Raw genomic sequence first — 126,254 nt, forward strand, 5'->3', positions numbered from 1 at the left:
AAGTAGCGAAGGATGGTCGACCTTTAAGGTTTCTAAGGGTGGGAATAAAGTTAAAGCCCCTGCCCAGAGCAATCAGTTCAATGATTGACAGCTTTTTAGCCTTCAGCAGTGATTTTCTTTGCCTCATTTTTACGTTTTTTTGCAAATTACGGGACTGGTCAGATCTTTCTCCGGCTGCTTTTGGTTGGATTTTGTTGATTCTCCTCGCCATGCCCAAGCAGACTCCGATCGGTGTGTTTATAGTGGAGCTGCTTAGGTCCATTTTTTGGCCCAATTCGTGCACTTTGTTTTAAAAGCATGGAATTTGCATGGAAAATGCTCAGAATTGGTAAAAAGATTTGGAGACCTTTTTCGAACGATTTTTGCACGACTTTTAGGTCAGCTTTACCAGTGACCAGTATTGACGTTTCGGCATCAATAACGGCGATTTTTTTTTTCACAGACATGAAGTTTAGAATTTCTTCTTCTGTTATAATTTAACATTTCAATCATACTAGCAGAAGTAAAAAAAAAAAAATGTAGCACTTAATGACTTACTAAAAAAAAAATTGTGCATAAGCTTTCGTAGCACCAACTACTTCATCAGATGCAATGAAGAAAAAATACTGGTAAAGCTGACCTAAAAGTCGTGGAAAAATCGTTTGAAAATGTCTCCAAATCTTTTTACCAATTCTGAGCATTTTGGATGCAATTGGGCTCGAAAGTGGCGCTATTTTGCCATGTTGTGGAGGGATCGTTTTTCAAGATGGCTACTTTTCCGCTTTGGGGAAAATAGGGGACGTCTTCTTTTTGTGAGAATATCTCGAAAAGTCAATGATCAACCCACCCAAAAATAAACAGAAATTGAAAGATGACATGTTCATCATCATTTTTCTGTGCAGCTTATATACATGTGAGAGTTCTGAGTTTTTTTAAAAGAATTTTGAAGTATGGGCATTTAGCACTGGTGTCTATGGTAATTTTAATTCAAGGTTGCACCTTTAAAATGATTTCTAACCCATTTTGACCCCACATGCCAATTTCCATGCTTTTAAAACAAAGTGCACGAATTGGGCCAAAACATGGACCTAAGCAGCTCCACTATAAACACACCCATCGGAGTCTGCTTGGGCAGGGCGAGGAGAATCAACAAAAGCCAACCAAAAGCAGCCGGAGAAAGATCTGACCAGTCCCGTAATTTGCAAAAAAACGTAACAATGAGGCAAAGAAAATCACTGCTGAAGGCTAAAAAGCTGTCAATCATTGAACTGATTGCTCTGGGCAGGGGCTTTAACTTTATTCCCACCCTTAGAAACCTTAAAGGTCGACCATCCTTCGCTACTTCCCAATCATGCTTTATAATGAGACTTCGTTTAAAATGGGAGGGAGAGTAAGACCGTCTGACTCGCATCCATTCAAACTGCTGATGCTGATAACAAATCCTCATTTCCTTCCACTTTAAATCAATTTTAATTCACGTCGGCAATTTTCTTGTTATTGTCCACCAATTCCCTGATTTTTGCCAGCACGTACCGGCTCTTTTTTGTATAAAACACTTCTCTTCCAGAAAAAGGCAAAACTTGACAAAATTAATCACCGGTGGCGGCCCCCTAAAAAAACATCCCCGTCCTTTAACTGATATGACTTGAAATGTATAGCGTAAAGTGCCTGACATGCTGCTTTCGTTACACACAAACTCGTCCGCTGCACGTACGTGAAGCAAGCTCCGTTAATACTTATAATTATCTCGTGCGCACGAGATAATTAGCTCGTGCGCACGAGATAATTATCTCGTGCGCACGAGATATTATGTCATGCGCACGAGATAATTATGTCGTGCGCACGAGACATATGTCGTGCGCACGAGATATATGTCGTGCGCACGAGATATGTGTCGTGCGCACGAGATATTATGTCGTGCGCACGAGATAAAAAAATTAGTTTGGATGTCCCTTTAGGGGCTCCGTAGAATGGCGAGGCTTGTGCATAAAATAACCACACATAGATGTATCATTACAGAAACTTCTGACATGTTAATTAGTAAAAAGATGACATGCAGTTCAAAGTATTATAATCTGTTGACATATTCCTAGCCTTTTGTCACACCAAGTTTGGAGTTATCTCACACCAAGTTGGCAAACTTTTACACTTCAAACTGCAGTCATCATGTTTGCCAATGACTACCAAATCCCCAGTCTTTACCATCGTGAAGATGATTAATAAGCAATGAATGAAAAGTTGATTAAGACAAAAAGGTCCACATGTTACACTGCTACACTGATTTCTTTCCCATAAAAGATCTCATTCCTTGGAAAATTTATCGAGGGGTAAGACAGGTTCAGTTTTCTGGAACAATTTTTTTTTTCCTTGAAAAAGTCGCTTATTTTAATTAATTACAGGTCGAAATAAAATAGAAAAAAAATATATTTATTTCCTATTGAAAATACATTTTTTTTTAAATCTATTTTTTTCCATTGTATTTCGCCACCCCCCAAAATAGCGAAAAAATAGAATAGTAAAAAAAATCTTCTTAAAAAATAGAGGTAAAATAGAGGTAAAAAAGGTTGCTATTTTTAAAAAAAATAGCATGCTATTTAAAAAAAAATGCTATTTTTAAAAAAATACAAAATGGCGTCTGTCCAAACAACTGTTCTATATAATACGTGGACACTACATGTTAATAGTACACATATCCATGTGGACAATAAGCATCTTTAGCAGTCCTCAAACATACATGAAGTGAGTAAGCATGACTGCATACGAATATGGAATAATTGAAAATAAGTCTATTACCATGAACAGTAATAATGCTCTGCCAACACAGTTTCCAAACAATTAACATATACATCATGCACCATCGAATTATTAAAACAGTTTGGTTGAACATGCTACGGGTGTGCGTGCTTTTTCAGCAAAATACAGCTTGAAAAGGTACAAGAATGTTACTCATAATTGTCCTGGAAAATCTATACTAACCATGTGGTGCACTTGTCACTCCATTACAGTGATTTGGATGCATTTTAACCCCAGATATACTTGCCCCCATCTCTACTGCAGCTGTGCTTCACAAAGGGCTCTCAGAATGCAACTGACGAAATTCAAACTTGCCACACACACACAGGATGTTTATCTGGTATGCAAATTAAGTGCTTGGCCTTCAGATTGTGTTGTACCGAGCATATGTCCACAAAATAGCAAATAAATAGTCCATGGTTTTTTTTGGGTTTTTTTGTGATTTATTTATTGTTCAGCGCTGTGAAACCATCTTTGAGTAAGAGCGCTATATAAATGACTTTATTGTATTGTATTGTGTAAGTGTCCAGAAAATAGACAAAAAATAGACTGTGGACCACACAAAAATGTCCAAGTCTCCAAAAATAGTCAAAAAATAGTGTCCAGTTTTAAAACTAGAAATAAAATAGAGTGGCAACATGTACTTATTTTGATGTAATAGAAATAAAATATATTTTGTTCCTATTTTCTAGGAGAAACTATCTTAAAAATGTATTTTGAATAGGAAAAAGATAGGATTTTGCCAGAGATTTTCTATGAGGATATCCATCTTTGGATGTGTTTTACATACAGTATGTCTATTCATGGAGGAATAAGAACACATGTGTTCTTATTCCTCCATGGTCTATTATAGTAATTTCCTTTCCCCAAAGACTTTTTAAATAATTATGTATGGTCTGTGACTTCCATTTCGTATCAGAATTATAAACTAGAGATTTTTTACCAGTTCGGTTTGAATGGCGAGGCTTGTGCATAAAATAACCACACATAGATGTATCATTACAGAAACTTCTGACATGTTAATTAATAAAACGATGACATGCAGTTCAAAGTATTATAATCTGTTGACATATTCCTAGCCTTTTGTCACACCAAGTTTGGAGTTATGTCACACCAAGTTGGCAAACTTCTAAACTTCAAACCGCAGTCATCATGTTTGCCAATGACTACCAAATCCTCAGTCTTTACCATCGTAAAGACGATTATTAAGCAATGAATGAAATGTTGATTAAGGCCAAAAAGGGCTACATGTTATTACACTGCTACACTGATTTTTTTTCCCATAAAGAATATCATTCCTTGGAAAATTTATCGAGGGGTAAGACAGGTTCAGTTTTCTGGAACAATTTTTTTTTCCCTTGAAAAAGTCGCTTATTTTAAAGATATCCATCTTTGGATGTGTTTTACATACAGTATGTCTATTAAATCAATCAATCAATCAATTCGACATTTATTTTCACATTGACATCCTCGGTAATAATTCAGACAAAACAGTATATATATATATGTATAAACAAAACATTCTTCACAGACAGTATGTAATTAAGTGTAAATATTAAATGATGTCAACATAAAGGAAAAAGGTGAAGCCCTGCTTTATTGTAATTTCCTTTCTCCAAAGACTTTTAAAATAATTATGTATGGTCTGTGACTTCCATTTCCAACAGAATTATAAACTAGAGATTTTTTTACCAGTTCGGTTTAAATGGCGAGGCTTGTGCATAAAAACCCACACATACTAGACACACACGAAAACAAGCAATGCTTTGAGTCAAGGCCTGGTGGGACAACAATGACTCTTTTCAAACAACAACTTCCACACGGTAAGGCAATGGTACCCGTCAGGATTTGCCGTGTAGCCGCAATTGTGAGGGCTCGGCCATTATATTAAACTACATTAGGCCTATGCGGGTGGTGTACACCAGTAATTAAATAGGCCCAAAATGGCCTATGCCGGCCAAATCACGATTTGAGGGTTGGTGGAAATGAGGGGCCCTAGCTCTGAAATGGTCTTGGAACTTGTATTTTTGGAAAATTTGGGATGAATTTGGACACACAGTAACTCTAATTTGCAATAGAGTGGCGGGATATATATATATATATATATATATATATATATATATATATATATATATATATATATATATATATATATATATATATATATATATATATATATATATATATATATATATATATATATATATATATATATATATATATATATATATATATATATATTTTTTTTTTTTTTTTTTTTTTTTTAAAGTGAAAAGTTTTTAGTGAAAAGTCACTGTTTTGGATGATGTTGTTGGGGATAGCTACATTCCGGCATACTGAGTTGTGTTGACCGTTGAGAAATAAACCAGAAAGTGTTGTGAGTTGGAAAACATGTAGTTGCTTTGCCGGTGTTTGCACACAAGGAGAAATAATAAATCTCCGCGATATCCTCCAGAGTACTGTGTTTTTTTAATGGGTAAAATATAGAGTTGGATTTCTTTCTATCAGTTTGAATCTAACCAATTAAGAAGGGCAATACAACAAACATTTACAACCCTCTTAACAATATTTCTGTGTAATATAAATGGCTACGCCCTCATGCATGCAATTCTAGAACGTGATGATAAGATGCTAAAACATCTCAACTTCAGTCTTCCCACGTTCTGATTCGTTTACAGATTCACTTTCAATATCTGAATATGATCTCTTGGAAGGCGATGGCCATCATAGTCAGGCGGCTTAGACCCAATTTTGGACAAGATTGTGACCGACTGGTCCAAAGCACCAAACTTGGCAGATATATTGCTATAGCCTTAGAGAAGATATTTAGAAGGGTTGACACCTAAAATTCTGTTGGAAAGGGTGCATAATTTGCATAGATCGTTAATCCCTACCGTGTAATATATTTTATTCCCATATTTGAGTATATTTTTATTTTTTTTTTGAAAAGTATATTTTGGTGATTCCACTTACACATCCTTTCTTCAAGAACATTTTCGAAAGCATTTAAGATAATTGTGGATAATTATGAGGACACAGTAACGATCCAAAATGGCTACTATTATACTCTAAAGTTGCGCGCATTAACCTTGTCTCCAGATATCAAGTAGCCTTGCCAAAACTTTGTACTGATGGGCTTCAAATTCACCAAGTTCCTTACTGGCACAGTTACTCGATTAAGTCTTCATGGAAAATCATGTGAACAATGACAAAATTGTGATATTAAGGCCAGAAAACAAAAACGGGGAACTTGATCAAGTCCACCACATTAGGCAGGCTTCGCCTAGTTTTTAGCCCAATTTACGGACACCTCATTCCCCCCCCCCCCCTTTTTTGTTTTGTGGGCTAAATATCAAGATGATATAATTTTTCATATGATTTTCCATTTATATTTTTGTTACGGTAACTGTGTCAGTAAGTAATTTTGGGAATTTGAAGCTCATCAATACTGAGGTTTGGCAAGACTACTTGATGATATCTGAGGGAAAAGGAATGCGCGCAACTTTAGGGTATAATGGTAGCCATTTTTTGGATCTTTATTATGTCCTTATAATCTTCAAGTCTCAGATATGCTTTAGAAAATGTTATTTAAGTAAGGATATGTAAGTAAAATCCCCAAAATATGCTTTTCAAAAAATAACAAAAATAAACATCTATCCAAATATGGGAATAGATATATTACGCGGCAGGGATTAACGCTTCATGCAAATTAGGCACCCTTCCCAAAATAATTTCAGGTGTCACCCTTTCTAAATATCTTCTCCAGGGCTATAAGAATCTATCTGCTAAGTTTGGTGCTTTGGACCAGTCGGTCACGATTCCAACCGTATGCCACCTGACTATCACTGTTGCACTGCTAAGTGTTAGATACTGCTGAGCTAAATCCGTATACCGATGTCTTGATGATAAGTGCCTCGCCTGCAGCCAACGAGATTTTGCTCAGCCCCTGGGATTTCCCGTTGCGATCCATGTTGCTACTGACTTCGATGACTCCAGCGTCACCCTCAGCTTTCAACTCTAACTTCTTTAGGGCTGCGGTGTAATCATGAGTAGACTCAGAGGTACCAGCGTTGATGATGACTAGGAAAGAATCGGGCTTTGTATCTTGATCGTCGGGCATGCGAAGGAAGGAGAAGATCTTTTCAGTCACGACGACGTACTTGAGGTGGTTGGTGTGGAAGGCGGGCTCGTCTTTCCGGAGTGCTGCTAATTTCTTGTAGAGTGCCAACGCGGAGGTGTTATCTGCCTTTTGGTCAGCAACGTTGATTCCTAAGAGATAGTTCTGGTTGACAGGAAGCCACGCTTTCCCGGTAGTTTTGCTGAAGCCAGCATGAGATGACCTGTCCCATTGCAATGGAGAACGTTCGGGATCTCGTGTGTACTCCTCCCAGTGTTCGGGGTTGTTGATCGCGAACGGGTCTTGGGTGTCGTTGTATGAGACCCAGATGTCCTCCATCGCTATCTCTTCACCGTAGTAGGTGGTCGGGGTACCAGGCAGGAGAAGATTCAAGACGTTCAAGGCTCGTGCATACTTAACACCTATCCTATCAGCGATTCGGGAGTTATCGTGGTTACCAATGACCCAGTTTGGCCACTCATCAGGTGACAGGTCCTTCATCCAATCATTGACTAGTTGGTGTATTTTAATGCCTGATAGGTTCTCTTTGTTGAGATCAATAAAACCAAAGTTGAAAGGGAAATCTGCCTCAGGTCGTTCCGGGGTTCCGTAGTACGAGAGGAGTGTCTTGTGAGTGACATAGGCCTCAGTCACCATAAGCCTGTAGTTGTGTTCCCTGCTGTACTCATCCGAGAGTCTTCGCCACACGTACAGTAATTCTTGTACCTCAGGGAGATCAGCCGTTTTGTTGTGGATAAGGCTGTTATACTGGGGTCGCTCGCCTGGGATCGGCGTGTAGTCTGGATTAATTGGTTCATCATCTAGGTCTACATTTTCGTAAATAAATCTGATTGAATCCACCCGAATACCATCTATGCCTTTTTCTAGCCAGAATTGTAGGGCGTCTATCATCTGCAACTGAACAGCGGGATCACGGTGGTTCAGATCCGGCTGCTTTTTGAGGAACTGATGAAGATAGAACTGTTGTCTCTCTGGTACCCACTCCCATACTGTACCTCCTAGCAGACCCACCCAGTTATTCGGAATGCATTTCTCTGGTGGATCTGAACAATTTTTCTTCGGGTCTACCCACACGTAGTAATCTCTGTATCGGTTGGTGCTGTCTTTGTTTTTCTTGCTCTCGACAAACCACGGATGCTGATCGCTGGTGTGATTGGGGACAAAATCCATCACGAGTTTAAGGCCTAGCCGGTGTGCCTTACTGATCAGCTCATCGAAATCAGCCATGGTACCAAATATGGGATCGATATCTTTGAAGTCGGCCACATCATAGCCGAAGTCGGCCATGGGAGACTTGTAGACGGGATTCAACCATATGGTGCTTACCCCAATGTCGTTGAAATACTCCAGACGGGACGTGATACCAGCCAGATCCCCCACACCATCACCGTCTGAGTCCATGAAGGAACGCGGGTAGATCTGGTACACGATCGTGCCCTTCCACCATTCATTCCATCTTAATCCTTTAACCAAAATTTGCGTTAACACGAACAGATAAATAGCGCGTATGACTGCCATGGTGTAGACGGCAATGGTGCAGTTGAAATTGTATTGTGTCCTCAAGTTCAACTGTGGGCTACTGTACGTTCACCATTCTCATTTGATCGTACGTTGCAATAATATCCGTGTCCGTATCTACTGGTATGTGTCGATCAAATTATTGAAGGGAGGTCATAGAACCTTGATATTGTAACGCAAATGAGCGAGATTTCCTGTGGTGCGAGCGCGAGCAGGCGCGAGCAAGAAACAGTGTTTGACTATAGAGGGCGCTAGAGCGCTACTGCGCTAGTTAAGTTGCACACATTCAACGCGCGAGCTGCAGTGCATGTTCAGACATCGTCGGGAACGGACCCGCGGAGTGCTGAGCTCAGGTACTGGGACTACAGTGTGCGCTACCTCGATTCGAGCGTGGGCCACTGTTAAGAATACTTGAGTGGGACTACGGTGGGATGCCAATAAGGAAACTAGGGATTAGTTTCTGGTCCGTGTACTAGGGGAAGGGAGTTAACTTACCTTTAAAAACCTAGGGGGAGGCACTCGTAGCCTCGAGACTACAACGGGAGGATCCAAACTAGGAGGCGCGTCAATCGCTGGGAGGCGGCACAGCTAGTGCTAGGTAGATCAGAGGTGCTTATTTGTTTACTTGTAATTACAGCAATCAGTTAATTATTGAGGGTACAATTTAATCGATGATAACTGGGAGGTTCAAGCAGCAGTGATCGAGCGATAATAATTAAAGGAGGTCACAACAATCCCGGGACATACCGTTATTTCGTTTTACCGTTTTTCATTTCCTCAAAAACAAAAACAGTAAACGCACCGTTGACCGTTTTTTCGTTTAACAGTTTTGTAAAACGGTCAAACGGTCTTAGGTCACAAAAACAATGACCTTTTTGTTGTTTTTCTTAATTGTTAAAAGCGATAAACGGTTAGTTGCTTCATTTCAGAGTGTTGTTTTACAAGAACATGACAATGTAAAAACGGTCAATAGTCCTGTCGACCATTTTTTGATTTAGGTTCGGCAATTAAGCAATGCACCTAGGAATGTTAATGCGTCCTTGGGATCGAGTCATTGCCTGGGACCCCAATTGCCCTCCTAGTACATTTCGTTCTCACGACATAGTTTTCGAAGTGGCTATTGCAGAGCCGCGCCAAACTCCAATTTCCTTTAATTACATGCAACTTCTTCAAACGTATTACCATCCTGTATCCATTGTAAAAAGTAATGTCCTCCTTGCAGTCTGTAAGAAGTTTTCGTGTATTTTCCCCCTTTTCGCGAAATGGTATAGTCTCAAAAGTTTCTTCCAATAGCACTAACTGCATTTATCACAGAACCGGTCTTTGTTACTCTGTGCGCGTTATGTAACCGTTTTTTTGCAGCAAGCTTTTTCGGTAGTTGTGGGTTTTCTCTCCAGCAGCATTACAAAAGCCATGGTTGTGTGTAAATTAGGTGTTTGCAACACCTTTGGTGAATAATAGAATTCAGGTGTTTAAACAAAAGTTACTAGGGAGTTGCTTTGCCAACAGTGAAGGAACAGTGGAGTGATTGGGTGTGTGTGGGTTTCTGACGGAAAAGTGAGAGTGATCATGAAGGAATCAGATCAGAGCAGACCAGATCGTGGTAGAAAGCAGATGTGATTTTGAAGAATTGTCTTGTGTGTGTCACTGCATGAACCTGAGCCAACAGGCATAGCAAAGCTATAGCAGGCAGTTTATGTTGAATAGTTGAGAGCCTATTTGAGGCAGTAATATTTGGGCTTGAATTTCAAGGCCCCAGTGAGCAGTTTTGTGCTCAGTTAAACACACCAAGGAGATCTGGGATTTCAAGAAACCACACAACCGTAAGTGTTTATAGCTAAACTATCCACTTGTAAATTTATCATTTTGTTGAAGAAAATAATAGTATTGTTGCTCCGATTTTATGAAAACCAGTAGTAATCTTGGAAAGAAATACTGATTTTAGTACCTTTGATTTATGTTGATTAAGCATACTTTAAAGCATGATTAATATTAGTTTGAAGATCAGACTGATGTTTGAAATAAGTGTTGGATTTTTATGATGAAGTTATACCTTTCGACAAGATAACTGATGGATCATTGATTTGTAAATTACTGATGTCAAGTGAAAGATATTTATTGTAAGGATCACTTGAATATTTTGTAAATAGATGGCTGTCTGGTGAAGGACAAGGGACGAGCTGTAGCCATTAGCTGGGCATCGAACTGGTGCGGCTGTAGGACACCCAACCCAGGAGGCGGTGTATCCAACGATCAACCGGCATCAGACGATTCAAGACAGTACCGTGGGCTGATATCCTTAAAACGCCTGCTCCTCCCATTTAAAGACCCTTGTATAGAGTAAAATAATTTAAAGTAACTGCAGAGTGGAAGTTTGTTTAAAGATTAATTGCTATTCATTTAAAAGGAAACACGAAGGACATAATATGATCTAGAATGTGAATTAATGTAACAAGTGAAGAAATACCGGCCTACCACAGTTGTAAATAAGTGTAAATTGTTTGTAAATAGAACAGATATACTGAAGGAAAAGCTTATTGTGTTTAGTGTGTTTCTTTCGTTGTTGAGGAAATAAATAGTTGTAGACTATTGGACACGAATTTAGGGAAATCCTAACATTTGGGGGCTTGTCTGGGAATTGAAAAACAAAACCGGAAAAGAAACCTTTTGTTTGACTTAGTGTTGCTAGTGTTATTTTTTTTTTTCATTTTTTTCAATCCATTTCAACTTGTGAAGTCATTGAAGTGTCCTGTCACAACTATGAAAACACTGAAGGATTTACCATTAGTTTATGAAATACGAACTGAATTTCCTTCTCTGAGGTGTGTTAGATGCAACCAAATTCATGACTCCTAATCGCTGCCAGCTAGTTAGCTTTGCTTGTGCCTTAGTGGTGTTAGGTTTGTGTGGAGTAGTAATGGATGTTAAAGCAGAGGTTGAGAGTTTGACAGAACTAGGTGAAAAGTGTGGATTACAGGGAAAGGAACTGTTAGATTTTGTGTGTGCCGAGAGAGACAAACTCAAGAAAGAAAAAGATCGATTCGATCGTGATGTTAGAGCGCATACCCGCGAGAAACTTGAACTAGAAATTCAGCTAGAAAAAGCGAAGCATAGCGCCAACATTGACTCGGGTAATTCTAAGGACGGTGCACGGGCAAAAGCGCGCACTCCTAAGCTACCCTTTTTCGACGACGTTCATGATGATTTAGACGCGTATTTGCAAAGGTTCGAGCGTTATGCAACTTCGCAAGCCTGGCCAAAGAAAGAGTGGGCAATCAGTTTGAGCGCACTGCTAAAAGGCAAAGCTCTAGAAGTCTACTCTAGGTTATCCATCAATGATATAGCCGACTACGAGACACTTAAGGACGCGTTATATAAGCGCTTTCATCTCACCGAGTATGGTTTTCAGGTGAAATTTCGCACCGCGAGACCTGAAGACGGTGAAACACCTCCGCAATTCGCAGTAAGGTTAGATAACTTACTTTGTCGATGGATAGACATGTCCAAAGCCGAAAAGTCTTTCGCTGGTCTTAAGGATCTGTTCATTAGGGAGCAATTTTTAGGAAGTTGTAATGACGAGCTAGCGACTTTCTTGAAAGAACGCAAACCGCAAAGCGTTAAGGACATGGCGCACTATGCCGAGCAATACTCTGAAGCGCATGGCGGATTTAATGCACGCCCTTGTCCTCGGAAACAGCAACCGCAGCACATGCAAAGACAAATGCAGTCACCAGTTAGTAGACCACCGATGCATCCCACAAATTACGCGCAGCACAAACAGCCACCATATCAGCAACCAAATCGGTCACAAACACCGAATAGGACTTCATATCAACAGCACGATAGAGCGCAAAGAACTTGCTTTATTTGCCATAAGCCTGGTCACATCGCCCGCGACTGCAGAAGCAGAGAGTCAAAATTTTCTAAGATTGCGAATGTTATTACTTCAGCGCTAGTCAGTGTGTTAAGTGATGATCAAGATCCACAAGCACAGTCTGACCTAAATAGTTCAGCAGAGAATGATGTTCAAAGAAATCAAGTAGCGCAAACAGAAACTGCGTATCCCACTGAAACGATAGCTTGCATGATAACAGTGCCACCCCCTACACAAGCGCTTAGTGATTGTTGTACACAAGATGGTATGATCAAACTTGAGTGCGGACATCAGTTACCTTTACTCAGCGCTGCATGTAAGAGCACAGATGTAAAATGCATGCCAGTAACTAAGGGATTAGTAAACGGTACCACCGCATCGATACTACGCGATAGTGGTTGTAGTGGAGTAGTCGTTCGTAAGGACTTAGTTCGCGTTAACCAGTTTCTTGAACACGATCGAACATGCGTAATGGCCGACGGAACAGTCAGTAATTTACCAGTAGCATACGTACCACTTGACACGCCATACTTCGTCGGTACGGTAGAGGCAGTATGCATGACAAACCCTGTTTACGATGTACTTCTCGGTAATATAGTAGGCGCAAGAAACCCCGGTGATCCGAAACCCGACTGGGTACCCGCGAACTTGCCACTAAATCCTACCCGAATTAGCCGAAATGAAAACACGAGTACACGTAACTTTAACTACGACACAGAGCCCATCGGCGCCGTGCAAACGCGCTCACAGAAATTTGCCGAAGGCAAACCGTTGAAAAAACTCAAAGTACCCGACGGTCTACCAGAAATTAGCAGAGACGAAATACGGCAAGCACAACAAGAAGATGTGACATTACTTCGAATTCGTGAATTAGTAGAAAGTAGCGAACCGCGAATGAACCGTTACGGAACCTCGCGTTTTCTAAATAGGGATGGTTTGATTTGTCGCGAATTTCAATCCCCGAAATTAGATCACGGTGATACATGTCACCAACTCGTAGTACCTCAGAAATTCCGTGTCCATGTCATGAAATTGGCACACGAATCAGTGTTAGGTGGACATCAAGGCCCAAAAAAAACGAGTGACAAAATTCTGAGCAGTTTTTTCTGGCCTGGCATTCATTCAGATATTTTGCGATTTTGTCGATCATGTGACATATGCCAGAGAACAATCTCAAAGGGCAGAGTCACCAAAGTACCGCTTGGTTCAATGCCAATTATTGATACACCTTTTCAGCGAGTCGCGATTGATATCGTAGGACCCATCCAACCCATGACCGAGCGTGGAAATCGTTACATTCTAACTATCGTAGATTACGCTACCCGCTATCCCGAGGCGATCCCGCTACCAAGCATAGAGACCACTAGGGTTGCAGAAGCGATGGTGAACGTGTTTTCTCGTGTCGGCATTCCGAATGAAATCCTAACTGACCAAGGAGCTCAATTCACCTCTGGTCTCATGAAAGAAATCAGTAGACTCTTATCTATCCGTCAACTAACGACAACGCCATATCATCCCGCGTGTAACGGTCTTGTTGAACGTTTTAATGGCACACTGAAAACAATGCTTAAACGCCTTTGCGCAGACAAACCGAGAGATTGGGACAGATACGTAGCACCGCTTCTTTTCGCATATCGCGAGACACCGCAAAGTAGTCTTGGATTCGCGCCATTCGAACTGTTATACGGTCGAACAGTACGTGGCCCAATGATTATCCTCAAGGAACTTTGGACGGGAAAAGTTGAATCTCCTGAAACCAAAACAACGTATCAGTACGTACTCGATCTTCGAAATAGGTTAGAAGATACTTGCAAATTGGCACAGGAAGAACTTCGTGTAGCGACTAAGAACATGACGAAATACTACAACAAGAAAGCTCACGCAAGAACATTCAAGAAAGATGATCTTGTATTGCTCCTCCTACCCACTGATAACAATAAATTACTACTGCAGTGGAAAGGCCCATTTCGCGTACTAGAGAAAGTAGGAAGTGTGGACTACAAAATTGACCTCAACGGTAAAAGCAAAACATTCCATGCAAATCTACTGAAAAAGTACATTGGCCGAACAGAATCTCAACCCGAAACGCCCAAGTCTAAACCAGATATCTCCGACGGCGTGTTAGAATGCGCAACCGTGTCAATTATTGAATGCGAAGAACCACTCTCTGACTCCGAATCTCTCACCGAAACTGTCAAAACTATAGGTACCGATAACGAAGAAGTACTCGTGCTCCCGTCATTAAAAACCACTGAAACGGCAGCCGACGTTCAAATAGGCACAAATTTGAGTTCCGAGCAAACAAAACAAGTGAAGCGACTTCTCGGCAATTATCAAAGTACAATGACTGATATGCCTGGCAAAACAAACTTAGATGAACACGCGATTACACTGTCCTCAACAGAACCAATCCGAAGCAAGCCTTACCCACTTCCCTATGCATTACGAGAAACGGTAGATTCTGAAACCGCGGAAATGTTCGAAATGGGTATTATAGAGTCATCCAATTCGCCCTACGCATCGCCAATTGTAATCGTCAAAAAGAAAGACGGTAGCAATAGATTTTTCATTGACTTCCGCAAACTCAATAAAATCACAACATTTGATGCAGAACCCATCCCAAATCAGGAGGAAATCTTTGCCAAATTATCGAAAGATCACTACTTCTCCAAATTCGACTTAAGTAAAGGATACTGGCAAATTCCGCTTAAAGAAAGTGACAAAATAAAAACGGCATTTCTGACCCCAAATGGATTGTATCAGTTTAACGTGATGCCGTTCGGCTTAATCAATGCCCCTGCAACTTTCTCGCGTATGATGAGAACACTATTACACGGTATGGATCACGTTGATAATTTCATTGATGACATTTTAATTCATACGCAAACTTGGCCAAGTCACTTAGAAACTCTCAAAGAACTTCTACGCAGACTCCAACGCGCAAATCTAACCGCAAAGCCCAGCAAATGCGTGATAGGAATGGAAACAGTAGAATTCTTAGAACACGTAGTAGGTCAAGGTCAGCTAGCGCCACAAGATGAAAAGATCGCAAAGATTCAGTCTGCACCTCGTCCAGAGACGAAGAAACAAATGAGATCATTCTTAGGACTTGCCGGATATTATCGCAAATTTATTCCCAACTACGCGGCCAAAGCATCACCTCTCACAGACAAAACTAAAAATTCAGAGCCGAACAAAATTACATGGGATGATAGTTCTAAGAAAGCCTTCGAAACACTGAAAGCTAGTCTAATCAGTGCACCCATACTTCATCTACCAGACTGCAATGAACCATTTGTACTTAGAACTGACGCGTCCGAAGTCGGAATAGGTGCTGTACTATTACAAGAACGTGACAATCACTTATTTCCCGTTGCATATGCAAGCCGCAAACTCCTGAATCGAGAAAAAGCATACTCGACGATAGAAAAGGAATGCTTAGCGTTAGTATGGGGCGTACAGAAATTCCAGCGCTATGTTTACGGAAAACCGTTCGTGCTTCAAACTGATCATCAGCCTTTGATGTACCTGCATAAGTCTAAGGTCGCAAATGCCAGAATTATGCGGTGGGCGCTCGCTCTGCAGCCTTACAGAATTCGCATCCAGGCAATCAAAGGTTCGGAGAACGTAGGCGCTGATTATCTCAGTCGAAATGTGTGAGCAATAACAGGCACCTGTTTAAGGTTAAAGCAGCGAACCCAATTATTACGGTACACGGAAGATAGGTTTTTATGACGTTGTAAATATATTTTTGTATATAACGAAATGATCGCAGTTTTTACTTTAATTCGCTCTTTTTTGAAAATGCGGTGCATTTTCTTTGAATGGGGGTTATTTGTAAGAAGTTTTCGTGTATTTTCCCCCTTTTCGCGAAATGGTATAGTCTCAAAAGTTTCTTCCAATAGCACTAACTGCATTTATCACAGAACCGGTCTTTGTTACTCTGTGCGCGTTATGTAACCGTTTTTTTGCAGCAAGCTTTTTCGGTAGTTGTGGGTTTTCTCTCCAGCAGCATTACAAAAGCCATGGTTGTGTGTAAATTAGGTGTTTGCAACACCTTTGGTGAATAATAGAATTCAGGTGTTTAAACAAAAGTTACTAGGGAGTTGCTTTGCCAACAGTGAAGGAACAGTGGAGTGATTGGGTGTGTGTGGGTTTCTGACGGAAAAGTGAGAGTGATCATGAAGGAATCAGATCAGAGCAGACCAGATCGTGGTAGAAAGCAGATGTGATTTTGAAGAATTGTCTTGTGTGTGTCACTGCATGAACCTGAGCCAACAGGCATAGCAAAGCTATAGCAGGCAGTTTATGTTGAATAGTTGAGAGCCTATTTGAGGCAGTAATATTTGGGCTTGAATTTCAAGGCCCCAGTGAGCAGTTTTGTGCTCAGTTAAACACACCAAGGAGATCTGGGATTTCAAGAAACCACACAACCGTAAGTGTTTATAGCTAAACTATCCACTTGTAAATTTATCATTTTGTTGAAGAAAATAATAGTATTGTTGCTCCGATTTTATGAAAACCAGTAGTAATCTTGGAAAGAAATACTGATTTTAGTACCTTTGATTTATGTTGATTAAGCATACTTTAAAGCATGATTAATATTAGTTTGAAGATCAGACTGATGTTTGAAATAAGTGTTGGATTTTTATGATGAAGTTATACCTTTCGACAAGATAACTGATGGATCATTGATTTGTAAATTACTGATGTCAAGTGAAAGATATTTATTGTAAGGATCACTTGAATATTTTGTAAATAGATGGCTGTCTGGTGAAGGACAAGGGACGAGCTGTAGCCATTAGCTGGGCATCGAACTGGTGCGGCTGTAGGACACCCAACCCAGGAGGCGGTGTATCCAACGATCAACCGGCATCAGACGATTCAAGACAGTACCGTGGGCTGATATCCTTAAAACGCCTGCTCCTCCCATTTAAAGACCCTTGTATAGAGTAAAATAATTTAAAGTAACTGCAGAGTGGAAGTTTGTTTAAAGATTAATTGCTATTCATTTAAAAGGAAACACGAAGGACATAATATGATCTAGAATGTGAATTAATGTAACAAGTGAAGAAATACCGGCCTACCACAGTTGTAAATAAGTGTAAATTGTTTGTAAATAGAACAGATATACTGAAGGAAAAGCTTATTGTGTTTAGTGTGTTTCTTTCGTTGTTGAGGAAATAAATAGTTGTAGACTATTGGACACGAATTTAGGGAAATCCTAACACAGTCTTCCAGCGCCATTTTTTCTTGCAACTCTTAAGCCCCACCAACTGAATCGCATTAGAAGGGGGTCAGGGTCACGCCAGGAATCACACCACGCATTATGCCGAGGTAACACTTTTTCATGTTAAGCATGGTCCCCCTCCACTCCCCTTGCCCACCACCATAAAATGCAACACGGACTGTTCACTACGACACTGAAATAAAACAAAACAGTCTGTATTCAATACTGACCGTTTTGCTGTTTTTCAAAGTTATATGTGTAAAGCTGTAAAACAAAAATCATTGATCGTTATGCTGTAATGAATTTTATCAAACTTATAAAACAGAGAAACCGTATTTACCTTAATACCGTTTGACCGTTTTACAAAACTGTAAAACGACAAAACGGTCGATGGTTCGTTTACTGTTTTTGTTTTGAGGAAATGAAAAACGGTAAAACGAAATAACGGTATGTCCCGGGATTCACAACGTCATTATTTTCTTGTCCCATTTACTCTTGTCCTGTGTCCTGTCTGTCCCCGAGGAGGTTTACAAAGGGTCCAGTCATTAGCCCTGTGCATTAGGGCAACGGGCCTACTCCACCGGTCTTGGGTCTCTTGAAGGAGGTACCACACCTGCTGGGTGACCACCGGGGGGAACAAATCGTCCGGGGTAATTTGGTAAATCCGCCACAATATTTAGACAGAGACATGCGATAGAACTGACAGTATTGTAGCAAATACAAAACGCTTTCTGGGAAATCCATTTGTCATCCGCTGCACGGTACTTTATACAATTTCGACAGATAGACAAAAGACACTCGGTGATGGCTTGTCTAGTATTAAATTTGCACTTTTATCGCAAAATATGAAGACGTGTGATAATATGATTCGCAACTTCATGGCCATACTGATATGAATACACAAGCTTTATAAAACGGTTCAGTTGGTTGGTGTGAAAGTACATCACCGCCATACAGTGCAAAAGGCGTTGTATGTGTAGGCCCTAATGTGTGTTCACGAGTTGCCGCCGGCGCGGCGTCACCTCGCGAATTGCACGAGGCCGCGCTTCGTCCTAAATAATATCGTTTCTACCTAGAGTTTACTTAGTCTTCGTCAGTTTAATAGTTGTATATGACACCAGTCTCGGTAAGTCATGACCGGCGTTTTATTCGTCATTGTAACATTTTGATTGAAGCAAATTCAAAGGTTCGGGAACTCAGGTGCTCAATTCAAATAGCGTGTAGTTTTGGCCCCTAGTTGCATAGTTACAGATGCTCAGTGTTGGACTTTGACGGATGGAACAATTTGCGTAGCAAAGAGGGGGCGGGGGAGGGGGCACGTACCCCCCACAAACGAGCGCCCTCTAGCGTCAATTTCGTTTAGCCCCGCCCCCACTCTCCACTTTTTCAGTTGCAGCACTTGCAGTCAACATGCTCTCGGAGATGACGCCCGGAAAGAGGACTGCCCCCCTTTGGAAAACGTCATTTCCGCTGGTGCAGATGAACACAGAGTAAATAGTTCCAGGCTTTTAAGTTTTAAATGGTAGGACTCCGCAGATCAGGTTTCACAGATGGACTCCTAGCGGATGGACCACTGTATAATTCTTGGTGGGAGGGCTTCTGGCAGCAGGCTTCCATGACAAAGAGTACCAAAATGGTAAGCCTCCAGACCCTAACATTCCAAGCTGAAAATCGCCGAGCAGGGCGGTTACAGGGGGTAAAGCTTTGACAGAAAGCATTCAGCAAAGAGGGCCTCCTAGTGGCAGGGATACGGGGCAGAAGGACTCCGGGGATGAACCCTAAATTTATCTGAGTGGTTACTTGTAAGCGGAAGGGCTGAAGGTCTCCTATAGTTTTGTTGCAGTGTGGCACAATGAACGAATAGTTCGAAGAGGTAAGCCTTCGGCTCCACGGAATATGATTGCTATAGAGGTAGTCATCTGGCGCGATGGATCACTAACCATAACTGCATGGTTTCAAGCGGAATGTCTTTTGGTGGTAAGACTACACAAAGTATGGTTCCCAATAGTATGACTTTGGATCATCAGGTTCAGGTCCTGGGTGAGTCTATGCGAATAGGTATGCACCGAGCAGAATGGGAGTGGGCGGTAGGGCGGACTTTGAGGTGTGGGACTATTGGCCTTATGCACGAGTATCAGGCATAATGCAGCCTTTAATATTTTACTGTTATTTTTTAAATCTGGCTTTAAACATTAGGGAATGTTTAACTACAAATTTGAAATTAAAGCAGACTAGAACTAATAAGTAATTAGCTTGCTTTCATTTCTCTTTGCAAGTTTCAAAAAATGAGATTTTACCTCACTTTCAATTCAATATGGCCGACTCGTGCATAAGGCCCATGTGAAGTATTGTTACCAGGTGCTTTCGGACTGTAGGTCTTTGGGGTCGAGGACTCGAGGACGGTAATACAAATAAAATGTAGCACTAGGGGCATAAGGTTCCACTCCACCAAAAACGCGTTCATAGAAAACAACACAAATCGGACAGAAAAGCGCCACCTGGTGGCGCTCAGGAGAAAGTCTGGACTAAACTTTTGACTTGGTTCCAGGGCATTTTGGGGGGATAACATCCCCCTCCCTGCCTCCCAGAGCAAAAGTCGTTATTTGATTGAATGTTGTCTTGATTGAAATCCCAAAATAAGCCCAAAATATAGCTAATGCATGCATGAACTAAAGACCTTTATTGCATGGGAAAAAAATCTTCATTTTACGAACCTAGAATCAAATCACCATTCTAGCAAAAAAAACCCACATTTTTCCATTTTTTTAGTTTTAGGCTGTGCATTTAATACAATTATCTTTAAACTAATGACCTCAACTGCTTCAAAGTATAACTATATCTGGTAATCTATATGAGTCTGTCGGATAATTATAGTTGGCTTATAATTTTTTCGGATAATAACATGTTTTTTTTTAGCTTTGGAAACGATTTACATGTCAAGCCTTCATCAATATGCCAATGAATCACTTGTGCTAAAACTAGTAAAGCTCTGCATGCGACTGCGATCTACCTATTGGATTAAACATTTTCATTCTAACTTAAACCTTTGCAACGTTTTCATTTGTCATTATGTAACATATTAATTGTACTGTAACAAAACGTTAACAAATGTATTAACAAATATAATATTTGTCTACCAATAAGTGAGTATAATTCTGCTGTTTTCATTCTAGCTTGCTCAGTAACATGCAAATAAATCGAATGGATTAAGAAGAGCAATTGGTCAAAAGAATAGGCATTGGAATCATTTTTTTAAAGCCCACTATATGGCTGTAGTTAACGGATTTAGAAAACCTAGCTTAACTTTTTGAAGCTTTTCCACATAACTTTTTATTACGCACTGCATTATCTCTACCTATAGGCTTTTCTAATTCGAGATGAAAACAGCAAGCAGATCTCGCATTGTCATTCGCCATATTATTTTCAAACCAAACAATCAAATTGTTGATCTTTTTACGGTTTTAGAGTCAATATTTGAACATGACGTGATAAAATATTTTGACCATGACTGTTGCAATGCTGAGTGTTAGAGACAGGGTTGGTACTGATGCTGAGCTGAATCCGTAAACCGAGGCTTTGATGATAAGTGCCTCGCCTGCAGCGGAAGAGATTTTACTCAGCCCCTGGGATTTCCCGTTGCGATCCATGTTGCTACTGACTTTGATGACCCCAGCGTCACCCTCAGCTTTCAACTCTAACTTCGTTAGGGCTGCGGTGTAATCATCAGTAGACTCAGAGGTACCAGCGTTGATGATGACTAGGAAGGAATCGGGCTTTGTATCTTGATCGTCGGGCATGCGAAGGAAGGAGAAGATCTTGTCGTTCACAATGACGTACTTCAGGTGGTTGGTTTGGAAGGCGGGCTCGTCTTTACGGAGTGCTGCTAATTTCTTGTAGAGTGCCAACGCGGAGGTGTTATCTGCCTTTTGGTCAGCAACGTTGATTCCTGAGAGATAGTTCTGGTTGACAGGAAGCCATGTTTTTCCGGCAGTGGTGCTGAAGCCAGCATGAGATGACCTGTCCCATTGCATTGGAGAACGTTCGGGATCTCGTGTGTACTCCTCCCAGTGTTCGGGGTTGTTGATCGCGAACGGGTCTTGGGTGTCGTTGTATGAGACCCAGATGTCCTCCATCGCTATCTCTTCACCGTAGTAGGTAGTCGGGGTACCAGGCAGGAGAAGATTCAAGACGTTCAAGGCTCGTGCATACTCAAGACCTATCTTATCAGCGATTCGGAAGTTGTCGTGGTTACCAATGACCCAGTTTGGCCACTTGTCGTGTGGCAAGTCCTTCATCCAATCATCTACCAGCTGGTGTATTTTAGTGCCCGACAAGTTCTCTTTGTTGAGTTCAATCAAACCGAAGTTGAAAGGGTAATCTGCCTCAGGTCGTTCCGGGGTTCCGTAGTATGGGAGGAGTGCCTTGTGAGTATCGTAAGTCTCTGTCACCATGAACCGATACTGATCAGTGCTGAATTCCTGGAAGATGTCCCTCCAGTCCTTGATGACGTCATGCAGTTCAGGGAGATCAGCTGTCATGGTGTGGAGCAAGCTGTCGTATTGTGCCTGCTCACCCGGTTTGGGTGTGTAATCAGGATTCACTGGCTCGTCCTCAAGACCCTCGCTCTCATACATGTGCCTGATGGCGTCTACGCGAAGACCGTCCACGCCTTTAGTCAGCCAGAAACGCACCACGTCATCCATTGCCGTTTTTACCTCTGGCTTGCGGTAGTTCAGATCCGGTTGCTCCACGAGGAACTGATGCAAGTAAAACTGCTGCCTCTCCGGTACCCACTCCCACATGGAGCCGCCGAACACACTCACCCAGTTATTCGGAACGCATTGCTGTGGAGGATCAGAGCAACCTTGCTTAGGATCTTCCCAGACGTAGTAATCTTTGTATTCGTTGGTGCTGTCTTTGTTCTTCTTGCTATCCAGAAACCATTGGTGCTGGTCGCTGGAGTGGTTTGGCACGAAATCCATCATGAGTTTAAGGCCGAGTCGATGTGCCTTGGCGATCAGCGCATCAAAGTCAGCCATGGTGCCGAATATGGGATCGATGTCCTTGAAGTCGGCCACATCATAGCCGAAGTCGGCCATGGGAGACTTGTATACCGGGCTTAGCCATACAGTGCCTACCCCAATGTCGTTGAAGTACTCCAAACGAGACGTGATACCAGCCAGATCACCCACACCATCACCGTCTGAGTCCATGAAGGAACGAGGGTAGATCTGGTACACGATCGTGCCTTTCCACCATTCGTTCGACTCAAACCCAACGGCAACGGGTGGTGTAGATACCAGAAGCAAAACCGCCACACATGTTGCAAGTGAAACGCGTGCCATTTCGAAGGCAAGACCTCTAATTTCAGATTTTATTTTCACAGCCACTAGGCTTGAAGGCTGCTCGCAGCTCAGGGTGTTTCTAAACTTTTCTGTAGAACGTGGCAAGTTCAAAATAATCGAATTTAAAAGTGCGGAGTTGTTTGCTACGACCGTTTGGGTCTAATGTCCATTCTGATAACCTATAAACAACAAAAAACGGTTATTTTAATCTTTTTTTTAACTGACCAACGTGTCATTTTTGGAGATTATAAATTAGATTTAAGAATTGTCTTATTGACTTTCCGGCTTGATAAGGGTGTTTTGTAAATACTGTTATCGTATAAAGATACACAGTCAACCAAGGCTGCCCCAATTATGATGGTAAAAATGAAGTCTTATCAATAGAAATTGACCCTGTCGGCAGAATTTATTTTTAAAGGTCTGATTAAACTTTTTTTCATTTTACACCTCCATAGAGCCTATTTTTCTAGCTTTGTAATTACCCTCTATTTTTGTTATAGAGTCATCCGTCACTAGGCTCTTGAGTAGGCCATGCGCTCGAGTTGACGGCCATGCCTGTACACGAAAAGCTAGGGACTGATGAGCGATCGGGAAATATTTGAACAGTTGAATTTGTCGGGAGGCAGTGTTCCAAACAGTCTGGGCAGTACGTGGAAACGATATGGAATTAAAAACCAACCACCACGCAATTGCTTCGAGGAGAATATGATGGAGTAAGAAGTATTGCGGCTAAAGGTATACGGATACAGGTGGAACAACACGAGGAAGACCGTTCCAGCACATTCCAGTATCCGCAGAAGCAGATCAGCGAACAAGGCTGCGTGGATTGGATATTTTTCATTATTTTACAAATAATCTGTTTCTATTATTTTTCCAACCCCTTTAGTCAGAGTCTTTGTACATTGACCCAGACATTCTCACCAGAGATATCTCCGCAATTTTGAAGCAGCAGCAACAGCGAGCAATAAATGAATTACTCGCCTATACTGCAGCCCTCATTTCGTATTATTCTGCCTGTGTTTTGTCAACCTAGATCAGCCAGTGAATTGAAGTTATTGACGAAGTAGGGACGTAAAAAAAATATTTAAAAACCCGGAAAAACGGTACTACGTTTGACTGGTAAATTAATAACGACACTTGGTGTAAACCTGCTTCGCATTATTAATGTTTAACCCTCGCAACCTCATTCAATCTGTGTCGAATCTTTCCAGAATGCATGCTGCTTGCTGCTTGTCGGGATGTTGAAGGTGCTCCGTGCTGGTATTAATGATGCGCCATGTTTGGTGCATTCGATTTTTGACCTTGTTGATTGTGTAAGGTAAAGGCCAATGCATACTAGACCACCATCGTCGTTGGTTACACAGTTTCCCCTTTGACTTACCTAAGCACTTTGAGGGATCAAGGGTCATTAGTCAAACATATTTATCTGACACTTTGATCTTATTGTGACCAAAAAAACCACCTATTTGCGTCCTCTGGGATTGTAACGGCTACTTCATGCCGTGAAGTTTGCTATATCACGAGATGAGAATACAAGTGTCACTCCATCTAATTACCCCTATGTCAGAACGTTGCAAAAGCTGCATCATTCTTGCAGATTTATATCATGGGTGTGGTGAGGGGAGGGAGGGGAAAGAAAAGGGGGTCGAAGTAAATATTTTACTGTTAATGATAGCGCATATTCAAAATAGAAACATCCGGAAAGAGCCGTCAGACGCGCTATGTATAAGTTTATTGTTTTTGAACAGCGTCCCAAGCTTCAAAATGTTGTCAGTGGGATAGGTAACCGGTCTAATTCACAAGTGACAGTCAGTGGAACAGGTAAACCAGTATAATTAATAAGTGACAGGCAGTGAGAGACTGAAGCAAGTCTAATTCACAAGTGACAGCCAGTCAGTGCGCTATAGATAACCAGTCTAGTTCACTTAGCAACAGTAAAGCCTCAGTCACACATTGACGGTTTGGAGCTACAGATCTCCACGGTTTGAAATTCGTGATAGACTGTGGGAGTACCGTATCCTTAGTACATCCGTGGTTATCTGTCATCTTCCGAGGGGCTTCGGAAGTTTTAAACTGTTCAAAACTTCCGCGGTCATTAGTCATGAAAATCAATCCGTTGTGCAACCGTGGGACTAGTTTTCTGTAGAATAGTTTTACAGTCACTTCGCCGAATTTCCACTTCGCCGACAACCACTTCGCCTATTTGCCACTCCGCCGAATTACCACGTCGCCTGTTTGCCACTTTGCCGAGTTACCACTTCAACCGCCGAAACGTTAAAGATCTAAAAGACAATGCCGACTACCCCGCCAAAGTAACCGTAGTGTTAGAGTGCAGACTAGCCACAGCCACCGACGATTCCACCTCCGGCAGATGCGACATGCTGATCGACGCGCTCCGTGAGGCAGCCATTCCGGTCGCTTCCCGAGACCCCAAAGTTGCCAGTGAAGCACCGTGGCGCTCCGATGCCAAGATACTCGCACTGCTCGCTCAACGCGACGATATGGCCCGAACCCACCCACAGCACAAACAAAATTCAAAGGAAATCAAGCATACTCTGAAAAGGCTCCGCAATGACCACTTTGCAGCTGAAGTAGTATTGATAAACTCCTTTGCCGAAGCACGTAACATTCCGCCGGGCCAAACAACAACAATCAACGCTGAAGGACGCACCAGGCGCCGGTTGCGACCCCAACACTCTCCGTAACCACTTCAAAAACCATTTTACTTGCACAGAGGACCTACCTGAGCCAGACACTCTTTACGAGAATCCTCCAGAGGTTATGGCCACCCTACTTCAAATCTCAGCCGAAAACGATATCAACAACAGTGTGCCGACCAAGAACGAGGTCAAGACCAATCTAGTCCGGCTCAAGAACAACCGAGCCGCTAATGATATTCCACCAGAACTCCTCAAAATATGCTGCATACCGAGTCCTGTACCTACCTCTCAGAGCTTACCAGCATAATACTCACGGCAGTCTGGACCACAAAATTCTGCTGGCACACTGGACCTGCTTTGGGTTGCCTTCGTTGATGACATCTTACTGTGCTTCCAATCCATAGACGATCTACGCCGCGGCCTACTCTTCCTGGTGGAACTCCTGGATGAATACGACCGACATATCAGCGAGGCTAAAACCGAAACGGTAATCCTCAACGCCAGATACGATCCAACATTAACCAGCTACCCGGAATCCCTCCTGGTCATCCATGGAATCGCCATCAAAAACAGTCAAACATTCCGGTACCTTGGCAGCCAGCTTACACAGGATCAGCCTGCCACTGGCGACTTTGAAATTGATGTGTGCATCCAAACGGCCAAACACACATTTGGCGAGATGAAACACCTCCTCCAGAACTACCAAATAGCGCTCCACACACGCATGGTATTCTTTCGGGCATATACTCGAGCACGACTGACATACGCGTGCCAGACGTGGACGCTTACGAAAGTGCAGGAGTGTCGCCTCACCTCGACCCATACCCTGCTCTTGCGCCGATTAGCCCGCGGTGGCTTCCGTCGAGCTCCAACAGACGAAAACAGGCAATGCTACAAATATACGAGCTCTGCCAGTTCCCACCTCTTCACGAATTTGTGGTGGCACAACGCCGCAAGTTCACCGCACACCTGATACGCCAACCGAACCAGCGCCACACCAAACAGTTACTATACAATGTTGATTCCTACAAACAGCCTGGAACCGCATTGGAACGCTTCTCAGCCTGTCTAAAAAAATTGTACAATCAGAAGAAAAAAAATTGGTTAAATATGAAATTTCAAAATAAGTCATTCTTACTTGGCATAATATTAAAGAACAAAGACTGGGCTTTCCATTAGTGTTTGTTTGATCTTATTTGCTTTTGTCAATTCAGCGATATAATCAATTTAGTGCGATACACCAAAATCGGTTTTGTGCCACTTTTATGCATGGGCAGAGTTGTTTCTAGTTCTGTGCCATGCTGTCTTGAAGCTCACAAAAGATTGCAACTTGGCAAAAGAAACAAACTCGATTTTTGTGTTCCGCAGTAAACTGCAGTTATCTCTGGATTGACAAAAGCAAATGAGATGAAACAAAAAGTATTGGAAAGCCTGGTCTATTTTCTTTAATGTGATCTCAAAACGGCTTACTTATGTTGAGATTTAATATTGAAAAAAAATCGTTTTCGATTGTACCATTTTTTTGAGACAGGCTGTAGAGCAAGCTGTGGCGTCATCATCCGACCTCAACCGAGACGAGTTTATAAAGGCGGCGAGGAAACATGAATTTTGAGAGTTTTGGTGGCTCAAAAGCAAGCCTGCCTCCAATTACTACACAGCCTGTGGTTGGAGCAGAAAAATTGATTGATTGATTGACTTCGCTTATTTACCTCTTCGCCTATTTACCACTTCGCCGAATTACCACTTCGCCAAATTGGTACTTTGCCCATTTGCCACTTCCCCTGCGCGCGCCCATGCTCGCACGCACTATAAACACGAGCGCTGAGTACGTGAAGAATGGCGGAGGCCGTGAAATCTGGGGGTGTTTGGCCCTACTAAAATGGTCCTTTTCCCCTATTATCCAAGCCCTTATGTCATTAAACTTTTTTTTTTCATCCCATTGTAGACTTGACAAACGTAGCACACTTTGATTTTTCACCTGCAGCGCTTAACTGGAATTTCACAGTGTAAGTGAAATTTCATCAAGTTCTAAACACTCCGTAGACTGGCGAGTTTATCTACCCGTTAGAAAAGTTAGCAGAGAAATTTATTTCGGCGTGATTTTCCGATTTTATTTTGAAGTGCACGTGAACATTTGAAAATGCCCCCCCCAAAAAAAAAAAAAACGAACATAATTTTCTGACGAACTTGTAGTTGGGTATGGTATGTAAGTAGAGATAATAATGGTTAATCAGAATTTATCAACTTTAAAGAAATTCTTAAATGTTAAGTTGGAATTTTCCAAGATTTAGTCAAGTGCGTCACGTACTCTCAGCCAACTTTGTGCCTGATTTCCGGACGCCACCATTAAATAGTAAGCAATGAGCTAGTATAAACAACGATAAGTACTTCACTGAATGAATGAATTTAAAGTTTGACAACAAAGAATGTTGGCAACACAGATGAGGAAAGTCGGGGTAAAACGTCGAAGTGTGCCACACGACTGTGCACGTGGGAGCCTTTTTGTAGCTCAGTCACTTCGCCAAGAAGTGGTAAATAGGCGAAGTGGTGATTCGGCGAAGTGGCAAATAGGCGAAGTGGTTGTTGGCGAAGTGGAAATTCGGCGAATATTTTTTAAGAGTGCCCTTTTTTAACAAGTGCCCTTTTTTTCTGAATAAGTGCCCTTTTTAAAAGTATGTGGTGGCCTTTTTGGTGCCATCGGCCGTTGCGGGTGCCTTTTTGTTAATTTCGCGCATGTATCGCCGTTAAAAGCACCATATATTGTCCGTTAGTGTGCATAATCGTCGGTTTTGAACAGCGCCCCCATCGACAGATGGTACCAGCGACAGATGGTACCAGCCCCCCCCCCCCCCTTTGATTTTACGGAGGCCAAGTGTCCGGGGAAAACGTCTTCATTTCAGCACGGATGTGGAAGTGCCCTTTTCAAAACATTTTTAACCCCCCCCCCCCCTCAATAAAAATGCTACGCCACTGGTAAGCCAGTCTGGGAGTTGGGGGGGGGGGAGTCAGTCAGTCAGTCAGTCAGGAACAAAGATGCCTATAGGCTGGCCCCTGAGACCGGCAAAAAAAGAGTACAAATTGTCTGAAAGGTAGGCCCAATGGACACCGTGAAACTCATTTTCGAGAAAAGAGAAATTTCGAATATTTCGGACCGAGCTATCGCACTATGAAGCAAAGGCTATATGCTTTGCGCCGAGAAAGAAAGATTTTTTTCCCCACATTTTTCTCAAAGTTTATCTTCTGATTTGACATTTCGAAACGTTAGTGTTGTTACATTGTATAACCTGCTTCAGATTTATTGTGTTGTTCCTTTAATTGGCAAAACACTTTTTTTTGTAAATGGTGTCCACTACCTTTCAAGTAATTAATACACAAAATTTGCGGGGCTATTATTGTATGCAAATGTTATTAGTTAAACTGCCCTTCAGACGCAACGAAGCACTTTATAGACGTCGGGGAATCGTCATGTGAGGGAACCAGACTATAGCTGGCTTGCACCCGTTCACGGATGTGTAATCGATTGCAAACAAAATGTGACTAGCTAAATTTGGTAAATTGGGGGCAGTATTTGAAAACTCAGCTTTTTCCCAACGATGGTCGGTCGACCATCACTGAAAATTGATTTTTCTTTAAAAGAACAGCACACCAGGTGCCATGATTTTACAGGATACGTTAGACTGTCATTCACTAACAGTTCAGTAAGGTATTTCATAAAATGTGGTAGTTTTGTTTTTTGATGTTTGCAAATGTTGAATATTATCTTTAAGGATCAGCTTGGCACTCAAAGTGGGAGATGATTTCGAGCGACTTGCGTCAAGTTTTAGGGCAAAGAAAAGACCAACGAACACGATTCCATTTATGCAGGCTACGGTAAAATTCGGACATTTATTGAATTAATAACAAAGAAGTCCATTACACGGACGAGCATTCAAAGTGATAAATCTACGCAGTTTGCACACATTTCCTCCACATTCAGCATTTCATAAAATAATGTCATCGCTGGAGAAAGGACAACTGTTATTAATTTGTTCTTAATTCAGGAAGACAATGGTCAGTGGAATGCAAAACGTGATCGCGTATCGCAGGAATGTTTTAAAGCGATAACATGGATTTCGTGATTAATTTCAAAAAAGAAATTTCATCGGTTTACTGTTAACTAAACTATGGTATCTCCAAAATAAAGAAAAGAGACAATTATGTGGATCGCGCTATCTTTTTAAGGTATCAATATGGACAATTTTGGTCACAAAATCAAATCAAACACTAAACAAACAAGGTGGCTCTGTTTATATTGCTACAAATAGCACATACGAAGGTTATCTTGCTCTTTCATTTTCAATTAAAAAAAATGTAGAATTATCTATAGAAGGAAGGGAGATAGATATCTTTGTGGATATTATTGTTTTAGATGTGTCGTGGTTTTAATTGTTAAGGTGGGCTTGGTTGGATTGGGTTGGGTTGAAAACTTCTGATATATTGATATTTTGTTTCAGTTTTGCTCCTTCCTTGGCTTGCTTGTTCATTTGATTATTCAAGCAAATCTCATTAATATAAAAACACCTGTTCGATTATTAATCGCTTTAGGATTATACAAATATTGCTTTCAATCTGTCATACCTATTCTTGCCTATCTGGAAGAGACCTATGACTCAGTATATTCCATTTTATTTAATTGGCCGGTTTGAAGTACTGGTACCACCAGTTCTCGTCCTCCACCACGACAATTTCGTCCAAGTGGACAACAATTCCCTCCCCGACCCTCAGGGCGACCTTGTTGAGCTGGACCCGCTCCCCAACCCGTGACATATCAGTGGAGACCACGATGGTACCCTCCACGGGCAGAGCGCCCTCAGCACGGTCGAAGAAGTCGTTCTCGAAGGTGGTGTCTTGGCCGAAGTTGATGGCCACGAAGTAGCGCTCGCGCTCGCCCTCCATCTCTCGGATGTAGGAGACCACGTTCAGCGTGTTGTGCACGAACTTGGCTGTGGAGCCCTGGCGAAGCGAACGCTTGTCAGTTCGGAGCTTCGTGAGCGCTTTGAACATTCGCAGGATGGAGTTGGGATCGGCGTCCATTGTCTGTGAACATCAAATAAAAGTGAATAGTTTTAGGGAAGACAGAGATTCGAGTTTGTTATCTTGTTTGTGGCGTTGAGCCAAGAGTCTTGAAAGTAAATTACACCCCACTATTTTTCATCAAATCGTAAAAAGTTAATATCCGAAAGTCTAGAATTATTCATAACATACCGGTAGCCTACAGCAAGACTTGAAAGTTTTAATCTTATAGAAATATACAAAAGAATACATTGATTTTATTTAAATCCGAGATTCGAGCTGCCTGCGTTGAATATGGAGAGCTTCGATTGTATGTGAATATTATACAATGGTTGACACTTACGGCTACGTTCACTTTGGCAAACTCTTCTGCAGGTGGCATCGGTAGCCAGGTGCCGTTCTCGAACGTGGTAAACCCGGCGTAAGCTTCGGTGTTCCATTGCATTGGGGATCGCTGGCGGTCACGTGTCTTGGTCTTCCATCGTTTCTGTTGTATTAAATTGAATGAACCAAACACACAGTCTTTGGAATGAGGCGATCCTTGCTAATAACAGGCTGGATTTTTGAGGGAAGGGTGCGATGCAACAGTCGATATTGCATCGGTCTATTGAAGCAATTTAGTATCTTTACATCTGAATTATGACTATAAAAAAGCGGCAATGAAGCACTTCTCTTCGCCTGTTCACAAACCCAATCACGAGTCTGGTCACATGACCCGTTACTAATAGTTACGGGGGATGAACAATGATTAATCAAACATAAGGTTTTTTCTTACTCCGACAACGTAGAAACGTAGATTGACACATCTCCCTGACGCAAAATGCGAAAATAGGAATGCCTTTAGTGTCACAGTTCATTAAAAAAAATAACCCAACTTGTCACTGGACCTGTGGCGGACTGTTTGGATTTAGCTCTCTGTTAATATATTTGCATCTTCAGACATTTTAAGAATATTATGCTCTATTCTGGCCAAATAAAATATTTAAAAATCGCCCAAATATAACAAAAATGGATGGGATATCCGAATGATAATGCTATACAGCCTGAACATGTCATAGCATTTCAAGATCTGATGATGCTCATTTTAACTTTTCCCTTCGTTAATTTTGAAGTATACTCGTATAAATAATTTGTATAAGGCGTGCGTACGCACAAAACATGAAAGCAATATCAAGTCGATGGGATAAATAAAAATCAAGTTGAAGCCTAAATTTAATCCCGTATGTTACGAACATGACTTGGTATGGCGCTGCTGCTTTCAAACCAATTGTATTACATGTATTTCATTGTTGCCAATGGGGTGGTTGGTAACTATTCATGTATTCGTTAGTTTACCATGTCGACCAGAGCCTTTATGTCTTTGACCTCATCCTCGGTTATAGTGACGTCAGTCATGCCAAGTTCGTCTCCATAGTAACAGATCGGTGTCCCTGGCAACGTCAGAATTAACATATTAGCTGCGCCTGCAAACGTCGGAGTCAGACGACTAGCAATGCGATGTACCTCGTGACTGCCAAGCTGAACGAAACAGATGGAGTAACGATACGATAGAGTTACAAAAATTCTTCCATTCAACGGAAAACCAAACCATGAATCTTAGCCTGCATGTACAAAGCGACTTACACCTTTGAAAAGCTCTTAAAGTCATGAGCAGAAATGACAAAGCAACTCACAGCACAGAGGATGCGAGGTTCGATATCTAGATCTACGTTTTTCTCTACTTTTATGCTTTGTAGCAGTTTATCACGAGGATAATTATCTCCAAAACAATTGGAGAGATTTGAGTAAATGTTTCTTCAAGTTTGTGTATTTCTTGGGCAAGTGCATGGTTTTAAAGGACGAGTGGTCTTTTGTATATCTTTATGACATTCGTCTCGATGTGGGATCATCATTCCATCAACATTTACATCAGTTAATTCTGCTAAAGTCACTGATCAAACCCAATGCCTTTCTACTCACTAAAAAGCATATTATACAAATAATGAATGCTCATGAGTGCAATAGTAGAAATAATTTCATGAGGTGACAGATGGAATGTTTCATTCCATGAGGCGAAGCCGACTTGAATGGAACATTCCATCTGTCGCCGAATGAATTTATTCGTTCCATTGCAGAAGGTGAAACATTCGTTACTCGCTTTAGAAAATGCCTGAACAAATACTCATCATCTGATTGGTAACTTGTAAACTGCTACTCGAAGTTCTGTTAACTGTGGAATGGAACTTCTTGGCGTTGGGACCACTGTTGGGGCGAATAATTCAAGGACACCAATCAGATAGGGATTTACTCCGATGTTGTATAATGAACAATTTACCATGAACGACGGCCATTTTCCTGCAGGCAGGTTGTCCATCCATTCTTTGACCATATTATAGACTTCCATGCCCGTCGTGTAGCCCGTGCCAACGGTCGTGGTCGACCAGCCACCGTTGACATCACCCAGGCCATAGAGGTTAAAGTTCATCGGGAGGTCGACTTCCGGTTTGCCTCCGTCCCATAGTAGGTCCTTGCGTAGGACGCGTTCGAGTCAGAGTCGCTCAACATTACTCTGTCCAGACAAAATTGTGACAAAATTATTTTATAGACAAACTTCAGCAGGTATAATATTAAGGGGCCTCATAAATGTGTGCATGCATGACCTTTAAGAGTAACTGCCTCAATGACTATGCCGGGTAAGGTATGCAAGCCCTTACGTCATTCATGAATAAGCACAATAAGGTATGCCAAATGACTTACAAGTTTCAAAAAATTGGCGAAATCCGACATCACAGCAAATTAATTATTACATGAGTAAAACGTTAAAAGGTAACATCAATTCATATACAATGGACATTTGGAATGAAAACAATGGCAAGACAGGAGCTGATTTCAAGAAACGCTATATAGGCCTACGCATCTTAAGAGTTGCTACATTCTTAAAATCAATATCCCAAAACTTAAGAGACCTACAATGATCTTCAATTACTTCCTCGGTATCGTGCATGGTTTGACTCACCTTAACCCAATATTGGTGTATGGAGCATGAAATGGCAAGGTCTACATGCTTGAATATTAATATTACCTGTAAGTGCCGGCAGTTGAGAACTGATCGAAGATTCCCGTTCGCCATTTCTTCAACAGGCCATGTTGAAGTCCGTCGAATTCGGATGACTTGTCATGCAGTAGGCTCTCGTATTGCACCTGGAACACGAACCAATTATAGATTTGGCGTAAGTGTCATTTTCTTAGACTTGTGAAGACTAAAGGCTGGTTCGCTCTCGGCGCAAAAGAGAATGCGAATCGAATGCGAAAGTATGACGTCATGATGGCAATAACTGAACACATTCAAACTCCGACAAATTTCACCGCGGATGTTCTGTGACGTTAAATTCGCGTCGAACTTAAAAAGTTCCGGTAATAAAGCATTGATCTTAAGACAAACCGAGCTTCGGGTTTTTTTGGTGGGGGGGGGGGGTTAAAATCATTCCAAATATGTTGCTGCAAGAATTTTCACAATTTATTAAAAGACTGATGTTGTCGGCGACCATTTTTGTAGATTGTCTGCAATAACTGCAGTAGCCGTAACTGTTTGCCGAGTGTTTGCAAATGCTCGTCATTATAAGGCTCCAATTTGAGTCGAGTATAAAAAACAAATTCCTGGTTCAGATTAACCAAAAATCTGAATCCAAATTTGCTCAGTCCTTTTCTGGGTCAAAAATGACACTTTCCTGGGTCAAAAATGACCTAGACAAATGCTAAATGTGACCCGCATAGGGGTCATGTTTGACCCAGAAAAGGACTGAGCACATTTGGATTCAGATTCTGGATCAATCTGCGCCAGTAGTTTTTTTTAAAGCGTATTGTTGTCTTGGTCTATCCAAGTTTGTTCAAACACATCCAAGCAAGTCGGGTTGGCGAAGTGACATTTGCCTTTCCTTTCACTTCTGTGACCTGGGTACGAATCCCACCCACACTTTTAACGGTCCCGGGTCATATTCGAATCGGAATCCAGGTCATATTTAGCCCGACAGTCCTCAGGAACAAAATGACAATGCCCTGTGTCAAAATGACAGTTTGGACAATGTGACAATTGGGTTCGAATGACCCGGAACAGTGACTCGGAGTAGTAACATTTTGACCTGGAAATGTGACTGTCAGGTCAAATTCGTCCCTGCCTGATTCGTCTGATGTCCGTGGAATATACTCGAGGCGTTTTTCTCCCACCTCCGAAACTGAACATTGTTTTCGTCATCCTCTGGGATTGTTCAGGGTTCAAAATAACATTACATGTGCAGTGCACTTTTAAAGAATTCCTCGAAGTAACTGCATCATGGGTACGTACAGGATCACCGAGGCCGTCGCCAACATAACCCGGTGTGGGAGTGTCATCCGTGAAAGCATCCGTCTCAAACATGTACTTGACTCCGGTGATGCTGAAACCATCCACTCCATTGATGAACCACTTCTCCAGCACCGTCTAAATGATCAGTATCATTACAAGTTAACATTGCAAACTGGGAAATGATGCAATTATTACAAGAAACGTCAGCGGCTAGGAACAAGTCGGCAGCAAAAATCACCATTTTGCGTGGTAGCTATTATCGGGTTAGCCCATAAATGTGGCCAATTTACTGGACTACCTCCGTAAACATAGGCCACACTTCCACATGTACAAAAACGTGTCGAACTTTGTCAAATTTTGATTTTCACATTTAGGCTTAGTTTGTAGGGTCTTTTCGCTTTAGAAGCATACTCACCATCTTTATAGGCTAATCAGAAAGTGCTGCCTTTTTCAGATGTCTATTTTCGTGAAATTTCCAGATTCATTTGCACACGTTTTCGTATCAAAATTTCAACATGAAATTTCACAAAAATTAGACATCTGAAAAAGGCAGCACTTTCTGATTAGCCTATAAAGAAGGTGAGTATGCTTCTAAAGCAAAAAAGACCCTACAAACTAAGCCTAAATGTGAAAATCAAAATTTGACAAAGTTCCACACGTTTTTGTACATGTGGAAGTGTGGCCTATGTTTACGGAGATAGTCCAGTAAATTGGCCACATTTATGGGGCTATTATCGGGTATATTATTATATCGGCATATGGTAACATTCGGTACCCCCCCCCCCCCCCCCCCCCCCGCTCCTGGTATTAACTTTGTCTTTATCACACACGCGCATATAATTCGTAACGACCCTCATGTTTTCTGGATTCTATACAGGGCGAGTCAAAAAAAGCGACACATCCTAATCTCGGGACCATTTTTTTTTAGTGAACTTCTGCATGTAGCACTTTTAAAATCTAGGATATGAAAGCCTAATGGACCTTATTCTTGAGGTAGCCATTTTTGTTGTGTTCCCTGAATGTATTTCATAAATGGTTAACTGTTGAATGGGATGGCGCCAGACTATTTATGCAGCCTATTTTTACTTTATTTTTTTTAATCTGGCTTAATTTAGGGAATTTTGAATCTGGCTTAACATTAGGGAATGTTTGATTACAAATTTCAAATTATTCATTTAAACACAACCAGAGTTTTACAGTTCTGTCTTTGGATCACAAAAACATGTGTGTTCTTACAGCAAAACAGTTTACAGTCATACCTATGTGGTCTGTTTTCGTTTTGCTGAAAGAACACACTTTTTTGTGATCCGTGGACAGAACTGTAAAACAGTGGTTGAGTTTAAAATTTCGTAACTTGAAAAGTACATGAGTGATTTGAATGATTCTTGTACTCAAAGAAGGCTTATGAATTGGACCTTCATATCTTAGATTTGGAAAGTGCTACATGCAAAACCTCACTACAAAAATGGTCCAGACATTTGGGTTTCGGGTTTTTTTTCTCACCCTGTACTGTACAAAGGCCTGTACATCATTCATATAAACCATTCATATACAGTATAACCTTTGCAGGAGGGTCCCAGTCTATTCCCTGGCCCAAAAGTCTGAGGTACATCCACTTTCCCCTTCATTTTGCGTCCAATCGCGTCCATGTTTTTAGGGAAAAGGTCTTCCTATACCTCTAAGTAGTCTGTGACGGCGACTTTCCGCAGGTTGAAATCTCGCTGATACTCGGAGAATTGGTGGAGAGAGTGCATCGCCCGCTTCGTGCCCAGCTCCCAAGCTTTACCGCTATACACGCTCACCTGTAGGTAAAATTTAGGTTTGGAATTTAATTTTGGTTTTTTTAGTAAGGTACGAAAGGTAATAATCCCTTTAGTTTAGTTTAGTATAACTTGCAATGATTTGCATTGCCAACTATACATGCACGTGACATAAAAAATCAGTACTTCTTCAAAACCATAAACGGTTGTCTTGCCCACCATAACGTGAAACTTTGTTTTAATACGAAGCCAACTAAAACAGTCGGATTTCATTCAATTCAGCAAAATTGCAGATGGACACTGTTTAGGCCGCCCCCCCCCCCCCCCAAACAAACAAAAACACAAGGAAACACTTTTCTTGACTTCACATTTTTCAAATCTACTATTAGAGTCAACAACATGTATTTGAATACATACTTTTTTTAACAGGGCGAAAAATTATGTACGTTGCAAATTTGCAAGACTGGTTTAAACGAATATATTACGAAGTACATGCCTACCACTAACAGTCCCCTAGACGCTTTAAAGGGCAAATGATCTTTCGAAAACTTTCAGCAAAATAATAATCATTTTACGGTGTCTGTACACAACAGAGTACAAGACTAGTCATTGTGCAGCAGTTCAAACTTTATAATGAAATTTAAGGAACAGCGGAATATAAACTTGCCCAGTTGTTGGTGTCTTCATCAGCCCAGGTGTACCAGTTGAGGAAAGTCTCATCGCTCGCAGCACTCTTCTTGAAGAACTCATGCTCGACGCTGGAGTGGTTGGGGATGAAGTCTAAGATCACCTTGATGCCTGAATCAAGCAGCAATAACAACAATGGAATCGATCATTCGATTTGAAACGAACATGTGAGACTTGAATCAAAACTACAATAGCACTCCGGATCCAACGGCTCGATTTTCGAGGAACCGAAATGTGTGCCCTGAAATTCCTTTGCAAAATATTTACTCGAAAACCAAAAATTTCCAGGCATTTTGTGTGCACGTTTATATGTTTCTTTTTATGAGCTATCCAATTATTTCCAATAGTGGTATTGACGCATTTTAGAAACCCCTCCAAAAAAAAAACCGACAACAACCCAACAAACAGATTACAGACGAACGGCTCCTAATGCCGACCTGCAATACCTTTTGCTCGAACACAAAACACGATATACACATGTAAAGCTGCCTAGATATTTTGCATGAACAACTCGTGAACTTATACCTTCTCCGCCTGATAGTATATAGCGGTGATAGCGATGTTGTAAAACAGACAAAAGACACTACATGTATTTAAAAACAAACGCACTGACAAACAAACAAACCTCTATCGTGCAGGCTAGTCAGCAGGTTGTCAAAATCTTCCTGCGTGCCGAAGATAGGGTCTACCTTCTCGAAGTCGGTGACGTCATAACCAAAGTCCTTCTGTGGCGACTGGTAGATGGAGTTCAGCAGAACAGCACCGACGCCTAGGCTGCTGAGGTAGTCCACATTTTCAATGATGCCTGCAACAAAAGATGATTTGATTTGTATGCAATAGAGGACAGTTACCGGTATTGGTCCAAGTTTCTCTGTAGGTCCACAGTTGGAAATCGTGTGCAAAACTGATGGGGTTCTCCCCCCCCCCCCCCCCCCCTCCCAAAGTTTGATAAGGCCAAAAAAAAAAAATTCGGTCTCTGGTCAGACCAAAGTTCCGGAATTGACGCGGCCACGCGGCTTTTTTTTTTTTTTTTTGCTTTGTTTCCTTCAAGCTTGGATTGTACAGACAAGGTGGGTGCTATTTTGCTTTTTTGGTGTCCTCATGTACATTGGTGTCCTCCATAATTTGCCTTGGTGCTTTCGATCATTTGCCTTGGTGCAATTTCCCATTCCTTGGTGCTCTTTGGTAAAAAAAAAATTGAGGAGGTGCGGAAATAGAGGGCGCTGTTGGAGCTACCGCGGAACATTTTGGAAAAAAAAAAAGATCGACGCGCATGATTAAAATCGACACGCGCGCTGACCAGAGACCGACTTATTATTTTTTTTTGGCCTAAGATGACAATAGCAAATCCAAGACTGAAGGTATACCATAGAGCTAAATTACACACTAGTTTGTCACTTGTGTCTTTTTTGAATAAAAAATGAAATTGGCTATGCATATGCACAAGCATCTTTGGAGTCTGGAATGCCGATTTTGAAAGGGAGTGTACGTGTTAATGCCTATGTTGATGACAGTGTTGGAAGACCCGTGCTCTTCAAAAAATATGTTTTCTCTCCCAACGACTTTTCAATTTGTTTTGTTTTGTTTTTACGAGAAACAAATACCCTGCAACCCTCTGAAAAAGGAATTTCATTCTGCGCACAAACGATTACGCCCTGCCTGCATGCGAGAGCCTAACTACAGAGTGAGTAAAAAAAAACCCGAAACCCTAATGTCGGGACCATTGTTTTAGTGAAAAAATAATTCAACAACTAAACGTCGCTGGTTTTTTGGGTCGTTCGATGTCTCATTAGAAAAAAAATAACTTTTGTATTTCTTTGAATTAGCAAATTGAATAAAACAAATATATTTTTCGAGGAGAAACTCAAAAATAGCACCTGGAACGCATCTAGCTTGCGACAAACAGCATTCGCTTCTCTTCTGTTTTTGTTTTTAACAAGGCATCAAATAAGAACTTGTGATTTTTTTCTCTGTTTTTTTTCCAGAAAGGGCTGAAGCCCTGGCCCTAACCAGTACCCACTTGTGGAACTGCAATGCAAATGCCGTTACTAGCGATTATCCTCTAAAACTTTTTACTTCAAAACAATGTATCGGCCTATACTATTGATATACTTTGTCGAAAAAGAACCAGGAGTAATAGTGGTGACAAAAATGTTCGTGCAACTTAAAACTGAAAGAACACAAAGCTCGCGCCTGTTTGAATAGATGGGTCACATTTCACAAGAGACGGTCCAAGAACGATTCAACAAAATCTTAATAACACCCGTACGTAACAGACACTCAAAACGTAACAGTAAAAAACCAAAACCAACAAGAGCTCTATGAGCAACTTGATCAGTTTTCAATTTGAAACGCTTGGGCGGTTGTATATTGAACTGCTGAACTTTGGATACAGTTTCAGTGTTTGTCAATCGAAAGGGACGGTTTTTTCTTTCGTCTTTCGTGTCTTGAATACAAAACACGAAATCTCTGTTCACACTGCCACTGTAGTCTATTCCTAATAAGGATCCTTGGAATAACTTGGCTTTTCGTTTAGAAGCATAGACAGGACGAAAACAAAATGGTCATGGTGTGTTTTTGTTGTTGAAGAAATTCAATAAAATGAGAGGTCACAAAACGAAAAAATATCTCAAACATCTTGAGTACCAAGAAGGTATTTTGAATTAGAAATGATTGGTGACTGCTCTATGTTCCGACACCCCTATGTTCCGACACCACTATATTCCGACAGCTCAACCTATAATCCGACAACTCAACCTATGTTCCGACACCCCTATGTTCCGACACCCCTATATTCTGACAGCTCAACCTATATTCCGACAACTCAACCTATGTTCCGACACCCCTATGTTCTGACACCCCTATGTTCCGATACCCCTATGTTCCGACACCCCTATGTTCCGATACCCCTATGTTCCGACACCCCTATGTTCCGACAACCAGCACATTAAATTGTGTTACTCCCGGTGAGGGTTATAGGGTCAAGGTCATGGTTAGGGTTATTAGGGTTAGGGTTAGGGATAGGGATAGGGATAGGGATAGGGATAAGAATATGTGCAGTCGGAGCATAGGGGTGTCGGAACAAAGAGGTGTCGGAACATAGGTTGAGTAGTCGGAACATAGGGATGTCGAAACATAGGGGTGTCGGAACATAGGTGTATCGGAACATAGGGATGTCGAAACATAGGGGTGTCGGAACATAGGGATGTCGAAACATAGGTTGAATTGTTGGAACGTAGGGGTGTCGGAACATAGGGGTGTCGGAACATAGAGGTGTAACCGAAATGACTTACCATACTCATAATCGCATGCACATATATCACTTTAATTAGAATAATCATGTGTGACTATTTGGACAGAGAAGACAGACAATCACTGCTATAGCTTGCAAAAACCAGGCCTATTGCATTTATCAAACCTGAAGTCTAGCTGCATCTCAATTACATTAATTTAGTCCCTCGCAAATCTGAAAAAAAAAATGTAGACCTGTGTATAAGGAACAAAAACCGTGACACGGGGAATTATCGAGTTTGCTTATAGGTTTTCAATCTCTGCCTGATTCCACTGACTTTCACTAACACATCATGCCGGAATTTTTCATCCATCTGAAGATTTTTTTTTCTTCATCGTCTTCTCCCTAATACACAGTACATACCTGTGCACATCCAAGGAACTCTTGGTTTTGACACCAATTAAAACAATGAAAAGAATGCAAGTGTGAAAGAAATACGGAGCAGTGTTGTAGTCGAGTCCTTAAATGTCCTCCAGTCTCACTTCGTCACAAACCATTCAAATGAACTGTGACAAAAGCATTTCTCAGTGACTGTTCGTCTCATGATCTGGATCTGGTTCTGGATTTTATGACTGCTCTTGTGATGGACTTGTGATGGACTTGTGACCTAACTCGTGACGGACACGACCACCACACCGATGCAAAGAAACCTCACTCACCCTTGAGATCACCGATACCGTCGCCGTCAGAATCCTTGAATGACCGGGGGTAGATCTGGTAGATGACGCTAGTCTGCCACCACGGAAGACACCTCGGAGTGACCACGATGATGTAGATGGACATGCCGAGCATGGCGCACCAGCCAGCCAGGAGTATCAGGAGTAGGAACCATCGAGCTGCCTTCCAGGAGACGCCCTTGGAGTAACGGAGCAGCTCCTCCTTACCCATGCCTGTTGAAACAGAAATAAAATTCAGGGGGAAAACATTTTACTTTCTCAACTTTCATTTTGGACTCTAGCTTAATTATCTTTGATTGTAGGCCAAGGGCGGATCCAGGGGGGGGGCCAAAGGGGGCCATGCCCCCCCCCCCAAAAAAAAAAAACCCGAAACCAATTTGTTTTGTTTTTTATGTGACATCGCAATAAAGGCAGGCAATGAGTACACCACCATCTTTTCCTCAAAAAACATTGGTTAAAGTGGTCAGAAATTGCCTCAGATCGCACCACAGAGCATCTAGAATCCAAAATTTGTTTGACCCACTTTTTGGGGGGACCAAAATTTTTTTGGCCCCCCCCAAAAAAAATTCTGTTCTGGATCCGCCCTTGTTGTAGGCACGTCAGGTTTTGAGAGGGAAAAAATAGGAATTGTTCTGCAAAAGAAGCCCATTTATTGTTCGTAAAAATGTTTTGGAAAGTTGGAGACGGGGGCAGGCCAGTTCTCGTTATGAAAAAGATGACTCTTTCATTTAACAAAAAAAAAAGCATAAAACCACAGGCAAAGTTTCAGAATCCCCCCCCCCCCCCCAGCCTCCCCGTTGGATCCAATATTTATCAAGAGCACTGGGTTTCCAAAATTGAGATGCTAGTCATGAATACCGGGAAACCTATAATCTACCGATATGTGCCCTCTATTATACAGTATTTGAAGCAACAGTTCTTTGTATTGTAGTGAAATGGCTAAGGCCAAAAAAAAAAAGTCTCCGGTTTCTGGTATGGAGCTTGCCCCAAAAGTGGTGCGGCGACGCGGCTTTTTTTTTTTTTTTTACCTGATTTTTTTGCTTCAAATGTCGGCTGATGACTGCAAATGGTGCCCGACTGAACTTAGTACAAATAGGCCTATATGGGATTTGGAGTCCAGAGAGGCCACATAAAGCTTATTCTCGACCATAACCCCGCCTAAAATTGTGCAGCAACAGAATTCCAGTCAAACCAGTGAGTTTGGCGGTTTTGAGACATCATCTTTCATTGACATTTTTTTTTTCCATTTTGCCGACGCGCATGGCTACGGCGACGCGCGCGCATACCAGAAACCGGAGACTTTTTTTTTTGGCCTAAAAGGTTACACTTTTTTTAAATGTCAGATCAGTTGACATCGCTATACGGACATCGGCTGCATAATGCCCATGTAATTGGTTTCTCTTGCATGACGGTCGACTCAAATGCTACAAATGAAGCTGCAGACATCTGTTAAACGGAAATTTTACCTCTAGTGTATAAAGTGTGACATTTTTCCTTTAAAAAAAACTAAAGTTAAGGTTCGGAATTGCAATCAGAAATCAGAAGATTAAACCAAATAATAACATGCAGAAAATGCACTTTCGCATTGTACGTTGTGTGTGGTAAGATTGCAATACCTCTGATTCTTCTCAAAACCATTTTTGGTTTTACAGAAATCGTCACTTCACATGGCATCCGCAAAACTCCCCCAAAACGAAACATTTTCAAACTTTTACAAATACTAGTTTCGATGTGCATTGACAGAGCTTTTTATTTTATGTATGCGTTGCTTTTGCCTCCTTAAAAAAAGAGGGAAAGAATTTCACAATGGAGGGTTGGCTAAAAACGTTCACCTTACATGGTTTTAGAGGACCTTTTCAATAATGCATTAACGCAGATTAAGAATTTCTTGTCTGTTGTGTCGCTAAAAGGTCGTGGTGGAGGACCAGGAGGATTTTTTGGGGGTGGGGCGGATAACCCCGTCATCTTACTTCATTACCCCATTCGCTTTGAATTTCCCATCACTTCAAACAGGTTCAAAAATTGCATGAACAGGCCCAAACACCTAACCATTATTTGGGCGTTCACCAATATACCTTTGAAATCCCTGTTATAAGTCGCATTTATACTCAGTATTTACACAACCAGATAAAGAAGCAACTCAATTTGTTTTCCTTCTGGACTTTGTCCTCAATAGCTGACTTGACAAAAAATTATATAGGGCTACACGCCCATGAGATAAGCCTTTTTGGGCAAATACATGATATATCTATGATAATTCGTCACAATAATGCTTGATAAAAAAGGCCATATGGTACGAGTTTGCACCGGTGTCATGTGAAATTTGGACGCCTATGAAATCTGGTCTCTTTTCCTTACATGGACTCTAACCCGTCATGTGACCCGTCACCGTCCTAGTTATCTTCTGTTAGGCATGCGCAATACAACCAATGGGTTCGTATTTCATGGAGTCCAAATTTAAAACTACATGCACAGTGTGTACCCACCCAGCTAGGCATCAGGGGTGCACCAAGCAAATAAATTCACATTGAGACTGGTCAGTGATAAATGCCTATACTTCAAAATTATTTTTAAAAACTCAAAACTCTCACAGGAGTTCAGGCTACACTGGTATAATTTTTGTGGGTTGACTGTTGAATTTTTGAGATATGCTCACCCAAAGAAGACCACCCCTAAAACGAAATATATTTTCCAAACTGGAAAAGTATAGAGCCATTTTGAAAAAGGGATCCCTCCATAACATGGCTAAATAGTGCCAGTTTCGGACCCAATTGCATCCAAACTGCTCAGAATTTGAAGCCCCAAGTCCAGACCAGAGGTGCAGTGCCATATGTACTTGGTATATACTTGGTGGTTACCCTCTTCAGAACTCCTCTAGGAAGTCTAACTAAGAGGCTATTATATGTCTTCAACCCCCAAATCCATAGCTCTCAAAATTCTCCATTATAGAATAATTTGAATGCAAAACTTTTATTCATGAGCTCGGCGGACGAATTTTGGCCAATTTAATGGGGTGTACCCTCATGTATTTTGTTTTTCGTTCCTTAGTGCCGGTCACTGTTAACGGCTAAAGAAGTGCACACAAAATGTTAACAAGTCCTATAAGGGCACAAGGATCATTTATTTTTCGTGCATTTTGTTCGTTTCCAATCATAAAGTCACACAATATCAAAAAAACATGTTCAAAACCTAACCTATTGAAGTTTCAGCGCATACACTTTTCGATAAAACAGTGAAAAAAGCATGTACACCCTTTTGATCACGAAACACAATTCCGTCCAAAGTACTCTGTATTTCCAAAAATCAGTCAATTAATTAACTTATCGTTGGAAATCACATACATTTCTTGATTTAGTTGATTTCTTCTAAATGACAGCAAGCCAGATGGAATAATCACGGGGTGTTTAGTACTAATACGATCTGTAATTAAAAGTTGTATCATCCTATAATTCTAGTACCACCAATGTTGAAATCTTGTGACTCAAGTTTAACCGAACCACAAAGATAAAGATGAGCCGTTTCTCGACACTCCGTTTGATTTGTTATCGGATTAATGAGTCTAATATGGCGCTAATCCCAGGCCTCCCCTTACCTGTCCACGGTGGCACCGTGTGTTCTTGGGGAAGATACTCGATTTCTATCATGATGCGATCTTGAAGATGCTACTCGGAAGATACTGTCTCAAAAAAGATACATGTACTACTTCTTCTTATCCTCAAATCATGCATAGCATCCGACGGAGACACAGTCAAGAGAGCAAGTGATGCGGACAGTGTGCGTACGTGCTTGCTCTCTTCTTGGCTACTGTGTTTTCTCTTCCTACTCTTCGTTTCTTCCCATCCTCCTCTTCCTACTTCATACTTTCCCTGCAGGTCAGAATACTAATCAACGCAGGAATCGATCCAAAGACGCAGCGGCTTCACCTCGTCTGGAACACGCCGCGTTTGGTCAAACCGTCCCCCAAAAGAATCTACCCCTGCGCGAGTGAACGTAGGGCCTCCTGATGGATGACACATGTTGTTTTGGCGGAAAGCGGCCCATCGCACCCGCAGCTAGCTAGCCGTATGCCTACCGGTCGCTCACCCGCGTCTTTCGAGCCTCGAGGGGCTCTGGGAATCGATGCCAGATCGCTCAGTTTCCGAATAATTATCTGGCGGTGACGACAACGACCGAAATACATGGATTTATGTATTAATTTATTTAGAACACCCTCCCCAGCACGAGTGATAATTTCAAAGAAACTTGTATAAAGCCGTTTGGTGAAAATCATAAGGCAAGACGATATTTTATAATGCTATTATATTCGTATTGTTATATTGACGAAAGTGAAAACTCGACACCCTTCAAGATATTTTTCTTCCTTGGCCCAGTTTTCAAATCATATTTTTGGTGCTGATTCCGCCAAAAAACAATTGTTCGCCCTTGTGTTTTAGCCGTAAAGTCAAAATTAAGTACCAACCATTTATCTTTCATTCCTTAACATGACATTTGAGTCCTCTCTGCATTACAATAACACTAAGTATATGAACATTTTCATTTACTAATCACATTCACCTTTGTTATAAAATGGGGATTGTTCTGAAAATACCCGGCAAACTGCACGTTACGATATATCGTAACGTGCAGTTTGCCGGGTATTTTCAGAACAATCCCCGTTTTATAACAAAGGTGAATGTGATTAGTAAATGAAAATGTTACGAATGGAGTTCATACTAGCATCAGACGAATCAAGAAGTCTCCCGACCCTGCATATTTCATGAAATGTCCAGCATATTTTGACACATGATGGTATGTCGTCAAGAGGAAAATGTACAGTGAGAAGTACGTTGTCTCCTCCTTCTGATGACGTCAGACAACGGCGTACGTGTGATGATCGAATTTTATTTAAAGGCACATGGGATCATTTTGCACTTTCATTTCTCACGTAACGTACCGAATTATGATCAAAAGCTGGGATGAAATATCGAATTGCATGGCACTAAACACCCCGTGACATTATGCCGTCTGCTTTGCTGTCATTAAGAAGAAATCAAGATTTTAGGTAATTTCCAACGATCAGCCAATTGAATGAATTGTGGAAAGAAAGACTGCTATAGACGAAATCGTGTTTTTGGTGATATACAAAAGGTTGTGCACGGTTTGTCTGTTTTTTTACTGTTTTCTCGAAAGTGTGATATCCACCGACTGAGCTGACACTTCAACATTTTAGGTTTTGAGCATTCTGTTTAGGATTTGGAGTGGTGTTATTATTTGAAACGAACACAGTGCACAAGAAGCAAATGTCTTTAACTCACTGCCGGGATTATACGAGCACCGACCGTTTTGAATCATTATTCGCTGATGTGACTTAGGTTACTTATATGGCCGCCTTCCAATGACTGCTGTTGTACTTTTGTCATGGTTATACATTGCACAGATCGCTACTTTCCGAAACTGAACAACATGACCGAATTTCTCCAACCAAATTTGGTGCATCGTGAGTCAAACACCGAGGTAGGTACCGTAGGGTGTGCTCAGTTTAGACCGCTGTCATTTTCAAAGAAAGTATATTTTGTCGAATAAATCAATTTATTGGGCTGCCTAATGTCTATACGAAATTGCTCGGGAAAACACAAAATCGTAACGATCGATTACTTCCTTTCAACTGCAATGATGGAGAGCTAGGAGGCATTTCTCCACAGTTGTCTAGAGTGAAATACTCGATCTAAAAAAAAATTAAAAAAAAAAAAAATCTCAGTAGGCCTTAAATATTTTGGAGGCCCCTTCATTCGTTGTTATACAAAACTGGAAAAGCAAATCTAGGTCAAGCTTGAAATTTGTCAGAAAGCTTTGTAAACTGTTCTCCATTGGGCTCCGGAGAAACAGTTTTATTTTCGAAAAAGGTCAAGGAGACCAACATCATAATTTTTGTTGGATAGATTCATGCAGACACGATCATTGAATTCGTGGTCTTATGCGTTTCTTTACAAAATAACAACACGGGTCGAGGCCGCGACCGTACATGTTAGCTGGTGGCTTATTGAAAATCTTTGAAACGAGCCCAGACAGTTTTGTTTAGACACGTTAAAATGTAGGTTGGCGTCAACGTACAATTCAAACTTCAAGTTGATTTCTCCCTCAATAAATAAGTTATAACAATTGAAGTTGTATTTTTTTCAAATATTGTGGCAGATTTAAGTGTTTATTGATAACCGTGCCCGCGCATAGTTGATTTGTAAATCCAACGTTTCCAAGAGGAATTAAAAACGTTGAAAAACGGAAATTTATTGCAAGCTTTCCAAAATTAGCATCCCATCTTTTAAACCGGCTAGCCACTAAATTTACACCACTGTGCACCGTGCCTTAAAATAAGCTACTTATAGGAGCTTCAGGCAGAACCCCGCAGATCGATTCTTGATTTCAAGTTTCCCTGCCTGTAGCCTGCCGGCCGACCGGTGTACCAATTCACCGAGAAACGAAGCTGCTTGACGTGATATCTGAGGCCTGGCTCCCCGTTACCAACCGGCGCCACATGCCGCTGGGTTCGTTTCCTGTGAATACCGACAACTACGAAAACAAGCCGCTGAGATTTTCTCTTGCTGCTCAAAGCTCGTTTTTTCCCTTTTCAGATCGATAGGTGTGTTACTTGTTTCCTTTGCCATAACGCCAAAGTCTTCTGGCTTCGTTTTATCGCTGAAGCAGCATATGCACCATCTGTTTTAATAGCATAGGTCCTTTACAGTCAAGATACCCTGAACACGCATCTGAGAGGCTTATATGACAATGCCTGGTGAGTGGTTGCATAATAAACACGCATCTTTTGCAGATCCTTGCACGGTGCGCCCTCCTGAAGACAGGTTTTGTCACCTAAATTAATTGAAAACAAAGACCTGTCCGGCCTCGGATGTGACGTCAACTGCAAAGGGCCTATTGAGCTAATTCACGACTAGACATTTTTTTGGTTCTTATTGGTTCTAAAGACAAGTGGGATCGATTGCCTTAAAAGTTTTGTCAAACGGTGGGAAATAACGGGCAACTTGGAATTTACAATACATTTTCGTCGTTGAATGTGAATGGCGTTCACCTCTTATAAGCCTCCTCATCCTGAAAAAAAATCTACTGCTTCAAACAAAGGCAATCACCAAATAGCTGTAAAATACGATCATGAATGAAACAACAGGAACTGTTTTGGGGAATCCCCCTTTGAAATAAGTCTTTATGAAGTTGACTTTTTGGGTTATAACCAAACGACCACAACTGTCTTCTGGTTTTACTCTGGTATTGTTCATTTCATGGTATAGGCCTAGATATGTTACTGATTTCATCTGATTTTATATATGCTTAACAAAAAGTAAAACATTAATAAATAAATACAATTCATTTGGGAAATTGCAATATTTAGGCAGTCTTTAGCTTTACTGATTATTTCACTTTACCTGCATAAGGTCCATCATGTATGACTGGTTCCAGTTCCATGGCCTTCTTACTGAACCCGATGGAGTCAGGCTCCGATCCATCTATCGATCTCTTCTCCATTCTTACATCCTCGTAGTCATTCTGCTGCAAGTCCTTCGACTTTCCTGCCTCCTCCAACTCAATATCGTCTTCGAATCCCTTGTTCACCGACATTTTTGCCCCTCTCAAGTTCGGAACTGAAGAAACTTTTCTAAAGCCCTAAATTCACTCCTAAACAAACCCAGGTAAACGGTTTTTTGGGCTGCAGTGTGTTAAAGTGAATTGTTCGTCTGTGGCGTGGTATCACTATAATGCTTACCGCACCACAACTGAACTTTGGACGCCTCTTTTTGTGTGTGTGTTTTTTTTTAAACACACACATACAGTGCTAGGTATTGTTAATCCAGTTGCTGATGCAATTCCAATATTTATCGAGCATTGGTTGAAAATTAACCCAGCCGGCGAGGCCTCTGTTATTTACACTTCAGGTTTTTTCCCTTGGTACTCTAGTTACGCACACAAAGCATTGTTCGCCGGCAAGTGTGGCTGTTTGAATATGCCAGCACGCCCCAGTGAACAATCGGCGATATATCTTTGACGGTCAGCTTATTACACAAAAGATCGGCATCTGTGTTTATGCAGGAAAAATCATACGGCACTTGACTTATATACTCGCTTGCGAGGCAGTGCAATCTGGAATCTATCAATTTAATAAGGACGGGATGTATCTCAAAAAAATACGAGATATGAAATAGCAGAGCGGAATATGGAGATGCAGTCGACGGGGTATCTTGTGGCGTATCCCGGTCAAGCAGCGGGTGATGATTGGGAATTATGTCAAATCATTTTCATTGCTGCTGAGCACGAGGCGGAGAGGTCGTGTATGTATAGGCAATGCACAGGACGCGGTAACATTTCTCTAGACGGGAACAGCATGAGACATAGGGAAATCAAAACACTAAATATTATCAATGAGATGCAACATACTTGACAACTGACATTTTAACATTTCCTTTGCCAACATCCGATAGCTTTTATAAATGCCGACTGTAAATCTTACGTTTGAACCTCAGATGGATTGCATTCAGCTGCCATCTTTGAGATGTGTTTCGTTATGTTAATTCATTAACAATGAAGGCGCAAGAGGCTAACTCATGCGCATCCCTGTTGAACACACCTCAAAGATGGCTGCAGTGCAAGCGATCTATTGAAATTTTTGAGCCGAAGCTCATTTTGACATTACATAATTTCATAACTGATAACGATAAGTAAATCGTGCGATCCAGTGTGGAGTTGTTGGTGTTTTCCCCCTTTTTCATAAAACCACACGGTGATCGAATATGCATCCTATGGTAAGAGTTGGGTTCACTTTGGGGACTTTCTGTGAGGAAGGGGAGAAATTTCGCCCTCAAGGATCTCGGTCGTGCATTAAAAGATTTTTAATTGACATTTAACCTAAGGCCAAAAACAAAAAGTCTCCGGTTTCTGGTATGCGCAAGCGTCGCCGTAGCCATGCGCGTCGGCAAAATGGAAAGGTGTTTTTTTTCAATGAAAGATGATGTCTCAAAACCGCCAAACTCACTGGTTTGACTGGAATCCTTCTGCTGCACAATTTAACGTGTTTTTAGATTGGGTTATGGTCGAGAATAAGCTTTGTGTGGCCTCTTTGGACTCCCATATACTTGCACTAAGTTTAGTCGGGCACCATTTGCAGTCATCAGCCGACATGTGAAGCAAAAAAAGTCAGGTAAAAAAAAAAAAAAGAGCCGCGTCGCCGCACCACTTTTTGGGCAAGCTCCATACCAGAAACCGGAGATTTTTTCTTTGGCCTAATGGGCCACATGGTTCTGTTATTGTCCCCTTCAAAAAAGGAAGAGAAAAAGTAAGGCACCCTGCTTCGAAAAATTCACTTTCCCGAGGACGGTAGGTCCGCAGTTCATAAAACTTGACATCAAACCAGCAAGACATCTGCTGAAGAAAGACATAACATAATGCAGGAAAAAACGGGTAACGGTGACAATGGGAAAAGATGTTTATGTCGGGTTCGCCCTTGCTCATATAGGCCTAGAGGTTAAAGCAGACATCACAGGATCAGTGTTTTAATTAACGGAAACAAAAGACAAATTATTACATATATTAGGCACTTGATTTTTAATATGTTATTGCTGAATCACTGCAACAATTTGTTATACATGTACATGTATACAGCTGTATCATTTCTTAAGTAGCCTACTTCCATCCAATCATCAATGCCCGTACTTGACGAAATTACTGGAATGTTTTCATTGGAAAATACTCCAGGCAGGTATTATTTGATAGATTTTAAGAAGCACTGGTTGTGATACTCTCTGGTGCTTTATACACAATTTCAAGGAAAAACCTTTTCTACATTTTAACAAAAAATAATTTCTGTATCTTTTTTTTAATATTTTAAAATGCGTATCAAAATGTAAGTTGTTCCTGAACACACACTCTAAACAACTGTGTTTAGCAATTAAACACAATCTTGCTATCACTTTGTAAACATGTTTAGAAGCTAAACATTATGTGTTCAATTACTATACATCCATGTTCAATTGCTAAACACTATCCATCCTTAAGCTAAACATGTTTAGCATGTAAACATGTTTGTATACAACCTGATAGCAAGAAAGTGTTTAGAAAAGTGTTTAATTGCTAAACACAGTTTTTTTGCAGTGTACCCATTTATATACTTATAGAACACACTTGTATTGCATTATCGCTCAATTTTACAAAGCTGTACAGCCCACCAAAAGAAAAATCCAATGTATCAAAAGCACAAACAAAAACTCTACATGAGATGTTCTATGTGAAAATGAAGACAAACGCATTTTGTGTGATCAATGGCCCAGTAATTACATTACTGAAATAAATTACACGCACAATTAAAATCTGTATTAACATCCCATGCTAAAACTCCTTTGCGACGATGCAGAAAATAGAAATTGAACTTTTAAAAATGTATTTCCTCCGCCCTGTGGGGATGTTTCAGGTATTTCTAATGCCCCCTTTACTCCAAAACAAGTGAAGATGTATACACTGTAAAAATGGTGCTTAGAGTTTTAAACATTTATTTGTTTGCACTCACTTTTTCCAAATGTTTGAATCTAGAGCATGTTTAGATTTATGGATGTCTGTGCATGGGCGTCGCCAGGATTTTTGTCCCCAGGGGGGAGGGCAAAACAAATTTTTCCCCAAAATTCCTTAACTTTTTCATTATATTCTCAATTTATCATTTTCAGAGCGTGAGCAGGGGAACATTTGCCCTACTCACCCCCCCCCCCCCCCCCCCCACTTAACAGTAATATGGCTTCGCACCTCTTTTTCCTTTTTTTCCCCTTTTCTTTTTTTTTCCGTTTTCTGGGGTCCCCCCCCCCCCCCCCCCCTCGCGACGCCCATGTGTCTGTAACATATTTAGACCAGCGTTGGAAATGGATACAAAAATTCCACTTTTCTTGAAAATGACAGCACACAAGGTGCCATGATTTTACAGGATGCTTTAGACTGCCATTCACTAACAGTCCAGTATGGTATTTCACAATAATTTGGTAGTTTTGCTTTTTGATGTTTGCAAATGTTGTATACATGTATTCCCTTTAAATTAGTCTGAATTATTGGGTCAAACAAAGTATGATAAAAGATGCTTTGTGAAACCGTATTTTTCATAGCTTTGCCTTTTTATATGGCTTCTTTTGGACCTACGATTTTCAGTCTATTTTTTTAATGAAATCTTTCTAACTTTGATGCAAACAAGGAAATGTGCTGATATATATATGGAAACAGTGCTCTTGTGACTTTAAAAGTAAATGCAAATACAACCTAAACTTTAAACAAGTGCGATTAATTTTTACTAATTCTGAGGACAATGAAACTTTAATTTTTTGTCAAAGCAGTACTCAAGCAGTTTTAATTTTGAGTCAAAGGCCAGTCTCAAATCCACATTAAATACTGACTTTCACTCATGATTCCTGATTTATACCGTAAGGCACTTAATATTTTTTTAAATTGAACTTGATCTGTGACATTTGACCTATGGTATTTGACCTATGGCATTTGACCTGAGGCATCCTTGACACACCACCAACAATACTCATTCAAAGAAAGTGCCTAAATGCATGCAGATGACATTTACAGCAGTGGAGGACTGATTTTCCATTCAAAAATCTTAAAGCCTCAACCGAAACAATCAAAATTAGTATGAAAATTGTAGAGAGCTACAGATGTGTTGCCATGACGACACCACTATCCTCGTGTCCAGATGCAGATGCTTTTGTCAACTGGTAGCGTGTCCTCTTGTTTCTTCTGGTTCCTTATCCTCATCATCACTATTAGGGATGAAGAGGTCTTCTTGGAGTTGTGCCATGAGATGCCGCATTCGACCCTGATGGAAAGAGTAAAGAAAACGATCCAAATAAACTGGACAAAGTTTACTAAAAGGGTTTTTTGAAAGCTTGGCATTTTCAAAGCAGCTATCTCCTAGCAGCTTGATGTATGAATTTACTCCCAGCTGGATAGCTCCTTGACTTCCAACTATGCAATGGGAGTATCTGCAGGTCAGAAGGTAAATGGAGCCATACTAAAACCTAGAAGAATACTGTACACAAAGTACAGTCGGCTCCCGTTATAACGAGGTCCGATGGACTTTCACAATACTGTCGTTATAGCCGGAACCTCGCTAAAACCGGAGCGCAGTTTTCCCCATTCGTTGTGCACAAGGTACGGTACATGTGCGTGCGTGTTTTAATCGTGTAACGCACGTCAGAAGACATGAAAAGATGGTCATTTGTTGGTATGTACGTCTGTTATTAATGTATATTTAATATTTAACTGATGGTGATGAATAAATGAAATAAAAAAAATACCTTTAAGGGAACATTGTTCAATATTTGAGGACCTGAATCCGGAGGAAAAGGCATCATCGCTGAGAAGAATCAGGCAAGTAGGTCACTCGCACAAATCGTGCCGAGTGACATTTTGCTTTCATTTTGCATTTGCTGGAATCGGGCAAGAGAGGGCGCCAATACATGCATTACTTCCGGGTTTTAATGACTCCTGATCCTTAGATGCCTTTTGGTTGTTGACTTTTTGGAACAGTTGGGTATTATTGTTTCTGAAGGGATTCTTTGAAATTGTAATTATTTCGGTTAACTATAGCGCACACTCGTGCCAAGTGACATTTTGCTTTCGTTTTGCATTTGCTGGAATCGGGCAAGAGAGGGCGCTAATATTACTTCCGGGTTTAAGTGTCTCCATGTGTAATTTCACAGCAATTGGTGATTATTGTTTGTCGGGAGGGATTCTTTTAAGTTAATAATAATAAATAAACAAAAGTAATAATTTCGGATTAACATTTGTACAATGTATATGTGGTGGGGCGTTTGAAGATCTTGGAAACCTGTTTTCATTGGGATTTTTTTTCGGCGGGGCCGGAGGGGTTCTTAATTTGTTTAAGATTTTAATTTTTTTATTCTTCGGATTAACCTTTTTTGGGGGCGGGAACCACGGTATGTTTTAAACTTTATTTTTTCAAGACAGACTGAATTATCTCTTTTTGGAAGTTGTGGTGGCTCTGAAAAGAGCCGTTTGTTTTGTGATGCTGTGTGCTTTACTACGTATTTTTTTTTATAGCCACAAGCCAACAATAGGGAGCAATTAAGCACCAGTCCCATTGAATTTATTTGAAAAGATCGGCGAGATGAAATAACGTTGGGTTGAAGTCTTTACAAAGGTACATTGATGGGTGAAGCTTAAGTGTGTTGCTTGAATTGGAAGACGGGAGCATGATACCTGTTTCGGGACAAAAGGTCTGTCGTTGACAAGCTGCAATGCCTGTAGTTTTGAAAAGATGTCGTTGTAAATGGGTTGAGAACAATGCTTTTCCTCGCATTGGGTCAGCCAAAATCGTCGCAATAGCCGAAGTCTCGTTATGTCCGTGCACGTAATAACCAAATATTTCCCCATAGTAAGGTACACAAATTGATCGGGACTGGGAGAATGTGCTCGTTACATCCGGGTTATCGTTATGACCGAGCTCGTTATAACGGGAGTCGACTGTACATGCTAGTGATCGATAGTTGATCATGCGTATATAACAGCATGATTAGACCAGCGCGCCTGCTCGCACTAACGTCTTTGGAAATCTGCAGTAGCCATTTAACCTTTTCTTTATTTTCTCCCTAAGCTTTCCTAGAGAACCAATCAGCGATCACAAAATGGTTTATAGTCAGTCGCGTGCACTCTCGCGAGGATTGTAATCATACGCCCCAAGTGCAGTGATCAAGCATCACTAATTAGATATGCAACACAGTGATACCCCCGTGCAAGCGCGCAACAACCGGTATCAAATGAGAAGCCGCCGTTTTGTTCGTAGATATTAATACTTCATACACCAATGGTAAATTTACATAAAATGGCCACGCCCCCATTGCTGCAAATTTCTCAAGACGTTAATGTGAAAAAGTAACCAAAAAAATTGTGCAAGGGCGCTCTATAGCAATGCAACCATCGCTCTTGATAACTGACGTCTCGGGCCAAAACTATGGTAATATTACGTGAGGAACATGTGTGCTGGAACCTAATTTTACTTCCCAGACACGTTGGAACATAGACCAATGAAAGAAGCACATTTGGCTCATTAATATGTATGAGATGTAGTAAATTTGAATATCAGCTTAGATATTATACAGTACCTCATCCAGTCTGTCCTTATTGCGATTGATGTGCGAGTCAAAGACCTGCTTCAAGACACTGTTGGTGAAGATGCCACGATTCAGGACATCATTGGTTACGTCTGTCACAAACTCAAGGTAGCGGAGTTCCTCTTCCCTACAACAACAAAATTGGAATTTCATTGTGACACATGGAAATGAAAAATACAACTTAAAACAATTGAATTCTTTGGGGATGGTGACTTAAGTAAGGCATGCATGTGACAAGCGGACTGCATGCTTTATATACTGCTATATGGAGCTACAATAAAAAGTACATTCAAGTAGCTCGCCTGGATTGACCCTGGATTAGCTCTGACGTCATTCTTGGGGCTCACTAGGGTCAGCCACCACAGACCCTACTCGTGGAGCAGAGCGACTGGTGGAAGTAAGTCGCATGCAAGTGTTGTTCATTCAAACGGACAAATATATCGCGGCTGGACAGCGAAAATCTCAAGTAAACCCCAAAATCTTCTTTTTTGAAGTCTAAAAGTAATTGTTTACCGAGTCCATTGCCATTATTTACTGAGTCGATCCGGTCGAGCTACTCGAACTTTACTTATGATATTAGACAATTTCATAAGGGTAAGGAGGTATAACTTTGCTTCATTTAAAATTATCAGCATACAATTGCCTTGTGTCGGAATCTAATTTTACATTTCCTTTGACTTTAGCCCAGTGATCAGCAAAAATATATAGTAGAGTGACTTACTCGTCCTTCATCCTTTTCGATATTCTTGATGGAGGTCGATTGGACAGATTGCCAGTACTAGAAATAAACACAAAATGTTCAAATTAAAACTTGATGTCATTATTTCAATGTATGCTCTTGTCGAAATCTGACAGGCTGACCTGATTAAGTTTAATGCATTCCTTTCAAATTTGTGAGATACAGAATTGGGCATAAGCCTTAATAGAGAAACATTCAAAAACTAAATGGGGGTGATTCTTTTTTGCGATTTTCATATTCATTGATTTTTGTAACCTCTGTTATGTCCACTAAACATATTTTGAAGACATAGTATTTAAAATGGTGTAATAAAAGCATTTTTTAAGGAGAAACAATTGGCATCTTTCATTTTGACGTCTACTAAACTCAAAATATCAAGGCCTTTTTCTCAGTGTTTTACTTTTTTGACATGACGATAAATGCAAACTTTAAACAGCCATAACTTGTCAACGGAATGTCTGATTGAAGTGCAATAAACAGTATTGTAAGGAGAATTGAATTCTCTTTCCTAATCTATGTGCAAACCCTCATTTCGACCTCTGCTCAGTTCTGTCACATTTTGCCAGAATGCCTCATATATTGCCAACAGCACAAAGGCAAAGAATAACCATATCTTTATTAGTTTTTTTTCTCCATTCATCACAAAAATAGTACCTCTGACACAATTTTACAAGGATGTTGACATGTCAATCACAAGCCAAATCACAAGTTAAGTCACAATCAATTGTCCATTACCATAATATTCTGGTTTTGACAATATAATGAACCATTTTTACAAGACATATGTAATTTATAATTCAGTAGCCTTCTATCTTTTCCCCCAAAGTTTGAATGTCTCGGTGGTTCTTCCTTTAAGCTTTTAATTCAATTACATAATTAAGATATTAAATGTAAAATCTATCAGTAATGTGGAAAGTGCATCGAAATCTGGATTTTAATTGATAAACCCTTAACAGGGATGAAATTGTTAATTTAAAACAAAAAGTCAGACCTTCTCAGATTCTAAGTCTGATTTCAGAGAAAGTCTAAAAAATTCTCATGCCTGCCCTAACAACTTGAATTAAACAGAATTGAACAGATGTCAAAACAATTGTCATGGTTCATATGAATAGCTTTTCACAAGTCCATCACAAGTCATCACAAGTCATCACAAGTCCATCACAAGTCCATCACAAGTCCATCACAAGCCAATCAGAAGTCAATCACAAGTCCATCACAAGTCCATCACCAGCCAATCAGAATTCCATCACAAGTCAATCACAAGTCATCACAAGTCCATCACAAGTCCATCACAAGTCCATCACAAGCCAATCAGAAGTCAATCACAAGTCCATCACAAGTCCATCACCAGCCAATCAGAATTCCATCACAAGTCAATCACAAGTCCATCACAAGTCCCTCACAAGTCATCACAAATCATTCAGTCAACTCACAAGTTATTCAACTGAACATTCCTTTGTTAATGTTCATCCTGTTACTTGTATTAACTGAACTTGTGAATAGACTTTGAATTACTTGTGACCGGACTTGCGATGTTCTTGCTCCCCATCATAAGTACCTTAAACACTATCGTGATTATTTGTGCTTACGATAGTGAATGCTTTCAACAGAATCACACACACACCTGTAAAATGGTCTCTGGTACGACTGTGATAGGTGAAGATCCTCCCCCTCCTCTGTCTCAAACCCCGCCCCCTCCCTTGTCAGACCGTCTAATCGTAGGGATTCTACCCTCTTGGCTTGATCTTCTACCCATCTGACGTGGTCAGGATTGCGTCTGGGCGAGTCTTCAAAATCATCACCCTCTTCAAGAAGTCTGGCAGAGGTAACCGATGAAAAAGAAAAGACACAGCTGTTACTGTTAGTCTGCGGAGGAATTATTTGTGTTAATTTGACAGATTTACAACAAACAGTAACTATTCTATCAAGACCAGAGGCTTCTGGGCAAAGCCTATACTCCCTTAAACCTATATTCCTATTGAATTAATAACACATTAGAGATCCACAAAGCATAGATGTCTGTTTATGCTAGTTGACATTCAATACAAAAATCTCAGAGGAAAAGGTTTAAGAAAGATGTTATAAAAATCGGGTTAAATGGCATGGTGGTTAAATGATTAAACTACCTGTCTTCATAGTCTTGAATATTCTGCTCATACTCGATGTCATCATGTTCATGGTCAATTCCATTTTGCCTGTTCGTCTTTTTCGTCGGACGCTTGGGCTTGTTGTAGATATTTGACTGCGCCAATCGGGACTGGGCGTTGGTTTTGAGAGTCCTCGGGGTGTGCGGCTTGTCGGCTTGCGAGAACCTGTCGGCCATTTTGTCCAGTACGTCGCCGGATGCCGGCTGGGTCTGTTTGAGTCTGTCAGGGCGGAGCCTTGCGCTCTCCGTCATTCTTGGGCCGTTTGTCGTTTCCTTGAATCGCAGCGACTTGCTGCCTGCGGTCTCGCTGAGACGGGATTGGGCGCGTTGGCCATCTGGTTGAGACCGGTATAACGAGGCTGTGTTGGCGTACTGGCCGTAAGGGCTTGGAGATAAGTTGCCATCGGTGGCTAACTGATTCAGCTCTGCTGATGTGAAACTCTGCATTACAATAAGTGGGGGAAAAAAATACAAATTTAAGGCTGAGGATGTGTGTGGCTTATAGATACTTGATCAACACGCAAAGATATAATAACAATAGTAATATATATAATAATAATAGTGGGTATATATAAAGCGCACATATCCACCAGGACTGGTGCTCAAGGCCAAGCCCGCGGGAACGGGGGGTGCTGTGGCAGCTGCAGCACCCCCAACTTTTTGGATTGGGGTGCTGGAATATACTTCAGCACTCCCTACTCCCGGGCAAAAATGTGTTCCAGCCAGCAGTGTTTAACGACGATGAAATTGCGCCGCTACGCTATACATCATGCTTGCTCTACAAATATCTCCTTTGTTTTGTTCGTTTCTAGTTTTGCCGTGGCTAAGCGCGGCGCTTCGAATGTCGTGCACGAACACTGTAAAATATCAAGAGGAGGTATTTTCTAAATCTTCAGGCAGTGCAGGATTGATATTTCTCTCAAGGTATCTAAAATCATGACATGTCTATGATATTTCCGCCATTATGGAAGTTTGACCCGAAAGCCATAACCTCGGCCATGACAATGGTGGCAAAGTTGATTATGCTTACCAGGATTTTTAGGAGTGGGACGGGCTTTCATTGAAACTAGTCATGCATTACGCCAATTCCAGTGTAGTTTCGTTTTAATGAAAAAGCTATTCATGGTTTAACCTCTGCAAGTTTTTCCTCATAAAAACTCAGTAGACCGATAAATCCTTGCCTAAAGCCCCAAACTTGCCATCTACCGATCATAAACATAAAGATACATTTGGTCTTTTAGTCTTTTATATTTGCCATTCCCTGTAACAAACAAATAACACTGCAAATATATCGAGAGCTACATCGTTTGGTCAGTTAGAACTATGTGAATATATTTATGAACAGAAATTCATCCGCTTCCAGTGGAACCATTTGTTTTAACTTGAACCAAAAAACATCCTTTCGGGTTTTATAAGTTTCAGTATACTTCAGTATATTTCATCACAGTGCATCCAGAATCCAACATTTTCCGGGGCCTTAAAGCGGGCCCCTGGCCCTGTGGCCCCACGCCGTAAGGACTCAGAAAATAAAACAGAACATACATGAAGGTAAAATTTTACTAAATGTAAGAAAGCAGCCTTGCAACAATAATATTTACATGCGATGTCATGCATAATGATACAATTCTTTTCTAGAATTAAATGGAACCAAATATGGACATAAACATACAATGTTCTCCACTTTTCAGTACAGTTAAACGTTTTAAGAGCAACAGTATATTCTAAACAAAATAATGAAATAAATTGTCTTTATAATCTCAAAACACTTTTGCTAAAACAAGTCAAATGACAGTGGCCAGGAAGCGCCTCAGATTGTACCACATAGGCCTAGCATCCATATTCCAAATTAAGCCACGACGTAAGGGCTTTGCGCTCCGCTTTTGCATTAATTTTGTCCGTCATTTAGAAATTCCAGCACCCCCTGGCAAAAGTTTGTTCCAGCGGCAGTGCTCAAGGCGCTACATCATTATGTCCCGTTAAGAAACCCGTTACCCGATATGAAACCGTTAAGTTGGATAAAAATTCATGCACTCTGCAAGCAATACTGGCATTTATAAAAACCAAGTCCAGTCTGAGTGCCTGGGCAAATCCGAGGTAGGAGACTGGGGGATGGAAACTAGGGCTGTCTATTTTGAAATGATTTAGTCTTTGTCTTCTGTGTTGGACTGAATATTCCGATATTCTAATCTGCCAGCTGCAACTGCGTGTTGTGCCAGTAAAAAGTTGCACAAAGAGTATGCCAGTTAAAATTTGCGTGCGGCGATCGATATGGGGCGCTGGAGTGTTTTGCAGGAAGTATTTTATAACTGTAACAGGGCTTTAACCTGCTAAAAGGATGTGCATAGTAAAGTGCCTTCGACAAAGGTCAAAGACTTGTGAGGACTTGTGATGGACTTGTGAAGACTTGTGAGGACTTGTGATGGACTTGTGAAGACTTGTGAGGACTTGTGATGGACTTGTGATGGACTTGTGAAGATTTGTGAGGACTTGTGATGGACTTGTGATGGACTTGTGAGGACTTGTGATTGACTTGTGAGGACTTGTGAGCACTTGTGATTGACTTGTGAGGACTTGTGATGGACTTGTGAGGACTTGTGAGGACTTGTGAGGACTTGTGAGGACTTGTGAGGACTTGTGAAGACTTGTGAGGACTTGTGATGGACTTGTGAAGACTTGTGATGGACTTGTGAAGACATGTGAGGACTTGTGATGGACTTGTGAGGACCTGTGTTCACCTAAACTGCAATACTATATAGGATTGCGTTTGTCACAGTTCATTTTGACTAGCTTTTCTATTGACTTGGATGACTCATGAAGTGTTGGACTTGTGAGGACTTGTTTTACACATACCTCATCTTCAAAAACACAATGACTTACCTGATCCAGAGCTCGTCTACTAGGGGAGCCCTGTCTGGCCGAACCTGGTCTAGCTGAGCCTGGTCTAGCCGAGTCTGGTCTTGGAGTTGCGCTTGAGTTTGGCCTTGAGGAGTCAGGGGACGAGGCAGCCTTATGGGACTTGATCATTGCATCTCGACGCATCTGGTCACGCTCTGTCAATAGTTCCATCGAAATAATGTTCACGGATTTTCAACACAAAAATGGGTAACAAAATCACACAACACACAGCTACAACTTTTTCAATTGTTTTTGTGAAAGCAGGTCAAACATACATGTAAGGAGTCTTAATGTTTTCCTTATTTGTGTCTCATTGTAACGACATTATATTCTACATTTCTCTCTCCCGTTGAATTTCTTATGGGTTTTTGACCACGGAGTGAACATGATTCACTTAATTGATGATTCACTTACTTTTAACGCTCAGAGTCATGGATTTAGGTGGGGATGCATCGATGCAGGCTGTAAGGATGAAAACAGAGACATTTTAAATTATGCGTCTGTGGCTTGAAGAAAAACAGGTGATTTATTTTTGTATCCTGTTATGCCAAGAATGGGCTTAAACCGGCCCATTGTGTAAACCTGATGTATAAAAAGACTTGTATGAATAGTCATTCTGATTCAATTTGGGCAATTCACAATGCAGTGCGCCACCAAGAGTTTGCCATGGAGAGACCATTTTTCATGTTTACGGTCGACAGAACACGGCCCATTTGAATGACTGTCAGCAAACAACTTGAGCTGATTTGTTATAGCTTGGGGCATAGTGTTCTGCCGGTTCATAAAGAAACCCACCATATTGATTAAAAGAAAAAAAAGGGCGAACATAATTATATTCGAATCATACGCTTACGAAACTACTGACCGGAAAAAACCCTAACAATTTCAAAAGTCCCGTGCTGCGAATTTGTCGACCATCTCCCACAATGCACAGGGAAAAATGAACTCTCCATGGCAAACTATGGTGGCGCACTAAATTGTGAATGGCCCGAATTGAATAGAATTTTAATATGCTCGCCTAGTCTTCATTTTTGGCAAGTGATATTCAAATTGAAATGTTTTCAGGTAAAAAAAACCTCGCACATCTTAAGAACTGTAAATTGAATGTAATGTGTAAAATCAAAAAATCAAAAGGAAAGTGTTCCACTCACATTTGGCCTTGTTCAATTTCTTGTAATGGGTGTTCATCTGGTCTTGGACAATCCCCTGGTTGCTGAGTCTGGTGCATGTTGTCGCATAGGCTACAATAACAAAACAAGCACATTCAATCTGTATGATTCAGTGTTCTCCATAAGGGGTTTTGGGCGGACAGGCTACCCTACTAAATTTTCGACAACTCATTTCTTTACATCACCAACTCCACATAAGAGTATCATCCGTTGTTCAACGAAGCCTGCAAGCTCCGCAACATCTGATATATGTGAGCATGCAAATTGTTTGCGACCCCGCGTGCCAGCCAATTGATCGGAGTTGACTTTAGAAATTGTGACGTCATTTCGAGCAGAAGTTCAGCCAAAGCTCCTGAATGGTCAATTGGCAGCTTTACTTTTGTAATATGACAACGGGTTACGGAAGACCCGATAGAAGGCGCCTGCTGAATGGTCAGAATCTGGAGGTCAAGACGCACTCCTGTTTTGCATAATTAATGGCAAGAGTGCATCTTGACCTCCAGATTCTGACCATTCAGCAGGGGAGTCAGGTTGGCGGAGTGGTACTTTCCCCACCTTCCACCGCTGTGAGCAGGGTTCGAATCCCGCCTAGGCCAAAATGTGGATTGGTGTTTTCAGTCCCTACCTGATTCTGTGGGTTTTCCCCAGAATATTCTTCTTGGGTTTTCCTCCCACCTCTAAAACTGTAATTACTTCTCACTGTCTCCTCTCTACAGGTTTCTTCAGGCTTGCGAGCTACAGTGCCTATGGCGCTTTTGAGGACTCCTTGGTTTCATTACCAGAAATAATTAATAATAATAATAATAATCCATAGACTATTCAACATTTCAGCTAACAACAAAGAAGATTAGTACATGACTTCATAGATTCCTGATCATTAGGAATGTGATGAAAACATGAAAAAGGACTGATGAACTAGTCAGGCGGTAACACCAATACTCCGATGCAAATCACAAATGACAAACAGCTCAATTAATACTTACGACCACTTTTAAGAGCAACATGTCCCTTTATGGGTCCATTCAAATCATTACTTGGCTGTGGCAAACTATATGCTGCATAATGGAAAGAAAAAAGCAAAACATATCAAATCAGTTTGAAAATGAATTAATAGGCTAAGCACCGCCAATATTTCTCAATATTATTTTGATATCGATATCGCCGATAGTAATTTTTAATCATATCGAAACTTTCAAAAATGCGTCAGATTATCGTCAAAATAAACATCACGTTTGTGGTTTTTTTTTTGTGTTTAAGGTTTGCTGTATATTGAAATAAAACTTGGCAGCAACTTGTGGTTGTGACTCAAAATACAAACATCGCAAAATGCCAAGCAGCGTTGCTTTGTGCCGTGGTCTGCGTTCGCTGGATCGAATTCGTAGTGTACCCAAGAAACAATGTAAAACCTCAAAAGAAACCGCCCATTCTGGACAAACTGTCAGTGCTAAGATTTGTTTTAAAAAGTTTGCTCCAGAGAAAGCTGTGGAAAATTGGGACTTATTTTTTACTTTCATGTGCATGAGCATGATGAGGGCACTACGATCTGCCGGCTCAGCCTACGTGAAGAACAGGAAAAAATCCAAGATCGGTTCACGGCTAACATGGCTAACATGGCTAAACATGCCAAATGAGTAAATAAACACTTCGTTTCCTGAATACTTTTATTAGCTTGAGTAACTCCAGCTGACATGCTCATCAGGTATTCACATGTAAATTCCTGATGAGCATGTCAGCTTGAGTCGCTCAAGCTAGAATAGCCTACTTTACCAACCTGTCCGCTTTGGATTAGCCATCATCGATCTTCTGTTTCATCATCACCATCACTGCATCACACTCTGACGTTTGGACATGATGTTCATAAAAAAAATTGCAGGCCTACACTGACAAAGTGACATGCGCTGAGTTAGTACAGCGCCTAGGTACGGTAACGTTAGAAAAAGACAAATGAATGCTCAATGCTCAAGTTCAAGTGCGAGAATCCGTCCCTTAAGTAACCATGTTTACAAGCTTGTTTTTAACATCAAAACATGATCCCACATACAAAAACTGATGGATGTCGATAGAACGGTTTTTCACGATCAATATGAAAATAGCTTTACCACTTTATCAATCTCTTCCGAGACGTAACGTTAAAGACTAAATCGGAAAGGTCTTCTAAACGCGATGCAACCCACTTTTCGCCATTTTTCTCGTTGCCAAAGAATCCGTACACAATCGCGCCTGTGGACGATAACAATGTTACAGCAAATCTGATTTGTCAATCTGGCGCTGAGACTGAATAATGAACCAATTGAAAAGATCGTTGCATTTTTTCCTTACCAAGCCGCGCAACTTATCTGCCGCCCTCTGTTGATCATATCCGTGAAAATGAATGATGTGAACATTGATCTCCCCTATGGAGATCAATGGATGTGCATGAGCTGGTCTTGTACTGTTCTGTTTGTTTGAATTTAGTGATAAGAAGAATCCCAATGATAAATTACCTCATTAAATAAAAGAAAAAAGTATAGCGAATAAATATGTAAACATTTGGGCTCAGTAAAAATCAATAGTAGTGAATTAAGCCTACATGAATTCAACTCCTTGGCTCGAGTCACTGATGAGTATACTGGCAAGATATGCAACCACCAGGGCGGCCCTCACCCCAAAAGGGTATAACTTGAAGCCTTTTTGAGATAAAGTCACTTTTGGTTTAATCGGGGGCGCTTTTTTGCATTTAACGAACTTTCAAGTCCATAATGCCTTCCATTTCAAAGATAGCAGAGTGCGTTTTTCATGCAAAATTGTGCATGCATTGATCAGGTTCTTTATAATTGACAAAAGGACATGACATGCAGAATTTTGTGCTAGACAGTGACCTGATGTGACGAGGCAAAGGGCGCAACTATCCGTCTTTTTGCCTTATTAATATAGTACGTTATGCTCCGGCATCGTCAAAGTGTCTGCTATCTCAACTTGAGATATACATCCTTTAACCAAAATAATTCTTTTTATTTTGTGATAATTCATGCCAGTTTAAAAAAAAAAATTTTCTCAAAAATTAATGACAACAAACTGAAATTTCTACTGTATGTTAAAAACATTATTTACAACAGGTGGTCGAAAAATTAATTATTTGATAGTAAAATAAAAAAAAATAGAAGGCCTTGAACATTAAAACTGATTTCTCTCAAATGCGTTTTTTTTTTCCAAGTTACACCTTTTTACGTATTGAGGCCACGGGACTGGATAGCTTAGTTGGTAGAGCACCAGGACGGCAACCCTGAGGTCGCAGATTCAAACCCCGCTCCAGTCAATTCCTTTATCAACTTTAAAATTATTATAACACACCCAGTCAGTTTCCCTTTGTGGTTTATTTAAAGAAAAAAAGTAAAATTAATTTTATTTTAAACAAATCTTGGGAAATTATCCCCATTTGAAGTTTGCCCGGGCACGTGACGCGGGATGTCAGAATATATTTTTTGAAATAATATAAACATCTTTACAAATCATGCATAATGCGATAATTTGGGAGAAATTACGGTCTGTTGGTAATATTACACCGTACTTGAGACGTTTTTAGAATGTAATTTCATTTTTTCTCTCGATTTTTCGCCATGTCAACTCAAGTTATCAAGAATTTTAAATTTAAAATTTGAAATTTCCGAGGAAAGTTATGATTTAGGTTTTATCACACGTTATTTCGATTAAAAAGAAGAACAGGCAAAAAGTCTAGAGGCCGGGTAATACGAGTGGTGTCCCCTCTATATAGAGACCACATGATAATCGGAAAAAGTTTCCAAATTTAAAACAAACTTAATTAATCAAAATTCGCCTGTGTAACATTTGAAGCAGGCTGAAACATTTTAACAATGTGTTGACGAATAAGCTAGTCGGCTGATGGGGGTTGGTACACGCGAAATAGTAGACTGAGCCAAGTAGTTTGCGTCCGATCGATGAGGCCCTGACTTGGAACTTTTCTGGCGCCTCCATTAATTGGCCGGACGTGATATCGATAGAGGGCGTAGTAAATGTGCGCAGGATCTGGAGGAATACATGTCACGTCAAGATCAGATGATGAGCTTCATTTTTTTAACTGAGAAGAGAAGGTGAAGTCAAGAAAAGGGAGGGCTATTTGGTGAGAGAATTAGCACCTTTATTTCCGTATTTGGCAAGAGTGTTACAACGTGACGCCATTTGTTTCTTAATCAACTCAATGAAGGTCAGTCATTGCAAAAATGATCGGGACTGAGTGAGATGAGCTGTGAGTGAGAAACGTTTCCAATTTTGTTTAGACAATGTTCTTGACCATGTTGACTCTCCATAAACTTCGCAACCGCTAAAAAGTGACGTCGGTTTGCAACATTAATTTCTTTCCACTTGATTTTATAGCCATGATGATAGCTCCATCATGTCCATGGTTGAACTAAATGAAATAGACTGACTATGCTGACCTGGCGCACCCAGCGGGCGGGGGCGGGCCAGAGGCCGTTGGGGGGGGGGGGGGGGGGGGAGAGGGGGGGCGGCCAGAGGCCGTTTGGGGGGGGGGGGGGGTAAGCGAATGAAAGTAAGCATCATGATCAACACTAATAGTATGCACTGGCAATGTTACACTCCACCGCTTTAAACCAATTTTAAAAATGAAAACTAATTCATCATCTAGGCGTTATAAAGTTTAACTTAAACTAGTAAATAAGTCACTTCTTGCCAAAATAATGTGTGTATTTTAACAATATGTCATGTCTACTCTCTTCAAAATGCACGGTATTATCTTTGATGCTCTATCTTAATGTGTCCAATGGAGTCTGGAAATAAATACTTTATAAATTAAACAAATCAAAACATTGGGTCCATTCTTTTAACTGTTTTACAGCTAGCTAACTTTCCTGTTTGTTTGGACTGTAAGTGTAAAGAAAAAAATCAATGCTAGTTCAAGGTTGAAACAATCGAGTGACAGCACAAGTAATACTGATGCAACGACCGGTCGGCACGACCATAGATTCCTAGCTGATCTATCATGTCTATGGCACAATATCACTGCTGAGTTACCGGTAGATTAGATTATCGTAACCTCTGGACATGCTTATCCGGTTCGTAAGTGACTTCGTCATTCATTGGAGCGTGCATCACTGATTACTGGCGCCCATTGCAGGCACGGATCTGGAGGGTGGGGGGAATGGGGATTTTGGAGGTCAAACCCCTCCCCAGCTCTGTCAAAATATTTTTTTTCCATAGAAATTCATAAAAGATAATCTGAACCCCCCCCCCCCCCCCTTCTGTGACTCCCCCCAAAAATATACTGGTAATACTGTGCACAAAATACGGATCGAGCCAGCTTGGTTAGCGGGTATTTGTACACTATTCTGTAATATAGTGTTAATAATTGTTGGAGTTGAACAGCGCCCCCCATTGAAAGTATGATACGACTACGAGCCCCCCACCCCCCATTGATTTTCGGAGGCCAAGTGTCCGGAGAAAAAACCTGTCTACATTTCAGATTATTTTGCTGATAACCCCCCCCCCCCCCTCCCCTGCAAAAATTCCTGGATCCGCCCCTGCATTGGCTGAACAAGCTACTTCGCACTATTTCGGGCTCCAGAGTTTCCAATGCTACACCGTGTGCAGTACGCAGGGTTAAGTTGAATGATGTCACACTTACGAACCGGATCATGCAACAAGTGCAAGACCAATGAAAAAAACATTATGTGGCCTGGTGACCTTCCAACACAGAGTGTCGGCAATTTGGTTTTCCTGCACACTCCTTCTATTCAATTATGCTAAATATTTTGTTAATTGTAGTTGTTCTTTTTTTGGGGGGGGGTTACACTTTTTTTAAAAGTTAGCAAAATTTTGATGTGCAGAACCAACCCATTCAGCCCACAATTATCCAATTGCAAAAGAAATGAGCTGAAGGCAGCACAACATGACTTATCAGAGTTCATGACCTTATTTCTATAGAATTGATGGGATTTTGATAGGATTTCTTGTGTCAACACTGACAACAATTGGATCCGTTTTCATTGTTTACCTTTACCTTTTGTAAACCTCCAAGCATCAATCATCATTGCTTTGGCATCAAGCCAAAAAAGATGAGTTTAATATTGCACCGCAGTGTACAGATCACGCCATTCAGAAAAGCTGGTGTAATATTATTTGCTGAACACCATAGGCCTGCTGTTGTACTAATGTTGTTCAGGGTTAACTTTGCAGTACTCTATGCTCTTAGTTTAAGAAGTTTGATCCAGATTGATTCCAATTTGTTGGCTGCACTGCTTCATATATGTTGGTACTGTGCATATTTTTAATACAGACTTCGGCTACATGTGAATTCAGCATAACTCAGTAACTGGAGCCCTAGAACTCCTATTTGGTCAGCAGCACAACCCACCAAAGTCAAAATTTGAGTTCTAGCGCCCAAGTTACTGGGTCTACATGTATGTTACACTGTAATTGGGATGGTCTCAACTGTACTGTAGATCATCTTAAATATAGATTGAACCAGTTGCTGTTGTTTGGTCTTAACATGACAGCGAACTCATAAATGCAGCATTAATGGACTTGTACTTACAATTATATTGTGCTTTTTAACAACAACAATTAAGTACTTTTCAAATAGTTTTATTTTTAACTACAGTAATTAATTCAAACTTCAATATGTACATATGTCAGTGGAAATTGGTATTTACCTTCCAAAATTCCTCAAACAAAGGAGGAGCATTCCAGATTCCAACTTTTGTTCTGTTTTGTTTTATCAGGTACTCGGACTTACAATTTCCCACTTTGTAGGGAAAATCAGCTGGTAGCCGCACCATGCTGTTATCACGTGGACGACCATGGGTGCCGGCCGCAGAGTCCTCGCCTTGCTTGCTGTCACCTTCGTCTACCTGTTCATTGGCGCCTCCATCTTCTCAGCCATCGAGTCAGCACATGAGGAGCGCATCAAGTCCGACCTGCACAACCGCTTGGAGGCCTTCGTTGAGCGCAACCCCTGTGTCAACGTCTCAGAGTTTCGGGAGGTGCTGTTGGAGGTGTGGTATGCTGCCTCCATTGGCGTGGAGGGGATGGTTGGACAAGAGAACTACACCTTGCCATCGTCTCGCTGGGATCTGGCCAATGCTTTCTTCTTCTCAGCTACTGTCATTACAACTATAGGTATGTTTCAGGTGTGATTCTAGATCCAATATTTAAGAGGGGCTAGACCCTTCGTACATGATGTCATCTTATATATTCTTAAGATTATCTTTTTTGGCTGTTTCGGCGAAATTGCCGAAACAGTCTTGTTTTCACTAAAGAAAATGTTTATTGCTGTTTCGGCAAATGCCGAAACATCTTTTGTTTTTCAAATTAGGTTTTGCCCTACACCGACGTTTTAAACACTGTATACTCAGCGTGTAACATGTACCTCCCGAGTGAAAGTTGGAAAAAATCACTTGGGTGGGACTCGAACCCACAACCTCCTGCTTTCTAGTGCAGATGTCTTACCACTCGACCACCGAGCTAACGGGATCGGTTGGCCGGTTCGAATCTGATGTAAATTTTTTTCATGTAATTTGATTTATATCACCCTGACGCAAAATGTTTTTGTTATAATTAATTTTTTCCTTTTTCCCCCTTTTTCAGCCATTTCCCATGGCATTTGTGCCCCTTTCATCTCACAACTAATTGTATTTTTTTGGGGGGGGGGGGGGCCTAGACAAAAGTTTGGGGAGGCTAAAGGTGCCCCCCCCCCCCCCCTAATTCTGTAGTCACAAATGCTCGAGGGCACAATTGTACTTAGAATTGGAACATATTTCCTGGTTGTCAATGTTTGCAATCCACTTTGATTCCATTGACAGGATATGGCCACCTATCTCCGGCTACTTCCTCTGGCCAGACTTTCTGCATTGCCTACGCATGCTTCGGCATTCCACTCATGGCTGTCCTGGTATCGGAAATCAGCTCCAAGTGGAAACAGCGACTGATCAACGCTGCTTCGCGTCTGGATACCCGCCTCGTAAATGTGTTAAAGCGCCACAAGGTACGTCGAGTGGCTAGCGGTATCCTCCTAGTCATACCGGCCTACGTTATTGTGATCATCATACCAGCCACTGTGTTTTCGTACATAGAAGGTTGGGACTTCTCGGTGGCGCACTACTACTGTTTCATCTCGTTGAGCACTATTGGACTCGGTGACTATGTAGCAACGCAGCATGTCCTCGACAGCAACGTCCTCGTGTGGGTGTACAAAATAGGGACCACCCTTTATTTAATTGCGGGGCTTGGCATCATGGCCATCGTGTTTCACGGTGTACGGACAAAGCAGAGAAAGCCTACTCAATTCACTTTCCGGCAACGGTTTGCAAACATTTTGAGGAAGCGGCGAAAGCCGTGGCTGGAGATCATGGAGGAGCAGGCTGATGTTTTAGCTGACAACCACCCGGTAGAAGGGGGTGTTATTTCTTCGGCAGTTGCTGCCGCAGCAGTGGCAATTACAGTAAGTGACACAGATAAGCATCGCGGACAGACCCCACAAAATGATCTCGATTCCAGTGGGATGTCGTCCGACAATAACGGTGATAGCGATGATGATTTCAGTGATGATGGCTATCTTGACGATCAGTGCAGATCTCAGCATTGCCTGCAAAAGCACAAGCAGATCAACACTGGCGACATTTGTAGCAAAGTCAGAAAATCTGACGATTTCTTGGACCCTGCGAGTGAGGAGGACCCTCCTTTTGCATTCGCGAGTGTCATAGCAGACAGTCACCCTTCCTTATCGGTTGATCTGGATTCCGAGGAAACTGAAAAAGGATCCCAGAGAGGGAAAACCTTCAACGATATCGACAATCCCAAATACTCTCGGAAATCAAGTCTGCCTCAGAGACTAGACTTTCGTAATTTTGGAGCACATAAGAGAGATGATGACTGCATGCCGCGATTAAACCGTACCCTATCGCAGCCCCCAACACGGAGGAACCTCCACAGTGATGGCAAGACGGAGGGGGGAGTCCTGGCTTCTAACTTAGCCAAGAAGAAACTCTGGAGTCCTTCTGGAAGCTACGCTGGTGAGGATTCTGGCATACACGCTGCGTCCTCGCAGAGTACAGTTGAAATGGAAAGTACTGTCTGAGATCGGCGGTAAGTCCTACATTTGTCATTTGGACACGGCAGGTCAAAGTGGAGTGCATGCTTAATGCCAAGAGGTGGCGTTTGATTTACAGGTTTGTAGAACAGAAAGGAAGTGCGCGGCCTGCCTTGTAGAATGCAGATGGAATTTCTTTATGATCTATTTGTTCTGGCTTTTGACTTCTACCAATAGACTGATCCGTTAAGGCCAGCCCACTGCGCATGTGGGCAACAACACGTGTGCGTCTCTTATATTAATTTTATTACAGGGACAAAGGGAAACACAATGCCTTGTCCTTGAGAGTAATGTAAAGTGTATGTTCACGAGTTGCTCGGCTTCACCACCTCTTGCCCATGAAGCGAGCAACGTACAGGCGGCAAAGCCGACTCCCCCTCCGTAGTGGGCAGGGCGAAGCCTCGTATTGAATAAACATACAAGGGACAATATATCCGGCATCATCAGAAGTCCAAATGTATGTGGGCAACAGATCTTGTGGTTTTAAACAAAATTTGCAACCATTTCAAATATGTGTTATTGGCTACTTTGACAGCCAATTTTGGCAACTCGGACTTGTGGTGTTAAAGAACACGTTTGAACAAACTTTAAGTTGCACTGAGTAGTTGGTTTAGGCAAAAAAAAAAAATCGTTCTGCTTCTGATTACATGGCATTCGAAAAAGGGTAGATAGGTAGGGAATTTGTATTTTCCAATTTTTTTGGGGTGTACGATCATAAGATAGAAATTGATGGTTTGGGGTATTTTTTCCCCTCATTTTCCCCATAAAAAAATTAGGGTAGGGGCTACCAGAATAGGGTAGATAGGGAAACCGAAAGCAAAAGTATTTTTTTTTGGCCTTAGCTGAATATTTTAAAGTGTAATATGACTGTATTAATTTAGCAAATGTAATATTTATTTTTATTTACATGTAGTATTAAAGTGTGTGTATATTATCTAAGTAACATTCATGTACATGTACACTGTCTAGGCTCTGAACTCATTCTGTATATTTCTTGTCGAGCACTTGTTTGTAGCATGTAGAATTCTTTCAGTTTGATTGAAAGATACATGTATGCACCTGTACAGGTATGTAGGACCAATAAATACATACAAATGTACATGTACACTGTATAGTGTGTAAGAAATACATAATTTTTCCAATTCATATTTTCATATTTTTTATGCACAAACAACAATGCAGCAATTTTTGTAATTTTGTTACCGAAGCAAATCTGATACACGGAAGTTTAGCTCTTTCATTTTGTGCTGTAATATTTTTGCACATAAAATTTCTTTGAGATATTTTTTTTGCTAAAATTTCAAAATCATTCCATTTAAACTGTGCATTCCATTTTGCTATGCTGTTATTTTGTAAAAACACATTTTAAAAGTTGTGAATTTAAATAATGTTATATTTTCACATGCTTTATGCACATGTCATCAATTTTTTTTATATCAAACTGCCAAAGCACATTTTAGTGGGTGGCGTTATTTTTGTAATTTATCAAGCAATTTGAAATTTGAAATCATTCCTTTCATAAGTGGTACTTAAATATTTTTTGTCAAAATATCATCACAGATTGCAAAATATATTGATGTAATTTCCATAAACATTTACATGTCGATGTAAAAAGTGGATATTTTAATGTTTTTTAATCAAGTTCCATTGCGTTCTTGAGTTTCAAATAGGCTGACGAATGCAAATTAATGATTGTCTTTCATAAAAGCCAAACGCACATAATTGCAAGCGTGTATAATAAATTCCAAAAGTATTTTTAAATCATATTTGCAAATATAAAGAAATATATGCAACTCCATGTTTAATAGCATGATGTAAACATTTGTTAACAAAAATTTTAATTTTAATCAAAAACTGCCAAAATTGCTGATATTGTAAGCTTGATCAGAGCAGTACAACGTGTGCACTGGACGTTTTCATGCATATTTTTACAAACACATTGCAACATTAACATTTCACGTCCATCTATGCTGTACATTATTTGTGGGTTGTAGATTTATGCATGTACATGCACATGTATATAAAGAATAGTAAGCTTTAAAATTACTCAGTCATTCAAACAAATTAAAAAGATACATGTACATGTAGCCCAAAACTTGCCCATTTCCCCACATTGATACTTGTGGAGGGTTTTGTCAGACCTTAAAATTGTGAATTAGACTTGTAAGAAAAAATTCAGATCATGTACGGTAAATTAATGCATGTAGCAGAAACTCAAAAATAGTGTTTTGGCCTCCACTGCCATTTCTTTAATACAAGCACACAAAGCTATGCCCCCTTGAGTGTCTATATATATCTAAAGGAAGTGGGCGTCCGTGTACATATTTGCATCGAGCCTGTTTGGTGACGAGGGTGGGATAATACAATCAGAGTACATACGCAAACCATGCAATGACGTATACATTCCTAAATAAGCCAAGGCAAGGCTGACACTCAATGAACATGGGAAGTGCGTGTGCAATAAAGTCATGGCACATGTGAATGGGTGATATACACATATTCTGATCTAAAAAGCTCAAGCTTTCTGTTTGAAAATCAAGATCAAAGAAGATTTGTTTTTGATAGAAGTTAGTAACTCAGGTTAAGTTATAATGTAAAATTCTTCAGTACAAGACTGTATGCACATCGTGCAAAGAAGTAGAAATCAATTTTTAGCTGCTTTTTATAATGTGCATGGGTTCCTGCTAATGCAGTTTTTTTAAGAAAAACCAAAATTTACAATACAAAAGCTAACGTCTGAAGGGGTTTTATTGTGAAGCGAACTGTTTTGCATATAAAGCTGATATTGTAATATGGCTGAATTAGGATATTCTCCAAGTAAACATGGTAAAAACAAAATTGTTAGGCCTATTGGGTAAAGATACAACTTCTTAAAGCTATAGTCCATCATTTGTAATTAGTGCATTTTGTTCGTTTGAAGCAACAAACGTGTTCAAAATCTAATGAAGGATACTGAACAACTTACTTGATGAAGTTTCAGCTCAGCAGTCAGCTGTATATTCCGAGAAAAACAGCATTCTAAGATCTCAATTTCAAATCAAAAGTTACTGAATCATGTTTTGAATTGTTTTGAATTGCAGCTATACGCGACGTCGCGCACTGATCCGACGAATTATAACAACCGCGCGCGCGTGTGCGTCGTTCCAATACTTGTGCGCGCTGCGCTGAATAACAAAACGAACTACTAATTTAAATTTTCCTACGGTGCTTCTTAAGAATCACAGTTGGAAATGCCTTCGTTGATTACTTCAAAATGACAGCTTCCCAGAAAGAATAATTTCACAGGGAGTTTAGTCCCCTTACTATCTTTCAACCAAGTTTGTTTTTCAACAATAATTACGCCAGTTACTTTTCGGATGGCTGCAAATGATGGACTATAGCTTTAAAGTTCACTTTACATGCTTCAGGTTAAAACACTGTTATGCAGCAAAACAAGAACACTGTAAAAAAAAAAAAAAATTTCATTTTTACATCTCTGTTCAGTGATAAATTTGCACCAGTTCCTTAATGTACGTGCACCTTTACCTCTTGAAAACTACTGTACTTTATGTAGATCTTTGTTAGAATGTAGTTTTTGTATTTTAATATAGTAAACATTTGTTTTAGTATATATTTATTATATAACATCATATTTTCATAAAGTAGAAATGATATCTGCCACTGCCATGTAGGACTATTGTTTGGTTTATGAAATTGAGCACTGTTAGACTATTGTTTAGGTATAAGAACCGGTACGTGTGGGAACATGGTCTCTGTTCACGACATTCATCTTGTGATGTTTCTGTAATCAAATCGGTTCCTTTTAGTCAGGTTCAGCTCTTGGTGCATCCTTTTCTCATTTTTCAGGGGTGTGTGGTTGAATCGGCCCAGCCCAGCCCCCAGTCACTTGACATGCATTTTAAGCACTGTACTTGTTAAAAATAACTTTTTCAAAGTTTGGAAACACAAACGTAAACAACGCTTGTACTACATGTAAAACAAAATCATCCTACTTTTGATCCTAAATAACTCTGTTGTTTACCGGAATGGAAAACAAAATTTCAGATAAAACAAGACATGACAAATTTAAGGAGCAATTTAAACGCCATGCAAAAAAAAATGCTCACTTTCAGAATCTGCCCCTTTTGACTTGGCGTCCTCCAATGTCGATACAGTGCTGGAGACTTTCAAGTTGCACAACTCAATCGTTTGCCGCAACACACGATCAAGGTGTGCAATAACACCAGGGGTGATCCTGCATTCCTTCAGCTTCCGGCCGCCGCACGCGCCTTCTGCCACCATCTCCAGCGCTGTATCAACATTCTGAAAGTGACTATTTTTTCATATGGCATTTAAATCTTACTCTCTTGCACAAAGCTGATGATAAACTCGCTCCAGAAAACTTGCCATGCTTGGTTCACGTGATCTGAAATTTTGGTTTAATTCCATTGGTAAACAACAGAGTTATTTGGGATCAAAATGTGAACATGTTTTTTAGACACGTAGTAGAAGTTACAAGATACGGATGTTGAAATGAACAGTGGCATATTTGGTTGGGTTTTTTTTTGGGGGGGGGCATGGACATGGTGCGATACCCCCTATTGTCCAATGATGTCCCACTTTTTGATTTCTCAACGGCCAGCTGATGACCTGAACAAATTTCCCGGCTTCCTTCCAGCACAGAGAGTCTCCTTGCCCCCCCCCCACCCCCAAAGCAAAATCCTACAAACGCCACTGCTTGTGTGAATATATGTTTACACACTTGAATATCCACTGTCCACTGCAGTTATAAAGCTACACGTGTAAAAAAACCCAAAAAAACAAAGATGTGCTATTAAAGAATTGCTATTAAAGAATTCTAATTATGAATTGACAAAATAAATCATACAGCTGAATTCACTGATTCGTGTTTGTTATTCTGTGTACCAGTATGCAATATTCACATCCAAACAAGACAAAAAACAATGACAACTGTGCTCCTGTTGTTTCCTTCTATAAAATTTAATTCTTTTCAGTCATGTTAATGAAATTCCACATACCTCATTTAAAAACACGAGTACACTGTTGTCTGTTGTACATGTTATCCTTCTGGAATTTGTTCCTATACAGTCTGGAAGTCTTATAAGTATTCAATAGAGCACATCACATAATAGAACAAATAATACAATTTACAATTTTATCTTAGGCCCACTACTTTCTAGTCAGTGCATCTCATTTTTGACTGCATTTTATTCCCCCCCCCCCAACTATGATAACAGATTGTTCAACCACGGCAAATACTGATAGATCAACTGGAATCATACTTTGTTTTGTTCCATTCTCCACACTTTTTGTATTTAACAAATCTGGTACGCTAGAGAATGAGATATCGCCCCTTTTGATATGTGCATTCCAGAATATGTTTATTATAGAAAAGACGTCATTGCACCGATTTCTAGCTAGATCAACGTTAGGGCTGTCTATGTTGAATAAGTTAGTATTTTATTACTCCAAACTTTGTGTGACCGAATATTGGGATATTCAAAACTGCCAGCTGTGTGCATTGATCAATGAGATCTATATAGTTATTTTTTGTTTTTGAATATTCAAAGCAGCAAAAGGCTATTCTAATATTTGGTTGATTCTTGAATATTCAAATATTCGGCATATTTGGCCGGGACAGCCCTAATCAATGTACCAGAAACAAGAACTCCAGTTTTGGGGCCTTAAGTGACAAAATAAAGTCATTAAAATGCAGAAAGTTCACTTAGTCAACTCTAAGAAGACTCCATATCAAATTGTCAAAAAGCCAGGAAAATTTGCCATCTTTCAAACGACAGGATCAAATGTATTTGTCGTATAATAATAGCCCTATTCTTCAGAGGCAAGATATTTTCCCCCCAGAAAACATCTTTTCACAAAAATTACAGAAAAGCTGCCAAATGTGAAGGCACATTTGTGAGAAACATTACAAGTGTATTTTCTACATGTGCGATTTCAGCTACTGCCATTTGGTTGGTTGTCTAAGGATCTGACGTTTGCGTGTGCAGAACCACACTACGAATGTCTGATATATCTGTGCATGTAAATTGGATGCGACCCCGCGCACCAGCCAATCCGAGCCTCCCTTAGAAGTTGTGACGTCAGTTGGTCAGAAATTCAGCCAAAGCTGTTGACTGGTCAGTATGCTGCCATGTGTTTGTAATACAACAACAGGTTACCGAAGACCCGATGGTAGGCGCCCTCTGAATGGTCAGAATCTGGAGGCCAAGATGCAGTTAACGTTTGCTACATGTGCAAGCGTCTATTCCATACAGTGAAATCTTGATATCTCGATTTATAAGTCAAACTCCGATAACTCAAAACAACTGTTAAGTCAAACAAAGAATCTATTGCCTTCAGTAATGTAACAATGACATACAACCCTACTTAACTCAAAACTCTTCTTAAGTCAAATTTTGAACCTGTTCCCTTGAGGTTTGACTTATCGAGATTTCACTGTATACTATTTGGTTTTGTGTGAAACACCTTACAACTGTGCTCTGTTAAACTCCCCTGCAGTATTATGCAAGTAGGTTTCCCAAATGCACGCATGCATGCAACCAAGAAATAGAGCAAGCTTGTCATTGGCATAACATTTTCTGCTATAGAGGGTGTTTAAAAAAAAAAAGGAAACCCAACTTCAAAGAATGAGTATGGACAGACGATATGTTTACTGACTATAAAACTGGTATCATCTGAAAGCGTAATCTCTATGCTTTTCAATGATACCGTGTTTAGGTTTTCTGAGTCATGCATCACTGAGCATCATTGTCTTGAAAACTGGATGCAAAAATGCAGTTGGTTCACTTTCATAAAAAAAAAACACACTGGACACGGTGTGCCTATTGTTACGGAAATGTCTGTGAAATAGCTTGAATGCTAATCCTTGGGAAAATGGCACATTGTTTTGAACGTGGCTTGGTCAAAACTAGAAATTCATGACCGTAACAATAAAATCAGTTTTGAAACCAACCTGACTTGTGTTTTGGTTTCTTTTTATGCACTCGTGTATTCTTCTTGAATACCAATTCTCATGCAAACCATGCCTATTGTGTTTGACATGAAAGTGAACCAACTGCAATTTTGCATCAAAATCTCATGACAATGGTGCTCAGTGATGCAGGACCCTGGAAATGTAAACAAGGTATCATTGAAAAGCATAGAGATTACACTTTCAGATGATACCAGTTTTATAGCCAGTAAACATTTAGTCTGTCCATACTGGTTCTTCAAAGTTGGGTTTCCTTTTTATTGAAACACCCTGTACAATCATGGATACTTCGCTTCATACATGTATGGTAAGCAGTGTCATGATTCTGGATCGTAGACAAAGTTTCGTGACGTCAAATTTTGATCGGCATTAAGCAAATGCTTGCACACAAAAGTCTAATCACTGCACTGTTCTTCAGTCTTTTGTTACAATTACAGATGTACAATCTGTGCTCTTCAACATGTGTCTCCTGAAAGCACATCTCCAATCTAAGAATGGTTTATTGCCATGTTAGGAATACGTAAAGTACAGTGCAACGCCACTATAACAAACATCGCAGGATCCACAGAAATTGTTCATAATAGCGATCGGTGTAGCGATTTTAAGCTACCGGTGCTCCGGTACTCACTTTTCAATGAATAGTGCCATGAACTTCACCCTGCACACCAGCCCTGGTATACCGTAGTTTGAACAAAAGCCGACTATTGAATGAATTATGTAAAAAAAAAATTAGCTTACTACCTACAGCAATGGGTGGCTTTTGCTTTTCTATTTCTTTGGGGAAATAATAGCCACTTGTTGCTCTGCCGTTAATATTTTTAACAAGGTTTGTACACAAAATTTGGAAGCCAAGGACGATGTTCGGTGTAGCTGAATGTTCGGTATAGCGGTGTTCAGTATAGCGACGTTCCACTGTAATGTAAACTTCCATATTGGTTTCCAGGGTTACTTTTCTGTAACCAATAGAGTACAGATAGCCTAATCTTATAATAATAATAATAATAATAATAATAATAATAATCGGCATTTAAGAACACTCTTATTAGTCATGTTAGTAAACTAAATCACAGCGCTTACAGTATTATTATTACCCCTGATCATTGGGCCAATTAAACATTCCAAATACCATCTCAGCTCCCTGGGGAGTATACAGCTCGATGCAGCCTGTTAGGCGCAAGGAAGCTAATTCAATCACAATAACCATCTCTGCCCTCACAGGTACCCATTTACTTCTGGGTGGAGAGAAGCAATGAGTGACAAAGTGCCTTGCTCAAGGGCACACGCACCATGACCCCGCCAGGACTCGAACCCACAACCCGCAGCTTTACCCACAGACCACGAATCCAGTGCCCTTAACCACGAGGCCACAGCACACCATATAATCTTTTAAGAGTAAATAATCTTATAATACGTATACATAATACATCTTTAAAAACTTTACGATATTATGAAATGGATACATTCAAACAATTAATAAACCATTAACCTGATAATACAAATTATGAACCTCATTTGGACATAAAATCGCTTGAAGTCGCCCAGGTATCTTTGCACTTTCATAAATGAACAGATACATGTATGATTTGCATGTATCTTTGCATGTAGCGTCCATTTTATGTCAAGTTTTAGGGACGGTATGGTCATAACTAGTTCAAACTGATTCAAAGCCTTTTAAAGGGAAAATACAACATTTGCAAACATCGAAAAATAAAACTACCAAGTTAGTTGTTACGAAATACCTTACTAGGATGTTGGTAAATGACATGCTTAAGCATCCTGTAAAATTATGGCACCTGGTGTGAAGCCATTTTCAAGAAAATGGTATATATTTGTCTACATTTCCAACGCTGGTCGGCCGACCACCGTTGGAAAAACCTAACTATTTTTCAATTACTGCACCAAATTTACCATTTTTTTTAAGTCTAAATTTTGTTTTGCTAGCTATTGGTTCCATGCTCATGAACGGGTGCAGGCCAGCTAGACTGGTTCCCTTACCTTACAATTTTCTGGTATGTTTGATCCATTTCATCTTTAGTGGAGTCAGGGAACCAGACTACTTGAATATTTTTGTTTTTCTTGGTTTTTCCAGCATTTTCGAACACAAAACTTCAAACATGTCAGTGTAAGAATATTTGATCTATTATACTAACCCCCCAAATAGTTCATTTCTGAAAATTACAGCAAAAGCCAATGATGTACATTCCCTTTAAGGGACTCAATGAAAACCATTAACCCCCACCCCCTTTCATGCCTTGATGACCCGAGAGCAAGTTGGACTGAATTGGTTGCCTACTGGTAGATGGATGACGTATGTCGTGCTTGTGTCGTAATGTTAACCCTATAACTCCCCAGCGTCTTTTACTAGGAAATGGACCAAGTCCATCAAAATCCATCAATCACTGTGTGTCCAAAACAAAACTGTACATGACATAACATGCATAATGGAATCCACCACTGACGCACTGGTTGACATTCATGGACTTGCTAAACATGGCTTTTATCACAATAGCAGTACTGGAAGCTAGGCAAAATCAATCGGATTCCCCCCTAACACTGCTTCAGGTCAGAATTAGGCCCAAGTCCATCATACTCCATCAATATTTAGTCACGCCAGGCCTTCTGGACCAAGTCCACCCAAATCCACCAAAATGGGGTGATGGATTTTGATGGAGTTGGGGTGGTTAGGGTTGAAGGATCACAAAAGTTCTTGGTCCTTCCTGACTGCTATACATGTGCACTGTGGTGTGTACGGATATTGGTAACCAATCAATCAACCTTGGTAGGCTAGTCCCTAATAGTCTACTACACAAGTCCACTTTTGATTGGGGTCTACCCGATGTTCCCAAATACCGATGTTCCCCAAAATTCTTAGGGTTAGGGATGGGGAACATCGGTACTGGGGATCATAGGTATTGGGGAACATAGGTATGCACCCCTTTTGATTAAGTAATGGTACTAAAATAAAGAATGAAAGAAGTCAAATCCTACCACGTTTGTTGATGGTGTAAGTCGAGCATATTCTTTTGTTCCTCTACCCTATTCCTTTGTTTGTAATTTTTAGCAACAGCTCTCATTCATTTTGTACACGTTTTCTCATCGAGGTGGTCCTCGATGTGTGTCCTCGATTTACAGTCACCATAAACAAACCCATGAATCTTTGTTGCGTAGTTTGGGGACCACACACGGTAAGCAATAGTTATTGTGGGGACCAAAGTTGCTGCGGGGAGACGGAATCGAAAGTCCCCCAACTCCGTCCATTTCTACCCTGCGAGAAAAGTTCCCCCACTACGTGGTCCCTGAGCCAACCCCTTACAAACCAAAGTATAGTCATGCACGCAGATCTGTGCCTTAATTATACTGAAGAAATTTTACTAAGCAAAACAATAGATCTTTTGCATTACAGCCATCTTTGAGGTGTGGCAATTTTGTTGCACAGGGATACGCATTGATATCTTCAAGTAAACTTGTATCCTCGATTCTTATTGGTTGATCCATGGCAACAACAGTGTGATATTTTTATACTGTATTGCACGGTCCATATCGCACCCTGCGTATTGCGCTATTCCAAGATGCGAGCGACATTCCAGCTGCATGCGCTAATAAATTGCTGAAATGTTCCTGTAAAGCGTGCTCGTTCCAACTGTACTGCGCGTCAAGTTTGCTTGAAGATAAACTCATTATCACGCTCCCGCTCATGGAACACGGAAAATGTAGTGCATCTGTGTTCACATACCACTCCGACGAAACAGACGCACTACATTATTCCGTGTTCCACTCGCGCTCGCGGGATAACTTGTAGTATACCTCTTGTTCACCTTCTAATAAGCCAGTTCAGTATTCAGGGGTTGCTTCTGTGTGATGACAATCTGATATGGACTTGATGATGAGGATTGCACTAATGGTAGAATGAAAGCTTTTCCTGAATGTACTCCTCCGTCAACTCTTCTACATTCCGAATCTCATTAACCTGTTAAGAAAAATTGTGCATGTATTGTTTATGATAGACCTTTGGCAGGGTCGCCATCTTAAAATCAAAGCGAGGCATATAACGCCAACAAACATGGCGGCGTAAATAGTGTGTGCGGTGAACAACTCGTCGGGTTCCTGGAAGAAGGGTGTGAGGGCGATAAATGGGTCAAAATGTCAACTTCGGATTTTTCGGGTAATTGATAGAGCTTGGAAATATCTTTCATTTGATAAACATATTGTCTCAATCGGCTACGTCATTCTGACGTAATTAACTGTAAACAAAGGACGGAAGAAGGTTTTTCATTAGTTGTGCTCGACAAAAGGTCGTAAGGATGTTATTCTAATTTAACAAACAATGTTCGAAGCGCCCTAACGTCCCACTCAAGTGGGTACGCAAATTTGTTCCAGGCAAAAGGACATAAGGATTTAACATGCCACTTAAGCGTACGTTTAAGGCTTGGGAAGTTCCCGGTAAAAGGTCGTTAGCATAAAAATTGAAATAACTTCAAAATTAAGAAATATTTTGACATAAAAATGCACCATATTATTTAAACATTAACGAATGTCATCAGTAAACATTTCAACCTTATGTGATTTTGAATCTAGAAATGGCAGCACAAAACCTTTCAGCTTGATTATCTCCAAAGGTGCTTTTTGCCTGCCTGGGCTGCTTACGTCCTTTTTCTTGTTACAGGGCCTTTGAGACACCCATCTCTTCTACTAATAGACAGGTGTCTAAAAGGCCTGTATCACTTTGCACGTAAATGAGCTGGGGTACGGTACAGTGCAGGACCGTTGAGAAATTTCTTCATGTAAGAGAAATTTTCAAAATTTCGTTTTGGGCTCCAGTTCCTCTTTTTTTTTGGGGGGGGGGGAATGAAGGGTCCTGTGCGAATGGCACAGCTAGATAGCCTGATAATGTAAGTGCTTCCAACCAAATAAATGCAATTTCAGCTCAAAAAAACGCCACGGATGGAATAGTGGAAATAGCAAGTCTGTACGGTTGATGGTGGTGCTGCAGCGTTAAAGAGGTTGTGGAATGCTCGAAGACATTTCCGTCATTTTGGGGGTACATGTATATGTAGCCTATGGTGTGATGAAATAAAAAGGACTATTGTTTCTGTCATGAAATGAGTACAAAGGGTACTTTTGAGAGCTATTTTTCAGGTCCTGTTTCGACCCGAACGTGCAATTTGTTTAAAGTCGTCGTTGCGGGCAGCAAACAAAACACAGTAAATCGTGACGTAATAAACAGGACTCGTTTATGCTACTCTGCATCGGGAGTCCTGTTTATTACGTCACGAATTACTGTGTTTTGTTTGCTGCCCGCAACGACGACTTTTACACAAATTGCACGTTCGGGTCGAAACAGGCATGACAGGACTTGAAAAACAGCTCTCAAAAGTACCTTTTGTACTCATTTTATGACAGAAACAATAGTCGTTTTTATTTCATCACACCTTAGGCTACATATACCCGAAAAATGACGGAAATGTCTTCGAGCATTCCACAACCTCTTTAACAACCAATGTAATATTTGTTTTTATCAAGTAATGAAACCATCTATTATTATTCAAATTATTGAAAATGGTGCATGAACAACATGAAATCCTGAATTGCGGGAACCTAGATCCACATGTAGTGTGCATACACGGTGTATTTGTGTCTGTACGTCTAGAGCCCGCAATTCAATGGCCCCTATCGACTGCACAGTGCTCGAACAAAGCGCGGGTTATCTAATTTCACGTGCCCCATGCATACGACCACGGTGCGATTGATATTCCTTGCCGTTCGTTTTGGGCAGTGTCACATTGTCAGGCAGCAATTTCCACGCAACTCGCATACTCTTTAAATTTGCGACTCTTCAAATCGCATCATTTTTCATAAACCGTTGTCAGTGTTGGACAATTTACAGTCTTTGGTGGCAAACAGGGTATCAACATGTAGCTAACATCATTCCCCGTAGGTCTATAGATATAAATGACGTTATCATAAGACAATCAGATTCAAAATTGTGACCCCACCAATGAGTGTGGACTTTCTTTTTTTTTCTTTTCTTTTTTTTGCGGTGTTTATGATGAATATGGTCCCACACGATGATGTACCTTTGTAAGGCCAGACGCCTTGACAAAATTTAGTTTGCATCCAGCGTACATCATCTGCTGCTCTGGTTTACATCCTGGAAAGAGAGAAAAAATAAATTCACGGTGTTAATGTTGTTGAAATATCAATTAAAAAAATAGACAAAGAAATTTCCACCTGTGACCTCCTGCACACCATAAGGGCACTCTGCCTATTGAATTCTCCAACCCTTGATGGCAATCTTCCAGTTATTCAATATCTTTGGTCATTGGGCACTCGGTAGAATCCATATACTCTGACGTTGCTTTCATGTAAACCTGATCTACTTTCTCTCTGTGGTTTATGAGGATTTGTAACATAATATAACTTTTGATGAGGATTTGGTTTTCAGGAATTACAGGGATCCGTCATTCACAACGAAAACAATTGGTGCTGGATTACAAAAAAGAAAAGAAAAAAAAAAGGCGAATGCAGTACCTGATGGAGACAAAAAGATGAAGAGGAGTGGGTAGGAGGTTCGTCCATCGTCGTGCTTATAACAATAGCTGAGGACGACGTAGCGCGGCTGGCTGGTGGGTAATTCTGCCTGTAACTCATCAACTGACATGTCCTGATAATATTGTGGGAAATTGAATTAAGGAACATTGAGATAAATAAGGGAAAAACAGGTGCTTGGGAGGTGTTAAACACTATGTTTAAGACTGGTTGGAGCCCAGATGCTGCTAATTACCTGACCTTTTCGGTAAAAAAAAACAAAGCTTTTCAGTCCAAAAGTCCAAAAGTCCAAAAGTAAAAATTTCAAACGATTTTGTTCAACAAGTTTACTTCATGTTTTCGAAACACCCCTGGAGTGTCCAGCTCACGAGTAAGACATAAACAACTCTTTTTATGGAGAGCACGCACTGCGCGTTGACTCGCAGATGCAGCTGTGGTGAGTGCGTTGTGAATTTAGGACTATGAAATACTGACTCACTGGTAGTATTGCGCATGCCTACGTGAGGATTGTGAACATTCGACTAATAAAACGGTAAAAGGCACTGGAGTTCAAAGGAGTCCAAATTTCATGTAACACTGCAAAAGTGTTTAAGACCAGCCAGCCATGTCTTTATCATCCGTTTAAAACCGACAGAGATGCCACCAATATACCAATAAAAAGCTTGTAACACTACTAAAAACCTGAAACTACCCTACCCCCTTTCAAAAAGATAGCATTTAATAAAGCTTTGTTCTGGGTTTTTTTTGGAAGATGGAGAAGTTTACACATTTAGATGTGGCCATAATTCTTTTCAGTCTGACTTTTAATTTGTTTTCAATCATTCAAAAATATTAAAGGCTTACTTCAAGTTCATCCTCCAGGACTATCACCTCGTCTTTGATTTTAACTGAAACAAAATCAAAGGTAAAAAAAAAGTTATTTAATTTGCAAAATTGATATATATGGCATTTTAATCTGCCCTAGTCCAATCATAGCAGATTTGTTGAAATCATTTAATTGTGATCAAATTTGGAAGATGCCGGACACTGATATAGCCAAACCAAAAAAGATGTTTAGCGTCCCCGCCCGCTTCCTTTTTGGAGGCCCCTCCTTTTTTTTCCCTTTTTTTTTAAATCACGAGAAAATGATACATTTGAAAAGTGACATCATTCTGGCCTCTTTGTCTGTTGCATCTAGCCCATATAAAGCTGGTATAACGTATGTCATTCCTCAGTCTAAGTGGCGGCCATTTAATAAAAAACAGCTGGCAGCCATCTTGAAAAATAGCCCGGTCGGGTGGCCATTTTGGAAGGAAAAATAAAAGGGCCTCCTCTTTGCTTTTTTTTTCAAAAAGGCAGGACGTTAAACATTTTTAAATTTTTATTTGGCCTTATATGTGCACATGAGGGTGCCAGGGGTTTGTGAACAAACTACTGTTTATGTTCATAGGGTGAGATGGCCTAGCAGTTAAGAACACTGGACTCATGCTCTAGTGTTTCAGAGGCAACAGTGGCGTGGGTTCGAGCCCAGGCCCAGACACTTGTGCCCTTGAGCAAGGCACTTGACCATTATTGCTTCGTCCTTCGGATGGGACGTAAAGCTGTAGGTCCCGTGTGTTGTATAAATGCACATAAAAGAACCTAGCAAACACTTATCGCTAAGAGAAGGGGTTCGCCCCGGTGCTTCTGGCAGTTATCCTCATACATACACCATGAGGCTGTACGCGATAGCCACACCAGGCATTTGTACAGAAGCTAACAGATACAGATCTACTGTTTATATAAGCACAGATGTGCAGTTGATCTAGTTTCTACAGGCTTTATTCACGAGTCAACCATATCAAATTGAAAGCAAGGTATGATCTTCATTTTTGGAAAATGTGCGAATAGAAATGAAAGCAATGACATCAAGTCAATTACAAATTTGCACCAGTCTGCTCCAATTTAAAAATTGTGATTAAACCTACCCTAATGTTTTAAGCCACATTTTAAGAAAAATTAAAGTGAGGCTTGGAATGCATCAGTCTAGCACCGTCCCAATCAACGGCATGCAACCTGGAATTCCCCCCCCCCCCCTCCCCAAGATTCCCCAAGATGGCGGATTTTCCAAGATAGCTTCTGATTTCTTGACTCTTTGCCGATACAAAATTGGGTGCAAATCAGCCGTGACCCTTTCTACATAGCGCGCGACTCTTTTGTTGGAAACTATAAAAAGACAATGTATATAAATTTACAAAATAATGGTAAAACGTATTGCCAAAAAAAAAGGGGGTTGGGAAAAAAAGAAGTGGGCGGGGTGAAAAGCTGTTTTACTTGGCCTTTTATCCAGATTTGAGGTTGAGGGGGGAAAGGGATAAAATAGAAGCATGTTCTGAAAATGCCCTTGACATTTACTTCAGCTTTTGCTTTTTTTTCTAACAAGGGGAGGGGCGGTGTAAAAAAGGTAAAGAAAAATGTTGCCAGGGTATTAACCCCAACTTTGCAAGAACTATTTACTCATAAATATTAAAAGTACGACTTACAAATCAATGCAAAATTTGTCTTTTCCTTTCTGAGTCGGATCTTCTCCAACTTGTCTGCGACGCCTTCACCCAGGTCACACACTTTTATATTTTGCGCCTGCAGTTTGATCACAAACAAAACAAGAAAAGCACATTAATGCCCCGCAACAGTGGCGTAGCAAGGTCATTTTAATTTGGGGGGTAAACATTTCTTGAAAGGAGGACGCAGCTACAATGCGGTCGAGCCGCAAGCAAGTAAAGGCATCTTTGGCAGCCAGCCACACGACCCATATATGACCACGGAACACAGATTGAAAGTGTTGATTTTTTCGGAGGGAGGAAAACAGGTGAGTCCGGAGAAAAACCCTCGTGGCACAGGAGCGAATCAACGAACAACTCTGCTCACATGATCCCTGCCGGGATCGAACCAGGGCCACAGTGGTGAGAGGGGCAGGCGAGCGCTTTCCGCACTAGCCAGCCATGCCACCCTGTGTAGTCGTGGCCCAAGACGTCAGTGATCAATATAAAGCGATGGTTACCTTGTTGTGGAGCACCCCTACACAATTGTTTTTTTACCAACTCACACAAACCTTTATGGAAATTTGCAGCAAAGGGGGCGCGGCCTTTTTGGAAATAAGTCCATGGGTGTCAATATTATTGCTGTATCTTCGAACTAAGCGTCGGCATCCCATTTTATACGGTAGTCGTGTGCTCGCGCAGGGGTATCACTGAACTGCATAATTAGCGATGTTTGATCAATGCACGTAGCGCGTATGCTAACAACCATCATGCGAATGCATGTGTGCGATTGACTATAAACCATTTCGTGATTGCCGATTGGTTCCCTAGGATAGGAAAGCCTTGGGAGAAAATGTATTAATTGTTAAATGGCTACTACAGATTCCCCATCACGCCGTTAGATATGCATGATCCACTATCAATCAGTAGCATCTTGACTTTGGCCAAAACTAGAGTAATAATGGCAGTAGGCCTGGAAAAAATGTTGCAACTTGACACCACTTGCGCGATTGTGTACAAAGTCTATGGAGAGTCAAGAACATTTTCTAAGTATTTCCTAACAAAATTGGAAACGTTTCTCAGTCCCAGATTCATGTCTTTCTCTAATAGCCTATTTAATATCATTTTCTTGCAATGAATGACCTTCATTGGGATGATATACATGTATGAAGAAAAAAGTGGCGTCGGGGGAGGGGAGGGGGGGGGCAATGCACCTATGCATCTCATGCACCTATCGCACATCGCACTTACACAAGGGTAAAGAGTTTAACCCTATTAAGATTGTTCATTTGAATGCCTTTAGCATTAAGAACAAATATGTGGAACTTAAGGACTACTTGTATGAGAATAATGTGGATATTTGCGCCATCACAGAGACGTGGCTTGACAATATGGTTAGTACTAGTAGCAATGAATTTTGTCCTGATGATTATATTTGTTTTCTAAAGGATCAAGATTTGAAATTTTATGAGGAAGGTATCTACTCATTAACAGACCGTGGTGGATCTTTGCTGTTAGTTAAGAGAAATCTCAACCCGATACTGCATATCAAAGGAGACGTGGATGCGGAAGTAGTGTGATGCAAAATTTATCCAAATCCCAAAGTTGAAGTCTTGTGTGGAGTTGTTTACAGACCTGAGAGAGGAGGCGAACTGAACTTGGACAAAATATGAGTCCATTAGTTCCATAGACACTGATAATGTGATCCTTCTTGGAGACTTCAACTTCAGGGAGATAGATTGGGACACTAATGAAGGCCATTCTGCTTATCAAAGAAGTTTATGTCATGCATCTAGAAGAAAATATGCTTTTTCAACTAGTCAAAGAGCCTACCAGAGGACAGAATATACTCGATTTGCTGCTGACAGGTAATCCCGACATTGTTCAGTCTGTTACTGTCAAGGAGAAACTCGGCAGAAGTGATCATCACAGTGTGATGGCAGAACTACGTACTCCTGTTCCTCGTATTGCAGTTGCCGAGCGGAAGATCTACTTGTACTCCAAGGGAGACTATGAATCCTTCTCCGAGGCAGTCAAAGCAACCGACTGGAATATGGAATTTTCAAGAAAAAATGTTGAAGACAGTTGGGCTATTATGAAAGCAAAATATAACACGTGGGTTGATGAGTTCGTGCCGACAAAAACTGTTAAGTCTGGTCAACGTCATAAGCCGCCATGGAACAATTATAATTCTGTCAAGAAGGCCAAGCGTAACAAGAGAGCCGCTAAAGTGAAAGCTAGGACATCTGACCTCAATGTACATCATCTTCAGTTTGACCAAGCAAAGAAAGATGTGGAAAAGGCCCTGTATAAAGCCAAGCTAGACTACGAATCTGCACTTGTAAGCCAGATCAAAACTGAGCCTAAGAAATTTTACAATTATGCTCGGCACTTTACCAGGTCATCCTCAACTGTTGAAGTCTTGGAGCAGGAGGGTAGAAAAGTAACGGAAGATAGTGAAAAGCAGAGATCCTAAATGAGTTTTTCGCAAGTGTGCTGATAGTTGAACCAGACGATGATCACTTAAATTTTCCCTACTGCCAACTTGTATGATATTATTGTTACTCCTTCGGAGGACACAGTGAGAGCCAAGCTACAGAAGCTACATCTTAACAAGGCTTGTGGTCCAGATGGCTTGCACGTAAACGCTATGAAGAATGTTCCCGATTTTGACATTCCATTCAGCATGATCTTCACCAAATCTTTACTGACTGGAGAGGTTCCACAGGACTGGAGAGACGCCAATATTACGCCGTTGTTCAAAAAAGGTTCCCGATTAATTCCAAACAATTATAGACCTGTGTCGCTTACTAGTCAGGTGGTGAAGCTTCTTGAGAAGATTATTTATGACCAGCTCATGGAATTTATCGTCAATAACGGCCTCATATCATGTGAGCAGCATGGGTTCCAAAAGAAGTGCTCCTGTGTTACACAACTCTTGGAATGTCTCTTCGATTGGACCTCCGCCTCCCCCTCGAATATGCATCATCTGCCTGGAGCCCACTTACCAAAGATAATATTAACTTGATAGAAAAGGTGCAGAAGAGGTGCCTACGCCTGTGCAAACATGATATTGACATGGAGTCGTGGCAGGAGAGGAGGCTGAAAACAGACTTGGTTGAAACATATAAGTTTATAAACGGCTTATACAAATCTCCAGCGGAAAATTTTTTCACCCTCCCCCACAAAGATTTAATAAGAGGACACTCCAAAAAGTTATTTGTCAGGCATACAAGAACCAAGGTAGCAGGCCACTTCTTCTCTAATCATGCTAATAGAGTGGTGAGACACTGGAACGAATTGCCAGAATCACTAATTTCTGCACCAACTGTGGCTATTTTCAAGAATCAACTGAGAGTCCTGCCCATTGGCGAAGAGGACTAATCAACCATTGAACCAAGTATACCCCAAGTAAGTATACCAAGTAAAACATTACGGGTCCATTAACTTATTGCCAAAAACCCCACGCCATAATTTTTGGGACCCACTTTTTTAATTGGGGAACCTAATCTTAACCTTGTCGGCTTGACGGAAGGCTGGAGGACACTTGGATTTTCTTTGGTCTCTCACAAAGCACCAAAAAATTCGCTTGTTGTCCGCAGTTGCAAATAGACCATCAACATAGTTAGTGTAGGCTAATTTAGTCGAATTCTTCACCTGATTCCGGGCGTTCTTGTAATCGAGCCATGCGGAACTGGATTTGGAGTATTTCGCTTTATTGAATAGCTTATGCTTTAGGTGAATAAGTTTGTTAAGATCTTGTGATATCCAAGGTGAGATTTTACTACGACGACACTGCTTACGGGGTATGCTGTCATGGATTGCTGCTTCGAAGATGTCCATGAAGCTTTCCCATGATGCATCGGGATTGTCATCATCCATAAAAGCTGACCATGGAGCCAGATGTAGGAGAGTCTCCAGGTGCGCCATGTCACCTTTTCTGTACTGCAGAAACGAGCGGATAACTGCAGGTTGTGGAGGAGCTTTGATGGCACTAAATAAGAAGGACACTGCGTGATGATCACTACAGACTGGGTTTGCAGCGGACTCCACCGCAGAAAACTTCTCGGGTCGATTGGTGAAGATGAGATCAATAGTAGTTCCTGTAGAGGTGGAGTTGCTTGAGGGTCGGGTCACATCTTCCACTACCTGAGTGAGGCCAATGGAGTCAGTGACATCCCGCAGATTAGCAGTGGAAGTAGTATCAACTTGCCAGTTGATATTGAAGTCACCTAGCAGGATAATGCCTTCATACTGGGGAAGATCCAACTGGACTGCATCACAAGCATCTTGTAAAGATTGCAAGAATGTTGGGCCAGAGTTAGGAGGTCGGTAAACAACCCCTACAATCCATTTGGAGCACTTGACAGTGATGGAAAACCAGACCAGTTCGATGTCTTTATTGTCAAGGTGCTTGAGCTGCAAAGGGAGTAGCATGTCATTGACGAGTGCCATGATACCACCACCCCGACCGTCACGATCCCGTCGAATAGATGAGTATCCCGTCAAGCAAGAAAGGAAATCGGTGTCATCAGCTGACATCCATGTTTCAGTGATACAGACAATATCTAAGGGGTTGAGTTCCAAATATGATTGTATATCCTGCTGTTTGCTGCGGAGGCTGTGAGCATTGATGAGAATACCGGAGACTGAGTTACTGTGAGTATTCTTGGGAGGTACATGTGGGTCGAGATTAGGGGTAATTCCCAGTGATGCGTCATGGTCCGTTGGGCCACTGTAGATGTCCTGGAATGATGTATCACTACATGACATGAAGGGCAATAGTGGGGTGCAGCCCGGGCAGAACCAGTCAATTGTGCTTGATACGAGTGTCGAGTACTGGGCAATGGACACATCGGGGAGACATTTCTGGTGCCAGTATTTGTTGCAGTCTTCACAGAGGAGGGATCTTTGATTGCATTTTACAGGACGGTTGCATCCACCACAGGGATCCTTGATTGGACCTGGGTTGGGTTCAATGTCTCCAGAGACAGTCAGAGGGAGATTAAATGTTGATGTGGAGTTGGGATAGTAAGCAACTGGGGCTCTACCAAACTTACTGCGTTTTGAAGTGATGATTTTCACTTCAGAGGTCCGCCATCTTGCGGGTATACATAGAAGCTTGGTGTAGCACACTGATGCCAGGGGAGAACAAAGGATGATTGGCGATGTCGAGCGCAATTTGAGTCCCCCACGCAAGTTTAAACTTGCGCGCGCAAGTTTAAACTTGCGAGAGGGACTCCTGAAGCACGCAAATTACACCGCACCATTTTAATTTGCGTGCGCAAGTTTTAACTTGCGCAAAGGCGATCACAACCTTCTTTTGCGGGCGGGATTTTCATTGATGACGAATTTTTTTTTCAAAACACGAGTACATGGAGAAATAATGGAATAAATGAATGAATAAAGAAATAAATAAAAAGGGGAATTCAATTAGCGTCAAAGAAATGAAACATTGAGATTTAGCAGTGCTTATCAGAGAAGTTGTTTAAGGGTACGTGGGGGCGGGGCCAGGGAGGGGACCTGGCAAGCAATCAACTTAAGCACACTAGTGGCGATTGCTTGGAAAGTGTACTGAAGTTGTTCAAAAATGGAGACCAGCTTCAAGTTTTTTGCTTTGTAAACCTAATTAGCATTTTATTTATATTCTTGAATGTAAATAAATCATAATTTCCTAGGTGTAACCAGCTGTTAACGTAAAAAGAATGATTATGATCCCTTCAATTGTTCAAGTTTTGACATTATACTAATCATTTACATTATTTTTAAATGCTTATGTATTCTACAATTAAAAAAGTACTTACTCTTAAAAGATACTAATTAATTTAACAATTAATAAATTGTACGGTACAATAATTCATATTGTTTTTAGAAATACTTGCATAACATTTCGAGCGCTGTGTACACTTCAAAAATGCATAATTTGAAAAAAAATTAATGAATGCATTACTAATTTAATTAATTAATTAAATGTATTACTTTAACAAATATTTTTTATTGCAGGCTCAATAATTCATATTAAAAAATGTTTACAACTTAAAAACGCTATGCATATAAAATGGTAATTATTTTAAAAAGTAAATAAATTTGCAAATGATTTAATTAATGAATTTAATCAAATGTTTCAAAAAAAGGCATTAAGGCATTGTCTCCCGAAGCTCAGTGATGCTATTAAATCGGAGAAAAAATCTGCTTTAAAAATAATGTTACATATCTGCATGAGTATACCCAGGGGCAAAATAGTTTAGCGGCTCTGTTATGCGTGGCCGGGAAAATCTATGCAGTGCGCAAGTTTAAACTTGCGTGCGCAATTTGTAGCAAGGAAATGAATGCCCGCGCAAGTTTAAACTTGCGCGCGCAAGTTTAAACTTGCTCCGGGCTCGAATTTCATGAAAAAAACCACTAGACAACAGGTCTAAATGGAGATTAATAAAAGGTTTCACTTCTGCTTACGCTTTCATTTTTTAATACACTTGTCAGTTGGTTCATCACTTAATTATACTTGGAAAATGGAGTTAATAAACGGCACATAGAAATGATAAAGCAACTGAATGTTTGTTTTCAGATTCATTAAAATTTTATGAAAATTTTCAGCCTGAACTATTTCCATTGTACTACGCAAAAATGGCTACACAAAACTTGCCTTAAGTGTTATCGAAAATATTTGCCGTCAATAATCTTAAAAATAATGGCAAATGCAGGTCAAATATACCTTGTGCACAATGCCAGTCACGATGAGAAACTGGCAATGTCTGAACTTTGCTTGGTACGAGCGTGCGATGATGCATTGTGTGTTGTTGACCGGCAATGGGCCGGCAATAGCTTCATTTTACGGTAGGAGATTTCGGTGAAACACGCTGCATCGTTTCACTTCAAATACCAGTAGTATTTCCTCGAAATAAATTCATGAACAAGGGAAATACATACACAGACAAGAGAGATCAAGTTCTGTGAATATAAGCTTGCAAAGATCGTCTTTGTCATCGATGTTTTCTTGGCATTTTTACGATGTCTATTCCGTCCAGCCTGCATGCAAAACACTGTACTATACTGCAGTGTGCATGCACCGCGCGCGACTTTTGCATTGACTGGTTACCGCATTTCCATCATGCCTTCTTTGGCCCTTAGTGCGCGGCGCAGCGGGAACCAGTCACTGCTGCACTAGCACGTACGGGCCCACGTGCTTATATACATGTACTGTACATCGATGCAGCTCTGTGTACACATACGCATGTCTGCAACTGCCATGACTGCCGCGTTGGCCAAGCAGCTTCGTTGCGTTTCGGCACGGCACAGGGAGTTTTTAGGTCGGTAATTTTAATCAATCAAGTAATGAACTCGGAGCACGCTAATCAGACCTCAACTGCTAGTATACTTGGGCGTCATTTTGCTTAAATAGTGCAAGAAAAAAAACACTAGACAGCCGGACTAGTGCAGTCACACACAGCACTAGACCGACGCTAAAGTTACTAGACACGGTCCAGTGGATATTTCGAGCCCTGGAGGCCGGCCCTCGGGGGACTCACTTTGCGCTCGACAGCTCTACACAGTTGGCACAATGGGTTCGCTCAAGCGTGCACTGAATAGAGCAATTGGCTTGAGTTACTGGCTGAAGATGCTGAAAATCTTGATGAAAATCACTCCAGATTTCACTCACCCTGTCTGGAATTTCTTGATGAAAGTGATCAGTTTGATCAGTGATCAATACTCTGTCATGTGGTATATAATTTAACCATGGAGGTAGTTTCCTACCTCCATGATTTAACTCACTTTGAGAGCTATGGACAGCAAGACTAAGTACAAAAGTGAGAGCACAGCACAAGGCTTGCATGCTAGTCGCCATCCTGTCGCAGAGTGATAACAGTTTCTGGTAACTTGCGCGAAAACACGCTCGGTCATTGGATTAGCGACCGCGCCTTCAAGTAAGTGCGCGTGCGTATGAGGGTGGTTACTAAGCAAATCGCGCGTGCGCACTGCATATTCATGCTGCATAGTCTGGCCCCCGCGGACCAGACGTGATATGAGCATCGAGAATAATTGTCCGGTCTATATCTAGGGAACCAGACTATACACGCTGCACAGACGTACATCATGAATAGACTCGGCGGTGAGAAACTGATGAAAAGAGTCTACAAACACGTACAAAGATGGTAGCGTCGGTATCACACTGGGAGGAAGGTACACTTATCATAATTTATGTTTACGTCACCATTTCGCCACGGAGGTCATTTGGCATCACTGGAAACATGAATGGACCGATCCAGTAAGCACCGCCCCATGGTGTTCTGACCAATCACAGCCGTGGTTTATGTCCGACGTGCGTGCACTAAAGTCCGACATGCGTGCACGCGCGTATGATGCGCGCGGAAGGAACATGCAGCGTGGCATTGGAGAGGAGCACGTGTTAATTTGCCCACGTGCGCACTGGGCGGAGCTTACTGGATCGGCCCATTATGCAGTACGTATGCATATGGATGTCCCGGATGATGTAGTAGATGCATACCATAAATAATGCATACCTTGTTGCGAACACGTGCATCGCATATATACTAGCGCCGCGTCGTGGACTGAGATCAAGCTTTATGTATGGCTCCTGAAAACTGTGCAAAAGCCTTAAGTATAAAACAGTTCTCGTTTCATTTATTTAAATTAAACAGCAGTGCAGGGTGAGTTAAAAAAAAAGAGCTGAACCCAAACCTCCAAAAATATATTTCATATTTAAAAAAAAATATGTAGCACCAAAATAAGTATAATGACTGGAAAACTACTTTCAGAAACTACTTTTAGATAAAAACGGAAATTACTGAAATTGCTCAATCCGTTCAAATAATATCACCATTAAAACGCAATGACCCTAGAAACCTGTTTCGTCAAAAAAAGCAATTGTGCATCATTCTGACTGCTTGGAACAACGAAGAAATTGACACAGAATACTTGTTTCAACAACTGTCAACAACAAGCTCTAGTCATTAGCAATTCGCAAACAATATATGATTGATAAAATCCACTTTTTTTTTTTTAAAGATGGGCCTTCAAAAGAACTTTGTTGAATATTTTTAACTTTTAAACTGAGGTTCAAGTTATTTCTCAGTGGTGATGTTTGACGAAGTTGCAATCAGGTTAGTTGTTCAATTAAGCAGCGGCCGGCCAAGTTAAGATTTTTAGCACTTTTGTTGCAAACGAAAAAGTTGATGAGCATCACTGACATTACTTTACGGCCACGTACAATTCCTTATATGTTTGCATGGACATGGATATAAAAACTGAAAGTTTCTTAAAAAAGGAACGGGAATAATATTGTATCAAGATCCTCTATCTACAAAAATGAATAAACTAGAAAGAAAAAATGCATTGTCGATGTCGTTTTTGTTTTTATGCCGTTCAAATGTAATGTAATTTGATCAGGGCCGGTTACTGTGCTTGCCCGCCGCGTTGTCCTTTTTTGAGTATCCTGAGGCAATCTCGTCAGTGTTTTAATAAACAGATCTATTTAACCATAAATTGATACAGCAACAGATTTGCTTTCTGAAGGCAATGATTTATTTCTTCCTTTCGTTTCATCTTTGCCCGTAGCTGTACTAATAATGTTTGACTCGCCAAACGGGCTAGTTCGACCATGGGGGAATAAACCGCCGCTATCTTGACGGTCAGCTTTGCTATCGTTTGCATACGAGCCAGCGCTTTCATCTGGCGCATGCCTCGGCCGTTGGCACGGATCTGCATAATTCATGTTCTAGCAACGTCATACGACCTGCTCATCAACTTGGTGACGTAGGCATAAATTATGATAAGTATACCTTCCTCCCAGTGTGATACTGGCGCTACCAAGTTTAACGTTGCTTTCGAGTTTATTTTCCAGATTAAGGTCGGTCAGCATCGCATATGGAATTCCTGAACCCATCAACCCAACAGATAAGGACACATAGAATACTACGACGTAAAAATTAGCTTCTCCAACAAGGTAAAAATATTGAAATTATTGGTTAGAAATGTTTTCGTTCGGTTTTGAGCACTTTTTACCCAGGACTCCCTCCGTAACGTAGGAAGGAAAGGGAGTCCACCAGCCCACTAGCCATGGGCTAGCCCATGGCTAGCCCCATAAATGTGGCCTATTTACTGGACTGCCTCCGTAAACATAGGCCACACATCCACATGTACAAAAAACGTGTCGACTTTGCCAAATTTTGATTTTCACATTTAGGCTTAGTTTGTAGGGTTTTTTTGCTTTAGAAGCATACTCACCCTCTTTATAGGCTAATCAGAAAGTGCTGCCTTTTTCAGATGTATATTTTTCGTGAAATTTCCAGATTCATTTTTACACGTTTGCGTATCAAAATTTCAACATGAAATTTCACAAAAATTCAGTAGACATCTGAAAAAGGCAGCACTTTCTGACTAGCCTATAAAGAGGTACTCCTAGAACTATGAGGCTCCACGTAGTGGAGCCTCATAGAGTCAGAAGCCCGCAAAATTGTTGTCAACACAAAACACTAATTAAGTACAAAAACGTCCATTCCAAATAAGCTATTTCCCACAGAACCGCTGCACAGTTTGCCCCTAAACTCCGTACAATACCTCATGACATACTCACGTTATGTGCACCCAACAAACATCGGTGGATTCTGTCTGTTTTAAGGCCAAAATGATGAAAAATATGCCCTTTCGGCACTGAGCCAACCTAACACTTGAAGCGAGCACGCGCGCTGATATCGCAGTCATTTTCGGGTTCGATCGCTCGGAGCGCGCCGCGGGGGGGGGGGGGGGGGGGTACGTACTTGCACTTGTACGCATGCGCATACTATCAATCCGCGCCTACACCATACCCCCCGCGGCGCGCTCCGAGCGATCGAACCACTGATCTCTATATAAAGACTGGATAGCGGATATGCATACAACATTCACACAGTAGACTTTGCATATTGACCAATTCGCCCCCGGTCTCACGAAGATGGCCGCGTATAATACGAACGTTCTACGCGTAAATACGCGCGCGTTGTATCAACAGTTGACGCGCATTTTGGTCACGTACACATATTATGATGTTCTAAAAAGGACACATTTCCGTAGTGATTATTATTTCAAAAACGCCGAATAAGTGATTTGCGGCATTATAAAAGTAACCACGACGTTAGAAAAATTGTAGTAAACCTTGGTCAGTTGGTCAGTGGTGGTGGCCAAAATATAAGTCAAGTGAACCGCGACGTTACAAAAGAAATCATGCTGTCTATAAAGACGGCAACTTGTCCTTTGTAGATCACCAGCCGGTCTCACCAATATGGCGTCAAATTCGTACATTGTGCGGCTCTTTATTAGCTATCCAGTCTTTATATAGAGATCAGTGGATCGAACCCGAAAATGACTGCGATATCAGCGCGCGTGCTCGCTTCAAGTGTTAGGTTGGCTCAGTGCGGAAAGGGCATATTTTTCATCATTTTGGCCTAAAAACAGACAGAATCCACCGATGTTTGTTGTCAGACCTTAAAATTGTGAATTAGAATTTGCACACAAAACATTATCATTCAGTACTGTTTTTTATTTCTCTATGGTCTATGGTAGTGTGTTATATTACAGGGACAAAGGGATATAAACACAATGCCTTGTCTTCGAGAGTTATGTAAAGAACGACTGTGTGTGTTTACGAGTTGCTCGACGAGCCTCTTGCCCATGAAGCGAGCAACAGGCGGCAAAGCCTACACACCCCATGTAGTGGGCGAAGTGAAGCGTTGTATTGAAGACTTTTTCGGGAATTATCAGAAGTCCAGATATATATGTGGGCAACACATCTTGTGATTTTGATCAAAACTGCAACCATTTCAAAATTTAACGCCAAATTGAAAGTTGCTTTGTTATTGGCTACTAGACATGTGATGTTTAAAGTATACGTTTGAACAAACTTTTAAGTTGAAGTAAGTAGCTAAATATTTTACAGTTGTAATATGAATGTGTTAACTTAGCAAACGTGATATTTATTTTTATAGAATGTGTAGAATTAAAGTGTGTGTATATTATCTAAATTACATTCATGTACACTGTTCAGGATCAGAAATCATTCTGTGTGTTTCTTGTCAAGCACCTGTTTGTAGTATGTAGAATTCTTTCAGTTTGATGGAAAGATACATGTACCTGTACACAAGTATGTAGGACCATGTTCATGTACACTTTATGGTTTATATATATGAAACACATAATTTTTCCATTTCATATTTTCATATTTTTATGCACAAACAACAATGCAGCAATTTTTGTAATTTTGTTACCGAAGCAAATCTGATACACGGAAGTTTAGCTCTTTCATTTGGTCCTGTAATATTTTTGCACAAAATTTCTTTGAGATATTTTTTTGCTAAAATTTCAAAATCATTCCATTTAAACTGTGCATTCCATTTTGCTATGTTGTTATTTTGTAAAAAAACACATTTTAAAAGTTGTGAATTTAAATAATGTTATATTTTCACATGCTTTATGCACATGTCATCAATTTTTTTATATCAAACTGCCAAAGCACATTTAAGTGGGTGGCGTTATTTTTGTAATTTATCAAGCAATTTGAAATTTGAAATCATTCCTTTCATAAGTGGTACTTAAATATTTTTGTCAAAATATCATCATAGATTGCAAAATATACTGATGTCATTTCCATAAACATTTACATGTTTCTGTATTCAAATCGGTTCCTTTTAGTCATGTTAGTCAGGTTCAGCTCTTGGTGCATCCTTTTCTCATTTTTCAGGCGTCTGTGGTTGAATCAGCCCAGCCTATCCCCCCAGTTACTTGACATGCATTTTACGCACTGTACTTGTTAAAAGTAACTTTTTCAAAGTTTGGAAACACAAACGTAAACAACGTTTGTACTACATGTAAAAAAAATCATCTTACTTTTGATCCTAAATAACTCTGTTGTTTACCGGAATGGAAAACAAAATTTCAGATAAAACAAGACATGACAAATTTAAGGAGCAATTTAAATGCCATACGAAAAAAAATACTTTAAGAATCTGCCACTTTCGACTTGGCGTCCTCCAATGTCGATACAGCACTGGAGACTTTGCACAGCTCCTCGATCGTTTGCCGCAACACACGATCGAGGTGTGCAATAACACCAGGGGTGATCCTGCATTCTTCAACTTCCGGCCGCCGCACGCGCCTTCTGCCACCATCTCCAGCACTGTATCAACATTCTGAAAGTGACTATTTTTTTCCTATGGCATTTAAATCTCACTCTCTTGCACAAAGCTGATGATAAACTCACTCCATAAAATTTGCCATAGTTTGTTTACGTGATCTGAAATTTTGGTTTAATTCCATTGGTAAACAACAGAGTTATTTGGGATCAAAAGTTGAACGACCAGCTGATGACCTGAACAAAATTCCCGGCTTCCTTCCAGCACAGAGAGTCTCCTTGCCCCCCCCCCCCCACCCCCACCCCCAAAGCAAAATCCTACAAATCGACTGCTTGTGTGAATATGTTTACACACTTGAATATGCACTGCAGTTTTAAAGCTACACGTGTAAAAAAAACAAAAAACAAAGATGTGCTATTAAAGAATTCTAATTATGAATTGACAAAATAAATCATACAGCTGAATTCACTGATTCGTTTTAGTTATTCTGTGTACCAGTATGCAATATTCACATCCAAACAAGACAAAAAAATAATGACAAGTGTGCTCCTGTTGTTTCCTTCTATAAAATTTATTTCTTTTCAGTCATGTTCATGAAATCCACATACCTCATTTAAAAACACGAGTACACTGTTGTACATGTTATCCTTCTGAAATTTGTTCCTATAGGGAAGTCTTATACATGTAAGTATTCAATAGAGCACATCACATAATAGAACAAATAATACAATTTACAATTTTATCTTAGGCCCACTACTTTCTAGTCAGTGCATCTCATTTTTTACTGCATTTTATTCCCCCCCCCCCCCCCAACTACGATAACAGATTGTTCAACCACGGCAAATACTGATAGATCAACTGGAATCGTACTTTGTTTTGTTCCATTCTCCACACTTTTTGTATTTAACAAATCTGGTACGCTAGAGAATGAGATATCGCCCCTTTTGATATGTGCATTCCAGAATATGTTTATTATAGAAAAGACGTCATTGCACCGATTTCTAGCTAGATCAACGTTAGGGCTGTCTATGTTGAATAAGTTAGTATTTTATTACTTCAAACTTTGTGTGACCGAATATTGGGATATTCAAAACTGCCAGCTGTGTGCATTGATCGATGAGATGTATATAGTTATTTTTTGTTTTTGAATATTCAAAGCAGCAAAAGGCTATTCTAATATTTGGTTGATACTTGAATATTCAAATATTCGGCATATTTGGCCGGGACAGCCCTAATCAATGTACCAGAAACAAGAACTCCAGTTTTGGGGCCTTAAGTGACAATAAAGTTCACTTAGTCAACTCTAAGAAGACTCCATATCAAATTGTCAAAAAGCCAGGAAAATTTGCCATCTTTCAAACGACAGGATCAAATGGATAAAATTGTCGTATAATAATAGCCCTATTCTTCAGAGGCAAGATATTTTTCCCCCAGAAAACATCTTTTCACAAAAATTACAGAAAAGCTGCCAAATGTGAAGGCACATTTGTGAGAAACATTACAAGTCTATTTTCTACATGTGCGATTTCAGCTACTGCCATTTGGTTGTTGTCTAAGGATCTGACGTTCGCGTGTGCAGAACCACACTACGAATGTCTGATATATCTGTGCATGTAAATTGCATGTGACCCCGCGCACCAGCCAATCAGAGCCTCCCTTAGAAGTTGTGACGTCACTTAGTCAGAAATTCAGCCAAAGCTGTTGACTGGTCAATATGCTGCCATGTGTTTGTAACACAACAGGTTACCGAAGACCTGATGGAAGGTGCGCTCTGAATGGTCAGAATCTGGAGGCCAAGATGCAGTTAACGTTTGCTACATGTGCAAGCGTCTATTCCATATACAGTGAAATCTTTATACCTCGATTTATAAGTCAAACTCTGATAAAAAACTCAAAACAACTGTTAAGTCAAACAAAAAATCCATTGCCTTCAGTAGTATAACAATGACATACAACCCTACTTAACTCAAAACTCTTCTTAAGTCAAATTTTGAACCTGTTCCCTTGAGGTTTGACTTATCGAGATTTCACTGCATACTATTTGGTTTTGTGCGAAACACCTTACAAGTGTGCTCTGTTAAACTCCCCTGCGGTATTATGCAAGGAGGTTTCCCAAATGCACGCATGCATGCAACCAAGAAATAGAGCAAGCTTGTCATTGGCATAACATTTTCTGCTATAGAGGGTGTTTTAAAAAAAAAAGGAAACCCAACTTCAAAGAATGAGTATGGACAGACGATATGTTTACTGACTATAAAACTGGTATCATCTGAAAGCGTAATCTCTATGCTTTTCAATGATACCGTGTTTAGGTTTTCTGAGTCATGGATCACTGAACATCATTGTCTTAAAAATAAGATGCAAAAATGCAGTTGGTTCACTTTCATAAAAAAAAAAAACACACTGGACACGGTGTGCCTATTGTTACGGAAATGTCTGTGAAATAGCTTGAATGCTAATCCTTGGGAAAATGGTACATTGTTTTGAACGTGGCTTGGTCAAAACTAGAAATTCATGACCGTAACAATAAAATCAGTTTTGAAACCAACCCGACTTGTGTTTTGGTTTCTTTTTATGCACTCGTGTATTCTTCTTGAATACCAATTCTCATGCAAACCATGCCTATTGTGTTTGACATGAAAGTGAACCAACTGCAATTTTGCATCAACATCTCATGACAATGGTGCTCAGTGATGCAGGACCCTGGAATTGTAAACAAGGTGTCATTGAAAAGCATAGAGATTACACTTTCAGATGATACCAGTTTTATAGCCAGTAAACATTTAGTCTGTCCATACTGGTTCTTCAAAGTTGGGTTTCCTTTTTATTGAAACACCCTGTACAATCATGGATACTTCGCTTCATACATGTATGGTAAGCAGTGTCATGATTCTGGATCGTAGACAAAGTTTCGTGACGTCAAATTTTGATCGGCATTAAGCAAATGCTTGCACACAAAAGTCTAATCACTGCACTGTTCTTCAGTCTTTTGTTACAATTACAGATGTACAATCTGTGCTCTTCAACAGGTGTCTCCTGAAAGCACATCTCCAATCTAAGAATGGTTTATTGCCATGTTAGGAATACGTAAAGTACAGTGCAACGCCACTATAACAAACATCGCAGGATCCACAGAAATTGTTCATAATGGCGATCGGTGTAGCGATTTTAAGCTACCGGTGCTCCGGTACTCACTTTTCAATGAATAGTGCCATGAACTTCACCCTGCACACCAGCCCTGGTATACCGTAGTTTGAACAAAAGCCGACTATTGAATGAATTATGTAAAAAAAAAATTAGCTTACTACCTACAGCAATGGGTGGCTTTTGCCTTCTATTTCTTGGGGGAAATAATAGCCACTTGTCGCTCTGCCGTTAATATTTTTAACAAGGTTTGTACACAAAATTTGGAAGCCAAGGACGATGTTCGGTGTAGCTGAATGTTCGGTATAGCGGTGTTCAGTATAGCGACGTTCCACTGTAATGTAAACTTCCATATTGGTTTCCAGGGTTACTTTTCTGTAACCAAATAGAGTACAGATAGCCTAATCTTATAATAATAATAATAATAATAATAATAATCGGCATTTAAGAACACTCTTATTAGTCATGTTAGTAAACTAAATCAAAGCGCTTACAGTATTATTATTACCCCTGATCATTGGGCCAATTAAACATTCCAAATACCATCTCAGCTCCCTGGGGAGTATACAGCTCGATGCAGCCTGTTAGGCGCAAGGAAGCTAATTCAATCACAACAACCATCTCTGCCCTCACAGGTACCCATTTACTTCTGGGTGGAGAGAAGCAATGAGTGACAAAGTGCCTTGCTCAAGGGCACACGCACCATGACCCCGCCAGGACTCGAACCCACAACCCGCAGCTTTACCCACAGACCACGAATCCAGTGCCCTTAACCACGAGGCCACAGCACACCATATAATCTTTTAAGAGTAAATAATCTTATAATACGTATACATAATACATCTTTAAAAACTTTACGATATTATGAAATGGATACATTCAAACAATTAATAAACCATTAACCTGATAATACAAATTATGAACCTCATTTGGACATAAAATCGCTTGAAGTCGCCCAGGTATCTTTGCACTTTCATAAATGAACAGATACATGTATGATTTGCATGTATCTTTGCATGTAGCGTCCATTTTATGTCAAGCTTTAGGGACGGTATGGTCATAACTAGTTCAAACTGATTCAAAGCCTTTTAAAGGGAAAATACAACATTTGCAAACATCGAAAAATATAACTACCAAGTTAGTTGTTACGAAATACCTTACTAGGATGTTGGTAAATGACATGCTTAAGCATCCTGTAAAATTATGGCACCTGGTGTGAAGCCATTTTCAAGAAAATGGTATATATTTGTCTACATTTCCAACGCTGGTCGGCCGACCACCGTTGGAAAAACCTAACTATTTTTCAATTACTGCACCAAATTTACCATTTTTTTTAAGTCTAAATTTTGTTTTGCTAGCTATTGGTTCCATGCTCATGAACGGGTGCAGGCCAGCTAGACTGGTTCCCTTACCTTACAATTTTCTGGTATGTTTGATCCATTTCATCTTTAGTGGAGTCAGGGAACCAGACTACTTGAATATTTTTGTTTTTCTTGGTTTTTCCAGCATTTTCTAACACAAAACTTCAAACATGTCAGTGTAACAATATTTGATCTATTATACTAACCCCCCAAATAGTTCATTTCTGAAAATTACAGCAAAAGCCAATGATGTACATTCCCTTTAAGGGACTCAATGAAAACCATTAACCCCCACCCCCTTTCATGCCTTGATGACCCGAGAGCAAGTTGGACTGAATTGGTTGCCTACTGGTAGATGGATGACGTATGTCGTGCTTGTGTCGTAATGTTAACCCTATAACTCCCCAGCGTCTTTTACTAGGAAATGGACCAAGTCCATCAAAATCCATCAATCACTGTGTGTCCAAAACAAAACTGTACATGACATAACATGCATAATGGAATCCACCACTGACGCACTGGTTGACATTCATGGACTTGCTAAACATGGCTTTTATCACAATAGCAGTACTGGAAGCTAGGCAAAATCAATCGGATTCCCCCCTAACAATGCTTCAGGTCAGAATTAGGCCCAAGTCCATCATACTCCATCAATATTTAGTCACGCCAGGCCTTCTGGACCAAGTCCACCCAAATCCACCAAAATGGGGTGATGGATTTTGATGGAGTTGGGGTGGTTAGGGTTGAAGGATCACAAAAGTTCTTGGTCCTTCCCGACTGCTATACATGTGCACTGTGGTGTGTACGGATATTGGTAACCACTGATGCAATCAACCTTGGTAGGCTAGTCCCTAATAGTCTACTACACAAGTCCACTTTTGATTGGGGTCTACCCGATGTTCCCAAATACCGATGTTCCCCAAAATTCTTAGGGTTAGGGATGGGGAACATCGGTACTGGGGATCATAGGTATTGGGGAACATAGGTATGCACCCCTTTTGATTAAGTAATGGTACTAAAATAAAGAATGAAAGAAGTCAAATCCTACCACGTTTGTTGATGGTGTAAGTCGAGCATATTCTTTTGTTCCTCTACCCTATTCCTTCCTTTGTAATTTTTAGCAACAGCTCTCATTCATTTTGTACACATTTTCTCATCGAGGTGGTCCTCGATGTGTGTCCTCGATTTACACCATAAACAAACCCATGCATCTTTGTTGCGTAGTTTGGGGACCACACACGGTAAGCAATAGTTATTGTGGGGACCAAAGTTGCTGCGGGGAGACGGAATCGAAAGTCCCCCAACTCCGTCCATTTCTACCCTGCGAGAAAAGTTCCCCCACTACGTGGCACCTGAGCCAACCCCTTACAAACCAAAGTATAGTCATGCACGCAGATCTGTGCCTTAATTATATTGAAGAAATTTTACTAAGCAAAACAATAGATCTTTTGCATTACAGCCATCTTTGAGGTGTGGCAATTTTATTGCACGGGGATACGCATTGTTATCTTCAAGTAAACTTGTATCCTCGATTCTTATTGGTTGATCCATGGAAACAACAGTGTGATATTATACTGTATTGCACGGTCCATATCGCACCCTGCGTATTGCGCTATTCCAAGATGCGAGCGACATTCCAGCTGCATGCGCTAATAAACTGCTGAAATGTTCCTGTAAAGCGTGCTCGTTCCAACTGTACTGCGCGTCAAGTGTGCTTGAAGATAAATTCATTATCACGCTCCCGCTCATGGAACACGGAAAATGTAGTGCATCTGTGTTCACATACCACTCCGACGAAACAGACGCACTACATTATTCCGTGTTCCACTCGCGCTCGCGGGATAACTTGTAGTATACCTCTTGTTCACCTTCTAATAAGCCAGTTCAGTATTCAGGGGTTGCTTCTGTGTGATGACAATCTGATATGGACTTGATGATGAGGATTGCACTAATGGTAGAATGAAAGCTTTTCCTGAATGTACTCCTCCGTCAACTCTTCTACATTCCGAATCTCATTAACCTGTTAAGAAAAATTGTGCATGTATTGTTTATGATAGACCTTTGGCAGGGTCGCCATCTTAAAATCAAAGCGAGGCATATAACGCCAACAAACATGGCGGCGTAAATAGTGTGTGCGGTGAACAACTCGTCGGGTTCCTGGAAGAAGGGTGTGAGGGCGATAAATGGGTCAAAATGTCAACTTCGGATTTTTCGGGTCATTGATAGAGCTTGGAAATATCTTTCATTTGATAAACATATTGTCTCAATTGGCTACGTCATTCTGACGTAATTAACTGTAAACAAAGGACGGAAGAAGGTTTTTCATTAGTTGTGCCCGACAAAAGGTCGTAAGGATGTTATTCTAATTTAACAAACAATGTTCGAAGCGCCCTAACGTCCCACTCAAGTGGGTACGCAAAGCCAAATTTGTTCCCGGCAAAAGGACACAAGGATTTAACATGCCACTTAAGCGTACGTTTAAGGCTTGGGAAGTTCCCAGTAAAAGGTCGTTAGCATAAAAATTGAAATAACTTCAAAATTAAGAAATATTTTGACATAAAAATGCACCATATTATTTAAATATTAACGAATGTCATCAGTAAACATTTCAACCTTATGTGATTTTGAATCTAGAAATGGCAGCACAAAACCTTTCAGCTTGATTATCTCCAAAGGTGCTTTTTGCCTGCCTGGGCTGCTTACGTCCTTTTTCTTGTTACAGGGCCTTTGAGACACCCATCTCTTCTACTAATAGACAGGTGTCTAAAAGGCCTGTATCATTTTGCACGTAAATGAGCTGGGGTACGGTACAGTGCAGGACCGTTGAGAAATTTCTTCATGTAAGAGAAATTTTTCAAAATTTCGTTTTGGGCTCCAGTTCCTCTTTTTTTTGAAGGGGGGGAATGAAGGGTCCTGTGCGAATGGCACAGCTAGATAGCCTGATAATGTAAGTGCTTCCAACCAAATAAATGCAATTTCAGCTCAAAAAAACGCCACGGATGGAATAGTGGAAATAGCAAGTCTGTACGGTTGATGGTGGTGCTGCAGCGTTAAAGAGGTTGTGGAATGCTCGAAGACATTTCCGTCATTTTGGGGGTACATGTATATGTAGCCTATGGTGTGATGAAATAAAAAGGACTATTGTTTCTGTCATGAAATGAGTACAAAGGGTACTTTTGAGAGCTATTTTTCAGGTCTTGTTTCGACCCGAACGTGCAATTTGTTTAAAGTCGTCGTTGCGGGCAGCAAACAAAACACAGTAAATCGTGACGTAATAAACAGGACTCGTTTATGCTACTCTGCATCGGGAGTCCTGTTTATTACGTCACGAATTACTGTGTTTTGTTTGCTGCCCGCAACGACGACTTTTACACAAATTGCACGTTCGGGTCGAAACAGGCATGACAGGACTTGAAAAACAGCTCTCAAAAGTACCTTTTGTACTCATTTTATGACAGAAACAATAGTCGTTTTTATTTCATCACACCTTAGGCTACATATACCCGAAAAATGACGGAAATGTCTTCGAGCATTCCACAACCTCTTTAACAACCAATGTACATGTAATATTTGTTTTTATCAAGTAATGAAACCATCTATTATTATTCAAATTATTGAAAAAGGTGCATGAACAACATGAAATCCTGAATTGCGGGAACCTAGATCCACATGTACAGTGTGCATACACGGTGTATTTGTGTCTGTACGTCTAGAGCCCGCAATTCAATGGCCCCTATCGACTGCACAGTGCTCGAACAAAGCGCTGGTTATCTAATTTCACGTGCCCCATGCATACAACCACGGTGCGATTGATATTCCTTGCCGTTCGTTTTGGGCAGTGTCACATTGTCAGGCAGCAATTTCCATGCAACTCGCATACTCATTAAATTTGCGACTCTTCAAATCGCATCATTTTTCATAAACCGTTGTCAGTGTTGGACAATTTACAGTCGTTGGTAGCAAACAGGGTATCAACATGTAGCTAACATCATTCCCCGTAGGTCTATAGATATAAATGACGTTATCATAAGACAATCAGATTCAAAATTGTGACCCCAACAATGAGTGTGGACTTTCTTTTTTTTTTTTTCTTTTTTTGGCGGTGTTTATGATGAATATGGTCCCACACAATGATGTACCTTTGTAAGGCCAGACGCCTTGACAAAATTTAGTTTGCATCCAGCGTACATCATCTGCTGCTCTGGTTTACATCCTGGAAAGAGAGAAAAAATAAATTCACGGTGTTAATGTTGTTGAAATATCAATAAAAAAAAAATAGACAAAGAAATTTCCACCTGTGACCTCCTGCACACCATAAGGGCACTCTGCCTATTGAATTCTCCAACCCTTGATGGCAATCTTCCAGTTATTCAATATCTTTGGTCATTGGGCACTCGGTAGAATCCATATACTCTGACGTTGCTTTCATGTAAACCTGATCTACTTTCTCTCTGTGGTTTATGAGGATTTGTAACATAATATAACTTTTGATGAGGATTTGGTTTTCAGGAATTACAGGGATCCGTCATTCACAACGAAAACAATTGGTGCTGGATTACAAAAAAGAAAAGAAAACAAGTCAGGTGTGTTTACAAACACAAATGCCCCGCAACCGTGGCTGTTCCCATGACATAACACCACTCTTTTAACATCAACTTACATGTACCTTGGTCACATGGAACATTCATTGACAGCATTAGTGTCTTCTGTAGGTTTTATATGAATTAATCCCTAATCCCTATAATCTCAGAATAAAAAAAAGATTTCTATTGTTTTAGCCACTGTGAACTTGACCCTTGACCTTTTGGCCCCAAATTCAATAGGCTTCTTAGGATTACCAAGAACAATCCACAAACCAAATTTGAAGTTCATATGTTAAGTATTTCTCAAGTTATCGCGCTGACAAGATTTCTATTGTTTTAGCCACTGTGAACTTGACACTTGACCTTTTGACCCAAATGCAATAGGCTTCTTAGGATTGCCAAGAACAATCCACAAACCAAATTTGAAGTTCACATGTAAAGTATTTCTCAAGTTATTGCGCTGACAAGATTTCTATTGTTTTAGCCACTGTGAACTTGACCTTTGGCCTTTTGGCCCCAAATGCAAAAGGCTTCTTAGGATTGCCAAAAACAATCCACAAACCAAATTTGAAGTTCACATGTAAAGTATTTCTCAAGTTATCGCGCTGACAAGATTTCTATTGTTTTAGCCACTGTGAACTTGACCTTTGGCCTTTTGGCCCCAAATGCGAAATGCTTCTTAGGATTACCAAGAACAATCCACAAACCAAATTTGAAGTTCATATGTTAAGTATTTCTCAAGTTATCGCGCTGACAAGATTTGTCCGGACACACACACCCACACACCCACCCTTGTTTCACATGACTAGTGTGGACTTTCCATTGCTTTCGTGTAGTTAAGAAAAACCAGTGAAAAAACTCATTTTTCTCAAACTGTGAAAACTCTTTCAACCCAATTTTTTTTCTATGATTCCCTTTAGTGTTTCTCTTCATTCTGCTACAGATAAACCTAACCCAAAAATGCCTCTAAACCTGTTTTCCAGAAATGGGGAAACACTGTGTGGACGTGGGCAAGTCCACACAACGTCGGTGCTACCTACATTATGTGGACGTCTTTTGTTCGGAAGTCCACACTGCGTATGTAAGACAAGCTCACCCACCCACCCACACACACCCACACACACACCCACACACCCACCCACCCACCCACCCACCCACCCACGGAAGGACAAGCGGAACAGTATGCCCCTTCGGCTTCGCCGCGGGGCATAAAAAAAGGCGAATGCAGTACCTGATGGAGACAAAAAGATGAAGAGGAGTGGGTAGGAGGTTCGTCCATCGTTGTGTTTATAACAATAGCTGAGGACGACGTAGCGCGGCTGGCTGGTGGGTAATTCTGCCTGTAACTCATCAACTGACATGTTCTGATAATATTGTGGGAAATTGAATTAAGGAACATTGAGATAAATAAGGGAAAAACAGGTGCTTGGGAGGTGTTAAACACTATGTTTAAGACTGGTTGGAGCCCAGATGCTGCTAATTACCTGACCTTTTCGGTAAAAAAAAACAAAGCTTTTCAGTCCAAAAGTCCAAAAGTCCAAAAGTAAAAATTTCAAACGATTTTGTTCAACAAGTTTACTTCATGTTTTCGAAACACCCCTGGAGTGTCCAGCTCACGAGTAAGACATAAACAACTCTTTTTATGGAGAGCACGCACTGCGCGTTGACTCGCAGATGCAGCTGTGGTGAGTGCGTTGTGAATTTAGGACTATGAAATACTGACTCACTGGTAGTATTGCACATGCCTACGTGAGGATTGTGAACATTCGACTAATAAAACGGTAAAAGGCACTGGAGTTCAAAGGAGTCCAAATTTCATGTAACACTGCAAAAGTGTTTAAGACCAGCCAGCCATGTCTTTATCATCCGTTTAAAACCGACAGAGATGCCACCAATATACCAATAAAAAGCTTGTAACACTACTAAAAACCTGAAACTACCCTACCCCCTTTCAAAAAGATAGCATTTAATAAAGCTTTGTTCTGGGTTTTTTTTGGAAGATGGAGAAGTTTACACATTTAGATGTGGCCATAATTCTTTTCAGTCTGACTTTTAATTTGTTTTCAATCATTCAAAAATATTAAAGGCTTACTTCAAGTTCATCCTCCAGGACTATCACCTCGTCTTTGATTTTAACTGAAACAAAATCAAAGGTAAAAAAAAAGTTATTTAATTTGCAAAATTGATATATATGGCATTTTAATCTGCCCTAGTCCAATCATAGCAGATTTGTTGAAATCATTTAATTGTGATCAAATTTGGAAGATGCCGGACACTGATATAGCCAAACCCAAAAAGATTTTTAGCGTCCCCGCCCGCTTCCTTTTTGGAGGCCCCTCCTTTTTTTTCCCTTTTTTTTAAATCACGAGAAAATGATACATTTGAAAAGTGACATCATTCTGGCCTCTTTGTCTGTTGCATCTAGCCCATATAAGCTGGTATAACGAACATGTATGTCATTCCTCAGTCTAAGTGGCGGCCATTTAATAAAAAAACAGCTGGCAGCCATCTTGAAAAATAGCCCGGTCGGGCGGCCATTTTGGAAGGAAAAATAAAAGGGCCTCCTCTTTGCTTTTTTTTCAAAAAGGCAGGACGTTAAACATTTTTTAATTTTTATTTGGCCTTATATGTGCACATGAGGGTGCCAGGGGTGTGTGAACAAACTACTGTTTATGTTCATAGGGTGAGATGGCCTAGCAGTTAAGAACACTGGACTCATGCTCTAGTGTTTCAGAGGCAACAGTGGCGTGGGTTCGAGCCCAGGCCCAGACACTTGTGCCCTTGAGCAAGGCACTTGACCATTATTGCTTCGTCCTTCGGATGAGACGTAAAGCTGTAGGTCCCGTGTGTTGTATAAATGCACATAAAAGAACCTAGCAAACACTTATCGCTAAGAGAAGGGGTTCGCCCCGGTGCTTCTGGCAGTTATCCTCATACATACACCATGAGGCTGTACGCGATAGCCACACCAGGCATTTGTACAGAAGCTAACAGATACAGATCTACTGTTTATATAAGCACAGATGTGCAGTTGATCTAGTTTCTACAGGCTTTATTCACGAGTCAACCATATCAAATTGAAAGCAAGGTATGATCTTCATTTTTGGAAAATGTGCGAATAGAAATGAAAGCAATGACATCAAGTCAATTACAAATTTGCACCAGTCTGCTCCAATTTAAAAATTGTGATTAAACCTACCCTAATGTTTTAAGCCACATTTTAAGAAAAATTAAAGTGAGGCTTGGAATGCATCAGTCTAGCACCGTCCCAATCAACGGCATGCAACCTGGAATTCCCCCCCCCCCTCCCCAAGATTCCCCAAGATGGCGGATTTTCCAAGATAGCTTCTGATTTCTTGACTCTTTGCCGATACAAAATTGGGTGCAAATCAGCCATGACCCTTTCTACATAGCGCGCGACTCTTTTGTTGGAAACTATAAAAAGACAATGTATATAAATTTACAAAATAATGGTAAAACGTATTGCCAAAAAAAAAGGGGGTTGGGAAAAAAAGAAGTGGGCGGGGTGAAAAGCTGTTTTACTTGGCCTTTTATCCAGATTTGAGGTTGAGGGGGGAAAGGGATAAAATAGAAGCATGTTCTGAAAATGCCCTTGACATTTACTTCAGCTTTTGCTTTTTTTTTCTAACAAGGGGAGGGGCGGTGTAAAAAAGGTAAAGAAAAATGTTGCCAGGGTATTAACCCCAACTTTGCAAGAACTATTTACTCATAAATATTAAAAGTACTACTTACAAATCAATGCAAAATTTGTCTTTTCCTTTCTGAGTCGGATCTTCTCCAACTTGTCTGCGACGCCTTCACCCAAGTCACACACTTTTATATTTTGCGCCTGCAGTTTGATCACAAACAAAACAAGAAAAGCACATTAATGCCCCGCAACAGTGGCGTAGCAAGGTCATTTTAATTTGGGGGGTAAACATTTCTTGAAAGGAGGACGCAGCTACAATGCGGTCGAGCCGCAAGCATGTAAAGGCATCTTTGGCAGCCAGCCACACGACCCATATATGACCACGGAACACAGATTGAAAGTGTTGATTTTTTCGGAGGGAGGAAAACAGGTGAGTCCGGAGAAAAACCCTCGTGGCACAGGAGCGAATCAACGAACAACTCTGCTCACATGATCCCTGCCGGGATCGAACCAGGGCCACAGTGGTGAGAGGGGCAGGCGAGCGCTTTCCGCACTAGCCAGCCATGCCACCCTGTGTAGTCGTGGCCCAAGACGTCAGTGATCAATATAAAGCGATGGTTACCTTGTTGTGGAGCACCCCTACACAATTGTTTTTTTACCAACTCACACAAACCTTTATGGAAATTTGCAGCAAAGGGGGCGCGGCCTTTTTGGAAATAAGTCCATGGGTGTCAATATTATTGCTGTATCTTCGAACTAAGCGTCGGCATCCCATTTTATACGGTAGTCGTGTGCTCGCGCAGGGGTATCACTGAACTGCATAATTAGCGATGTTTGATCAATGCACGTAGCGCGTATGCTAACAACCATCATGCGAATGCATGTGTGCGATTGACTATAAACCATTTCGTGATTGCCGATTGGTTCCCTAGGAAAGCCTTGGGAGAAAATGTATTAATTGTTAAATGGCTACTACAGATTCCCCATCACGCCGTTAGATATGCATGATCCACTATCAATCAGTAGCATCTTGACTTTGGCCAAAACTAGAGTAATAATGGCAGTAGGCCTGGAAAAAATGTTGCAACTTGACACCACTTGCGCGATTGTGTACAAAGTCTATGGAGAGTCAAGAACATTTTCTAAGTATTTCCTAACAAAATTGGAAACGTTTCTCAGTCCCAGATTCATGTCTTTCTCTAATAGCCTATTTAATATCATTTTCTTGCAATGAATGACCTTCATTGGGATGATATACATGTATGAAGAAAAAAGTGGCGTCGGGGGAGGGGAGGGCAATGCACCTATGCATCTCATGCACCTATCGCACATCGCACTTACACAAGGGTAAAGAGTTTAACCCTATTAAGATTGTTCATTTGAATGCCTTTAGCATTAAGAACAAATATGTGGAACTTAAGGACTACTTGTATGAGAATAATGTGGATATTTGCGCCATCACAGAGACGTGGCTTGACAATATGGTTAGTAGCAATGAATTTTGTCCTGATGATTATATTTGTTTTCGAAAGGATCAAGATTTGAAATTTTATGAGGAAGGTATCTACTCATTAACAGACCGTGGTGGATCTTTGCTGTTAGTTAAGAGAAATCTCAACCCGATACTGCATATCAAAGGAGACGTGGATGCGGAAGTAGTGTGATGCAAAATTTATCCAAATCCCAAAGTTGAAGTCTTGTGTGGAGTTGTTTACAGACCTGAGAGAGGAGGCGAACTGAACTTGGACAAAATATGAGTCCATTAGTTCCATAGACACTGATAATGTGATCCTTCTTGGAGACTTCAACTTCAGGGAGATAGATTGGGACACTAATGAAGGCCATTCTGCTTATCAAAGAAGTTTATGTCATGCATCTAGAAGAAAATATGCTTTTTCAACTAGTCAAAGAGCCTACCAGAGGACAGAATATACTCGATTTGCTGCTGACAGGTAATCCCGACATTGTTCAGTCTGTTACTGTCAAGGAGAAACTCGGCAGAAGTGATCATCACAGTGTGATGGCAGAACTACGTACTCCTGTTCCTCGTATTGCAGTTGCCGAGCGGAAGATCTACTTGTACTCCAAGGGAGACTATGAATCCTTCTCCGAGGCAGTCAAAGCAACCGACTGGAATATGGAATTTTCAAGAAAAAATGTTGAAGACAGTTGGGCTATTATGAAAGCAAAATATAACACGTGGGTTGATGAGTTCGTGCCGACAAAAACTGTTAAGTCTGGTCAACGTCATAAGCCGCCATGGAACAATTATAATTCTGTCAAGAAGGCCAAGCGTAACAAGAGAGCCGCTAAAGTGAAAGCTAGGACATCTGACCTCAATGTACATCATCTTCAGTTTGACCAAGCAAAGAAAGATGTGGAAAGGCCCTGTATAAAGCCAAGCTAGACTACGAATCTGCACTTGTAAGCCAGATCAAAACTGAGCCTAAGAAATTTTACAATTATGCTCGGCACTTTACCAGGTCATCCTCAACTGTTGAAGTCTTGGAGCAGGAGGGTAGAAAAGTAACGGAAGATAGTGAAAAGCAGAGATCCTAAATGAGTTTTTCGCAAGTGTGCTGATAGTTGAACCAGACGATGATCACTTAAATTTTCCCTACTGCCAACTTGTATGATATTATTGTTACTCCTTCGGAGGACACAGTGAGAGCCAAGCTACAGAAGCTACATCTTAACAAGGCTTGTGGTCCAGATGGCTTGCACGTAAACGCTATGAAGAATGTTCCCGATTTTGACATTCCATTCAGCATGATCTTCACCAAATCTTTACTGACTGGAGAGGTTCCACAGGACTGGAGAGACGCCAATATTACGCCGTTGTTCCAAAAAGGTTCCAGATTAAGTCTAAACAATTATAGACCTGTGTCGCTTACTAGTCAGGTGGTGAAGCTTCTTGAGAAGATTATTTATGACCAGCTCATGGAATTTATCGTCAATAACGGCCTCATATCATGTGAGCAGCATGGGTTCCAAAAGAAGTGCTCCTGTGTTACACAACTCTTGGAATGTCTCTTCGATTGGACCTCCGCCTCCCCCTCGAATATGCATCATCTGCCTGGAGCCCACTTACCAAAGATAATATTAACTTGATAGAAAAGGTGCAGAAGAGGTGCCTACGCTTGTGCAAACATGATATTGACATGGAGTCGTGGCAGGAGAGGAGGCTGAAAACAGACTTGGTTGAAACATATAAGTTTATAAACGGCTTATACAAATCTCCAGCGGAAAATTTTTTCACCCTCCCCCACAAAGATTTAATAAGAGGACACTCCAAAAAGTTATTTGTCAGGCATACAAGAACCAAGGTAGCAGGCCACTTCTTCTCTAATCATGCTAATAGAGTGGTGAGACACTGGAACGAATTGCCAGAATCACTAATTTCTGCACCAACTGTGGCTATTTTCAAGAATCAACTGAGAGTCCTGCCCATTGGCGAAGAGGACTAATCAACCATTGAACCAAGTATACCCCAAGTAAGTATACCAAGTAAAACATTACGGGTCCATTAACTTATTGCCAAAAACCCCACGCCATAATTTTTGGGACCCACTTTTTTAATTGGGGAACCTAATCTTAACCTTGTCGGCTTGACGGAAGGCTGGAGGACACTTGGATTTTCTTTGGTCTCTCACAAAGCACCAGAAACTTCGCTTGTTGTCCGCAGTTGCAAATAGACCATCAACATAGTTAGTGTAGGCTAATTTAGTCGAATTCTTCACCTGATTCCGGGCGTTCTTGTAATCGAGCCATGCGGAACTGGATTTGGAGTATTTCGCTTTATTGAATAGCTTATGCTTTAGGTGAATAAGTTTGTTAAGATCTTGTGATATCCAAGGTGAGATTTTACTACGACGACACTGCTTACGGGGTATGCTGTCATGGATTGCTGCTTCGAAGATGTCCATGAAGCTTTCCCATGATGCATCGGGATTGTCATCATCCATAAAAGCTGACCATGGAGCCAGATGTAGGAGAGTCTCCAGGTGCGCCATGTCACCTTTTCTGTACTGCAGAAACGAGCGGATAACTGCAGGTTGTGGAGGAGCTTTGATGGCACTAAATAAGAAGGACACTGCGTGATGATCACTACAGACTGGGTTTGCAGCGGACTCCACCGCAGAAAACTTCTCGGGTCGATTGGTGAAGATGAGATCAATAGTAGTTCCTGTAGAGGTGGAGTTGCTTGAGGGTCGGGTCACATCTTCCACTACCTGAGTGAGGCCAATGGAGTCAGTGACATCCCGCAGATTAGCAGTGGAAGTAGTATCAACTTGCCAGTTGATATTGAAGTCACCTAGCAGGATAATGCCTTCATACTGGGGAAGATCCAACTGGACTGCATCACAAGCATCTTGTAAAGATTGCAAGAATGTTGGGCCAGAGTTAGGAGGTCGGTAAACAACCCCTACAATCCATTTGGAGCACTTGACAGTGATGGAAAACCAGACCAGTTCGATGTCTTTATTGTCAAGGTGCTTGAGCTGCAAAGGGAGTAGCATGTCATTGACGAGTGCCATGATACCACCACCCCGACCGTCACGATCCCGTCGAATAGATGAGTATCCCGTCAAGCAAGAAAGGAAATCGGTGTCATCAGCTGACATCCATGTTTCAGTGATACAGACAATATCTAAGGGGTTGAGTTCCAAATATGATTGTATATCCTGCTGTTTGCTGCGGAGGCTGCGAGCATTGATGAGAATACCGGAGACTGAGTTACTGTGAGTATTCTTGGGAGGTACATGTGGGTCGAGATTAGGGGTAATTCCCAGTGATGCGTCATGGTCCGTTGGGCCACTGTAGATGTCCTGGAATGATGTATCACTACATGACATGAAGGGCAATAGTGGGGTGCAGCCCGGGCAGAACCAGTCAATTGTGCTTGATACGAGTGTCGAGTACTGGGCAATGGACACATCGGGGAGACATTTCTGGTGCCAGTATTTGTTGCAGTCTTCACAGAGGAGGGATCTTTGATTGCATTTTACAGGACGGTTGCATCCACCACAGGGATCCTTGATTGGACCTGGGTTGGGTTCAATGTCTCCAGAGACAGTCAGAGGGAGATTAAATGTTGATGTGGAGTTGGGATAGTAAGCAACTGGGGCTCTACCAAACTTACTGCGTTTTGAAGTGATGATTTTCACTTCAGAGGTCCGCCATCTTGCGGGTATACATAGAAGCTTGGTGTAGCACACTGATGCCAGGGGAGAACAAAGGATGATTGGCGATGTCGAGCGCAATTTGAGTCCCCAACGCAAGTTTAAACTTGCGCGCGCAAGTTTAAACTTGCGAGAGGGACTCCTGAAGCACGCAAATTACACCGCGCCATTTTAATTTGCGTGCGCAAGTTTTAACTTGCGCAAAGGCGATCACAACCTTCTTTTGCGGGCGGGATTTTCATTGATGACGAATTTTTTTTTCAAAACACGAGTACATGGAGAAATAATGGAATAAATGAATGAATAAAGAAATAAATAAAAAGGGGAATTCAATTAGCGTCAAAGAAATGAAACATTGAGATTTAGCAGTGCTTATCAGAGAAGTTGTTTAAGGGTACGTGGGGGCGGGGCCAGGGAGGGGACCTGGCAAGCAATCAACTTAAGCACACTAGTGGCGATTGCTTGGAAAGTGTACTGAAGTTGTTCAAAAATGGAGACCAGCTTCAAGTTTTTTGCTTTGTAAACCTAATTAGCATTTTATTTATATTCTTGAATGTAAATAAATCATAATTTCCTAGGTGTAACCAGCTGTTAACGTAAAAAGAATGATTATGATCCCTTCAATTGTTCAAGTTTTGACATTATACTAATCATTTACATTATTTTTAAATGCTTATGTATTCTACAATTAAAAAAGTACTTACTCTTAAAAGATACTAATTAATTTAACAATTAATAAATTGTACGGTACAATAATTCATATTGTTTTTAGAAATACTTGCATAACATTTCGAGCGCTGTGTACACTTCAAAAATGCATAATTTGAAAAAAAATTAATGAATGCATTACTAATTTAATTAATTAATTAAATGTATTACTTTAACAAATATTTTTATTGCAGGCTCAATAATTCATATTAAAAAATGTTTACAACTTAAAAACGCTATGCATATAAAATGGTAATTATTTTAAAAAGTAAATAAATTTGCAAATGATTTAATTAATGAATTTAATCAAATGTTTCAAAAAAAGGCATTAAGGCATTGTCTCCCGAAGCTCAGTGATGCTATTAAATCGGAGAAAAAATCTGCTTTAAAAATAATGTTACATATCTGCATGAGTATACCCAGGGGCAAAATAGTTTAGCGGCTCTGTTATGCGTGGCCGGGAAAATCTATGCAGTGCGCAAGTTTAAACTTGCGTGCGCAATTTGTAGCAAGGAAATGAATGCCCGCGCAAGTTTAAACTTGCGCGCGCAAGTTTAAACTTGCTCCGGGCTCGAATTTCATGAAAAAAACCACTAGACAACAGGTCTAAATGGAGATTAATAAAAGGTTTCACTTCTGCTTACGCTTTCATTTTTTAATACACTTGTCAGTTGGTTCATCACTTAATTATACTTGGAAAATGGAGTTAATAAACGGCACATAGAAATGATAAAGCAACTGAATGTTTGTTTTCAGATTCATTAAAATTTTATGAAAATTTTCAGCCTGAACTATTTCCATTGTACTACGCAAAAATGGCTACACAAAACTTGCCTTAAGTGTTATCGAAAATATTTGCCGTCAATAATCTTAAAAATAATGGCAAATGCAGGTCAAATATACCTTGTGCACAATGCCAGTCACGATGAGAAACTGGCAATGTCTGAACTTTGCTTGGTACGAGCGTGCGATGATGCATTGTGTGTTGTTGACCGGCAATGGGCCGGCAATAGCTTCATTTTACGGTAGGAGATTTCGGTGAAACACGCTGCATCGTTTCACTTCAAATACCAGTAGTATTTCCTCGAAATAAATTCATGAACAAGGGAAATACATACACAGACAAGAGAGATCAAGTTCTGTGAATATAAGCTTGCAAAGATCGTCTTTGTCATCGATGTTTTCTTGGCATTTTTACGATGTCTATTCCGTCCAGCCTGCATGCAAAACACTGTACTATACTGCAGTGTGCATGCACCGCGCGCGACTTTTGCATTGACTGGTTACCGCATTTCCATCATGCCTTCTTTGGCCCTTAGTGCGCGGCGCAGCGGGAACCAGTCACTGCTGCACTAGCACGTACGTACGGGCCCACGTGCTTATATACATGTACTGTACATCGATGCAGCTCTGTGTACACATACGCATGTCTGCAACTGCCATGACTGCCGCGTTGGCCAAGCAGCTTCGTTGCGTTTCGGCACGGCACAGGGAGTTTTTAGGTCGGTAATTTTAATCAATCAAGTAATGAACTCGGAGCACGCTAATCAGACCTCAACTGCTAGTATACTTGGGCGTCATTTTGCTTAAATAGTGCAAGAAAAAAAACACTAGACAGCCGGACTAGTGCAGTCACACACAGCACTAGACCGACGCTAAAGTTACTAGACACGGTCCAGTGGATATTTCGAGCCCTGGAGGCCCTCGGGGGACTCACTTTGCGCTCGACAGCTCTACACAGTTGGCACAATGGGTTCGCTCAAGCGTGCACTGAATAGAGCAATTGGCTTGAGTTACTGGCTGAAGATGCTGAAAATCTTGATGAAAATCACTCCAGATTTCACTCACCCTGTCTGGAATTTCTTGATGAAAGTGATCAGTTTGATCAGTGATCAATACTCTGTCATGTGGTATATAATTTAACCATGGAGGTAGTTTCCTACCTCCATGATTTAACTCACTTTGAGAGCTATGGACAGCAAGACTAAGTACAAAAGTGAGAGCACAGCACAAGGCTTGCATGCTAGTCGCCATCCTGTCGCAGAGTGATAACAGTTTCTGGTAACTTGCGCGAAAACACGCTCGGTCATATTAGCGACCGCGCCTTCAAGTAAGTGCGCGTGCGTATGAGGGTGGTTACTAAGCAAATCGCGCGTGCGCACTGCATATTCATGCTGCATAGTCTGGCCCCCTCGGACCAGACGTGATATGAGCGTCGAGAATAATTGTCCGGTCTATATCTAGGGAACCAGACTACACGCTGCACAGACGTACATCATGAATAGACTCGGCGGTGAGAAACTGATGAAAAGAGTCTACAAACACGTACAAAGATGGTAGCGTCGGTATCACACTGGGAGGAAGGTACACTTATCATAATTTATGCTTACGTCACCATTTCGCCACGGAGGTCATTTGGCATCACTGGAAACATGAATGGACCGATCCAGTAAGCACCGCCCCATGGTGTTCTGACCAATCACAGCCGTGGTTTATGTCCGACGTGCGTGCACTAAAGTCCGACATGCGTGCACGCGCGTATGATGCGCGCGGAAGGAACATGCAGCGTGGCATTGGAGAGGAGCACGTGTTAATTTGCCCACGTGCGCACTGGGCGGAGCTTACTGGATCGGTCCATTATGCAGTACGTATGCATATGGATGTCCCGGATGATGTAGTAGATGCATACCATAAATAATGCATACCTTGTTGCGAACACGTGCATCGCATATATACTAGCGCCGCGTCGTGGACTGAGATCAAGCTTTATGTATGGCTCCTGAAAACTGTGCAAAAGCCTCAAGTATAAAACAGTTCTCGTTTCATTTATTTAAATTAAACAGCAGTGCAGGGTGAGTTAAAAAAAAAAGAGCTGAACCCAAACCTCCAAAAATATATTTCATATTTTAAAAAAAATATGTAGCACCAAAATAAGTATAATGACTGGAAAACTACTTTCAGAAACTACTTTTAGATAAAAACGGAAATTACCGAAATTGCTCAATCCGTTCAAATAATATCACCATTAAAACGCAATGACCCTAGTAGCCTTGACCAAGGCTATCAGCTTGTTCCATATGAGCTTGTTCCCGCTACCGCACACGGCGCGCGCAGCAACACAATGTTGTACTATACCGTTAGCCCCAACGACCCTTGCGTGTGCTTTGTGTGCATGTACGTACGCCCACACTCACTTCCGCAAACAGCCGTACAGTAGTGACAAGGCTATCAGCTTGTTCCCATATGAGCTTGTTCCCGCTACCGCACACGGCGCGCGCAGCAACACAATGTTGTACTATACCGTTAGCCCAACGACCCTTGCGTGTGCTTTGTGTGCATGTACGTACGCCCCACACTCACTTCCGCAAACAGCCGTACAGTAAGTCTCGCCTCGACTTGCTGTACGTACGGCTGTTTGCGGAAGTGTGTGTGGGGCGTACGTATATGCACATAAAGCACACGCAAGGGTCGTTGAGGCTAACGGTATAGTACAACTAGTGATTGTGTCGCGGTGTGCGGTAGCGGGAACAAGTTCGTATGGGAACAAGCTGATAGCCTTGGTCAAGGCTATGACCCTAGAAACCTGTTTCGTCAAAAAAAGCAATTGTGCATCATTCTGACTGCTTGGAACAACGAAGAAATTGACACAGAATACTTGTTTCAACAACTGTCAACAACAAGCTCTAGTCATTAGCAATTCGCAAACAATATATGATTGATAAAATCCACTTCTTTTTTTTTTAAAGATGGGCCTTCAAAAGAACTTTGTTGAATATTTTTAACTTTTAAACTGAGGTTCAAGTTATTTCTCAGTGGTGATGTTTGACGAAGTTGCAATCAGGTTAGTTGTTCAATTAAGCAGCGGCCGGCCAAGTTAAGATTTTTAGCACTTTTGTTGCAAACGAAAAAGTTGATGAACATCACTGACATTACTTTACGGCCACGTACAATTCCTTATATGTTTGCATGGACATGGATATCAAAACTGAAAGTTTCTTAAAAAAGGAACGGGAATAATATTGTATCAAGATCCTCTATCTACAAAAATGAATAAACTAGAAAGAAAAATGCATTGTCGATGTCGTTTTTGTTTTTATGCCGTTCAAATGTAATGTAATTTGATCAGGGCCGGTTACTGTGCTTGCCCGCCGCGTTGTCCTTTTTTGAGTATCCTGAGGCAATCTCGTCAGTGTTTTAATAAACAGATCTATTTAACCATAAATTGATACAGCAACAGATTTGCTTTCTGAAGGCAATGATTTATTTCTTCCTTTCGTTTCATCTTTGCCCGTAGCTGTACTAATAATGTTTGACTCGCCAAACGGGCTAGTTCGACCATGGGGGAATAAACCGCCGCTATCTTGACGGTCAGCTTTGCTATCGTTTGCATACGAGCCAGCGCTTTCATCTGGCGCATGCCTCGGCCGTTGGCACGGATCTGCATAATTCATGTTCTAGCAACGTCATACGACCTGCTCATCAACTTGGTGACGTAGGCATAAATTATGATAAGTATACCTTCCTCCCAGTGTGATACTGGCGCTACCAAGTTTAACGTTGCTTTCGAGTTTATTTTCCAGATTAAGGTCGGTCAGCATCGCATATGGAATTCCTGAACCCATCAACCCAACAGATAAGGACACATAGAATACTACGACGTAAAAATTAGCTTCTCCAACAAGGTAAAAATATTGAAATTATTGGTCAGAAATGTTTTCGTTCGGTTTTGAGCACTTTTTACCCAGGACTCCCTCCGTAACGTAGGGAGGAAAGGGAGTCCACCAGCCCACTAGCCATGGGCTAGCCCATGGCTAGCCCCATAAATGTGGCCTATTTACTGGACTGCCTCCGTAAACATAGGCCACACATCCACATGTACAAAAAACGTGTCGACTTTGCCAAATTTTGATTTTCACATTTAGGCTTAGTTTGTAGGGTTTTTTTGCTTTAGAAGCATACTCACCCTCTTTATAGGCTAATCAGAAAGTGCTGCCTTTTTCAGATGTATATTTTTCGTGAAATTTCCAGATTCATTTTTACACGTTTGCGTATCAAAATTTCAACATGAAATTTCACAAAAATTCAGTAGACATCTGAAAAAGGCAGCACTTTCTGACTAGCCTATAAAGAGGTACTCCTAGAACTATGAGGCTCCACGTAGTGGAGCCTCATAGAGTCAGAAGCCCGCAAAATTGTTGTCAACACAAAACACTAATTAAGTACAAAAACGTCCATTCCAAATAAGCTATTTCCCACAGAACCGCTGCACAGTTTGCCCCTAAACTCCGTACAATACCTCATGACATACTCACGTTATGTGCACCCAACAAACATCGGTGGATTCTGTCTGTTTTAAGGCCAAAATGATGAAAAATATGCCCTTTCGGCACTGAGCCAACCTAACACTTGAAGCGAGCACGCGCGCTGATATCGCAGTCATTTTCGGGTTCGATCGCTCGGAGCGCGCCGCGGGGGGGGGGGGGGGGGGGGGGGGTACGTACTTGCACTTGTACGCATGCGCATACTATCAATCCGCGCCTACACCATACCCCCCGCGGCGCGCTCCGAGCGATCGAACCACTGATCTCTATATAAAGACTGGATAGCGGATATGCATACAACATTCACACAGTAGACTTTGCATATTGACCAATTCGCCCCCGGTCTCACGAAGATGGCCGCGTATAATACGAACGTTCTACGCGTAAATACGCGCGCGTTGTATCAACAGTTGACGCGCATTTTGGTCACGTACACATATTATGATGTTCTAAAAAGGACACATTTCCGTAGTGATTATTATTTCAAAAACGCCGAATAAGTGATTTGCGGCATTATAAAAGTAACCACGACGTTAGAAAAATTGTAGTAAACCTTGGTCAGTTGGTCAGTGGTGGTGGCCAAAATATAAGTCAAGTGAACCGCGACGTTACAAAAGAAATCATGCTGTCTATAAAGACGGCAAATTGTCCTTTGTAGATCACCAGCCGGTCTCACCAATATGGCGTCAAATTCGTACATTGTGCGGCTCTTTATTAGCTATCCAGTCTTTATATAGAGATCAGTGGATCGAACCCGAAAATGACTGCGATATCAGCGCGCGTGCTCGCTTCAAGTGTTAGGTTGGCTCAGTGCGGAAAGGGCATATTTTTCATCATTTTGGCCTAAAAACAGACAGAATCCACCGATGTTTGTTGTCAGACCTTAAAATTGTGAATTACAATTTGCACACAAAACATTATCATTCAGTACTGTTTTTTATTTCTCTATGGTCTATGGTAGTGTGTTATATTACAGGGACAAAGGGATATAAACACAATGCCTTGTCTTCGAGAGTTATGTAAAGAACGACTGTGTGTGTTTACGAGTTGCTCGACGAGCCTCTTGCCCATGAAGCAAGCAACAGGCGGCAAAGCCTACACACCCCATGTAGTGGGCGAAGTGAAGCGTTGTATTGAAGACTTTTTCGGGAATTATCAGAAGTCCAGATATATATGTGGGCAACACATCTTGTGATTTTGATCAAAACTGCAACCATTTCAAAATTTAACGCCAAATTGAAAGTTGCTTTGTTATTGGCTACTAGACATGTGATGTTTAAAGTATACGTTTGAACAAACTTTTAAGTTGAAGTAAGTAGCTAAATATTTTACAGTTGTAATATGAATGTGTTAACTTAGCAAACGTGATATTTATTTTTATAGAATGTGTAGAATTAAAGTGTGTGTATATTATCTAAATTACATTCATGTACACTGTTCAGGATCAGAAATCATTCTGTGTGTTTCTTGTCAAGCACCTGTTTGTAGTATGTAGAATTCTTTCAGTTTGATGGAAAGATACATGTACCTGTACACAAGTATGAAGGACCATGTACATGTACACTTTATGGTGTATATATATGAAAGACATAATTTTTCCATTTCATATTTTCATATTTTT

At 40.8% G+C, this 126,254-nt stretch overlaps 6 protein-coding genes, 2 long non-coding RNA genes and 1 pseudogene across 16 annotated transcripts; 3 read left to right on the top strand and 6 right to left on the bottom strand.

The window, feature by feature from the left end:
* Positions 1-6,628: 6,628 nt before the first annotated feature.
* Positions 6,629-8,428, bottom strand: LOC119741416 (maltase A1-like). Its single transcript, XM_038217160.1, has one exon. The coding sequence runs from the start codon at positions 8,426-8,428 to the stop codon at positions 6,629-6,631; it is 1,800 nt and encodes a 599-aa protein (XP_038073088.1).
* A 1,238-nt stretch (positions 8,429-9,666) lies between these two features.
* LOC119741730 lies at positions 9,667-10,961 on the top strand. Its single transcript, XR_005272768.1, has 2 exons — positions 9,667-10,251; positions 10,579-10,961. It is a non-coding gene; the product is annotated as an uncharacterized LOC119741730 (long non-coding RNA).
* Positions 10,962-15,331: 4,370 nt separating this feature from the next.
* Positions 15,332-17,447, top strand: LOC119741731. Its single transcript, XR_005272769.1, has 2 exons — positions 15,332-16,737; positions 17,065-17,447. It is a non-coding gene; the product is annotated as an uncharacterized LOC119741731 (long non-coding RNA).
* Positions 17,448-20,226: 2,779 nt separating this feature from the next.
* On the bottom strand, positions 20,227-23,091 carry LOC119740409 (maltase A3-like). Its single transcript, XM_038215703.1, has one exon. It carries the CDS (start codon positions 22,875-22,877, stop codon positions 21,000-21,002), a length of 1,878 nt encoding a protein of 625 aa, XP_038071631.1. The 5' UTR covers positions 22,878-23,091; the 3' UTR covers positions 20,227-20,999.
* Positions 23,092-29,387: 6,296 nt separating this feature from the next.
* LOC119741783 lies at positions 29,388-49,119 on the bottom strand (annotated as a pseudogene).
* A 3,385-nt stretch (positions 49,120-52,504) lies between these two features.
* LOC119741582 (spermatogenesis-associated protein 7 homolog) lies at positions 52,505-64,698 on the bottom strand. Of its 2 annotated transcripts, XM_038217392.1 has the most exons (11): positions 64,528-64,698; positions 64,200-64,303; positions 63,412-63,483; positions 62,411-62,500; positions 61,674-61,721; positions 61,242-61,414; positions 58,345-58,805; positions 57,843-58,034; positions 56,201-56,257; positions 55,471-55,606; positions 52,505-53,162 (listed from the first exon to the last, which is right to left on the bottom strand). In XM_038217392.1, the coding sequence occupies exons 2-11, from the start codon at positions 64,222-64,224 to the stop codon at positions 53,055-53,057; spliced, it is 1,362 nt and encodes a 453-aa protein (XP_038073320.1). In that variant the 5' UTR covers positions 64,225-64,303; positions 64,528-64,698; the 3' UTR covers positions 52,505-53,054. The 2 variants fall into 2 exon arrangements, with proteins under 2 accessions (XP_038073320.1, XP_038073319.1); XM_038217391.1 differs by having other exon boundaries at positions 64,200-64,698.
* A 1,702-nt stretch (positions 64,699-66,400) lies between these two features.
* Positions 66,401-74,128, top strand: LOC119741764 (open rectifier potassium channel protein 1-like). Of its 4 annotated transcripts, none has more exons than XM_038217653.1 (3): positions 66,401-66,545; positions 69,163-69,559; positions 70,243-74,128. In XM_038217653.1, exons 2-3 carry the CDS (start codon positions 69,241-69,243, stop codon positions 71,514-71,516), a joined length of 1,593 nt encoding a protein of 530 aa, XP_038073581.1. In that variant the 5' UTR covers positions 66,401-66,545; positions 69,163-69,240; the 3' UTR covers positions 71,517-74,128. The 4 variants fall into 4 exon arrangements, with proteins under 4 accessions (XP_038073581.1, XP_038073578.1, XP_038073579.1 ...); XM_038217650.1 differs by having other exon boundaries at positions 66,456-66,676; positions 69,160-69,559; XM_038217651.1 differs by having other exon boundaries at positions 66,456-66,671.
* Positions 74,129-82,095: 7,967 nt separating this feature from the next.
* On the bottom strand, positions 82,096-95,445 carry LOC119741765 (glia maturation factor beta-like). 2 transcript variants are annotated; one of them, XM_038217655.1, is made up of 6 exons: positions 89,397-89,609; positions 87,567-87,663; positions 85,909-85,952; positions 85,048-85,180; positions 84,594-84,667; positions 82,096-82,486 (listed from the first exon to the last, which is right to left on the bottom strand). In XM_038217655.1, the coding sequence occupies exons 1-6, from the start codon at positions 89,442-89,444 to the stop codon at positions 82,415-82,417; spliced, it is 468 nt and encodes a 155-aa protein (XP_038073583.1). In that variant the 5' UTR covers positions 89,445-89,609; the 3' UTR covers positions 82,096-82,414. The 2 variants fall into 2 exon arrangements, with proteins under 2 accessions (XP_038073583.1, XP_038073582.1); XM_038217654.1 differs by lacking the exon at positions 89,397-89,609 and adding an exon at positions 95,221-95,445 and having other exon boundaries at positions 82,100-82,486.
* A 10,289-nt stretch (positions 95,446-105,734) lies between these two features.
* On the bottom strand, positions 105,735-121,383 carry LOC119741125 (glia maturation factor beta-like). Of its 4 annotated transcripts, none has more exons than XM_038216816.1 (6): positions 120,431-120,644; positions 113,526-113,622; positions 111,865-111,908; positions 111,004-111,136; positions 109,329-109,402; positions 105,735-107,209 (listed from the first exon to the last, which is right to left on the bottom strand). In XM_038216816.1, exons 1-6 carry the CDS (start codon positions 120,533-120,535, stop codon positions 107,138-107,140), a joined length of 525 nt encoding a protein of 174 aa, XP_038072744.1. In that variant the 5' UTR covers positions 120,536-120,644; the 3' UTR covers positions 105,735-107,137. The 4 variants fall into 4 exon arrangements, with proteins under 4 accessions (XP_038072744.1, XP_038072745.1, XP_038072742.1 ...); XM_038216817.1 differs by lacking the exon at positions 120,431-120,644 and adding an exon at positions 115,339-115,771; XM_038216814.1 differs by lacking the exon at positions 120,431-120,644 and adding an exon at positions 121,161-121,382 and having other exon boundaries at positions 105,736-107,209.
* Between the last annotated feature and the right edge of the window lie 4,871 nt (positions 121,384-126,254).

This window comes from Patiria miniata, unplaced genomic scaffold (genome assembly GCF_015706575.1).
Source record: "Patiria miniata isolate m_02_andy unplaced genomic scaffold, ASM1570657v1 HiC_scaffold_5, whole genome shotgun sequence".
Lineage (NCBI taxonomy): Eukaryota > Metazoa > Echinodermata > Asteroidea > Valvatida > Asterinidae > Patiria > Patiria miniata.

Coding starts and splice junctions, on each gene's coding strand:
- LOC119741416 (XM_038217160.1), bottom strand. CDS start 8,428: ATGGCAGTCATACGCGCTATTTATCTGTTCGTGTTAACGCAAATTTTG.
- LOC119740409 (XM_038215703.1), bottom strand. CDS start 22,877: ATGGCACGCGTTTCACTTGCAACATGTGTGGCGGTTTTGCTTCTGGTA.
- LOC119741582 (XM_038217392.1), bottom strand. CDS start 64,224: ATGATGGCTAATCCAAAGCGGACAG. Junction 62,501..63,411: donor TGTTGCTCTTAAAAGTGGTC/GTAAGTATTAAT, acceptor TTGTTATTGTAG/CCTATGCGACAACATGCACC. Junction 53,163..55,470: donor ATAAGGACAGACTGGATGAG/GTACTGTATAAT, acceptor TCTTTCCATCAG/GGTCGAATGCGGCATCTCAT.
- LOC119741764 (XM_038217653.1), top strand. CDS start 69,241: ATGGGTGCCGGCCGCAGAGTCCTCGCCTTGCTTGCTGTCACCTTCGTC. Junction 69,560..70,242: donor TACTGTCATTACAACTATAG/GTATGTTTCAGG, acceptor TTCCATTGACAG/GATATGGCCACCTATCTCCG.
- LOC119741765 (XM_038217654.1), bottom strand. CDS start 95,406: ATGGCGACTAGCATGCAAGCCTTGTGCTGTGCTCTCACTTTTGTACTT. Junction 84,668..85,047: donor CATCTTTTTGTCTCCATCAG/GTACTGCATTCG, acceptor CTCTCTTTCCAG/GATGTAAACCAGAGCAGCAG. Junction 82,487..84,593: donor AGGCGTCTGGCCTTACAAAG/GTACATCATCGT, acceptor TTTTCTTAACAG/GTTAATGAGATTCGGAATGT.
- LOC119741125 (XM_038216814.1), bottom strand. CDS start 121,346: ATGGCGACTAGCATGCAAGCCTTGTGCTGTGCTCTCACTTTTGTACTT. Junction 111,909..113,525: donor GACAAATTTTGCATTGATTT/GTAAGTAGTACT, acceptor ATTTTGTTTCAG/TTAAAATCAAAGACGAGGTG. Junction 109,403..111,003: donor CATCTTTTTGTCTCCATCAG/GTACTGCATTCG, acceptor CTCTCTTTCCAG/GATGTAAACCAGAGCAGCAG.